The 105,058-nt window shown below is 39.2% G+C and overlaps 9 protein-coding genes across 12 annotated transcripts in view; 6 read left to right on the top strand and 3 right to left on the bottom strand.

The window, feature by feature from the left end:
- Positions 1-2,180: 2,180 nt before the first annotated feature.
- rsf1a (remodeling and spacing factor 1a) lies at positions 2,181-19,285 on the top strand. The gene is made up of 18 exons (XM_084717589.1): positions 2,181-2,405; positions 5,311-5,402; positions 7,325-7,417; positions 7,541-7,746; positions 7,986-8,110; positions 8,364-8,471; positions 9,963-11,343; positions 11,482-11,701; positions 11,803-12,012; positions 12,843-12,947; positions 13,904-13,983; positions 14,073-14,121; positions 14,720-14,826; positions 15,474-15,538; positions 16,438-16,612; positions 16,731-16,960; positions 17,119-17,316; positions 17,723-19,285. Exons 1-18 carry the CDS (start codon positions 2,252-2,254, stop codon positions 18,538-18,540), a joined length of 4,416 nt encoding a protein of 1,471 aa, XP_084573715.1. The 5' UTR covers positions 2,181-2,251; the 3' UTR covers positions 18,541-19,285.
- Positions 19,286-27,153: 7,868 nt separating this feature from the next.
- On the top strand, positions 27,154-31,368 carry LOC146328548 (uncharacterized). Its single transcript, XM_084717588.1, has 3 exons — positions 27,154-27,512; positions 28,275-28,535; positions 29,707-31,368. The coding sequence occupies exons 1-3, from the start codon at positions 27,341-27,343 to the stop codon at positions 30,975-30,977; spliced, it is 1,704 nt and encodes a 567-aa protein (XP_084573714.1). The 5' UTR covers positions 27,154-27,340; the 3' UTR covers positions 30,978-31,368.
- Positions 31,369-33,362: 1,994 nt separating this feature from the next.
- On the top strand, positions 33,363-37,123 carry LOC146328547 (uncharacterized). The gene is made up of 3 exons (XM_084717587.1): positions 33,363-33,649; positions 33,832-34,056; positions 35,039-37,123. Exons 1-3 carry the CDS (start codon positions 33,478-33,480, stop codon positions 36,646-36,648), a joined length of 2,007 nt encoding a protein of 668 aa, XP_084573713.1. The 5' UTR covers positions 33,363-33,477; the 3' UTR covers positions 36,649-37,123.
- An 846-nt stretch (positions 37,124-37,969) lies between these two features.
- Positions 37,970-43,289, top strand: LOC146328546 (uncharacterized). 2 transcript variants are annotated; one of them, XM_084717590.1, is made up of 3 exons: positions 37,970-38,227; positions 38,410-38,519; positions 41,107-43,289. In XM_084717590.1, the coding sequence occupies exons 1-3, from the start codon at positions 38,056-38,058 to the stop codon at positions 42,403-42,405; spliced, it is 1,581 nt and encodes a 526-aa protein (XP_084573716.1). In that variant the 5' UTR covers positions 37,970-38,055; the 3' UTR covers positions 42,406-43,289. The 2 variants fall into 2 exon arrangements, with proteins under 2 accessions (XP_084573716.1, XP_084573718.1); XM_084717592.1 differs by lacking the exon at positions 38,410-38,519 and having other exon boundaries at positions 41,000-43,289.
- A 662-nt stretch (positions 43,290-43,951) lies between these two features.
- On the top strand, positions 43,952-53,564 carry dcun1d5 (DCN1, defective in cullin neddylation 1, domain containing 5 (S. cerevisiae)). 2 transcript variants are annotated; one of them, XM_084717585.1, is made up of 10 exons: positions 43,952-44,052; positions 45,601-45,658; positions 45,853-45,895; positions 46,040-46,139; positions 47,979-48,141; positions 48,339-48,430; positions 48,800-48,908; positions 51,959-52,063; positions 52,245-52,347; positions 53,031-53,564. In XM_084717585.1, the coding sequence occupies exons 4-10, from the start codon at positions 46,048-46,050 to the stop codon at positions 53,084-53,086; spliced, it is 720 nt and encodes a 239-aa protein (XP_084573711.1). In that variant the 5' UTR covers positions 43,952-44,052; positions 45,601-45,658; positions 45,853-45,895; positions 46,040-46,047; the 3' UTR covers positions 53,087-53,564. The 2 variants fall into 2 exon arrangements, with proteins under 2 accessions (XP_084573711.1, XP_084573712.1); XM_084717586.1 differs by having other exon boundaries at positions 45,853-45,953.
- Positions 53,565-54,212: 648 nt separating this feature from the next.
- Positions 54,213-58,324, bottom strand: LOC146328544 (uncharacterized). The gene is made up of 5 exons (XM_084716411.1): positions 58,231-58,324; positions 57,044-57,198; positions 56,141-56,549; positions 54,903-55,581; positions 54,213-54,749 (listed from the first exon to the last, which is right to left on the bottom strand). Exons 2-5 carry the CDS (start codon positions 57,189-57,191, stop codon positions 54,342-54,344), a joined length of 1,644 nt encoding a protein of 547 aa, XP_084572537.1. The 5' UTR covers positions 57,192-57,198; positions 58,231-58,324; the 3' UTR covers positions 54,213-54,341.
- Positions 58,325-60,598: 2,274 nt separating this feature from the next.
- Positions 60,599-97,273, top strand: capn5a (calpain 5a). 2 transcript variants are annotated; one of them, XM_084717582.1, is made up of 13 exons: positions 60,599-60,856; positions 69,969-70,128; positions 76,757-76,888; positions 88,586-88,794; positions 90,291-90,483; positions 90,597-90,790; positions 92,780-92,857; positions 93,096-93,291; positions 93,386-93,508; positions 93,615-93,811; positions 94,534-94,655; positions 94,801-94,937; positions 95,065-97,273. In XM_084717582.1, the coding sequence occupies exons 2-13, from the start codon at positions 69,973-69,975 to the stop codon at positions 95,239-95,241; spliced, it is 1,914 nt and encodes a 637-aa protein (XP_084573708.1). In that variant the 5' UTR covers positions 60,599-60,856; positions 69,969-69,972; the 3' UTR covers positions 95,242-97,273. The 2 variants fall into 2 exon arrangements, with proteins under 2 accessions (XP_084573708.1, XP_084573709.1); XM_084717583.1 differs by lacking the exon at positions 60,599-60,856 and adding an exon at positions 64,449-64,598.
- On the bottom strand, positions 84,379-86,636 carry ompa (olfactory marker protein a). Its single transcript, XM_084716410.1, has 2 exons — positions 86,462-86,636; positions 84,379-84,956 (listed from the first exon to the last, which is right to left on the bottom strand). Exons 1-2 carry the CDS (start codon positions 86,528-86,530, stop codon positions 84,525-84,527), a joined length of 501 nt encoding a protein of 166 aa, XP_084572536.1. The 5' UTR covers positions 86,531-86,636; the 3' UTR covers positions 84,379-84,524.
- A 3,937-nt stretch (positions 97,274-101,210) lies between the features above and the next one.
- LOC146328541 (cullin-5-like) overlaps positions 101,211-105,058 on the bottom strand; it is a 17,320-nt gene continuing 13,472 nt past the window's right edge. Inside the window, exons 15-19 of the mRNA XM_084717581.1 lie at positions 104,710-104,885; positions 104,146-104,307; positions 102,791-102,909; positions 102,466-102,589; positions 101,211-102,343 (exon numbers count right to left, since the gene is read on the bottom strand). Coding sequence (XP_084573707.1) covers positions 102,149-102,343; positions 102,466-102,589; positions 102,791-102,909; positions 104,146-104,307; positions 104,710-104,885 — 776 coding nt within the window. The 3' untranslated portion in view covers positions 101,211-102,148. The remainder of the gene's footprint in view (positions 102,344-102,465; positions 102,590-102,790; positions 102,910-104,145; positions 104,308-104,709; positions 104,886-105,058) is intronic.

Below are 105,058 nucleotides of genomic sequence, written 5' to 3'. Positions count from 1 at the left end.
TTGTCTTTGGACAACATTGTCTCCAGATATGTGCTATCCCATCCTCTGCACCCTGTGGGACAGTTTTAAGGAAGACAAGGGTTTCAAATAATCATAACTGCCTCACCAGAGCTGAAGTAAAAAGCCACTGGTGTGTGGCAACTGGGATCAGCATTCAAAAGCAGTGGTTCCCAACATGCAGACTGGGACCCCTCCACGGAGTCAGATGATAACTTTTAGTGATTGCAAGATGATTTATGGGATGAGAAAGAAGAAAATCACAGTCCCGTTACACAAAATCTTTCAGCTTTTCTTAAATCTTTGCTTTTTTTCCTCTCTTTTCTATGTGTTTAAAATGATCTACAAAAAGATCTGAGACAGAAACACTCTTTATTGCTGACAGCAACGTGACACACTTCATTTTAAGGGATAATCAGGTTAAAAGGTTGCAAACCAGAGTTTGAAGAGAATACAGTCCTACAAAGAGCTGTACATCCTTGTGGTGTCCAGCTTTACTCCTTTACCTAACCCCACATACAGGTCTCAAAACCTGTAAAATTTTCCAGAAAATTATCACAAAAGGTGTTAACAGATCTGAACCTTTGTGGTGACTTTGAAAATTATTTGCATATAAATAGTACATATAGTACAAGAGCGTGCAGAGAAGGGCATCAGAAATATTGCTTGATTGACAGGTATATCAGCCTATGACAGGTGCATACTGCTTGTCTGACCCACTTCAGCTCCAAAAGCTGTGCCATGTTTTCCAAAATGTTCCAAAATGTTGTGGTTTTGCTCCTCTTCAATTATGGTGGTGAGTCACAAACTAAAACAATAATAATAGAAAATAATAATTTAAAAAAACAAAAAATACAAAACCTAAAATATGTCCAGATGTCTGTTTTCTGACAGTCTGGTTGGCACTTAGTCTCCCTGTGGCAAAAATGTTCAACTCTCAACCCTGGCTTGAATTGTCATTGGAAGAAGTCTTTCTACCAAATAGCCCTTCTTGTTAAGATACAGATAGATAGATAGATAGATAGATAGATAGATAGATAGATAGATAGATAGATTGATAGATAGATTTATTATTTCAAACACGTAAAAAAGAAAGTAAACAATAAAAACATCAAATTTATGTTAAGAATAACAAAATGAAAAAACAGAAAGAACAGAAAACCTGTACAAGTTCACTGAAGAAATTCTATAAAAAAAAAAACAAAAAAGCAAACAACAGTTTACATGCTCGAAAAGGAGTAGGAAGAAGCACACACACTTATTTATTCCTAGCCCTTCTCAGCTGTTTCATTATTCTCACAAAAATATATGTTTTGGGGGGAGGGGAATTCGTGGTTTTTGTTAAATTAGCAAGATTTCTGCTAAAAAGTGCTTTCTGCCAGAAAGCCCCAAAGGCAAACTTCTCGCGTGTGCGTTTGAATTGGTTTATCTTAGCGTAAACAGCTAGTCTGTAAAATTTACTCGACAAAATTAGAATTCCGTCCTCTGATTAACATGTTTCCCACAGTCCCTAAAGGCAGCATCATCCTGGGAAGCGTGACTATCTACGCAGCATGCAGCGGCACTGAGGTATAAAGGAGGCTGATACTTATTTAAAACCAAGCTGTATACAGTATACAGTAGGCTATAAATACACATCACGAGCAATATAATGGCAGTTTGGATCTTTCGTTCACGCCTACGTTGGTTTTAAAGATTTTTTTTGTGGAAGACTGATGAAGAGTAACTATACGATGCTTGGATGATTCTGGAGACATTTTGAGAAATAAAAACCAAAACCATTTTGAAATGTTTTTGATGTTGGTCTATCGCAGTGAATTCTGGGCATTTCTCGCTCTGCCCTCCCTGGTCCTCCCAACTTCTCGCAGCTGCGTTAATTTGCTGTAAAACACGCGCAATGAAACCGGAAAGGGTGGGTTTGTATGTCTAAAATAAAGGTATAAAATGTGTATTTTAGGGAAACAGAAAGGTAAAATATAAAACATTACACAGTTGAATCTAATTAAGGGGGGTTTGACATAGTTCACAGAACTACGATAGGTCATCTACATCCTTTAACTTTGGGAATTTTATGCGAAACTCACAACGCACGGACCGAGGCGATTTTATTTTGAAAGCCACGCCCGGAAGTTTCTGGCTCTCTTACCGTCTAACTTGACACCGGTAGCTGCTTCACTCCCTCCATTCATTTCACTCGCACACAGTCGCATCCTAGCAGCGAGCCCTCCCCTCCTGTTTCTCTCCGCCTGGAAAGATGGCTGCTCCGGTGGTGGTGAGGAGCTCCGGCCCGGCGCTCTGCCCGAGCTTCGCGGAGGTCTGTTCGTTTCTGGAGCGATACGGAGCGACGCTGGATCTGCCCGAGATGACTTTCCCGCAGATGGAGCGGTATCTGCGGGACACTACGACAGGTGAGAGATCGGTGGTGGTTGGTGGTGGAGGTGGTGGTGGCGAAGAAGAAGTGGTGGAAAGCTGCGACACTTGAAACCGAAGGAGAAGGGGGTCCTCCACTACCACCATCACCATCATCATCGTGATGATGAGGAGTATGACAAAAAAAATATGAGTGTGTGAGCAGCGTTAGATTGAGAGTTTAGTCAGCGGGCGTCTGCTGTTTTTCTCCGTGTGTTGACTCTGACAGAGTCCGTTTTCCTTTGAAAGATGACCAGTTTTTAAGTTTTTTAGGAACATTTGGACAGAGAGAAAACGCTAACATAAAGCTAGCTCCACTCTAGATTCCACACACTTTGGACCATGTTGTATGCTTGTGGTAAAGTTAGAGCAAACGGGCACAGAAGGGGGTACAAAATTTGGCATGCTACCCCGAGGGGTTTCAGTAAGAGTCAAGTGTCAGCTCGTCGATAACGTTGTCAAGGCTGATATTGATCTGTTAACGCTGAACTTGGTGTGGGAGCCATGATGCAGCACAGCCTAGTGACCACACACAGCCAACCAGCTAGCTCCGGAGTGTTGTCAGGTGTAATTTTTCACCGGCCTGGCCTCACAGGCACCGGACTGGAATGATACCAATGTCCCCTGTGATTTAATGTTGATCACGTGCTTAATGTGCAATAATATTTTCCTCTTCAGTCGACGGCTGTCACAACCGAGCCACTGATGTTAGCTAAAAACAGTGGATGTTATTTTTTTTGCCATTGGTAGAGTGGCTGTCAAATCTGCGCAGGCGCAGTTGGGACTCTAGCTGCTGGCTAACTAGTTAGCATCGAGGACTCCGTCAACTTTTAGTCAAAAAGTACAACACGAAGCCCTACAATTAATTTACCACGTTATTGTTGTTGAGAAAAACATAAGTGAAGCTCGAAGCTGTCATTTTAGCAGCTTTCGAAAACCGTGTCATCCGTTGTTGCTTGTTAGCTAGGTTAGTTGCTAGTTTTTAATTACCGTTAGTTCTGTTTCTCAGCTTCTATACTATACTATATACTATATACTATATACTGAGCAAAGTAAGACTTAACGCTAATCCCTAGTTTTTCTACTGTTGTTGGCTGTGATTTCCTTTAACATTTTGGAGTCTGGCATGCTCAGAAGCGTTTCCATTGTTTGTGTTGACAATGTGAACATTCCGAGAACTTTTAGTTTATTTTGCCAGCAGAGAAAACTGGAATTTCCTCTAAGTTTGTGGGTTCCGTGAAGTATCATATTAGACCACACAGGAGAGTTTCTTATTGTTCCGAGGTTGTGTTTGAGTACTCACAAATATCAGTGGGATTTTTTTATGTTTGTTTTGAAGGCACAACAGTCAGTCACAACAGTATCATGGCAACAATAATCAAATAACAGATGTATCATAAATCCTAACAACAATAATTCTCTACATCCTGAATAAATCCAAAAAGGCATATTTTAATAATAAATTATACAGACAGTTAAATGTGAAGGCAAGTAAATTAAAGGGAGTACAAGAAAAGAAATGACCAGAGGTGTGTTTAGATGCAGTCTAAAATTGGCTGTTGTTTAACTACATTACAATCTCAGTAGCTTATTCAGTAGTTACCTATGTTGGGCCATGTAGTTTAGGTAGTTAATAACATTCATAATTCATAACATTTTTTACCATACAGTGTGACACAATGCCACAACTCATCAGTCATGTTTGCCATTTAATGACAATCATCTCTTATTAGATTAAAATCACCTGTGGTTTGTGTCATGATGTTTACAATAGAATACTATAAATTTCCCCGCAAAATGACATTTTTCTGATTTTCCATCAACAGTTGCTCCTTATCCTCTCCTTAAAACACAGGCTGCCTAAAAAGCCACGACTGATGAAAAAAGATTCAAGTTTAAGTTTAGTGAAAGAATAGGTCAGCATGATAGCATCAGCAAACTCTTGTTTTTGTTTGACAAGCTACATTTTTTGAGCGTGGTTATGATGCAGTTAAACTACATTTCACAGAAAGTCAGTTAATAGATTGCTAAAGTACAGTTTTAAAGTAGTTTCCTTAACACTGTTAACATTGTTTTTCTTTGAGTTATTAAGAGAGGTGAGGTATATGTCAACATCTGATAGAAGTAGGCTTTTTAGTGACATCTCATCAGTAAACAGTTAGGATTACAGTGAAAATATTTACAGTGAAATTTATTTTGGAAATCTTGAGAGATAGTCAGAGATCTATAGAGCCCTGTTGTTATATGCAAAAATAATTGGCTTTGTTTACATTCACAGAACTATTTACTCAGGAAGTTGCTGGTGCTCACATATAGTAAACATCTATTTACCCAATCCCAAGTGAACAATATAATGTGTGTCTCCTTTTTATTGTTTTTCTCAAGACATTTAAGTTGCACTGATAAAGAGGCTCATAAGCTCCAAAAGATTGTTGTGTTACAGACTCATTTGAGTCTCTATGAACACATTTTACATTCATGGCTGGAGTCATAAATGTCAGGTTCCTTTTTATTAAAAGTGGTTGGTAATTTTCCAACAGCTGCTGGAAGAAATGTGAAATAAAAACACAAGCAAGTTCAGATTGTTTAGATTTCACTAAAAATCCCCCAAAAGACCAATTTCAAACTGTGCAATCTAGCTTTGTATCACACATAATAATTAAAATGTTGACCAAACATGAATGCAAATCCTGTTACTGTGTTTTGTGATATGATTGATCTTCACATGGGAGATGAGCTTCCATGGAGGTAAGATATCATGGTAAACCCTGCAGCTGGCTTTGTGTGCTTTGTGCTTAAGGGCACTTCAGCAGGTTGACTGTTTGTTGGCACTGGACTAATAGTGATTTATGAAATGTTAAGATGAACAGTGTTGTGTTTCTAATCGTCCTGTGTGTTTTACAGTTCCTAAACCCCTTGTGGAGCTCCACGTCAAGCTACTCAGAAAACTGGGGAGGTCTGTGTCTACTGACCGCTGGGAAAAATACCTGGCTAAGGTGAGGACTGTGTGTGTGTATGTATGTGTGTGTTTGTTTGCAATGTGTTTGGCTGCAGATTCCATTTAAACTGACTGCACTTGACGTGAGTAAACATGACTTACTGAAGAGATTCAGCCATCAGTAAGTTCAGCTTTCTCTGGATGGAGGGCTCTTTTGCTGCTTCTTAAAGTGTAATTCTGATCTAAATCTGGGCCCTATTTTTTTTTTTTTGACATAGCTGGGTGTCCAAATGACTTAATGGGTGCAAAAGTTTTGGAATTGGTCCTCAATTGGCAGCTGTGAAATGGGCTGCAATGGCTGCAACATAATCCTTGGGGGCAAATGTGCCCGTCAAAATGTGTTCACTAAAATTGTTTGTTTTTGCTGCTGACAGGCTCAGATTGTTATTCTAAGTGTATAACAACATTATGGAAAGGATCCCTACAGAGATAGACCTCTATAAATGTGTTAGTAACCCTTTAAAACACTAAGGTCACACAATAAGACAAACTAACTGATTTATACAGTGGTAGACCAGCAACACCTGAGTTCTGTGAGGTAAAATGACAGTTTTTGTCCAAAAAGTCATGTTGCTTTGAAGAGAGCAACATAACCACTTCAATTCCCTGTTGGAGAGGGCTGTCTGAAAACATCTATCTCTGCAGAGATCCCTTCCATAATGTTGTCAGAGACTTATTCCACCAGGAACAGCTGCGTCACATTACTGCTGTGCCGGACACAGAAAAAGTAGAGGGAATCTGCTCAATTTTCAAAATAAAAGACCTGGTTTAAACACTCAATCATAAAGACAAGCAGAAAAGAAAGTACTTATCCATGGTAGAACCACAAAGAGCAAGGAAAGAGGACCAAATCAACAAAATCTGAGCAACATAATCAGGCGGGCAAAACACTACACTGCTGAAGTGCTGCTGGTGGGAGCTGCAGATGTGTGGAGGACGGATTAAAACTGTGACGCAGACGTGCCATGCCAAGTGGAATCCACCAGTTAGAATAAAAATCTGAGCCTGTCAGTGGCGAAAACAAGCACTTGTAGTGGACATAGGCTACTTTGACGGGCGCATTTGCCCCGAAGGATTATGTTGCAGCTCGTTTTGCAGCTGCCTGCTGAGGTGATCTGCTGGACCAATTCCAAAACTTTTTGTACTTATTGGCAGAGATGAAACGGTATGAAAATTTAATATCACGATTATAGTGACTAAAATTATCACATTTATCACTGTTATTATGGTACTGTTAAATGTGTTTTATATTGTAACAAACTTTTATATTGAAAAACTGAAAACTTCGAAGTGATATCCTGTCTTTTGTGATGTCATTGACTCAAAACCAAACAAAGTTGCATGCTGCGCCTGTGCACCTGCATCTAGGAAACCATTGCTAACGTGGGGTGATGCTGGACAGTGTTCATTTCAGTGCGTTTTTCAAAGCACTGTAATGATTAGTACTGAATGATAATTAAAATTTAAAATGGTAATACTAATTGTGTGGAAATTTACTGTAGTTAATCATGAACATTAGTAGTAGTAGTTAGTAATCGTTTCATCCCTAAACATCACATATCATATCCCAAAATATGTAAAACAAAAAACAAACCAAAAAAAGGCCCCAGGTTTAAAAATACTAGAGTTTCTCACCTGTGACCAGCACCCAAAGCTGAAATTAATTGTGCAGAAATGGCCAAGTGTTTGCTAGTGGAAATTGGATGTAGATGCAGCTGCTGTTTGTCATTTACTGCAGGACAATAACAAAGTTGTATTTGCACGGAAAACTCAGACCTTGTGGGTCTTTAATTGGAGAGATGTCTGAGAACTTCCCACTAACTGTAGAGTGGATTAAACCACATACATATCAGCGCTGGGACAGAGAACTTGTGTTAAGAGGCTTGTATGCAGTGACTGTATCTCATCATTTCCCTGTAGGTTTGCCAGGAGTTGAACAGTACCTGGGCCTGGGAGCTGGAACAGAAGGGCTACCAGGAAATGTCCATGGAGTGCAAGTCAAGCATCCTCAAAGTAGGACATAATCTGTTTTTACTTCATGTAATTAATACATCCAAAAGACTCAAACTAACCTTGTTGTTTTTCCCCTTCAACTCCGTCCTCCTCTCTCCACACATATTTTGTTTTACCCTTCAGTATCTCTGTGAGTGTCAGTTCGATGACAACCTAAAGTTCAAGATGGCGATCAACGAGGAGGACCCAGAGAAGATGCGTCTGCAGCCTATAGGTCGTGACCGACAGGGCCTGATGTACTGGCTTCAGCTGGACCAGGAGCAGAACATCCGGCTTTACACGGAGGAGCAGGACGATCTGGACGGATCCACTTGGAAGTGCATTGTCAGGTAGCACTGTTGTCTTAATCTGGTGGATAAACAGATGGCACCAGTGTTTCAGTCTGCGGAAAAGTTTTTTTACGAAATTTTATTTGGTGAGGTTCACATCGCAAAGGGCAATGTGAAAGTTTCTTCTGACAGATCGTTTGTCATATCACTTCACTACTTTCTGCTTGAAGTCTGTTCAAATCCTGCTCTCTTGTTGTTATATACCTTTTTTGAGGCACTTACCCAGACTGTCTTCTTAGGACTCGTAATGACCTGGCTGAAGCTCTGGAGCTGCTAAAGGCTCAGGTTGATCCAAACCTGAATCAGGACCGGGACCAGAACCAGACAGGAGCTGACAGCACCAGCCCCACAGAGAAAGATGCAGGTGTGTTGGGCAAATGATGAAAATTAATTTGAATTAAAGGATTTACATAATGATTGTAAAAATCATCAGTGAGAGCTAATACATGTATGTTAGTATTCATTTCAAATTTTGAACAATATTTCAAGTTTTCTCACTCTTAAAAAAACCCAACTCTTTTGAGGCCAGAGAGAAAAAATACTGAAAATAATTGAATAATTTGTTGAACAATTGACTGGACTGAGTGTGTGTCTGTGTGTGTGTTTTGATAATATAGGGGGTGAGGCCATTGGAGGCCGCAACCCTGAACCCTCCAAGACCACAGAGGACCACACTGATAATAAGAAGGTCGACCCTGTAAACGAAGAGAAACCCCAAATACAAGGTACCTGCATTAAAGAAACCTCCAGTTATCTCACTTTTAGGTTTGTTTAAGGAGAAATGCAGCCCTGAATTCAGACAAAAAACTCTGTAAATCTGTAAATCAACTAAGTAAAGTCTAAATACAATCTGGTAGGTGATAGATACGTAATAGTAGATCTGAGCATCTTTAATTCATATTAAGTGCTGAGCTGAATGACACAATTTTGCTTTATTGGAAAGTGTTCAGAAGAGCACTGACAGGGAATGAAGGGGAGAATGAGAGTGAGGATGAGATGCAATTCTTTTCAAATGTAATAGTTTACAGATTAGTAGTTACACTGTTAAAAATATAATCAGTAATGTAACTTTTTTAATTACTTCTTCAAAGGAATATAATGTATTAATAGATTGTATTAGCTTCAACCAGCTGTGCAAAATGCATCTGTTAGAGTATGTATATAGCAATTAATTTGTCATGAATGGAGATTAAACATAAATATTTAGCCTACTGGGTGGGCACCAAGCAAAATGTAGAGCTAAATTATGTCTTGAACACACATAAATAACATGGTGGGACAGGAAGTACTTTATTTTTGTTGAGTGATTGTGGTTGCATTGTTGACAACATTTTCACAGCTGCTAAACAAGCTGTTTACCGTGCAGTAATGTTAGAGTTTTCCTAATTTTCCATCACTGGTGTTTTTGTCCAACGCCATGGCCACTTGTCTTGATGTGGTCGGCTGGTTGTAGGTATGGCAGACTTGAGCAAAGCACATTGATTTGATTGGCAGCCCAGAGACGGTGCAAATTCTAACAAAAGAACCAATCAAAAGTAATGCTCAAAGTTTGAGTGCATACTGCCCAAAGAATGGAGCCTGTCTAGATGTGGAGACAGCGCTGCACTCAAATTTGTCAAAACGGCTTAATAGCTGATCTGCGTTGTCAGGAAATACGCCAAAAGAAAACATTCCTGCATGATGAAAAGATGCAAAGCAACAGAATGAATGTTACAGTATAATCTGTTCGCCAAAAATTATTTCAATGTAACCCCTTAGCAACATTTTGATTTGTAACTGTAATGTAGTTACATTACATGTTACAGATTACAATTGAATTTATTAATTTTTAAATTTAATTATGTAACGCCATTACGGTTAAGTGGTTACTCCCCAACCTTGCATCCAACAGAGATTCTTAGACTCAGACCATTGATGTTGTGCTTACATGATTAGTTAATTAACTAGAACACGAGGACATCCTACAATTTTGGTTTTGACCCTGAAAAAGAAGGACAGGAAACTACCCGCTTTTTACTATTTTAGGTACAAGAATAGAAAACTGCCTTTATTATAGTTGTTTACTACATCAAGTGGCTGCCAAACAAACACTCCACCTTGATCATCGACACCTCATTTGATTTGATTCTCATTTTTATACAAATAACTTTTATACCTGTTTCTATACTACCTGCTGTTTCTAGGAGTATAATTTTCTTATCTTTTTTGTTCTGTAGTCATAAAACAGGAGCAGACGCAGCCTGTCAAGCAGGAAAACACTGAGGCCAAGGTGAAAGAAGAGAAGAAGGACCACAAACTGCCTGTCTTTGATAACCGCGTTAGCACCATCACCACCATCATCAAATCAGAATCCAGGGATGCTGACGTCCCCAAAAACGCAGTGTCAGTCGTCATGGCACCGGGTGCGACTGTGACAAAACCGGAAATGAACAAGGAAGAGGAAGCAGAGCGGGCGGTCGTCAGGAGCAGCCAACAGGCCAAGATACCACTGAAGAAGAGGGACCTCAAGCTTTCTGAGAGCTACCATAGCAACCACCTTAACAACAGTAATAGCAGTAGTATTATTGTCTGCAACCCTTCGGTGATCCAGACCAAGGACAGTCATGGAAGAGAGGGGAGGGTGCCTAACTCATTAGTGCCCCCTGGTGGTCAGTCTGCCTCACAACAGCAGCAGCAGCTAGTGATCACTGCGTCGAGGCAAGAACTTACCAACGGGAGAGCGTCTGTCCTCCTGCCGCACAAAGACGGACAAAATGGAGTCATTGTAGGCGTTGTAGGTCATGTGGGGGTCATCCGCAGTCCATCTGAGCGTCACAGAATCCCTGGTGCTGAGCAGCAGGAACAAAATGGGCCGAGTTTAGACCTCCAGGGCTCCAGGGCTGTGGAGGAGGAGAGGGAGGTGAGCCGGCAGTCAGTGCTGGTGAGGAAGGGACCTGCTGAAGGGGAGGCAACGACGCCTCTTCCTCCTCAAACAGCCAGAAAACTACCGCTGTCAGCCTTAAAATCTGATCAGCTCCCTGTAGTTGTAGAGAGGAAAGTGGATTCTGTTAGTGTTTCCCTGCTGTCTCAGACCACAGAGGAGCCCAAAAGACAGGCAGATGACCAAGGTGAAAAAACGACAGAGGAGCAGTCAGACAAGGGGACAAAAACTGGCCACGGCAGCCAACAAAAATATGACAACCTGGAGGAGAGGGAGGGGAGGAGGAGAGAGGCGTCTGTGGCAGATGAAGGGTGCAAAGATGATCATGAAAAGAATAAAAGCACTTTAGGAAAGCCGGAGGCAGAATCAGAGTGCACCATTCCACCTCTAAAAGTAGTACAGCAGGATAAAAAGGACCAACAGGGAGATGGGGTCAATGGTGGGTTGGCAGCCACGTCTAAGGTGAAAGACACTGGGCTTGGATCAGAGGAGAAGCAGGGTCCCCTTGAGGAGGCCTCCTCTGAGCTCCAGAAAGAGGGAATCAGGCTGAAGATCAAGATTCCTCCCCACCGTAGAAATAAGTTGAGGGGAAAAGCAGGAAAGGAGGAAGCGAAAGCGAAGGAGCAGGAGGTGCAAGAGGAGGGGAGGCCGCTGAGGAGATCTGCAAGGATTTGCAGGTATGTGTGTAATAAAATTCACAAAACTAGTGGATCAGAGAATAAACTTTGTATGTGTTTTTGTCCATTGTACTCTCAGTTGCAGCTGCTTTGATTTTGACAATAAATTCAGTCCCATCTGCACCTTTTTTCTTGAAGATCATCTGCTTTGCCAACCTGCAGGCCGAGCTCGAAGGTGGCTGAGAGCCAGAAAAAGAAGCCACAAAGAAAACAGGCACTGCCCACAAGAAAGAGGCAAGAAGAGGAGGAAGAGGAAGAGGAAGAGGAGGAAGAAGAGGAGGAGGAAGAAGAGGAGCAAGACCCGTCTCCAAAGAAACACAGAAAAACAGAACCCATTGGTCCGATAAGGAAACGAAGGGTAATCAGTTTATGTGTCCTGTGAGAATGAATACACAAAGTTGAGCTATTTTTCTGCCCCATATTTTGTCCATTTGACTTTGTCTTTTTTTCTGTTTCAAGGGGAAAAGGAGGCACCGACGCCCCCGATGGTCCAACATTCGGACAAAGAGGCGCAAACTGAATGAGGCAGAAGAGGTGGAGGAAAGAGGGAGGAAACGAGGAGAAGAGGAGAGTGAAGGAGGGAGTGACTCCGAAGAATCTTGTAAATCAGAGGAAATTCCCAGTGAGGACGCTTGCAGTCACTGTGGCCTTCCGAACCACCCTGAACTGGTGAGAGAGGAGCGTGTATGGTTGTGTCATCCACAGCAGTATTTTGACACCTCCATCCACGTACATTTGGTACTGTTTTTGGACTTTTTTATGATTTGGGAGAGGCCCCATGGTTTAAATGAAGGGAAACTTTAATGCTACAGCCTACAATGATTTAATTTCCAGCTCTGAGGCAATAGTTGGAAAGTCCTTCATTCATTCTTTCTTCAACACGACAATTCTCATGTGCACAAAGCCAGCTACATAAAAAAAATTTTTTTCCCGATTTTGTCGTCAACAAGGTTGATTTTCCTGCACAGGACTCCAACTTCAAACCCCACCCAACACCTTTAGGTTGAACTGGAACGATGACTGTGGGTCTGTTCACACACGTGTGGAGTAACCACTTGTAATCTGATCTCCCTTCCTTGTACTATTTGCAAATAAACACATAGCGCTGTCATTTCAACCTAATGCGTTATTGATTTTAAAAGTAGCAGCCAACACGCTGGGAAAAACAGACACATTTTAAACAAAGAAGACAATAATTTAATGTCACAAGAAGGCCTAAATAATGAAGAATTTATCGTAGGCAGCATTTCACAAATGTTAGAAAGTTCCTCCTGACTCAACATCTCATCATTGTGAGATTTTTTCTGTTGAGGAAGTCTGGAGACTTTCTCCATCAGTGACAAAGAAGCAGTCTATGTTGGTTACTGTTTCCTGTATTTGTAAAATCTAGATCGTCTGTATGTAGTTGCTGTATGTAGTAGTATGTAGTTGATGCTGTGAAAATGTGATTTTTCAAGTTATTTCACTGTATATATATGATTGTTTGTGTGTGTCTTCAGATCCTGCTTTGCGACTCTTGTGATAGTGGATACCACACCGCCTGTCTGCGGCCGCCGCTCATGTTGATTCCAGATGGAGAGTGGTTCTGTCCACCCTGCCAACATGTAAGCAGTATGTGTGTGCCAGAGAGAAGGACTGACACATAGAGCACAGCTTATCTCTTATTAAAGGGATAGTTTGGATTTTTTGGACATTTGAGGGTATATGAGATACTTTGGTCAGTGTATTACCTGCAGTACATGGTGGTCAACACGTCCTGACTTTGGGGAAACGAAAGGTCCACCCAAAAGAAAAAAACTTTAGGTGTATACTATATTTAGAATATTTTCCCTGCTTTACCTTGCCGTCAGACAGGAAACAGAAGTTGTATCGCTCTCCAAAGCCATCAGACTCCTTTGGCAAAAACAATAATTTTACCTCGCAGAACACAGTTGCTGGCTGACTGCTGTCTCTATTTGTTAGTTTGTTTGTGTTATTGTGTGACTTTGTTTTTTAAAAGGGCTTGTTTGGATTCATGATAGTCACCCAATACAACAAATTAACCAGCAGCTCCTGTGTTCTATGAGATAAAATTACTGTTTTTACCAAAGGAAACTTGTTGCCTTGGAGAAAATGATATTTGGCTTGTATAACTTCAGTTTCTCGTTGGAAAAAGCTGCCTGACAGCAAAGTAAAGTGGGGAAACTATTCTACGTATAGCCTACAACAGATTTTTTTAGATGCTTAAGACCTAATACATACTTAGCAAAGCCTTTGAGAAATGCTCATTTAAAACCAAATTTCTCAAATGTTTCGTGTTAGCCAAACATAACAACAGAAGATAACTCTTTCTCATTAGAATAGACTAAAACTGCCAAACTTTTATATTGATTAGGAAATGTTTGATCATTGATTATAATTCTGACCAGACATTCAATGGCAGCTTTGAACACTTTTTAGTGGTATTAATATTTTCGGGGACTTTCGGCAGCCAATACTAACAAAACAGACATTTTAAACATTTTAAAAGTTAAACATTTGACGCTGACAGATTTGTCGTGTTTGGTTTTCCTCCTTTCAGAAGCTGCTGTGTGAGAAACTGGAGGAGCAGCTGCAGAATCTGGACAGTGCTCTGAAGAAAAAAGAGAGAGCAGAGAGGAGGTAAACACACGCACAATGATCAACTTCCTGAAAAAGTTCTCATATTCAAAATGCTGTGGATTTTGACCCTTCTCTCACTGTCTCTGCAGGAGGGAGCGGCTGGTGTACGTGGGAATCAGTGTGGAGAACATCATTCCTGTGAGTTAATCACAAAAAGCATGAGAGTGTGATCTCTTCAACTCCTCTTTTTTTTCACCAGTGTTAACACACAGCTTCATAACACGTTGATTTAAACATGTTTGGTGTAAATAGATTTGCACCGTTATCACTTGATTGCATTAGTTTAATTTTTATACTGATTTTAACATGTTTTGACTCCTAAAATTTTAATTTTCAACATTGTAGAGCCATACAGAACACTGGTATAATAAGTTGTGATGAAGATAAAATTGAAATGTGAAGTTTCCCATTTTGAGTGCAGACACTCACTCACATTTACAGTTATCATAGTGCAACGCCTGCCGCAAGGGAGGCAGCAGTTTACATTCAGCAAATGAAATCTGTCAGCTGTTCATGATTCTCACTTGGTGTTTCTGAGTTGGAGCAATGAAGAACACAGATGTTGGACTTGCCATCAATCAGCAGGGAATTTCCAAAACTTAAACTTAAACAGTTAAGTTTTAACTTAAACAGTTTAGACAGTCTGAAGTTGTTAATGGTCGTCTGTTTGATGTAAAAGAATTATAGTTTATAGTTTACCATGCAACGTTAAAAGTAACTGTTTTGACTTTCTTAGGAGGGAGATGAGGAGGAAGAGGAGAAGTCGACAAAGAAGAAAGATGCCAAAAAAAGCAAAAATCTGGGAAGGAGATCAACCAGAACCAGGAAACACATTAGCTACAGGTGAGTGTGGCCTGGCAGGGGTTAAAGGTACAAAACAAGGTTCCTTGTAAATAAACCACTATGATACATGCAGTGTTTCTCACTAAAAAAAACTCTATATGTGTCGTTGGAACATAACAAAAGTAATGAATGCATTTTTCCCTCACATTTCCAAGATATATATTTTTGAAATCAATTTTGAAACCTGATTGTTTACATTGATGTTTACAGCAGGTCACAGGCTTCTTTGTTTTGTGTTTTGTTTGCATATTGCTTTGTTTCTTGGTGTATTGCTGTTACCAACTGATGATAAGCACAAAAGTGTGAATGGACTTTCCTTTTTATATTTCAGTCCCATCATTGACAGTTTGACCTGCTGTAGTACCAAACACTTTAAACGCTTCAGTACACCAGCATTACTTCTATAACTTGTGTCTAATGTCACAAGCAGTGTGCAGTGACCTGCTTTAATCATGAATGTGAGGTGAAACGGTTCAAATGACCAGGTGGTGTGTCATATGTGCAAGCAAACTAGAATTTTGTCCAAACAATTAAAACAAGAAATCCCACACAGTTTATCAACATCTGTTTGTTTGTGTGTGTGTGTGTGTGTGTGTGTGTGTGTGTGTGTGTGTGTGTGTGTGTGTGTGTGTGTGTGTGTGTTGCAGGTTTGATGACTTTGATGATGCCATTGATGAAGCCATAGAGGAGGACATCGGGGACCTCTGCAGTGGTGAGTTGACGATGTGAACTGCAGCATTAGTTATGATATACATGGTTTTTATGAGTGCCGGAAATCCTTGAAAACTTTAAAAAGTTGCTGGATTTTCAATAAAGTGTTGGAAACTTTTCTTGCAAGCTGCTGTCTGAATAGCTTCCTTTCTAACCTAATTGCTTTTGCCCTTCACACAAAGTTAAATTGACTGCGCTCGAGTGTTTCTTTCCACTCTGTGAGGCTACACACAGTGTGATCTGTCTTTTTTGACATGTGCCTTCTGATAGAAAAGTGAATGGGACAAACCAGGGTTTGGCGTTTCAGTGAACATTGGCTTTAAAATGAAAAAGGATAAAGATTTAATTAAAATGATTTGTCTTTGTCGACTCATTCTGCTCATATTGTGTGCCGATCTTCTTACAGACAGGTAACACATTTTGAAAACCCCACCCTTTTGTAGAATGCTATCAGGAAACGTTTGTAGCACAGTAACATCTCATTTAATGTAATGAAGAAGTGAAATAATCATTTTGTATATAAATATGTCATTTACCATAAGATGTGTAAGGTGCTGGAAAAGCTTGAAAATGTGAGAAACTAGAAGGGAACTCAGAGCGCAGACCTCCTCCTTAAAATCTGTGGTGTAGTTTGTTGCAGACAAGTTGCATTTGGATGTGAGTGAGAGTATAATTAGTTGCATCATATGTGTGCATTTCCGTTCCAACAGCTGTACGTTAATTTGAGAAAAAAAACGCTGTTACAATTGTGGTGATGTTACTGTTTTCTATATGAAGTTTTAGCAGCTACATGTTTTTACTGATACCCATGAATGAATGATGCACCGCTAAAATATGAAGATGACTGAGAAGTCAGACTTTAACTCTAACTCATCTCTGACTTGGACTGTTCTGATGTAGGAGCAGGACAAGGCAAAGACATCACAACTGTCCTATCAGAGGAAGGGAAGGAGAGCCAGCGGCCAATCAGAGGCCAGGCTCGTACTGCCAGAAACAGGAAGAAGAGGAGGCTGAACGACCTGGAGAGTGACAGCACGGCAGCAGAGAGTGAAGATGAGTTCATGCTCAGCAACAGGTAACACACACACACACACACACACACACACACACTGTATTTCTCTCTCTGCGTCCTTGTTCTCTCTTTAAAAATAAACCTTTTCATCCATTTGGTTCATTTTTATTTCGTCCTTCAGCTCTGAAGATGAGGATTTTGGTGCGTCAGGGGCAGATGATGACGAAGACGATGATGAAGATGCAGGTAGCGATATGGGCAGCTTGGACAGTGGGACCCGCCCCAGACGGGCATTGAGAGGGGTGCCTAAACGCCAACCCAGCAGGACCCAACGCAGGGGCAGGAGGCGGCTGAGACGGCGGCGGAGACGCTCCTCCGAGGAAGAGGAGGAAGACAGTGATGAAGAAATGGGTGAGTCTGACTGAAAAACTGAATTTCTTTGTGTTACAGTTGTATCACAATGTTAATGTAGATTAGTTCAATAAAAACTGCTACAATACTAAAACATTTTAATCTGTATTTTGCATTATTGCTTGATAAATGACAAAAACTTTTTTGATCCTCTCCAGACACGGATCAGTTCAGCGACATGACTGACAGTGACGTTGACAAAAAAAGGCGGGGTCTGCGACGAGGCCAGCGCCAGCAGGTCAACTACCGTGAGACGTCTGAGTCGTCGGACAACTCCCGGGCCTCCGCCAACAGGGACAAAGTGAAACCCCGCGGCAGAGCACGCAAGGAGCATCTCTCGAGCGACTACAGCGATGGTCAGTGTATCAAAAATAAACTTTTTAACTACTCAGCTCTTCCGTCCTCTGAGGTTTGGGGCTGATGCAGTAATTTGTGCTGGTACTCTGACATGGTGGCAATTATTTTAAAGTCAGTAAATGTTGAGGAAGTAGCCTCTCACTCAAATACATCAGGTCTGCATTTGTCCTGTCCCCGAACAATAATGGATTAGAAAGCTTATTTAAGTAACACCAGTGATTGTGAATTAGAGTGTATCGACCAACAAATTGACCCAAGCAACCAAAAGGTGTCAACCCTACGTTTTACTAAGCTGCACTTCACAAAGTTTAAGATGGAGACTGGTTCTCAATTCAAGTACTATCTGTGTGAAGGATACAGCAAGAAAAAAAATCTTACAATTTTCCCCTTTCTTCTTCATTTTAGCGTCACATTCATCCAGAGACTCGGATGAGGAGGATGATTATGAAGACGAAGAGGAAGATGAGGAGAGAAGGAGAATGAGCAGGAGGAGAAGAGAGGAGGAAGACCTCCCGAGAAATAGGACGAGAGGAAGGCGGAGGAGATACGAAGACGAGGAGGAAGAGGAGGAGGATGACGACGGAGATAGAGGCAGGCGGATGAAGAGGAAACTGTTGGAGAGGGAAAAGGACAGAGACAAGCAGGGGAGATTAAAGAGGACAGACAGAGAAGAGGAAGACCTGGAGAAGATGGGCAGGGGGAAGAGGAGAGAGATGCTGTCGCAGCAGCGGCGCAAAAGACTCGCTCAGATGCTGAAGAAACGGCGGCCTTCGACGGACGACGAGGACGAGGAAGAGTCAGAGGAATCCGAGTCGTCATCCGAAGAGGATCGTCCAATCCGCAAAAGACTCAACCGCATCGACTCTGACGATGATGAGGAGGAAGACGAGGAGGAAGAGGAGGGAAGACAGAAGACGACTACCAAAAAGTCGTCACTGGCGGAGAGGAGATCCAGCAACAAAAACGACAGCGACGCTCAGGAAAAGGGGAGGGGCCGTAGCCTGTCTCCATCAAATGGACATCGGACCTCCAGAGACCTGGCGAAGCCCGGGGCTGGAAGTCCCACTGAGCCCAGAGACAGTGTAGGATCAGGCAGGCAGGGCAGGCACAATGGCCCCTTACATCCAGAAGAGGAGGAAGATGAGGAGGAGGAGGAGGACGAGGAGGAGGAGGAGGGCCAGACAGACTCATTAAACTCAGTCCAGAACAGTCCGCAGTCATGATGGCTGTGTTTGTGTGAGTAACGCTCGCTTCTTCGTTTCAGTTTTTATTCTTTTAACTGTCAGGCCTTTTTACCCACAAACCACCTGTGAAACTGGATATCTCTCTCCCTCCACCTCTTTCTCTTCCCCTTCTTCCTCTCCTGTCTTGCTCTTCCTCCTCGCTGTTGTATTGTGGTAGAGTGCTATCCACCATCACGTGCTGTACGTCACGACACAAACTCACAAGTACCGTTCAAACTCATCGTCACCTCTGGCGCCTCCGGACCAAACACAGCCTCGCACCAGGACTCGCAGCACTTCATGTTTCAGTGGACGCACTCGCACACAGCCGGAGGTTATCGTGACCATTTCTCTGAACTCTTGAGTTACGGACGTCTTTCCAGTGGGTCCATCCTGGCGGCAGGATGATCGTAGATTCATCCCATCTGGGCCTGATCGACTCGGGACGCAGGAATCTGTTTGTAGTGTACCTCATCCTAAAGCACTTCGTCATTCTCATAGCACTTAATAAACCACCACCAAGGAGGGTGTCAGCCTCAAACCAAACACTTTGGATCATACTACCTGATGGTTAGAGACACCAGACCAGACACCTCTAGTGACAGATCGTTTTGATTTTAATTGTCCAAGTTTTGTGACATCTGTCTGAGATTTCTTCAATACATGGAAGTGAACAGAATTTTGGTGTTTTCATTGTTGCTGTACTGAAAAATTAACCAGTAAAGTAAAGACATATACAAGATTACCACACCATGGTTTGGCCTCCAGTGGAAAGGGGAACATTTGTTGCATGTGATACCACTCTCGCTCCCCATAACTGTCAAAAAAGGCAAAAAACAATTTTGAAACAGTAAGTCTGCTGACTTTATTAAACGCAGTGAGTAGAAATCTTAGACAGATAACACAAAACCTGCAAAAACAAAAAATATCTGCATGGTTAGATTCTATGAGAGATAAGTCAGATCATGTGTTTAGGAATTTTAAGTAATCATGACCTAAATAACCAAAGCGGTCAGTGACAGACTTATTTTAAATGCAAACTACAGTAACAATCATGAAACATTCAGCGCCACTCTAACGATGCATTCAAGTGCTCCTGTCCAAAACGTGGTTAGCACCAGTGGTAAAATCTTGATGCCAGGGTTTACACTTCAAATTGTTATCTGATGTGGTGTTCTGTGAGGTGTTACCTGCGGTAGACGGCAGTCAGCACGCCTCCAATCTGGAGAAGCAGCAGGAGCGCCAGTGTAGGAAGTTTATGCTATATTTAGAATATTTTCATCACTTTACCTTGCTGTCAAACAGCATTTTTAATTGAAAATCGTTGTTGTTTAAGCCAAATATCAACCAACTCAGACTTCTTTACCGAACAGCAATTTTACCTCTCAGATCACAGGACTGATGAATCCAAACTACACTGAAGTCACAGAATAAACACAACAAACTAACAGTTTGAGGCAGAGATATACCAGCAAGTCATGTGTAGGTAAAATTACTGTTTTTGGCAAAAAAAGGAGGAGAGTACACTTTTATTTAGGTGTCTAAGATATGTTTTGCTGCTGACCCTGTCCACAGCAACACATTACTTAGCTTCCCATTCCCATATTGCTGCTGTTTTTACAAACTGGGGGGCGTGTTGACCGCCATCTACTGTAGGTAATACACTGACTGTGGATAAGTTCCTCATACAACCAGACTTCAAAAAACTCAGCATCCCTTTAAAAGGTCAATGTTGTTTAGGTCACTTTTTTAAAATAAGATACTTAAAACATTCTCTTGTTACAAATTCTCATTTGCAGCTTTGTCTAATTTGGTAACAACAAGAAAGCCACACTTTCACCACATCTTAAAAAACTGACCAACATGCAGTCCATGTTGAGATACTGTTGGCTGCAAATGATTCAGCGCTTGTATCCTCCCAATTTAGAACGGTCAATTTTTAGAAGTATTTTGTCTTTAAATGCAGACAGACTCAGTTTTCCAGTTCCCCAAAATGGGGTAGATCATGTACTTCAGACGTTAAGAGCTGAATGAGACACACGCTGGACTTTTTTTTTTTTTTTTTGGTACGTTCTTTCCAAAGTGTTCGGTTTCAGACTGCTCACTTATTTGTTCTGTATGTTCACAAAACCTTGGTTTGGTGGGACCATGTTTGCTGTACATACTTTGCCTGTATACGCTGTTCCTTGTAAGATAATAGATGTTCTGTTCTCTTTAGTCCTCTTGTAAAATATAGTGTTATATTTTCTATATGAAGGCGAGGAGGAGAAATGCTGCTGTGAGTGATGTGTGGATCGATAAGGTTTCAACCGCGAGTTCATCAACGGTTTGCTTGTTTTGTTTGAGATTCTGCAGCCGTTGACCTGTGTGAAATAAGACCAGCGTGGAGCCTGTTCACCAGTAAAATGTCACCGAATTGTTACAAAGAGCTGAATGTGGCTCGCTCTCAGCCCCGTGTCGTACATCTTTAAAGGTTTTTAAACATTTCGTACCCCTGAAGAAGGGGACCCCAGGAGTTTTTAAGGAACAAACAAAGCTTTATTTTTTTGATTGAGGCTCAGGTGAGGAAAATCAAACAACTGGTAACTTTGTTTTCTCTACCAGCCATCCCAGCTTCTGAAGAACCACCACTGTAGGGATTTCCACTCGTCTAAAATGGTTTTATCTGGTAAAAGTGGCAGGAGACCTTTGGGGTTGACTGCGTGGACAAAAGCTGGTCTCTTTGTTGGGTGGAGTGGACGAGTTCCTTTAACTTCATACAGTCAAAACACTGTTAAAGCTTTAAAACAGTTTTATCCTGCTGTTGTTCACATAACCCCGGCTTATAGGCTGGTTTTACTCTGGATATACCATGTTACTCCCCCCTAGAGCATTGAATTTCTAATGATTCTCCCCTCAAGTGCAGAAAGTTAGACTCAAATCATACTGATGACCTTGCAGATCATTCTTTTATTTCTTTCTGTCCAAACTCTGAGCCTGTATTTGTCAAACTTCTAAGAATCCCACCCAGGAGTAGTAAAAACACAACAAGTGATCATATGCCATTTGGAGGGGTGGCTTTACCCTACAGTACGTCTACTATCCTGTTCATTCTTTAAAAAACTCTTAACATTTCACTCATTGATGCCTTTTTCTGCAAAATAAATGAATAAATAAAAAGATGTGAAATTCTTAACATCGCCACTAGCAATTAACTTATGCAATTAACATCAATCTCATATGTTTCGAATATATACATGTAGCTTGTAGATCAGGGTGAAACAATGAAAATTGACTGAAATGTAAAAAAAAAAATCCATGGAAAGTGATTGCAAACAAAATCAATTTGAGATTTATTCTTGTTTGAATCCCTGCTAAATGCAAAAAACAAATACAAATTAATTTTAGGGGAATTAACTTCCCCTAAATTGCTCAAATCAAATGCAGATAATTAGGCAAAAACCACCTTATTCTGAATTTTACATGTTGCTTCAGCTAACGTATTACTCATCCTGACCAGGGATATTTTGTACAGTTGCTAAAAACTGTCTCTCCTTTGTTTTTATGCTGGCATCATGAAGGATCTGCATGCAACTTCACTCTTAATCTTAACTTTAATTTAAATTCAAATCATGATCAAATATGTTGAATTGCTATTATCCTTCAGGATGCGAGCAGGAGAGAAATTTACTTTCATCTTTCACTTAATTCAACAAATCTGACGTTTAGCAGTTTGATAAATACGGGCTGAATCAGTCTGCAGCTCTGCTTGTGATGAGACGGGAGATCCTCCGGAGATTCATAGTGAAGCGAGATGACCTCTGTGAAATAGATCCTCGCTTAAAAGGATAGATCGGGTTTTTTGAGGTGGGGTTGTATGTGCAGTAGATGGCGGTCAGCACGTCCCCAGTTTGGAGAAGCTGCAGGAGTGCCGGAAGCTAAGCAACGTACTGCTGTGGACAGGGTCAGCAGCAAAATTTATTTTAGCCTCCTGGGAAAAAAAATCAGTTTAAATTTGTGCTTTATTTAGAATAATTTCACCTCTTCTTCGTTGCTGTCAGACCGACTTTTGTTTTGGGAAACCACTGCTGTATAAGCCATATATCGCTTTTTGCTTTTTTGTTATTTTACCTCGCAGAACACAGGAGTTGCTCGTCTACTGCTGCCTCGATTGGCTGGTTTGTTTGTGTTATTGTGTGACTTCTGGGTTTTAGAAGGATAGTCACCTAAGTCACACAATAACACAAACAAACTAACAGATCGAGGCAGCGGCAGACCAGTGACTCCTGTCTTCTGCGAGGTAAAATGACTGTTTTTGTCAAAAAAGTCTGGTTGCTTTTGGGGAGAGCGATATTTTTAATAATAGCAGTTTCCCATCAGAAAAGGCTGTCTCAAGTTAAAGCAGTAAAAACACTCTAAATATAGCGTACACTTAAACTGATAATGATTTTTTTTTCCCTAGGTGACTAAAATGCACTGACTATTGATACGTTCCTCACACAACCCCACTTCAAAAGATCTGTGCCTTTAATTCTAAAATTTCACTTTTAGAAGTTTGGTAAATACGGCCCTCAAAACTCTGAATTTCTTCTGGCTTAACTTAATTTAAAGCTCTGTTTTTAAAGGTATTTGTCCTATTTCTGATGAGTCTCACACAGCATGAGAGCATGTTCTAATGAAGCCTTGGTTCCAAGCACAGAACAAAAGAACTCAGCTGAGGTCACCGCCGGAAAACATTTCAGTTACGACTTTATGTTAATCCAAGTTACAAATACAGTTCACTCTTTAGTCTTATCAACTCTGAAGCTTAGCAGGTGCAAGAAATGCATTGTGTTTTAACAAAAACACAATGCATTATCATTGTTGCAGTGTTCTTTTTTTTAATCTCAAGATGTCAGACAACAATGACCAATGACCTCTTTTGAAAAAAAAAACAAACATTGATTTATTTACAGTAAAAAGTTAGAAAATAATTTTGGTATGATTCCCTTTTTCTGTGCAGAGGTTATGGTCACATGTCAAACAAAACTGTCTTTTAGGGCCAGACTGATCCAGTAAAAAGGTATTTTTTCACATTTCAAAAAAAAAAGAAGCCTCTGTCGTTTGTCAGAATAAAATAGAAAAATGATATTTAAAGAGCGACATGACACAGCGAGGTGAAGATGCACAAGAAGAAAATCAGATAAGGAGGAAAGTTTTTTTCTACTGTCATTCCATTTTAAAATTGACATGTGAACTTTTTAGTGAGTCAGGCACTTTATTACCGTTGCCTGTATGCACCGATCTTATCATAATGAGTGCTGTCTGTAAAAGGTCAATAACTCGTAGAAAAGTTTCGTAGACACGTGAGTTTACCAGTAATCTTATTCATTAGATCATGGTCTGAAACTTTGTTCATGACAAATGTTTTTTGTTTTTTTTTTATCCTTAATGACCATTTTGAAGAACATACTGTAATGATTAAAAAAAGAAAAATCAAGTCTTTACCAGTCAGCTCTAAGCTCATGTTAGTGGTATTCATTTGGCTTTGGAGAATAATCTGCAAATGATTACAGAACAGTTGAATTCTGCATAAATCTTAAAATAAATCTTTACTTTTGTTTGGTTTGTTTGTGCAGACGAACCCCTCAGTTTGCTAAAAGCATGAAGTAAGGTTTAATTGTTGACTTGATTGTCTGGATCAACATACTGGCCCTGCTCTCTCTCAGTCAGATAAATCTGACCAAAAAAAAATGTCTGCACTTTACTGCTGGCTGAATCACTAAATGTTCTTTCAGGTACTTTCCTGCCTTTGTTCAGGAGATCTGAAGATAAAAAATGTTCTTCGGACAGGTTCTCATTTGCTGGAAAACCCCTTAATGCAGAACTGCACGGGCAGCATCGCAATCATCACAGCTATGATTTTATATCAGCAGGACTCTCAGAAGATTTTCACTTGAGTCAGAACCAAAACTTAAAAGAGTAAGATTAGTTTTCTCACATCTTTGTGGAAAACCGTCTGACACAGCATGTGGTGTGGAAGCCCTGAGAGGACAATGAGAAAAAGAAAAGTTCTGGTCCATTTTTCCAAGTCTGATCTAAATTGTAAAAGATTTAAGAACAGGACAAAAGAGGATTATATTATCTGTGAAACAGATGGGGGAAAAAAACATTTTGTAACATTTTTTGTTTGTTTCGTTGTGATCTTTTTCATAGACCTATATATGTAGATGCTGCATTAGCCTTTGGATCATACATCAGCGTTGGCGCCATATTGGATCAGTTCATGAACATGTACAAGTAAACAGGAGCTGAGTTTTTCTGGATAACAAGCACTGTAATCTTTATAATGTTTATTTCTCAACAGAATTTCAGTGAGCCTTTTTTTTTTTTTTTTTATCTTCAGGGGTTCATGGTATACGTGGAATTAATTAGAGCAAAAAAAAAAATTCAGTGTAGATCATAAACCCTTGAATATAATATGATTCATTTAAATTCTATTGAGAAATCTTCTGTTTACATCTGTTTGTTCACAGGCCAGTTTTGACCGGTTCAGCATGGCAGCATTATGTAGAAAATGTTTAGGGGTGTTTTTTCTTGTACATACATAACAAAACTTTTCCCCCATTAAAAAAGAGTTAATAAGGAATTGAAAATATGAAATATAATCCAGGCAAAAGCTTTTTCACCTGTTCTTAAGTCATAAACACAGGAGTGAAAACAACTTAGATCAGACTTAGAAAATAGATCACCTGATTATTTTTCTCACTTGCCTCTCTGGGCTTCTGTACATTCGGGTAAAACCCTCCAATAACTTTCCATGGCAGGATGAACCACCCCCCATCTGTTTTAAGCAGTGAGGGGAGATTAAAGTGTGTTTATGCCACCGGCCCAAAAGCATTCCACTAAACCTGATGTTCATCTGTGTTTGCCTCTGTGGCAAAATCTGTTGGTTTTAAAATGTTCAGTCCAACTAATCTGGATTCAAATAGGTAACCACTGGATGTGGGTGCAGCTCCTTCCATTTCTCTGTTGTACTGTTACTGTAGTTATTGCTGTAACATAAATGTTTTCTAAGTTATTAAAACCAACATCCCAGGCATCTCCTCAAAAACACACTGTGTCTTTGCCTTTTTTTTTTTTTTAATTCTTGAAGTGATGAGTGAGAGAAGTGGAGTATCCTGCAGCAGAGGTTTGAGATGTTTTATCTGCTATGAAAATGTTTCATAATTAAAATTCAACATACACAAACATTCTCACATCCACCGTTAAGGTCTACAAGGTCGAAGTCTCAAGCTTTGATGACCAAAAAATAGATTTTTGATATCACTGAAATTAGTCATGTTGCAATTACCCAACTGATGTTAATATGCTAACATGTTTGCATTGATGCTGACAAATTTAAATGCGCTGCAGTTCAAAACTGACCACTGGAGGGCAGCAAACCTCACGATTGTCAACAACATTGCAGGCTGTTTATTTTCAATGGAGGATTTAATTCATTTGTCCGTAATTATATATTCTAGTCATTAGAAAATAGTTTTAATGATTGTTTCATGATAATTTGTTATGACTGAGGTTTGCCCTCTATTTTGCAAAGTATCACCGAACATCTTAATATGCTCTCATTGATGTTAGTTTGACTAATTAATGACTAATTAATGACTAATTGGTGTTGCAGTTTATCAATGTGACCACCAGAGGGCAAAGAACACTCCACCACTACCAACATCATTCCTATAGTATCATAAATATTAGCACTTTTGGCCGTAAGAATGATAATAATGATGAGAAAAGGAAAGGCAAAGAAAATTACAAGACAAATACAGGTATGTAGATATTCATTCAGTATACTGGAGTTTTTTCCTTTTTCTTTTTTACATGCAATATTTCACATATTTATGCATAGTATTATATAATTTCTATAGGTTACAAATATAAGAATAGTTTTTAAGAAACAACATTTTTATATTGAAAAATATATTTTAATTGCCATGTGTACACCGCCATCTAGTGGTTATAGTTGTAACTACACTCGTCTATTGCAAAAATAGTAATGTTTTACTGTTAATGTTGTCTTGCAAATATACAAAACATTTATATGTTATATAACAGCTGTGGTTACAATAGTTACTTTTAAGGTCAAGATTAAATAAGTATATTGAGCTTAGAAACTAAGATGCATTGTTAAACCATCCAACAGGTTGTGAATGAGATCAAATTGAGCTCCATCTCGACTAGCAACAACAAATGTTCCACTCTAATTAGCTTCAAACATATAACTGTATGGTGCCGACAGTGGTCATTCTGTGTAATGATTCATTTAAATTTCTTTCTTTTTTTTTCTTTCTTTTTTTTTTTTTTTTACTTTAAATGTTTCCTAATTATACTCGTGTACTGTTGTATTAGTAATACTTTGCAGGCACTGTGAATTGCATTGTGTTGTTTCTGTGTAAACAATTAAACAATCTATAGGCTTCTTCCACCGCTGCTCATTATTATTATTATTATTTTATTTTATCTGTGAAATAACAAAAAAGATATCAGTTTGTTAAAAGCCGTAGTTTAGAAACGGAAACCCAATTTGCTCGTGGAATGAAGCGAGGTAGATGAAAACCCTTGGTGTTGATATTTAACACAACTTTTGAATAAAATGCCATCAGTGGAAAGCGGATCGAAAAGCTCCCGCTCGTCCCCTGTCGGAACTAAAGAACGTGACACACACAGCGGAAGTCAACAATACAGGCGCCAGTCTCGTCTCGTGAATGTCTGTATTTAAATAGCTGGAAGATGATGTTTGAGTCGTAGCGCAGCTGATTAATGAATTTTAAATGAAGTAACGATGTCTTCAGTTGAGAGTTTGAGAGAGTTTGTCAACGAGCGACTAACTGCTGCTGCTGAAGAAATATTCACAGTTTTTAAACAAACTATCGTCCAGTTAGAGGAAGAGATCGATCGTCAGGGCAGACTGCTGGATATCGTTTGGAAACCTGAAGTAAAATTACACAGGATAGGTGAGGAAAACTTCAGCATTTTAATAAGACAAAACAGAGGAACTGACTTTATAAAGCTAATGAGTAAAATCCAGCAACAGTTCTGTATACTGGTACTAATTTTCTATAAAATATCTGCACGTTTCTTCTTTAAAATCCTGTAGGACTTTATCACGGTATAATTTAAAACATGGACTGTAACCGTACATATCACAGTATATTTTTATTCTCTTTACATTTCAGCTTAAATACTTTTGTAAATGTAAAGAACTGTACGACAAGTGTATGGCGGCTATTACTGTACCCTTCACTGTGTTACTAGGCCATACTTCACATAGTACACAGGAACATTTAAAGTGTAAAACTGAGTAACTAGGGGGAAAAAAATACCACCACATGTAACCTCTGTAATCTGATGTGATCTGCAGATTATTGTTTTCTGCTTGTTGCCTGAATTTTTAAATCTGAGCCATATCCATATAATGGCAGTTGCACTTGTCTTTTTTCTAACTCCTCCTCTTCATTTTTTGCACTGTAGTGAATTGTTTAAAACAAGCTCAAATCCAATCTGTCTGTATGTAGTCTGTTTAGCCTAGTTTGCCATATATCTTCAACTGTATGGTTCTTTTATCTGTGTTTTTAAAGCCTTGTTGTAACTTAAGATCATGTTGTTTTTTGGTCAAGCAAAGTGTGAGCTCTACCAGGATATCACAGTATTATTAAAAACTGTAAGGTAAATTTACACCAAAGTACTTTGCATAACATGTATACCTTGTACTCCAGAGCTCCTACAGCAACATGTCCGTCATGAGGAGGAGGAGGTTCTCACTGACCAGCAGCTCTGCAACCAGGAGAAGAACTCCAGTCTGGACCAAGAGGACACAGAGCCTCCAGAGGTTAAAGAGGAACAGGAGGAACTCTGCACCAATCAGGAGGAAGAGCAGCTTGAACTGAAACTGGAAACTGAGAACAAGGAAGAGATCGATCATCTGCGCAGGCCGCTGGATATCAAATGGAAACCTGAAATAAAGTCACACAAGATAGGTGAGCAAAAATCAATATATAACCCCAATGGTTTAATTGTAGTATACTGTTAAAAAGTTTGGAATCTTCTGCTAGAAAAACTTGAAAAACGTGAATGCAAGTTAGGTCAGATGATATGGAAGCCCATTTCCACCAGTAAAAGGGAAGAAAATTCCGTATGACAAGTCATTTTGAAGTCATTATTATGGTATAAAATGTCATAATTATAAGATTTAACGAGATAAAAAGACAAATGACAAATTATAAACTCTGACTTACTTTATGAATCAAAAAGCTAAAATTCTGAGTTAAGTCATAGTCATGTTTCAAATGAGTCAAAATTATGAATTAAAAAGTGAGAACAATGACCCAAAAAGATCTATCTTATGTATGAAACAAAAATTATGACTTTATATCTCATAATTAGTGTTTCCCAAACATTTATTTATTTGTGGCGGCATGCCACAAAAACACGGGCCACCTCAAATTGATGTTCTATTCTTGGCTTTTCTATTTCTGGAAACCAATTCCAAATCGAAAGGTATTTGTGTGAACAGCAGTTTCAGCATTACTCATGAAACACTGAGGACACTGAATGATTAGAAATATTAATACATCTAATATAAATAATGTTATGGAATTAACGTTCCTTGCACTGAGAGGGATTTACTATTCCCTGGGCCTTTTCCCACATCTGGAGACACAAAGTATATGTCGGGCCTGATCATAGGTCATAGTTCCTTGTTTTTACCTTATGTCCAGTAGAATTTGTGCACGCATATAGATAGACACGTTACATCCATACATGGTAATGAGTTGGATTCCAGGAAATGTCAGGAGGTAGTTAATATCTCTACCCGTAACCATAACCTTCAGAATTGGGTTGGCAGTCACAACACTTTATGTGTATTGCTAATCTTGAATTCTCCTTGATCGAGCTTCACTAAATACTTCTGTGTAAGTCAGCTGGGACTCCCAAACTCTTCTTCACTGTCTAAGTGAACCATTTTTCAGAATTTCCACTACAAATAATTGATTTGGTTTTTGAATTGTGCATTGTTATCTTTGTTAAATATTCAGTGTTGATGGAAAGGAAAGAAAAAATAAACATAAATATAACAGGTGATTGCAAACTTTTGAATGGCTGTTTGTACTGGTACCAATTTGTTTGCACGTCTCTGTGTTTGTCCAGATCTCCCACAGCAACATGTTTGTAACGAGGAAGAGGTTCTCACTGACCAGCAGCTCTGTAACCAGGAGAAGAACTCCAGTCTGGACCAAGAGGACACAGAGCCTCCACAGATTAAAGAGGAACAGGAGGAACTCTGCACCAGTCAGGAGGAAGAGCAGCTTGAACTGAAGCTGGTTGATCCCTTTACATTAACTCCTACTTATGAGGAAAGCGACCACCAGCTCCTCTCTAACAGCTCTCATGTATCTGAGAGCCAAAATCAGAAAGGATGCAAACATCAAGACTCTGAATCAAGTAGAAATGCAGAATCAAAACCAAAGAAAAGACATCAGAAACACAGAAGTCACAGTAACAAAGCAAAGAATTCTGATTTGTCAGAAACTGACTGTGATACTGACACAGGTAAAAAATCTTTAAAATGTGACACCTGTGGGAAAGATTTTAAATGGAAGTCAAGATTGATTGTACACCTGAGAGTCCACACAGGTGAGAGGCCTTATTCATGTGACACTTGTGGAAAAATGTTCAGTAGTATATCAGCATTGAATACACATATAAAAACACACACAGGTGTGAATCCATATTCATGCAAAACATGTGGGAAACAGTTCATGCATAGCAGTCACTTGGCAGTCCACATAAGAACTCACACAGGTGAGAAGCCGTACCTTTGCGTGATCTGTAGTAAAGGATTCATTAACAGTTCAGGGTTGAAAAAGCACATGCCAACACACACAGGTGAGAAGCCTTATTCATGTCAAACATGTGGAAAAAGATTCAGTCTGTTATATGTTTTGAAAAGACATCATAAAATCCACACTGGCGAGAAACCATATTCATGCGACACCTGTGGGAAAGATTTCAGTGATGGCGGTGCCTTGAAAAAGCACATAAGAATACACACAGGTGAAAAGCCATACCTTTGTAAGACTTGCGGGAAAAGATTCTCTGATACATCATCTTTGAGATATCACATAAGAGGCCACACAGGTGAAAAGCCGTATTCATGCAAAATATGTGGGAAAAATTTCATATTGCATGGCACCTTTAGAGGTCACATGAGAACACACACAGGTGAAAAGCCATACCTTTGCAACACATGCGGGAAAAGATTCTCGAATATGTCATCTTTGAGATATCACATTAGAGGCCACACAGGTGAGAAGCCGTATTCATGCAAAATATGTGGAAAAGATTTCAGCCGGAATCATGACTTGACAGTCCACATGAGGACTCACACAGGTCAGAAGCCATTCCTTTGCAGTACCTGAGAGAAAAGATTCTCAAGAAATTCTCATTTGGTAAATCATGTGATGACACAAAGTAAAGTAGTTTTGTATTTTGCTTGTAGCAGACGATTCACAGTTCTAGTGATTTGTGGTCCAAACACACAAGAACTCAGAGAAGTGAAAATATACAGAGGAGAAAGCATTGAGCTAAAACTCCTGTGGAAACATGTTAATATCATAGTGTGAATTTTCCCTTCATATGACTGTATTGCTTATATTTCTGTTAATAGCAGTATTTCTGTGAAACTGTTGTATTCTTCCAAATCTTTGTGTCACACTGAGTGCCCTGCGGTGGCTGTTCTACTGATGGTGTGATGTGGATGACTGATTGTCCATTTAAGAACATTTGCCAATAAATGTTCACATTTCAAAACACCAGCATCTTGTGTTTTTTGTCAGTGGTTCTCATGTGAAATCAGGTCAAAAGGCTGATCTAGATAGTTTGATGGACAGGGAAAAATAGAAAGTGAAAAATAACCACTTATAGAGTGAAAGTATTTAAGAATGCACCACCCTTTATGCTAAAATATTTGTATGATAGCTATAGTTACAATAATTACTTTTCAGCTCAAGATTAAAGAAGAATATTGAGCTTATAAACTAAGATGATTAAATTGGGCTGCATCTCAACTAGCTGCTACAGACAAATGTTCCATGTTAGGGTACCTAATTAACATCAAATACAGTGCCTATGAAAAGTATTCATCTCCTTGGATGTTTTCCCTTTTTATTGCTTTAATAAATGGAATCATGGTTGATATAATTTGGCTTCTCTGACAAAAAAAAAAAAAAATGGCCGACCGAATTCAACAGAAGTCCAACCAGTTGGTGCTTGTAGTCTCGCAATTAGTGAAATGGAGATCACCTGAGTGCAGTGAGTGTGTCTCGAGTGACTGTAGTATAAAGTGACCTGTGTCTGGAAAGTCCAGTCACTGGTTAATCTGTATTCGTGTCTACAGTTAAACCATGAAGACTAAAGAACACCCCAAGCAACTCCAAGAGAAGGTTATTGAAAACTAGAAGTTAAGTGATGGATGCAAAAAAAATCCAAATCACTGAACATCCCCTGGAGTTCAGTTAAATCCATCATTAAGATAAGGAAGCAATATGCCACATGTGTAAATGTGCCTAGAGCAGGACGTCCTCACAAACCGAGTGACAGTGCAAGAAGGAGACTAGTGAGGCGGCCCACCACCATACCTATGACTACTCTGAAAGACTTAAAAGCTTCAGCAACAGCGATGGGAAAGACTCTGCATACAACAACTGTTTCCTGGGTTCTTCACCAGTCAAAGGGTGAAATTAATGCAGCAAAATATAGGGAAATCCTGGAGGACAATCTGGTTCAGTCTGCAAGAGAACTACAACTTGAGAGAAGATTTATTTTTCAGCAAGAAAATTACCTGAAACACACAGCGAAAGCTGCACAGAAATGGTTTAAAGGCAACAAGGTGAATGTTCTTGAGTGGCCAAGTCAAAGCCCAGACCTCAATCCAATAGAGAATTTGTGGCTGGAGTTGAAAAGGGTTGTTCACACCTGATCCCCATGCAACCTGAAAGAGGTTGAGCAGTTTTGCAAAGAGGATTGGAGTAAAATTGCAGTGTCCAGATGTGCAAGCCTGATTGAGACCTATTCACACAGACTCAGTGCTGTGATCGCGGCCAAAGGTGCACTATGAAATACTGACTTGAAGGGGTTGAATATTTATGCAATCACTTATTTTACATTATATATTTTAATTTAAGTGACATCACTTTGTTGCAATCTGGTTTTACATTTACATTAGAGTTGTTTTGTTTTTTGTTTTTGTTTTTTTGTATTTTTTGCCATAAAAGACAAATTATATTGACCATGATTCCATTTATAAAAGCAATAAGAGGGGAAAACATCCAAGAGGATGAATACTTTCTATATGCGCTGCATGTAATTTTATGGTGCTAACAGTGAACTCTGTAATGATTAATATTTCTTACTTTAAGTCTGTTTTGCTAAAAACAAGTTGTGTACTATTACACAACTAACATTTTAAATGCACTGTGAATTCCACAGTGCTTTTTCCTAATTCAACAAACTACAGGTTTCTTATACCATTGTTTGTTTATTTATTTCTTTATTTCTTTATTTCTTTATTTCTTTATGTTTTTAATTCATAGTAATTATCTGTGAAATAACAAAAAAGGTGGCTGGTTGTTAAAAGTCGTAGTTTAGAAAAGAGAACCTAATTTCCTCGTGGAATGAAGCAAGATAGATGAACATCCTTTCTGTTTATATTTAACACAGGAATTGAATAAAATACCATCAGTTGAAAGCGGAACGAAAAGCTCCCGCTCGTTCCCTGTCGGAACTAAAGAATGTGACACACACAGCGGAAGTCAACGATACAGGCGCCAGTCTCGTGTCGTGAATGTCTGTATTTAAATAGCTGGAAGATGATTTTTGAGTCGTAGCGCAGCTGATTAATGAATTTTAAATGAAGTAACGATGTCTTCAGTTGAGAGTTTGAGAGAGTTTGTCAACGAGCGACTAACTGCTGCTGCTGAAGAAATATTCACAGTTTTTAAACAAACTATCGTCCAGTTAGAGGAAGAGATCGATCGTCAGGGCAGACTGCTGGATATCGTTTGGAAACCTGAAATAAAATTACACAGGATAGGTGAGGAAAACTTCAGCATTTTAATAAGAAAAAACAGAGGAACTGACTTTATTAAGCTACTGGGTAGAAGTCAGCTACAGTTCTGTATACTGGTACTAATTTTCTGGAATATCTGCATGCACGGTTGGCAAATTTCTACCGATGTACTTTGCATGACATTTATACTTTGTACCCAGATCCAGATCTCCCACAGCAACATGTCTGTCATGAGGAGGAGGTTCTCACTGACCAGCAGCTCTGCAACCAGGAGAAGAACTCCAGTCTGGACCAAGAGGACCCAGATCCTCCAGAGGTTAAAGAGGAACAGCTTGAACTGAAGCTGGAGACTGAGAACCAGGAAGGGATCCATCATCTGCGCAGACCACTGGATATCAAATGGAAACCTGAAATAAAGTTACACAGGATAGGTGAGTAAACTTAATTATTTTGATGACACAAAACAGAGGAATTAAATCTATATATAATCCCAATGGTTTAATTGCACTATATTGTTCAAAAGTTTGGAATCTCCTTCTAGAAAAACTTGAAAATCGTGATAGTAAGTTAGGTCAGACGGCTGAGATGTGGGAGCCCATTTCCACCAGTGAAAATAAAATAAAAAAGGTAAGTCAAGATTGTGAGAAAAGAAGCCATAATTATAGCATAAAATGTCATAATTATGAAACTTTAAGAAGTTGTAATTATGAGCTAAAAAGTCAATTTTGAGATTAAAAGACAAACTGATGAATTATTAAGTCTGAATTATGAGTCAGAGGGTCATTACCCATAAGATAAAAATTCTGATATTTTATCTCTTTTTATCTTACCATCAGTGGTTCCCATGCATTCATTTCTTTGTGGCGGCCCACCACAATAAGAGCATGGACCGCCACAAATCAAGATCTGCTATCCACGATCAATTAATGCAGATTAAAGTAGGAAGAAAATGGAAGAATAAGAACACACACACTCGGACGCACGAAACAGTTACACTGTCATTCTGTGGGAAACACTGATAATTATGAATTTTTAGCATATATTATTGACTTTTATTCTAATTATGCTTCATCATGGCAGTAGTAAGTATTCTATACTGAGAGGACTACTTCATACCTGCTACTTTTATTGGTTCTACATTTACTTTTTGAATCATCTATTTAGATTATAGCGTGCCTTTACAAATAAATGATATTTTGTATGAAGATTTTGTAAAAAAAAAAAAAAAAAAAGTAATGTTTTGTACATGGAGAACAAAATGTTACATGATGATTCAACCAGATCAACAGCTGAAAGGGCAGAAAGAGACAAAGATCCCTCTGATCAATAGTTTAAGAAATATAAGAACTAACCACGATGCTCTTATCAGCACCAGCTACACTAATTTGTTTGTACATCTCTGTGTTTGTCCAGATCTCCCACAGCAACATGTCTATAAGGAGAAGGAGGTTCTCGCTGACCAGCAGCTCTGTAACCAGGAGAGGAACTCCAGTCTGGACCAAGAGGACACAGAGCCTCCACAGATTAAAGAGGAACAGGAGGAACTCTGCACCAGTCAGGAGGAAGAGCAGCTTGAACTGAAGCTGACTGATGCCTTTACATTGACTCCTTATGAGGAAAGTGACCACAGTGAACCAGAACCAGAAAGTGACCACCAGCTCCTCTCTAACAGCTCTCATGTATCTGAGAGCCAAAATCAGAAAGGAGGCAAACATCAAGACTCTGGATCAAGTAGAAATGCAAAATCAAAACCAAAGAAAACACATCAGAAACGCAGAAGTCACAGTAACAAAGCAAAGAATTCTATCTTGTCGGAGATTCACTCTGATACTGACACGGGTAAAAAAAAATTTAAATGTGACACCTGTGGGAAAGATTTTAAGTTCAAGTCAAAATTGACTGCACACCTGAGTGTCCACACAGATGAGAGGCCATATTCATGTGACACCTGTGAAAAAATGTTCCGTACCAAATCAGCATTGAATACTCATAAAAGAATACATACAGGTGAGAAACAATATTCATGCAAAACATGTGGGAAAGATTTCATGCAGGTGGCTCATTTGGAAATCCACATGAGAACACACACAGGTGAGAAGCCATATCTTTGCAAGATCTGCAGTAAGAGATTCATTACCAGTTCAGGATTGAATAAGCACATGACAATACACACAGGTGAGAAGCCTTATTCATGTGACACATGTGGAAAAAGATTCCGTCTGTTAGATATGTTGAAAAGTCATAACAAAACCCACACCGGTGAGAAACCATATTCATGCAACACCTGTGGGAAAGATTTCGCTCATAGCAATGCCTTGAAAAGCCACATGAGAACACACACAGGTGAGATGCTGTACCATTGCAAGACGTGCGGGAAAAGAGTTGGTTACTTGCAAAGTCTCAAACAACATATGAGAATCCACACAGGTGAGAAGCTGTATACTTGCATTACATGTAAGAAAAGTTTCACAAATGGTAGTACCTTGAAAGTCCACATGAGAAGGCACACAGGTGAGAAGCCATACCTTTGTAAGACCTGTGGGAAAGGATTCAGCGATCTACAAAGTTTCAAATGGCATATGAGACTGCACACAGGTGAGAAACCATATTCATGCAAATTATGTGGGAAAGATTTCAGATTGCACCATACCTTTAGAAGCCACATGAGACTCCACACAGGTGAAAAGCCATATTCATGCGACACCTGTGGAAGAGCATTCACTCAGGCGTCAGGGTTGAAAGTTCATATGAGAACACACACAGGTGAGAAACCGTACCTTTGCAAGACCTGCGGGAAGAGTTTCTCAGATAGCTCATCTTTGAGATATCATATAAGAGGACACACAGGTGAGAAGCCGTATTCATGCAAAATATGTGGGAAAAATTTCAGTTGGAGTTATCTCTTGACACGCCACATGAGGATACACAAAGGTCAGAGGCCGTACCTTTGCAGTATCTGCGAGAGAAGATTCTCAAGAAATTCTCATTTGGTAAATCATATGAAGACACATAAAGGAAAGTAGCTTTGTATTTTGCTTGTGGCAGACGATTCATGATTCTAGTGATTCGTGGTGAAAACACAAGAAATCAAAGAACTGAAGAGCCACATTATTGCAAAACTTGTTGGAAAAGTTCTCAAATTACATATTTTAAACATAAATATCACCAGGGGATCAATATTCACAGGAGAAACTATTGAGCTGAAACTCCTGTCTAGACATGTTATTCAATTTTACAGCAGTTATGTTTGTTTAACTGATTGTAAATGTTCTCTGTTCAGATAAGATATTAACATATTAACAACTTGATGTAAAGTTTCCTTTCATATGACTGTATTACTTATATTTCTGTTAAAAGCAGTATTTCTGTGAAGCTGTTGTATTCTTCCAAATCTTTGTTTTACATTGAGTGCCCTGTAGTGGCTGTTCTACTGATGATGATGTGAGTGACCAATTGTGTATTTAATAACATTTGTCAATAAACTATCAGATTTCAAAATACCAGCATCTTGTGTTTTTTGTCATTGACAAAAATCAGGTCAAAAGACTGACTGGCTGATCTAGATACAGTTTGATGGATGGGCAACAATATTAAAAAGTGAAAATAACCACTTACAGATTGGAATTATTTACATCATGTAACCAGTATTGCAATTCTACACCAACTTTACAACAGCTGTACATACAATATTTGATTTTCAGGTCAAGCTTAAAGTAGTATATTGAGCTTGTAAACAAAGATGATCAAATTGAGCTCCACTTCAAGTAGTTGCTACGGACAAATGTTCCATGTTAAGGTATCTAATTAATATTTATTATGTAATATTTAATGTTTTTATAAATTAATGTTTCGCTCAAAATACTTGTGCACTTATACACAAACAACATTTTGAAGGCACTGTGGATTCCACTGTGCTTTTTTGTTTGCAACTCTAGTTTGGAGCAGTAACGATGACATCAGCGGTTAAAGTAAATAATATGTAAATATGTAAATATATATATATATACTGTATATATATATATACATATACATATATACATATATATATGTATATATATATATATATATAAAGATGTATATAAATAATGCAGAGTAGCTTTTGTGACAATTCCTTTTAACTCTGTATATTTCTAACACTAGTACTTTTACTTGTAATTGAGTATTATTTCGCAATGTAACAGTACTGAGTACAGATTTACAGTACTCTTCCCACCACTGTTGATATTTGACGCGAGTTTTGAATAAAATTCCGTCAAGCACAACCCGAACGAAAAGCTCCCGCTCGTCCCCTGTCGGAACTAAACGTGACACACACAGCGGAAGTCAACAATACAGGCGCCAGTCTCGTCTCGTGAATGTCTATTTAAATAGCTGGACGATGATGTTTGAGTCGTAGCGCAGCTGATTAATGAATTTTAAATGAAGTAACGATGTCTTCAGTTGATAGTTTGAGAGAGTTTGTCAACGAGCGACTAACTGCTGCTGCTGAAGAAATATTCACAGTTTTTAAACAAACTATCGTCCAGTTAGAGGAAGAGATCAATCGTCAGGGCAGACTGCTGGATGTCGTTTGGAAACCTGAAGTAAAATTACACAGGATAGGTGAGGAAAACTTCAGCATTTTAATAAGACAAAACAGAGGAACTGACTTTATAAAGCTACTGGATAGAAGTCAGCTACTGTTCTGTATACTGGTACTAATTTTCTTAAATATCTGCATGCACGGTTGGCAAGTTTCTACCGGTGGACTTTGCATGACATTTATACTTTGTACCCAGATTCAGATCTCCCACAGCAACATGTCTGTCATGAGGAGGAGGTTCTCACTGACCAGCAGCTCTGCAACCAGGAGAAGAACTCCAGTCTGGACCAAGAGGACCCAGATCCTCCAGAGGTTAAAGAGGAACAGCTTGAACTGAAGCTGGAGACTGAGAACCAGGAAGGGATCGATCATCAGCGCAGGCCGCTGGATATCGAAAAGAAACCTGAAATAAAGTCACAGAGGATAGGTGAGTAACACTTCATTATTCTACTAACACAAAACAGAGAAATCAATTGTATATACAGTCCCAAAAGTGTAACTGTAGAATAGTGTTCAAAAGTTTTGAATCTCTCTCTTAAAAACCGTGAAAACCGTGATAGTAAGTTAGGTCAGATGGCTGAGATATGGGAGCCAATTTCCATTTCACCAGTAAAAGGTAAAGAAATCCCCGTGGAAGTCAAGATTGTGAGAAAAGCAGTCATAATTATGACATTTAAAAAAATGTTTAATTGGGAAATAAAAAGCTAAAATTATAGGATTTAAAAGAATAATAATTCTCACTTAAAAAGTCCAAATTATTTTATATTTATCTCTTTTTATCTCACCATCAGTGTTTCCCATGCATTCATTTATTTGTGGAAGCCCACCACAATAAGAACATGAGCGGCCATCCACCATCGATTAATGCAGATTGGAAAACAGTTACACTGACATTCTGTGGGGAAAACTGACAATTATTACTTTTGTGTTATATTATTATTTTATATTATTGACTCTTATCATAATTATGACTTACCATGGTAATTATTTTTTGTAACTTTCTTTTTATGAGTATATTATATTATTTATTTATTTATAAAGATTATTTTTTGGACTTTTGCTTTTATTGTGATAGGACAGCTGAAGATATGAGAGGAAATGGGGTAGAGAGAGGGGAAGACATGCAGCAAATGGGCTGCAGGCGGGAGTTGAACCAGTAGCTGCTGCAGAGGACTGACAGCCTCAATACGTGGTGCCCACGCTCTACCAACTGAGCTATAGAGGCACCCTTTTATGGGTATTTTTAAGTTGAAAGGTATGAAATAAAATAAAACAGAAAGAAAAGAAAAAAAAAGAAGAGAGAGGGCAAAAGAAAAACTACAGGCAACGTGGGCCATATATTAGTGCAAGGAACAGGATTTTTCAGTCAGTGTGGGTCCATACAGTATGAAGTCCTTTTTTCCCGGACCTTTATTGGTTAATTTGTTTCTTTCGTTCACAACTGCAATTCAGTCGTCCTTTGATGGAGGGTTTGCCTGCAGCCACTTTCGTTTGATGGCTTTTTTGCTTTGCAACAAGAAGGACCATATAGTGATAGTAATCATGAGCAATTAGATTGTCTGGGAAGTTGCTCAGGTAAATTGTAAGAAAAGAGCAATCAACTTTTATCCCAAAAATGGTGCTCATTTCCTCTGCAGTCTCTTTCCAAAATGAAAGGATTAAAGAGCCGTCCCAAAAAAACATGAAAGTGGTCTGCCCTTGATTTACCACACTGCCTCCAACAATCACTCTGACCAAGAGAACCCCGCCGTAAAAAAATGACTTCAGGACTCACAAAAAAAAAAAAAAAAGTATTATATTCTTCAAGCAGAACTCTCACCAGAACCTTGAGTTGGTAGTTTTAACCTAATACTCCCAGATATCATTCCAGTCTTCTTCAGATATATCCAGGCCTGATTCCTTCTCCCGTTTCTGTCTGACCTGAGCAGTGGGGTGATTTCTGGAGTTTTGTATTCCCTTGTATATATTTGACACTAGACATTTAAAACCTTTAGCTTTGCATGCTTCAGCAAATATATTAATCAAATCAGTTTGAATATCCTCTGTTTAATTTCTTTATTAAAGTAGTCCTTGACCTGGAGGTACCTGGAAAAAGTCACATTTTCAAAGGTTATATACATTCAACAGGTGGGTAAAAAACTCCAGCTTGTAATCACTTGCCATACAGCAGTAAGCCATTATACCCATGTGGGCCCAGTGTCTTAACTGCATATCTAAACCAGATGGTAAAGAGTCTGGATCGTGAGCTGCCCATTTCAGTATTCTTACATGTTTCTCAAGGTGAAAATTTTTGCAGGTTTTAAACCATACGTTAAGGCCTACCTTGGTCCATTGATTTAGCTCATACAGGTACAAGTTCCAGTTTTGGTAGTCGCCCAGTACAGACTGTACCGGTAATCACAATGCATTAATTCAAAATCTTTCCGTGTAGTGTGTTGGCAAATGAGAGACGATGCAGAGATGAGATGGAGGCAGAGACTTAGTGCATAAGACAAGCAGTTTATTTGACAAATAGAAAGCCAGAGTAGTAACACGTGACCTCCTTTTATAGTCTCATCTGTGTATGTGTGTATATGAGCGTGTGCGTATGCAAGTATGTGTGTGTGTCCTTGATTGAACCCAGATGTTTCCTCAGTTGGTCATTTCTGAGAACCCTGTCTCCAGATACTTAATTGTTTTGGTGTTCCAAAACACCACCAATTTAAAAAAATCAATGTAACAGATGATTGCAAACTTTTGAATGGTTGTTTGTACTGGTACTAATTTGTTTACATGTCTGTGTGTTTGTCCAGAGCTCCCACAGCAATATGTCTATAAGGAGAAGGTTCTCACTGACCAGCAGCTCTGTAACCAGGAGAGGAACTCCAGTCTGGACCAAGAGGACACAGAGCCTCCACAGATTAGAGAGGAACAGGAGGAACTCTGCACCAGTCAGGAGGGAGAGCAGCTTGAACTGAAGCTGATTGATGCGTTTACATTGACTCCTACTTATGAGGAAAGTGACCACAGTGAACCAGAACCAGAAAGTGACCACCAGCTCCTCTCTAACAGCTCTCCTGTATCTGAGAGCCAAAATCAGAAAGGAGGCAAACATCAAGACTCTGGATCAAATAGAAATGCAGAATCAAAACCAAAGAAAAGACATCAGAAACGCAGAAGTCACTGTAACAAAGCAAAGAATTCTGACTTGTCAGAAATTGACTGTGATACTGACACAGGTAAAAAATCTTTAAAATGTGACACCTGTGGGAAAGATTTTAAGTTCAAGTCACAATTGATTAGACACCTGAGAGTCCACACAGGTGAGAAACCTTATTCATGCAAAGCATGTGGGAAATGTTTTGTGCAGAGTAGTAACTTGAAAGTCCACATGAGAACTCATGAAAGCTCAGAATTGAGAAAGCATATGACAACACGTCGTACCCGTGGTGAGAAGCCATATTCATGTAAAACGCGTGGGAAAAGATTCGGTCGAGTATATGGTTTGAAAGGTCATGAACCTGTCTACACTGGTAAAAAATCATATCCATGCGACACCCGTGGAAAAGATTTCCGTCATAGCAATGCCTTGAAAAACCACATGATAACACACACAGGTGAAAAACCGTACCTTTGCAAGACTTGTGGGCAAAGATTTTGTTACATGAAAACTCTCACTCTTCATATGAGACTCCACACAGGTGAGAAGCTTTACTCATGCAAAACATGTGGAAGAAGATTCAACCAGATTTCAATATTGAACGTTCACATAAGAACACACACAGGTGAGAAGCCATACCTTTGCCAGATCTGCAGTAAGAGATTCATTAACAGTTCAGGATTAGAAAGGCATGTGAGAACCCACACAGGTGAGAAACCATATACTTGCAAAACATGTAAGAAAAGTTTTGCATGTAGTAATACCTTGAACAAGCACATGAGAAGGCACACAGGTGAGAAGCCATATTCATGCAACACCTGTGGAAAAAGATTCACTCAGATTTCAATATTGAACATTCATATGAGAATACACACAGGCGAGAAGCCGTACCTTTGCAAGACTTGCGGGAAAAGATTCTCTGACGCATCAAATTTTAGATATCATATGACAGGTCACACAGGTGAGAAACCATATTCATGCAAAATATGTGGGAAAGATTTCAGACGGAATCCTGACTTGACAGTCCACATGAGGACTCACACAGGTCAGAAACCATAGCTCTGTCACATCTGCAAGAAAAGATTCTCAACAAATTCTCATTTGGTAAATCATATGAAGACACATAAAGGAAAATTGCTTTGTGTTTTGATTCAGTTCTAGTGGTTTGTGGTCAAAACACACAAAATCTCAAAGAAGTGAAGAGCCACATAATTGCAAGACTTGTGGACAAGGTTCTTCTCAAATCACATATTTGAAACATAAAAATCACCTGAGGATCAATATACACTTGTGAAAGCATTGAGCTGAAACTCCTGTGGAGACATGTTCGTTGTCTTAACATAATTAAATTTTGCAGCAGCTACATCTGTGTAACTGGATGTAAAATGTTCTCCATTCAGATAAGATGTTAATATTTTTGTGTAAAGTTTCCCTTCATATGACTGTATTACTTATATTTCTCTTAACAGCAGTATTTCTATGAAGCTGTTGTATTTGGATGAATAGCTTTGTTTCATGTTGAGTGCCCAGTTATACTGATGATGTGATGTGGATGACCGATTGTGCATTCAAGAACATTTGACAAGAGATGTTCATATTTCAGGATACCAGTGTCTTGTAGTTTTTATCAGTGGTTCTCATGTGAAATCAGGTCAAAAGACTGACTGGCTAATCTAGAAACAGTTTGATGGACAGGAAACAAGACTACAAAGTGAAAATAACCACTTTTATAGGGGAATTATTTACAACATGTAAGCAGTATTGCAGTTCTACAATAACTTTTACGCTAAAACATTTATATACCAGCTGTAGTTACAATAGGTACTTTACAGTTCAAGGTCGAAGAAGTATATTGAGCAGCTATATATATGTATATATATGTATACATACATATATGTACAGACATTATGAATAGTTAAATAAAGAGTGGACAAAACATCAAATGTGCTTCACCATGTCTCCTTCCAAGTGTAATAACCAATTCAAACCAAACAGCATCAAAAAAACAGCATCAAAAGATGCCCTGACTTATAGATGTAAGATGTAATTTAAAAATGAAACACAAAAATGATCATTCCCATCAGTCATGAATCAATATAATATTGAATCATATCATCAATATCTGACTAAATAATCACAATGGGTTTTTTTTGGTAACGAATAAAAATTGTCAGTTGTCTTGTTTTCTCGGCAGACAAAAAAACAAGCATGTAATCTGAAAATAAATAAATAAACGTATACATAAAACAGAGTTATAAATATAGGCATGACACTGACAAGAACTCATAGACTGTGGTAAAGGTTTCGTGGGTCAGTGAGTTTGAGTCCACCGGACAACATGTGACAGGTACATGTGAGTGCCAAAAATAAGGGATTGTTCCTTTAAAAAAGTCGCACGCTTCACCCTATCGGTTCGGTGGGGTAGATATTACGTTTGGCCGTTTTCCCCGCGTGGGTCACTGTTGGTTTAAGAGTATATATGTTACTGGAATACAATTATTAGTATTGGGTTTTTTTTTATCTCTTTTTGTAAAAAAGTGTTTATGAAATCACATTCTTTGACATAGGAACGTTAATTTCGCATTAGACCCCCATAAAGTGGTGGTATCGTCCGGACCCCGGAAACGCCGGCGACTGTAGAACCCCCGGTGAAGCAGCAGGAGGAGAAGAAGAAGTGATTTGTTAGGCAGCTAATAACTGTGAAAAGTAAGTGTGTTGAAGTATTAGTGGGGTTTTATGTGTGGTTTATCATGTAAAAAAACAATTAATTTTTACTTCGTTTTTAAATGAGTTGAGGTGGATTTTATGAGCCTTTGACGTGTGTGTTGACAAATTAGCTAACGTTAGCAGTGTAGCTCTGACACCCGCCGTGCTCCGCTAGCTAGCAAACAAAAGAAGTGTCCTAGCAGCGAAGACTGGGTCCTAGAAAAATATACAACAAGCAGTGTATATTTTCTGTGGTATATAAAGTTCCTGTGACGTTTAATTGACAACCAGATGCGATATGTAGTCACAATTTGTAGTATTAGTCATCTTTACCTCATTAGCTGTCTTCAGTTAGCATCAATGGAGGAATCCTACAGCCGCATTTTAACCATAATCAGTCGTCAGATCCCTCAGAGAAGGACTGGGCAATACAGTTAGAAGTAATATTGTTAGGCCATTTCGCAATATACATTTCGATATACATATTTTCTCTGAAATAACATATGATGATCTTCTAGAATGAATTGCTGTATATATATTAAACCGCCCAACAATATATAAAGTAGCTGAAATGAACTCAACCTCAAATTTCTATAGCAGTAAAATGCAAAAAACACACTAATGAAACAGTAGTATTAATCCAGAAACATAATAGCAAAACACTGACAGTGACAATTTTACCGCACAATAACTATTTTAAATAAAATTTGTTAAAATACTTATATATCTGTATTGAGGTAGAGAAAGAAGAAAAAGTTGGGAAAAAATCCAATATCACAATATTTTTTGAGCAAATAGCCTAATGACTATTAGTATTTTCACAAGTATTAATGAAATGGGAGTTTTGATAAATAACCATCAGTAATGTATAATGACTAAAGGCAAATAATAGAACAACTGGAATAGTCTGATAAGTTCAGAAAGTTAGTATGTTATGAAAATGTTCCAGAATTACTCATGCATACACTGAAAACATGATTACTGCCATAGATGAGTAAAGAATCTAGAAAATATTCACATTTAAGAAGCTGGAATCAGAGAATTTGGACATTTTCTCAATAAATTACTCAAACCGCTTAATTAATAATCAGCATAGTTGGCGATTAATAAAAGGTTAATCTTTGCAGTTTTGGTTTATTGTGAAACTGATTATAATTTCAGCCCTCAAACAATCATCACTTTGGGCCAAATAGTGTTGGGAATGGTGCAGGACAAAACATTAATTTTCCTTGTAATTTCCTGCATTTCACCCATAGTTTTTAAAGATTTAGTTCACGATTCATTCATAATGAAGCACTATGGTTTAATCATTTACATTTATGCTGACAATCTTCCCCCACCAAAATACTTTTCTCACACAGATGATAACATTTTGAGCCAACTTGCAATGTTTTATGTGATGGTGGTAGGGCAGTCACTTATGACCAGAATTCTTTTTTAGGTTTTAATAATTGTGAAAATTGAGTAATGTCTTGCACGTATGTCTGTACAGTCCCTCTCTTAATGCTAAAGGTTTCTTGCTTGTGTTTATTATGTGCCTCCATGTAGGAACAATCCAGGCCGTTTGGCAGATATCAGTACAGTATCAGAAACGCTGGACAAGCTTGTAAGTAGTTTTGTTCATTTTGAAAATGTAGCAATCGGGCAAAGCTAATGCAGTCCAAAATTTACACAGTGATAGTACTGCTAAACTTTGCAGTACTATATCTTATTCTGAACCTATTGCTTCTGACTGTATTATAGCTCATCAAAGTGTTGTACCTGGACCTTTTTACCTGAGGTTTTTATTTTTTATTCTAGAGTCTCTTAGATTTGAATGGACAAGGCAGCCAGAAGTACACCGGTATGACCTGCAGCCTGCACATTTTATCCTGACAGATTACTGACTGTTGGCTTGCAATGTCAGTCATATTGCTGTGTATAAGTGGATGTATTATCTTGGTGCCCACTGTCAATGTGTGATTAAAAAAACTGCTCCTGTGTGTAGCCCAGCTAATGAAGCCCATTAAAAATTCAGTGATGCCTGTGAAAAAGAAGAGGAAGCTTCCTGATGCAGATGATAATGATCGCAAATGTAAAATTACAAGGTAAGGTAGGACGCACACAGTCACTCACACTATAACTTTACTTTGCAGTGTTTGAAATTTCCCCCACTCTTTATTTATTGCTTTTGTACCTTGCGTCTCCATCAGATTTTTTTTGCAGTGCATTGCTGAGTTTGGGTCCTGAATGTGTTTTGTGGCATGTTGGTCCAGCCTCAAATGAGAAGCTTGTGAGTTGGAGGCTCTTTGTTGGACAGGACAGCCACTGGCTGAACCCTGCAGTAGCCAGAAAAAGGACTGGCAGGGTTGTCTTTCACCTGGCAGTGGCCATTTTGGCATACTCCGTTGAGAGTTATGTTTCTTTCTACTCGTCTGGGGAACATGGCATACACATACTTGTCCTCTTAGTCAGTGCTGCTTCAGTACGCAGTACACCAAGTACACCTAATCTATCTTCATGCAAAGGGGGTAGACTATTAGAAACACCTTGTAAAGTACACTTAGGGCTGTGATACTATGGATTTTTTGTTACCACTGGGACAAAGCAACACATTACAGCGGAATGGAGGTTCACTTCAGCTGCCTTAAAGATTATGTTTTCTTGGACTTTATTGAATCATACTGTCATAAGAGCAGTGTAGCTTCTTTAGGGAATAAGGCTGTGTGTAAGTGTTTGCCATGTACAAGTGAGCGAGAGTGAGCAGCAGGCAAGTGACGATGCAGCTCATAGTGGAGTAGAAACTGAACATGTATTTGTCAATGTTGCAGTAAATGTACCATTCAGGTTACAGTGTGTCAATTAATAAACGCTGCAGGTTCTCAGTACTAAGGAAAATTTCATCTGTTTTTTTTCCGCCAACTAATAGAAAACTGACAGGGTTAGTCCCACAATAAGCTGAGCAGGAAAGGGTAATGTTAAGTTGTACCTTTACAGCTTTGGCTTTTGTGCAATCATATCCCTTTCAGAAGCTTTGTAATCCAGCCTTGAAGTTCTTGGAGACGTGGTGAAGTCAATCTACCACCAAATGTCTTCTGTAGTTATTTATCTATTTTTCCATCTTGAAAACAGAAGTTGTTGTTAGCCACCCACAGGCAATCCTGAGATGCACTGGACTGAGTCTCTTGACCAATCAGAGTTGTGTTCCTGACATGTGTGTGATCCATAGATGTATTAATAGATCCATGCAGTGTTATGGTATTGTGTTAAAGCGGTTTTTGTCACAGCCCTGTGTACACTACATTCTTAAAAATAAAAGCGATCAACACGTCTTTTACAGTTTGAACTAAACCTGAACATTATAACCTTTGTAAAGGTGGGAATCATTGCAGGGCTGTTGTAGAAGACTGTAGAGCTGTAGTCAGCCAAAGAAAATCTTGGTCAAATGAAAATCTACCCATCAACCAAACACTTGGCCAGTGGGAGAAAAAAATCTAGTTAAATTAAATCGATTACAGTCTACCTGCCAGCTTTATGGTGCAACAAGTTGCACAACGTCACCAAACAAATTAATTCCTGCATTTTGACATTTCTTTTTCACATGTAGCTACATCATTACCACGAAGGCATGTCTGTCAAATAAATTTACGCACAGCAGCAACACACACACTGGTGAGGATCACAGAGTAGCCTCTGCATAACAACAAAGCTATTGCTAGCTGAGCTAGCGCTGTAGTACAGAATAAACTTCAACAAGAAGCAAAATGAAAAACATTTTTTTCCTAAAGTGCTGCAGGTTCTGTGGTGTTGGATTTTTAAATCTGAAGCTTGCAGTATAATAGAAGCTTCATCTGACTTTTCTGTTGAAGCTTTCAGTGTGTTTTGACCTTAATGTTAAATTTAGCAGGTTAATATGCTCATCTGTGCCTGACTGGTCTGCTTTGTAGCTTCACCCGACCTCAGATCCGTGGTGCCAGGCCGATCTCTGAGAAGCTGTTCTCCAATAAGAAGTGCCTGGCCTGGTTCCATGAGTACGCCGGCCCCGACACAGTTGTCGGTCCAGAGGCCATGGAGAAGTTCTGTGAAGACATTGGTGTGGAACCAGAGAATGTGAGTCATCCATCCTGCTTATCCATGACCTGGGCCTGTATTTATCAAGCTTCTGAGGGTACACTTAGCTGAGAGTAAACTCTTAACTTCTTAAATATAATGATAATTTTGGTCACAATAACCGTGAGGTTAAAATTTCATACCGTGACACCCCTAGCCAGAATTCAACTTGTTGCCTCTCTCTCTCTCTCTTATAGATTATCATGTTAGTTTTAGCCTGGCATCTAGAAGCTGCAAATATGGGATTCTTCACAAAAGACGAATGGCTCAGGGGGATGACATTACTACAGTAAGAAAACTTTTCATTTTAACCTTTGGTTTACATCTTGAAATTGTTTGTTTTGTCCAACCAGCAGTCCAAAACCAAAAGATTCTTTATTTACTATCATAAATGTCAAAGAAAAGCAGCAAATACTTACCTTTAAGAAGCTGCAGCTAACAAATCTTTGACATTTTTGCTTGAAAGATGATTGAAATGATTAACCAGTTATTGAAGTAGATGTCGTTTTTCTTTCGATTGACTGTTCATTGCAACTCTGTGTTTATCTGTACCTCTTCTCTGCTGACACCCATATCTCTTACCTCACTTTCTTTTGTTGTTAGTAGACCAGTAAGAAAAAACTGTGTGACAGTTGTGTGATCTTTCACCTACTTGCAGGTGTGACTGCACAGAGAGGTTACAGAGCAAACTGGATTACCTGCGCAGCGAGCTCAATGACTCTGCAGTCTTCAAAAACATCTACAGATATGCCTTCGACTTCGCCAGAGTGAGTTTGGTAGGGCGGGGTTTAGTGTGTCTTTTTTTTTGTTGTTGTTGTTGTTGTTGTTGTTGTTGTTGTTGTTTAGAGCAGTGTTTCCCAACCCTGGTCCTCAGGGACCCCTGCCCTGCATGTTTTAGATTTTCGTGTTTCGTTTTTCCCTGCTCCAACACACCAGAGGGCTGTACTATGAAGCAACCTCAACACAGCCAGGCTTTCTTTGCATGATCTGGATCGACAAAGCCTAAAATTGCAATCAGAGATAACGGGGAATCACAATGGTGGTTATCAACTCACTTTGTTAATCCAGGCTTTCATCTTCAGACTCGGTGCGCGCTCAAATAAAAGGGGCGTTTGTTGCGTCATTTGACTCTTCTTCCGCATTAAATGAAGTGATCATGAGCCACTTAAGTCAAAATCATCAAGTTGTTATAATTATGAGCTGTGGAAAACATACAAAATACATTACGGCAAAAAAGCAACATTGTTTCTGCAAATAAAGCAGGAGAAGAAGAATGCTGTCAGAAAATTACTGATCGACTAAATGCGGTCTTAATGCTGCCGTTTATTCTAACATGAAAACTGCACATTAAACAATAAAACTCCATACAGCAGATTTAAACATGATGAAGTCTGTCTGACACTGTCCTATGATGACAGAGACATGGACATCACTTAAGTTTTTGACCAAACCAACGTAAAATGTAACGTAAAGTGTAACTGATTTAACTGTCTGTGATAAATGATGATGAATTTTCTAATCAGTGATCTGAGCTGCAAAATCACAAAGACAAATCAGATAACAGTAAACAGTATTCAAAGTGTCTGTAGTTGCTTCATCATTATTTTACTGTGTGGATTATATACAATGTAAATTTAAAGTGTTAATATGATCTGGAGCAAACGGGAAAAATTACTCTGCATCACCAAACGGAGGTTACCATCATGACAGCGCGATGTATACAGTTTGTGCTGCTGTTACATGTTTTACATTATATGGATTCGTTCGGTGATATTACGAACATACAGCTCAGCAACTTTTCATTTTTAATGTCTTTCCTCAGTTTAAAAGCTATATCGCTCATAAACAATCATTAGCATCAAGCTGATCATTTGAATCAGGTGTGTTGGAGCAGGGAAACATCTAAAACATGCAGGGCAGGGGTCCCTGAGGACCAGGGTTGGGAAACACTGGTTTAGAGTAACTTAACACCTGCTTAAAATCTTTTTTTTGCTGACCTAGTGGCTAGTGGTTTTACTTCTCAATTTGCTGCAATGATATACAGATATACTCTAGAGAGTTAAATACAATATGCCTCATGCAAAAAAAAAAAGAAAAGAAAAACGCTCGTATGTAAGTGGTTTGTACAATTGATTTAGTTGCCGCATTCGACAGTTTTCTCACATTTTTAATTTTCTTTCAGGTACAAACAAAATTTACGAGTGGTCAAAAGAATGGTGCAGTTAATCTGCTGACTGTATATTTTAATAGTTAGGAAAGGTAGGAAAATAAATTACTCTTCATAATCAAGTTGATATTCTGTTTGACTGTATTTGAGTAATAACTCTTACCTTATTCATATAGCTTAATTATGTCATCATTGATATCAGCTGGCATTTACCTACTGTCAGTCTGTATCTTCAAATGCAGGTTTATGCAAGTCGCTGCTCCGACATCATCTTTAACTATTATGGCATGTATTTTTCGTCCATCTCTGTGACTGAGTCTCACCTTCCACCTCCTCCTCCCATTGCAGTTACCAGTCATTAACAGCACTTGTTCTTCCTGGTCCTATCAGGTCCCTCAATTCCACCGCTGACACTTAAAATGATGGACTTTTCTTTCTGTATCTCTGAAAGCAGTTCCTTTGTTTACTCTTTGATGCTGTTTCACGAATGAACATTCTCAACATATGGGGCATAGGCTTGTGTGGTATCCATTTTTTCATACCCTCCTGACATTTTACTTGGGTATACTGTATTATGATGATATTTCTGTAAAACAGCTCAACTACTCTGTGCTCCACTGTACTTAATACTCCCACAATGTAGGCAGAGCTGATTGTAATAGGGGCATGATTCCCATGTCTGGGAAACAACACGGACACACAGGTCTTAAGAAGCTGCAGCTTTTAGTCACTGACAAACTCAAAAAAACAAAGACTCAACTCAAACTCAAATTGCACATTTACAGCGCCGTCACTGGCATATTCTGACAAAAAGACAACTTCACTGCTCACCTTTCTCTCAGCTCAGCGATTATTCAGCGTAACTCTGTCACCACTAACCACACAGTAATTAGTCTGACCCACTCTTGCTCTGTAATGCTCACTAAAGTTACACACTCACGAAAGAAACACTTCTCTGACCAGTCGGTTGTCTGCAGTGTTTGTTAGCTTACCTTCAACATCAGGACTGGATCCTAAATAATCCAAGAGGGAGAGGCATTTTTCTTCCTTTTTACTAGTTAGTCCTGTAACTTTATCCTCATGACTCCATGATTATTCTTCTTATGACAAACGGTTTGTCTTCTCAGCTGTGCTGCTGCACAGTGACTGACCCCTGGTGGCAAAAGCTGCACATTACAACATAGTATCTCGCTGCCAGATTAATAGAAAAAGGAATATCTCTATTTATGATGGTATTGAAAATCATACTGTCTGGATTTCTTAATACCCTGGTATACTGTAATACCTTTATATTGCCCAAGCCTAATCGGGCAGGAAGAAGATAATAATATTTAACAAATCAATAATAAGGTATTACTGGGGTGTTAATCATGCTGCGCTTATATATGTACAGGTTGCCCCATTTTCAGTTATCTAACGTTTTGAGTGTTCGATGAATCTTTTGTGGCGTGTTGGTACGAGCCACTTCAGATAAGAATCTGAAAATAGGTTCTTGCATGAGGCCCAGCAGATGTGTGACCTTATTTTCCAGCAGTCAGATTAAATATTACCTGAGAGCTCTGTGGAAAAGAGACCATGAACAGGAGTCACTAGATCAACACAGAGGCTGAATTGTCGCTCATCATTGTTGTCTTTGTGTTTTGTCATCAGGATAAGGACCAGAGGAGTTTGGACATGGACACAGCTAAGTCCATGCTGGCCTTACTGCTGGGGAGAACTTGGCCTCTCTTCCCAGTCTTCCACCAATTCCTGGAGGTAAATCCCTTAGTCTCACTTAATTGTATGAATAGTCCAGTGAAATAATCATTTTTGGATGTTATGAAAGCATGTCCAAGAATTGCTGATGGTTGTGACACCAGTAGTTTATCTTAGCAGAATAACTCTGGAACAGTTTTGTCTCTAACAGCAGAACCTCTCCCATTTGTGTCTCCCTCAGCAATCCAAGTACAAGGGGATGAATAAGGACCAGTGGTATAATGTTCTGGAGTTCAGCAGGACCATCAACACAGACCTCAGTAACTACGATGAAGACGGAGCTTGTGAGTATACAACAACTCCCTCACAAGAGACCTACGCAGAAAATGTCACAACAAAATTATTTACACCTCCTGGTGCTACTAGAAGCTTGGTGATATAAGATTGATTTTTTAAAATTCCGCTTTAAGGGGTTAGATTGTACCTTTGGCAGCTGTGTGTGTAGCTGATACAGGGGCTGTGATTGGTCAGAATGGGCTGCTTGTGTTCTTCTTCATGTAAATAAATTATATTCATTTATTTTATTAGTTTTCTTTTATAAAAGGACTGCCTCTGACTGTTGCATTGTTTTTGTTTTGCAGTTGTACATAATAATTCAAGCATTCATTGTCAAAGACAGTACATGCTAACTTTTTGTGCATGCTTAGATCATGGCTGGAAGAAAGGAAGCAGAAGCATTTTAAATTGAACGTGGAAACAATGCTGTACACATCAGATTTATTATTAAAGGGCATGTTTTTCCAATCACTGTTTTTTAGATATGACAAATATTGTGGAATATTTGTTGTGGTATTGTTGTATTGTGAGTTTTTCTTAATGCAAACTCAACACTTCTGTGTCTGTTTCAAATCCCTTTCGATGGACAAAAAAACTTCATTTCTTAGCAAGGGTTTTATTGTGAAACATTTGCAGGAACTTGTTGTGAAGGAACTATATAAATATAATTTATGCCCTTGTTGTTTTGCAGGGCCAGTGCTGCTAGACGAGTTTGTGGAATGGCAGAAAACTTGGTCAACATCGTAACAGATGTCACAACCCCAAAAAGGAGAAAGAGGGAGAGAAAATAAAACCCACAAACACAGGAAGAATCTCGTCATTGTTTCAGGAAAAGGAAAAACTGCAGTTTCAGAGCCAAGCAACACTTTGATAGACTCCAAAAATTCTCACACACATACACACACACACACACACACACACAGACTACAGAACCATCCCTGTGGACTCTGGTACACCGACACTCCATCAGAGATCGTCTCTGTGCATCGTCAGCCAACTGTGGTCAAGAGGCCTTTCTCTCTCATTGATTTTTTTATAGTGTTAATTTGGAGAAAAGAAGACGTGTGGGAAAAATTTCTTAAAATAAGAATACAAGAAATGAACTGAGAGAAGAGCTGTGGAATTTATGTTTTCTTGATAATTATTTTTTTTCCCATTTTGTGTCTTGTTTGTAGATGTTTTCACAGGAATAAAAAAAGGAAATAAAGTGTTTTGGTGAATGAAACCTGGAGGCTGTACCAATCATTAAGAAGCAGCCTGTCATTTGTCCATAAGTACACACATGTATCACAGTAATTTGTAATGCATGCAGTAACTCGGCATCCAGAAAAAGATGTTTGAAGGCTGAATTTACTTTGTTTGTCAGAGATATCAATCTTGCAATACAGTGGCCTTTTCAGTGTTTAGTCAGGTGGTAGATAGAACAACCTTTTAAAGGGATAGTTGGATTTTTCTTAAGTGGGGTTGTGCATAAATTGTATATTTAAAATATTTTCACTGCTTTGCCTTTATCTTGCTGTCGGAGCAGTGGAACAACCAGGCTGTCTGAGGGGCACGGCCGAAAAGAAAGAGGGTCACTGGCTTTACGTCACAGTGCACCAGGACACCAACAGTCGTGATGCATTAATGGTAAAATTTGTTAAAGAATGCCTGCGGCTCATTTGCTGCATGTCATCCCCTGTCTCTTCACCCCCCTTTCCTGTCATACCTTCAGCTGTCACTGTCAATAAAGGCAAAAATGCCAAGAAAATAACCTTAAAAAAAAAAAAAAAAATGTTAAAGAAAAATTTGCTGTTTTCGCCTAACAAGTCTGGTTGCTCATGAGAGAGTTAAGTTGGCTTGTACAGAGCTGGTTCCCGTCTGGAAAAGCCAGGTAAATTTGTGAAAATATTTTAAATGTAGCAAATACTTTCAGATTATTTTTCTCTTTTTGTTATGAGGTGGCTAAAATTTCCCTCACCCACTTCAAAAACTCCAAAACTTGTCCACCATCTTTAATGTGTCATATATCCATGTGGAAGTGTGGCCTCTCCCCTGTCTCCTCCCTCCTTGCCTCCCTTGTGTCCAGTGGTCCTGCTGAGGCGGCGGCCATGATGGCGCTGAGGCGTGTCAGGGACAGTGAGCGCTGTTTGAGCTTCGGGGCGGGGCCTCGCTCGTCCGGGGCGAGGTCCGGAAGGTGGCAGTATCGCTGTCCGTCATCGTCATACTGGTACAGGCGGATGACGCGGCTGCGACGACCCCGGCAGGACGGGGAGGACGCCGCTTCTCCTTCTGTGACGCCACTATTCGCTGTGTCCTCTTGTTTTTGACTGCATGTCTCACCGTCTTCACTGTCTGTCTCTCCATCTTCCTTGCTCCCCTTCTCTCCATCATCTCCCTCCTCCTCTCTCCTCTCATCTCTCCCTTTCTCCTTGTTGTCCCCCACCTCCTCTTTACCTTGTCCCCTCCACTCTCCTCCTCCCTCGCTCCTGTTCTCCAGCTCACCTGCCTCCACCTCTTTCTCCTGTCTCCATTCCTTCTTTTCTTCCTTCTCCCTCTCCTCATCTCTTCCTTTCACTTTCACTTTCTCTTCACCTTCTCCCCTCCACTCTCCTCCTTTCTTGCTCCTGTTCTCCTCCACGTCTTCCTCCTGTCTCCATTCCTTCTTTTCTTCCTTCTCCCTCTCCTCATCTCTTCCTTTCACTTTCTCTTCACCTTCTCCCCTCCACTCTCCTCCTTTCTTGCTCCTGTTCTCCTCCACATCTTCCTCCTGTCTCAGGTCCGTCTTTACCTCCCTGCTCTCTCCTTCCTCGCTGCACTCATCCTCATCTGTTTCAGTTTGACTCCTGCCATCTTCTGATAAATAGAGCTCTCGTTCCTCCTGCTCTTCCTCTGTCCCCCCTTCACCACCTCCTTTCCTATCATCCACACTTCCTCCTACAGCCTCCTCCATCCTTCTCGCCTCTTCTTTTATGTAGTCACATCCCTCCAGATAAGCGGTGGTTTCCTGCTCCTCCTGTCGTTTGTTCCTGAAGCTTCTCTTAGGTTTTGCAGGAGGAGATGAGGCTGTTGATGAAATCGTTGTGTTCATGCTTACGCAATTTGCAGAGTTGTCGTCCCACACCTGTTCCGTCTCAAAGGACTGGTTGTCGTACATGGGCGGCAGGGTCGTCATGGTGACTTCTGTGCCACGATCTGGCGTGTTAGTTTGGCTTCTTCGTTTCCATGGTAATCGCAACCTCGAAGTGACTGCCCCTAAACACCTGAGAGGAAATGGTATAGTGGGAGTTATTTATACTTGCACTCAATTGTCTCATGTAAAATGTATCTGCTTCACAATTTTGATCATTTCTAACTTTTCTGTCTTCTCTGATAAACTCTTGTTTTTTTCTTCCTTCATCCAGTCACAGTTATGTTGCTGGTGCTGTATAGTTTCGCCCTCTAGCCAGCGGACATGATAGATGGGTATTATTGTTATCTAGCTAATGTTTCGTTTTGGCCAACAAAGCAATTGCAATAGGCTATGATGTTGATACACAGCAAATGGGTATTATGTGCAATGCATCCTGGTACATGTAGGCACAGCCAGCAAGTCTGACTTGCTCCTCAGATCATTCCTTGGTGTATTGCTGGTGATGATTTTATCCAAAATGCACAGCACTTCCTAATGCAACTTTAATCCCTAATAAAACATCATGTATAGAGCATTTACTGACCAAGCATCTGCAAAATATAACAGTAAATTTAACTCTAATGTTGTCAGAGTTTGGGAATCTGACCCCTGCATGAGTAAAAGCAAGGATGTGGGGTCCCTGAACGCACCTGAGAACATGAGTCCTGGACAGAGCTCCAGCGCTGAAGCCCAGCACAAACGTGACCAGCACTGATGCGGCCACAGCTCCTGCAAACTGCCCGTCTGAAACGCCTGTCTGCCTCTCAGCCTCAGACCCAGCATCCCTCCTGAACCTGAACGCACCGCTGCTGCTGTGTTGCTCTTGTTTGCGTTTGTGTTCTTGGTTCTTCTGAGTGTTCTGACTAACATGGAGCTTGTAGGGCCACAGTGTCGTTCCCTCTGTGTGCTGCAGGAGGCAGTAATACAGTCCGCTGTGGAGGCTGCTGGTGTTTGGGACCACCAGGCTCCCGTCATGGTGCATGATGACAGGGTCCAGGTCGCTGTGGGAACTGGGGATCTGAAGGTCTCCGAAGGGTGTGTGCCAGTACTGAACCACACCTACACATAAAAGGAGGAGCAGGTACAGGTCAGGATGTTAAGAACCTTAAATGTTGATGTGTGGTAAGCAAGCAGAAACTGAAATTAAAGGACAAGTTTGCTAAAATTATACATTTTTCCTGTCGTAACAAATCCAATGAAAAGATTAAAACCAACACTGAATCTATCTACTAACAAGTAATGTGTATCACAGCCTGATATATCTTCTTCCTCTGTGTCATAGAGCTCCCTTGTTGTCCAAAACCTATTAAAGGACCAGCATGTAGGCTCGCCTCACCCTCCCTTCCCAAGTGTGTAGAAGAAACTAATCAGTTTTTTGTTATTTTTCATTTCATTTGGTTCTGGTTCTTGGGGGGTTCAGTGAATTGTTTTCCCAGGACTCCTTGTGAAGGAGTATTGATACTGAGTGGATTATTCAGGTAAAATAAACTGCTAACAGGTGGAGGCATTGCTCTGTACAGTCCTCCCTGTTTGTGATGATCCTCTTTACTGACCTGCGCTCTTTCCATCTCCACAGTTTAGAGTCAGCTCTGCCTCTGGGTGACCTTTAACCCCACAGGCTGGTGCGACATTAAATGCTGCTCTCTCTGGATTCGCTGAGCAAACCAGTAAAGCTGTGAAAGTTAACCACCTGGTTAACATTTTGAACCTGCACAGGAAATGAGAGTCAGATGTGTTTTTATGATTCAAGTGCAGTAAATGACAAGAGTCTGTGACAGCTGATTCACAACAGAGAAAAGGAAACTGTTGTGTTTAAACCTGCATTAATCCATGTTTTTTTTATTTATATATATAAAGATATATTAAAAATTCAAAAATGAAGAATATGCATTCAAACTCTGCTCATATCAACCTCATTTCCAACAACAAGCTCTGTTAAAAACTCCCTTTACCTTTCTGGCTCAAAACAGCAGACAAAATTAGAAACTAGCTGGTGAAGAAAGTGGGACCAGCAGCTGAAGAGACAGATATTTGTCTCACTGGACAGCAAACAGAGACAAAGGGAGAGTGAATTATGGACCTACATTCATTAAACTGACACAACTCTGAAAAAAATTTATGTTGATATTGTTCATACAATAATAGCAATGTACAAAAATATAATCACATGTATTTGCTGTAAGAATTTAAAATTGCCTAAAAATTATTTGCAATTTCTGCTTTTTCAGAGACCAAAAAAGTGGACTAATAATAATGAACTAGTGGACAAGATGCTGTAAAAGGATCAGACAGATCCTGTCAGATCTGCAACTGTTAGAAGGGAGTAAATTTGTCATTTTATATAAAAACATCTGTTCAAAATGAACAAAAATCACGTCAACTTTATCTGTTTAAATGTCCTTAGATCACCTGTAACTTAGAGAAACATACCAGCAGAGTTGTATGAGTAATGCCCACACAGAACAACACCTCACGTATAAACAGTACACACACAGGCAGTATCAGGAGCAGATCATTGTGATTCAGAAAATATTGGGCCAAAATTTGCCTTTCAGTAAATATCTGTCAGCTTCACCATCAACCTTAACCTAAAATGTAACAGTAGAGCTTTACAGTGTAATATATGATCTCTGTTAGAGGTAAAGTAACAGACAAACTATGAAAGCTTCTCAGCTGCATCCTTATATTTATGCATATTATCAGTCATAATGCAGGTACAGTGTGAGTCTGTGATATTTACCTGTAACAGCTTGTATAATTTCTTCTGAACGCAGCAGTGTTTTCCTTTTCGTCTGTGATTGTCTGATGGATGTGTTGGTGTTACTGTCCCCTCTGGCAAAGAGTAAAGTGCACTTTCTCACATGACACTGTGGATGTCTTCTCCTGTGATGATGTTAAAGATTAATAGCATCACAGAGACTGTGGCATTGTTTAATAAAGCCACCTGCTTTCTGCACAGTGGCTCTTAACTATTTCAATTGCAAATTTAAGATGAAAGTTAAACAGTAAAGCGTGGGGAGGACAGACAGCGTGATCACATAAATATGCTTCTGTTGTCCTCTGTTAAAACATCACAAAGTAATCTAGTTGTAGGAACTTCAATAAACAGCCCCATTTCCATCCAAGTAAGAGCCTTGTGATGAAGCTGTTGCTGCTGCTGCTGTGCTGATATCAGGCTGCACCTCCTGTTAGTGTTGAACATGTGCAAAAATCCCCAAGAGGTGGAAGCTTTGTTAAGTCCTCATTTATTCCTCTTTGTGTAAATGTGTTGTTTTTATACGGATTATATGTTTAGGCTACGTGCTCTATATTAATTTAGTTTCCTACAAGCATATTTATTTTTAGCTTGCTTTGCATATTTCTGGGGTTGGTTTTGTAAATTCAGACATGAGCCTAAGTGTTTGTGCTGACTGTAAAATTTGAAGTTGAAAATTTAAGATTGATTCTACTCTCCTCTCTTGACTGGATCTGCCACATGCTGATGCTGACCACAGGCTCCTTTTCCACCACATGTTGGCGAAATAAAAATTAATAGAAGGAATCAGCTCACTGTCCTGAACTTTTTATGCCAATAAACACTAATTTATTTAGGGATAAGCTCCATGTAGATATATCCAGTAAAGTTGTTAAAACTAGGTTGTGATACTGCGGCCCTTTACAAGACAGGGCCTCAGATAAGGTAAAGCAGAACGTTAAAGGGATAGTTCACACAAATATTAAAATTCAGTCATCATCTACTTGTCCTGATGCCGACTGAGGGTGAGGTTTAGTTTTTTAGTTCACAAAACTCTGCTGGAGTTTCACTGGAAAACAGTGTAGCAGAATCTCCCAAACAATCGAAGCAAATGGTGACCAGTTCTCAAACGTGGAAAACAACAGAATAAAAACATAAGATGCCTCCATGCTGCTTGTCTGGTGTAATACAGGTCTCATAAAGCTCCAACATGCCAAGGTGACTAAAAAAATGTTACTTACACCAGTTTTTAGCCTAAATCTTCACTGTAGATCCTTAGTTCAGAGCCACACTAATGTGCACATACACACCGTACATTTGTCCAGGGTTTTGCATTAAAGTGAATTACTTTTTATAATGGCATGAACTATTTTGGCTTTTGGTCGATATGCAGATTTATTATGATACTTTAATGCTGCTGTTTTGCAGCAGGGTTGGAATATGATTACTAAGAGGTGCTTGACTGGTTTTGGTATTGAAGAACATTCAGACTTTGCAGCCCAGTTTATTCCTGTGATTACTACAGCGCCCACCAGAGGTCAGTGGTCTACTGTAAAAGCCTTGAGAGAAACTTTAAAACTTGTTACAGTAAATTTAGGGACATTAAACATTAACAGTGTTCCTCTATTCCTAGGTTTACAATTAAGTCCTTTTGTGCTGCATCTGTGTATTTTATTTAGAGTTTATTTAGACTACTTTTGGTGAGTCATTATCTGGTAGGTGGTATCCTTAAAAATGTTACTTACAGCAGGCTAGTTAAACCAGTGGTTTTCAAACTGGGATCTGGGGACCAACAGGAGTCCTTGGGTGGGTTGTAGGAGGTTTCCAGCAGGAGAAATAGAATAATTTAACTTTTAGGCAATTCATTTTTTGGAAGTTGGAACAACAAAGGAAGAAATAGGATTGGCTATGCCCCCCACCCCACCCCAGTCCCTCAGACACCCTGAGTCCATCACTGTTGCAGATATTAATTGGATCAATATATGCATATTCTCTCCCAGGCAAATGATGCAGATGTTCCCAAACGTTCCCATACCAAGGCCCAACCAATTAGCAATATTTAATGGCTAAGGCCGCTTTTTGTAAGGTGTCTCTAAAAGCCCATTTGACAATGCCATGGAAAATGCTAAAAAAAAACAAAAACAAAACAAAAACAACAAAAACTTTAATATTATTTCTTGAATTTTATTTAATGAAAATACACATAATAAGCTAATGATACAAATTAAATATTTATTGATTCATATATATGTATCTCTAGAAATACAGATATTAAAACATGGGGATACTGTACTAGGTCGTCCAGGGTTCGATTAAATTCGCTTAACTCGGTGATTCCAATTTGTCCGAGCCGCACTGAAGGCACCAAAGAGTCGAGCCTTCAGACGAGTGACGGCGGGTTTTGTCAGTTTGAGCTCCGGAGCTGCAGGAGCTCCTCCTGTCTGTTTCTGTGTGGTTTTACTTTGACTGTTGTGAGCTGACTGAACTGCAGCTGAAAGATAACCTCCGAACATCACCGAGCTGACAACAAACGGAGGGAATAAAGAAAGAAAACCCACCGAAATCCTCCTGAAGAGGGGAGAGAGCAGCCGCCAGCAGCCACTGAGGAGCTTTAAACCAAACATATTTCCAGGTAAATAAAGTCTAATTAGTTAAAGCTAACTTAGCACGGAATCATTTTCCTTCTCGAGTCACCAGCCTCACTATATTTAATAAAAGGTCTGGTTTCTAACTCAGAAGAGTTCGATAAAGTTACATTCATTTCACTGTTTAAGTTACATTTGTTGATAACTTTGTCAAAGTGCACACAGAAACGATTTATGGAAGTTTTGTTGTTAACGTTGAACAGGACAGAAGATAAGTATAACAGTAATGCAGGACATCATTTGTTCACGGTTTTGTTTTTAATCGTGATGAGAATCTATGGAAAAAACAAAAAATTCGCCATCTTTCAAGCAGGTATGAGTAAACAAGTACGCTTCCGGCAGCAACCTTCAGAATAAAATATGCACTTTAAAAAAATAACACTTTTTAAACACAGTAACCAATTACCCACTTCTCATCGCTGATAATAATAATAATAATAATAATAATAATAATAATAATAATAATAGATAATTTCATATTTTTGTGCTTAAAAATAAGTGTGTATAATCATCGGTCTGGGCACATCTGAGGGTAAGGAAGTCCAAAATGTAGTGAGCAAAGATGAGATGATGATTTAGTAGTCCATAGCTTTGAGCGAACTAAATCTGACATCACTATTACAATAAAAATAAAGAACAGTTCTGACTCTTCAAATGCTCATTCATAAATAAATCATCCAAACAGCTGAGCAACTAAAACTATTAAAATAAACTTGGACAACACAATAGTTTCTTGTAAACAAATAAGACTAGTTGTCAGGTGAAAAGGCCTCTATTTAACTAGTTAAGTCATTGACAACAAATTTTTAATTATTGTGGGGTCCTGGCAAAGCACACACAGTATCAGCAGATTGAAAACTAACTGGAAGTCAGTCCTAAAGCTGAGGTACCAGTACAGCAGAGGCACAATCAACCTTTGACCTTAATCTGGACTCTGGAACTGTTAACAGGCCAAACCCAGCACATCTGACAGGCCTTTTTGAACAGGTCACTGATGGACTTTGGCAGCTGGTCATGTAAAGTCTCATAAATCAAGTGCAAGATTTTGAAACTGGTGTGATGTGAGAAGAACTTTTGAGCTTTAGGAGTAATGTCTAAGGTGGAGGTTTGGTGAATCCTGCAATTTGTTTGGAGTGTGAAGTAAAAATATTTCCTCAGAGTCTCTGACTGTCACGGCTAATCCATGATGAAGAAACAGGACTTATTTGAAATCAGACTTTTGGTCCCACCCGCCACTGGACAAGCTTTCATATTGCATCTAATTGTAATCACACAAAATTTAACTTTATTGGTAGTTGATAGTTGTTTGGTGCAGCAACAAGACACCACATCAATAATGAAAATTAAATTATATCACAAAATATTGATTTGAGGCAGTTGTGTTGTTTATAAACATGCCGTTTCCATTATAATACTTCCGATTCCTGTTCTCTTGCACTTTTACTTTGAAGGCAATTTCCTGTGTGAGTTTTGGCTCACTCTGGGTGACTTCACACAGCTGAAAAGCACTTGAAGCTTTTCTACAAAATGTGTCTTAAAGTTCATTGTAGCAAAATTAGACAAAAAGATTGTTTGGCGAAGCTGCATTTGGGTAAATTGAATATGTTCATGCTGTCATGGAGCATCTGAAATCCCCACATGTGATGTTTTTCAACATCTGTTGTTCAGTTTATCTGCGGTGGCATGTCTTTTGGTGCCCACATGAAACCACACCCATGTTTGGCTGGTTTTCCGCTGTTCTTGCGCCATAATCCAACCTCTGTGTGTGTAGATATTACACTGGCAGTCTTTAAAGGTTCAGTTTTATTGGGGTGTCAGTTGTTTTCACATTAAGAAAGAATCACAAATAAACTGAGTCAAAAAAAGTGAGCAGGACATTTAAGACTGATCATAATACTTTGGGAAAAGTATTAAAAGAAGTTAATGTGATAGAGCTGCACAGTGACACAGAGGAGTAAAATGCAGTTAGACAGAAGTGAACAGGTGACAATTACTGCCTGTGTTGTAGGCAGGGTTTCTTAAAGGGATAGTTCGTTTTTTTAAAATGGGGTTGTATGAGGTACTTGTCAGTAATCAGTGTATTACCTACAGTAGGTGTAAGTCAAATTGTCTCCAGTTTGTAAAAGCAGGCGTAGTTCTGCTTTAGGAAGCTAAGGAATGCTTTTTGTTTGTTTTTTTTTTCCCTAATTTTAAATTATTTCTTTCTCAATTTAAGTCAAAGTTTAATTTTTCTTATTCAACTAATGGCTCCACCAGACAAAACAATATCCAATGAGCTGCTATTTCTGCCATGTCTGTTGATTAAATGTCCACAAATACGTTTAAATTCTTAACGGCAATTAATCGATTAATGATTAATCATTAACATCCTTACTCAAAATGTGTGCTTCTGCAGCGTTTTGTTTTTCATCTGTATCTCATTGTTTTCATTGGTCGAATGCAGATGAAAGGTTTGGATATTAATTCAAATTGTTCTCAGCACTCAACTATGATTTTAAAAGTAACTGAGTAGATTACATAATAATAATAATACATACTTGAGTGTCATTAAAAGTTCAAACTTGAAAATCTACTCATAAAAGTAAAGGAACCCCCAAAAACTACTTAATTACAGTGATGTGAGTGTTTGTAATTAGTTACTTCGACCCCTGGTTGGAGGTTTAAGCACAACGCAAAATGAACCGTCACACACGGTGACAACAAGCGTGACTGAAGGTGAAAGTAGCGTTTCTACTGGTTCCCCAGTGGTGGAGTTTGTGCTGAAAAGAGGAGCGACTTCAGTTGTGTGGAAGTGGTTTGGTTACAAAAGGTCAGATATAAACCACAGTGATATGTAGCTTTAGAGCTAAGAATTTACAGCACAAGATATATTTCCCAAGAAGCACCAGGGCTCCAGTTTATTGTTTGGAGTGAAAGCCGGATTAAATAAAATCATATTTAACTTGATCGTCCTCTGCAGGAAGTGAAAAAGAGTTCAGGCCCTGAGGAAGGGGATTAAAGTCACGTAGCAGCATCCTCAGATTCAGTGTGGTGTTTTTGAAAATATTGTCTTGATTTTAGAGGAACAATAGTGCGCCGCTAACAATGCGCCCCCCACCAGCACTAGCAGTACAGAAAATGGATCGGTGGGTGTTTTTTTTTTTATATATTTCACTTTCACTATACAGTCAAATAACTGCCATATAACAGGGCTCTTTTACTGAGACATTTTGACATATGACAGTTGGAAAAGCACAGGTGTAAATAATAAAGTTAATAATGGCTGAATTCAGTGCAGCTGCTTCAGTTTCAGCTCTGGATCACTGTCACACTATCCTGACTTACTGGGACGCTTGAATCAAACACAGCCATTGTTTATGTTGTAACTATGGGAGCGCCATATTATATGGCTCACCATAATATCAATATATTTTTTAAGTCATATCATGATAATGGAAGTATTCAGACATGATGACGTCATACCGTAGCACACAGCAAAAACAAGCATTGCTGAAAGTGAAAGTAGTGTTTCCACCAGCTCCACAGTGGCGGCATTAGTCCTAAAAAGAGGAGCGACTTCCGCTGTGTGGAAGTGGTTTGGTTACAAAAGGTCAGATATAAACTGCAGTAATATGTAGGAAGTGCAAAAAGACTGTAACAACAAACTGAATTTGTACCACCTCAAGCAGAAGCCCCCGGCTGAGTACGAGGAGAGTGAAAACATCCAGAGAGAAGAGCTCAGCAGCTATTGTGAGTCCTAAACCTGAGATATTTTTCAGTGTTTTTGTCATATTGTCACAGAATATCATTATCGCAGAATGACCTAAAATATCATGTTATTTTCAGGCCATATCACCCACCCCGAAAATCTTTACTTTTCCTCCTATGACAAGTCAAAATGTCTGTGAAAAAAGGCTTATAGTTAATATTAAATCAAATGTCAAACATTGAATAATATTAAAAGTAATTTGCATCACACATGTTGAAAATGGTTATTAATACGAGAATAGCCAACCTGAGTGTGAGCTAGTTTTGTTTAACGTGATTAAAGGCTTTTCCACACAACCACAAAAAAACACATTGTGTCCCCCAGCTGATGATGAGTCATGTCTCAGTCATGCTGGTTGTTTCTTCATTTCCTTCTAACCAGTCTGCTCGCTCACAGCCTCTCAGGGTCAATGTGTTGTTTTCTGTTAAAAAAAAAAGTTTTATTGCTGCGCAGCTTTACTCTGTCATCTGTTTGGTGTAAATTCAAATACTCCCTCCTTCTTTCCACCAATCATCAAATGTCTCTGTGATGTTTTCAAAACTCACTCTCTTCACCAACACTTAAGAAGTTTTATAGGAAGCCAGAAATTGTTTTCTGATACTTATAATCCTCATCAGTAGACCGGCTTTAACTTGTTTACTAAAAAGTTGTGTGTTAGGAACATTTCTCCTTCCGTACAAAGAGACATGCTGTGTCCACCTCCACTCATGTTTTAAACAATTTAAAATGCTCTGCGAGAAATTACAAACGAACTGGTTGCACAGCCGACATTTTGAGCTGTCAGTGCAGGAAAAACATAGGTGGACTTAATAACAGTAATTACAGCTCAGTTCCATTAAGTTTCCCAGTAACAGAAAGACAGAGACAGTGAACCACAGTGCACAATAGGAGGACGTCCCCTTAGTTGAATGCAATCAATCATCAATACACAAGTGAGTTTTCTGGTATTACAGGTCAAAATGTCTGCTGTGCAACTAGTCCGTTGTGTCTGATATGTTTAAATCATTTATGTTTTAAATGGATTGTTGCTCTACACCTTACTTTTATTTAGTATTCAAGTAGTTATGAACATGCAAATATCCCCCGCCCTCTCCACCCCTCCAACACCCCCCTCCTGTTGCTGCACCAGGCTTCTCCTCCGTTTTGCTCACTAATCACAGTAACTGGCTACATCTGGCTTCTCTTGTGGGCAGGGCATCACCGCTAATGATGTGTGTTGCGCCGCCCCCTTGATTGGTTCCTTAGGTTTATGACATCATATTCCCAGCCACTTCACTTCAGTTTTATGGCAGGAAATGCTCAGACATGGTGTTTCCTGCTTATTTCACTGCTGATACGTCTTGTAACACATGAACATGAACATGCTAGGGCGTCTTTAAGAACACTTTGACAGAATTTCTTCAAATTTACTACAGATGTCCGCTTGGACTCGAGGATGAACTGATCAGATAATGAGGGTCAAAGGTCAAAGGATGCTGCAACCTCACAAAACGTGTTTCTGGCCACAACTCAAGAATTCATGCACTAATTATCACAAAAATTTCACACAAATATCTTATAGGATAAAATGATGAGGTGATGATGTTTTATACCTGAAAGGTCGAAGGTCAGCTTCAGTTTGACATCATAATGTTCTGTCAGTCCTCTGTCGTCCTCTGTAAAAAAAATAGACTCTAAGTGAAGACAACGTGTTAATCCCAAGTAGATAGTTCATTTTATTTGTTCAGCTTTTGGGGTATTTTTCTGCCACACCGCTATGAGGGCGGTTGATGGATTTTCATTGGTGGATTATTCCCAGAGCTCTGTGTGAGCAGGTTCAATCTGTTTTGTTTTCTGTCTTGGCACTGTTATTCACATTGAGGTCTTGTCTGTCAAAGGAACACACACACACACACACACACACACACACACACACACACACACACACACACACACACACACACACACACACTTTTGCCTGCTCTGTTCAGTATCCTCTCTGTGTTCAGTGCCTTTAATTGACACTGATATAATTACTGACTGGCGTGATGTGCCCCACGAGCTGTCTCCATGGTAACCCACATCCTGGCACCCAGCTGTGGAAGAAGTAATTAGATCCTTTACTGAAGTTAAAGCGCTTACACCACACTGTGAAAATACTTCATGACAAGTAAAAGCCCTGCATTCAAAATTTGTAAAAGTATGTAAGTTATTATCAGCAAAATTCACTCAAAATATCAAAAGTAATAGTATTCATTCTGCAGACAAATGATCTCATGTCAGTTTTTCACTATGTCTACTACTATGTCTTGTAATTTTAAGATAATTTGTTTTTGCATGTGAAATATGGATGGCCAGGAAGAGTTTGACTAAAAATAGTGAAGTAATTTAGTATTAATTTTCAGACACTGCCATTGGTTAGATCTGCAATTAATGATTACTGTCATTATCAATTAACATGATGATTTTCATGATTATTGGTCTGTAAAACGTCAAAGAGGTGTGAAAAAATACTCATCATACTTTAGTCCAAAACCCAAAAAGTCTTTGTTTACTGTCTTAAATGACAAAGAGAAGCAACAAATAATCACATTTAAGAAGCTGAAACCAGAAAAGTGAAAAGTGTTTTTTGTTTGAAAAATGACTGACACCATAAATCAGTTATCAATTATGCAGAGATGTGCTGAACTACACATCAGATTCTACAGACTTCAGAAAACATCTGTGTAGGGCTGCGACCAATGGTTGATATTTTCATTATCGCTTAGTCTGTCAATAATTTTTATGATTAATCAGTTAGTTGTTTGGTCCATAAAATGTCAGACTTTGTTTCCCAATGTTCAAGGTGACGTCCTCAAATGTCTTGTTTTGTCCACATCTCAGAGATATTCAGTTTACCGTCAGAGAGGAGTAAAGAAACCAGAAAATATTCACATTTGATCATTCCCTCTAATATTACAGTCCACTTGAGGTTCAAATCACCCTGGGGACCCACCTTCTGATCAATCGCGATGCAGCAATCAGGCACCACCTGTTTTCAATTCACTCACTCATTCAGGAGAGACAGAGAACACACATCGAGGAGAGAGGAGATACTGCAGCAAAACCAAACATGCAAAAATAGAAATGACCCACAGCGTCATAACATATCGCAGATTGCAATTTTTCGGAATTGTTCAGCCCTAGCGTCAGATTTGGCAGCAACTGTGAAGTAAATCAGCACGAAAGGCTGAGGAGGGAGAGAAGAGCGAGGAAATCATGGATTCAGCAGAGATGATATTTATCGCAGATCACATCGTCACCACAGTATTGAACAATGTTATCATACATCACAGATTTTCCTCGTATCATGAAGACCTAACAGACACACACACGTACAACCACACTGCTTCCTCTTTCTGTGGTTAATTGGTAGACAGGAAGCTGCTGTCAGATCTTCACTCACTGGATCAGCCACTTAATGCTGACTCTCTCTCACACACATACACACACACACACACACACACACACACACACACACACACACACACACACACACACACACACACACACACACACAGAGCCTTGCAGCTTACATCATGTGTTTGTTTTGCTGGTTGTCAAACAAAACTGTCCGAGTTTCTATTTGTCATCCTGTCACGTGACTTGTGGGATAGATTATGTGATGTATGTGACCATCTTGTGTGTATGTGTGTATATTTCGTGAGTGTTAAAGAGAGGGATATTCTTGTTACTAATCCACACCACAGTGTGAACAGCGTCAGGAGAGGCGTGTCCACTACGTCCTCTTGGACTGGTTTGAATTATCTTCTAAAATCATTTTTTCCTCATTTTGGATTTTTGCTTCTTTTCCAAAATGACTAACAGTATTTTAGTCTCAGCCCTGCCTTCATATACATTTTGCTTCATTGCCTTGTATATCTGAACTTACAGTAGGGGCCTCTTGATGTTTTTATGAAAAATTAATGTCAGTTGGTCTTTACAGATACTGGAATTAGGTGGCGCTTCTGTTTCCTTCCATATCCAATCTGATAACACAGAGAGTTAAGACATTGGTTTGGCCTTATGTGACCTTTGGTCTTTTATTCCCTACACCATCCAGTTATTATTAGTTGGTTAGTGATGTTCTCCACAGTGCCTGTCTTTATGTTCGACTTGTTTTGATTAAAGGCCAGTCTGTTGTAATAAAGGAGTTAAAATATATATACTTTATTGCACTTTAGCTGACACAGAATACATTATTTAAAAAGCAATGCAGCACTTGTATCTAATCAGAAAATTGAATTTGTGTGTATACGAAATAAATTTTTAGTTTACAGGAGATATCACATAGAGATGTCCGCCTTCTCTGAACTGAGTGGCACAACACAAACTCAACAGCAGTGTCTCTTTCCAGAAATCATCTCCAGGTTAATCAAGATAATCCACAGACCTTGTTGTGAGCAGTTCCATGTGTATTGGCAAGAAGCTGGCGATACGATACGTATCACGATACAGGGGTTACAATTCAGTCTATTACAATATATCGTGATACTGTAATCAAGGTTATATATTGTTATTTTAATATCTAATTTTAGGAAGACTGTCATAGTATGAAGAGCGCATCCCCATATGCATGAATAATAAATTTTAAGAAATTTACTTTTTAATGCAGTGAGAACAGTGAAGATTGATAGCAACACTGCTACATTGCACTCAGATGTTTAATCACAACACAAAATGAACCACTACCACAAATCTTGTATGTATCATGTATCATGACATCATGATGTATTTTTTTTTTTTTAATTGATACAGTATCACAAAATATAATATCGCAATACACAAGTGCATCAGTATTTCCTTACATCCTTAGTTCCATGTAGAAAGTAGTTTCTACATGAAACTGCTCAGTTTAAAATGTATTTTTTGGTGCTTTGACCATCATAGACTGAGTGCTATTTAGTCCCATTATATTGGAGAGAAGGCAGACATCTTTATGGCTGATATCTCCAAACCTTGGCAGCTCACATCAAAACCATTTAGATGGATAAACAGCACTACAGGCTAGGGGGAAAATATTATGGTTTAAAAGACATTTTACCCATTTTATTTACCTGGAAACACAACCCACTTAACCCTGCTGGTTCTTTCAGCAGGGTTAGGAAAAAAAAATCTCTAAGAGGGTAATGTAAACAAGTTTTATTTAATTTGACAACTATTTAATAAGGTCAGCTCATGATCTGTTGTTGATGATACAGCGGTGATTTTTCTTTTTTTTAAAGTTACTGTTTGTCAGAAGTATGTTTAAGTCCTCCTTTACGAAATTGTGTTTATGCATTTTGCAGCTGATGTGATAAACATGATAAACCTGTTGGTGTCTGTCTTTGCAGGGGGATGGTGGTTCCGTACGAGGGTCAGTCTTTCGCTGCACTGAGGAGACAGTGCCAGCAGAATGGACGTCTGTTTGAAGACCCTCTGTTCCCAACGACTGACCAGTCTCTTTTCTACCAAAGCAACCGCATCGGCAGAGTCACCTGGAAAAGGCCGAAGGTGAGGAAAAAAAAGAAAAAAAGAAATGGTTTGTTAAATTAGGAACCTTTTTTAAACACTTCAGTGAAAACTCTTGTGGCACGCTCACTGTTTTCCCCATTAGATGAAGACGATCAGCTGATTCTTGGTCGACAGAGACAAGAAACAGAGGCAGGGGACAGTAGGTGGGAAAGGGGGGTGGTGGTCATGAGACATTGTACAAAGGAGAGCATGCATATAAAGAGAGGAGAGGTTCCACAGACTGAATAGGGAGAGGAATGAATGGAATTTGCCCCACTGAAATCCCACTCCATCACCCAGATGATGTTGAGTTAAGTGTGCGTCTGCTTTTGTGCACGTTGTGTTTGCTCTTTGAACAAATATTTGAGCAGATATTTGGACAGCAGATTAACATGTTGAGATATCTCTCTGGTAGAAGGCAAGTTGAATTCATTGCTTACTTCAGTGATTCTCATATTTGTGGTTGAATTGGAATGACAGTGATTGTGGGACTGAAATATAATATAAAATATGTCTGAGAGCAGACGTGGGGAACGTTCTTCTGATCCAGAGATCTTTGGAACAAAATCTGGATTTGGAAAATTTAATAAAAATCTTTGTGTGGCAGGAAAAACACACAAAATGCCCCAAATGAACCAGATTACAACATCTTTCATTGAAAATGTTGTCTGATAGATTTATATGATGTAATGATTGTGTCAGTATTAATGCACTTGACTGGTACATTGTTGGAATTATTTTTACCAGACCAAAAGTAAACTGAAATCAGTTTTATTGGCCAGGAATGTGTTCATGTAAGTAATTTGACTCCATTTTTTTTCTATTTTTATTATACGTTATATCTTGTATTTCTGTAGCTGAAACATTATACATTATATTCTATCTTAAAGTGGTTATGAAGGTGAAACAATCAATGTGACCTTATGAAATAATCCTTTTAAAATAAGATGTGTGTTACACATCCCTGTTACTGGTGGACTTGTTATCTGCAAGGATACATTCTCAGTCATCTTACATAAATTCAGTCAAGAAATTAAAATGTAAGATAAACTTTATTGATCCCATGCTGGGGAAATTCATGTTACAGCAGCTCAAAGTAAAGGTAGAAAAAGAAATGGATGACAATATAATACTTATAAAATAAAGATAAAATAGACAAAAATATATATATGTATAAAAAATTAAAGAAATATAAAGAAATACTAAATTTACACATACACTCAAGACTATATACACCTTTCACTTATACAGATATATGGAGATGTTTGGATATATGAACAGATACGTGGGTATATATGGATTAACTGTGCGGGATAATTGCACACATGTTCACACATTACGCACATAAATTACACACATGGTGTGTAGCATTAGCTTTGCCCTGTAAGGGCAGATTGGATCACACTGAAGACAAGCAGAAAAATTTTTCACAGTGATGATTCGCCGTTTGAATCGCTGTCAGATGCACAGTCTGATGTCTCCTTCATGGTTCTGGGATATTTTGTCTGAAGAAACCGTCTCGCTTTTTATGTCAGTGTTTGTGTTTCTGTGATGTTTTTTGTCTTGTTTTGTATGAGGCAATGAACTGTAGCACTGTGCGCAAGACTAATTTCCCTTTGGAGACTATAAAGTTTACTCGAACTCTCTAAGAGAGGGTGAGCACTAGATGAAACATGTAAGCTTCTGTAAGAGCTCCTGACCTAAAGTAACCTCTGCATCCAAAATAGTTTATTTCTGCAAATATTTATACTCCACTAAAAGATACTGGGCAGTCCGACACAAGCAGTCCCCCCTGAAGACTTGTTCCAAGACACTGAGGCCTCCACAAGGGAAATTTTCCCTTCATGGCGAAACTGCTTAGTCAAAAAAAAAAAATCACAAAAGCTTTAATGCTTCATCACAAAGGTATTTTTTCAGAGGTCTGTCGAGTGAAATTCAGCGTCATTCAGCAGTAAGTAATGATCAGAAATGTTGTCTATAAAAGAGGTTTAGCATCACACTCAAACTCGGCTGCTGACAGTCTGGAAGTTTGGAGGTGTTACGTTAGTCGTGATTAACGTAGCCTCAAGCCTCAAGCAGACTGTGATGTGTTCCCCTTACAAACACGTGTTAATACAGGACACTGACAGATATTAGTATTGATTTCTAGAAAATAAACAGAATAAGAAGCTGGCGGTTAGTGTGAGTAATAAACAGAAAAGTGTTCTACACGCTGAAACATAAACTTCATGAGAAGATAAACGAGAAACAAACGTCACAGTTCCTTCCTCACCACAGCACTGAGCGCTCAGTATCAAAGAAGCAGATAAAAACAAGAGGGATTTTTTTTTTTTTTACAATTGTTTCCAGTTTTGCAGCGGCTCTGTTACGTGAATTATAAACAGTCATGAACAGTCGCTGTTTATATCCATCCATCCATTACAGATAATGGATGTAAAAAGTCATCTTGTATCTGCATTAAGGACACACCGTCACCAAGCTGTTGTCAGTTTTCAATTGAACCTCAGGTTCTGTCATGCATTTCTCTTTCAGTACTGAGGATCTGTCCTGTGTCATATTGACAGCACTATCATGAATATTCCCCTCTGCCTGTTTTTATTTTATGTTATGAATCATTTTGAGCGAGTAGACATCACAGTTTCCATAGAAGCTTCCCAACAGACAGATGGCCTCCGTCTAGAATAAACATTGAACCTGTTTAATATCAAAGAGTTGTTTGACTAAACTGCCAGGCTTTACTTCCCTCAGTGACTTTTAGTCACCCACTGCATTTCACTGAACCATATTTGTTTTAGGAATGCTTTCATGCAGTGCAACAGTAACCACCTGGGCTGCTTATTCGTGAAGTTTAGACACTGAGGAAATATGATGCTCATAATGGAATTACTGCTTAATAGCTTTCCAGCTTCTATCTGCTGTTGTTTTCACTGTCCGCTCGTGTCTTTGCAACACACATACGCTCACAGAGCACAAAAAAATATAACTACTCCTCACAGGATTTTGTGAATAGTCTGCTTCATACTCAGTCTCACCTGTTGGTATCTGAGAGTGTGAATGTGTCCTTCTTGTTGAGGGACTTAAAAATTTCTTTCTGCTGCAGGTCATCTGCCTAAAATTCTGTTGATTTACTTTAAAAAGAATGAATTGTGGTGAGCTTCCCAGTTTGTCCAGTTCATTTCGGTAGGTGACATTGAATTAACCCCTTTTTCAGACCAAAAACTGTATTGAATCTGAAAACATGGGTCCCTGCCAGCTTCAAAGCAGATTGAGATTCAATTATTATGGGAAATGAAGGGTGGATTTCCTTTTTTAATTTATTAAAAGTAACTTGATTGCAAGTCTTCCTGCAGTATATACAATATAAAAGCCCACCCAGCTCGAGCCTGTGCTGTATGAATATAAATGCTTTTACTGTCAATCATTGATGATCTGAGCTGATAAATAATTAAACAGGAAAGTTAAAGCACTCCAATTGATCAATATTATTGATTTGTCCAGTGAGTGGAGAGAGAGCATTTGTATTGTTTCTCCTTGAATCCAACCGTCTCTCTGAGGTAAAAATCAGAGCTAAGGAAGTTAAACATACGGCCCATGGGCCAGAACCGGCCCCCCATAGTGTCTAATCTGGCCCTGTGGTTGACTTTGCAACGTGTGAAAATTGTTGAGATGCAATTAGTTCCAATTCTTCAGTAAAATGCATCGCTATTTCTGATTTGTCCACTTGGATTTGGACAAAGCACTCGATTATAGATGAGTGTTTTATGCAAGAGCTGCCAGTGGAAAATGTCGAAGAAGAAAAGTGGACATAGAGTGCTGGGTTTCCAAGAAAAATGGACCAGTTCCTATTTCTACTCGTGTAATGGCAGTAGACAGATTAAATGCTGAAGAAATGAGACATCATCATCTATTTTATAAATCGATGGTTCATTAACTGTGAACGTTTGCAGAATTCTTATACTTCTTTACACAAAAAAATAAATAAAATGTTATTCATAGATTATTATGCAGTGTTTTTACTGGTCCAGCCTGCTTGAGATCAAATTGTGATGTATGTGGCTCATGAACTAAAATGAGTTTGACACCCCTGTATCTGGATCAACAAGTCTTTGGATCAGTGTTGCTGACTGATTTTATATCCTGATGAGTCCAGACTCGCTCCTCTTCAGCCAACCTGTACACTACTGTTGTTGAACTGACTCGATAAAGTTATTAGTTTTCCCAGTCTTAATCAGTACCCAGCATTATAACTGTCATTTTGACATGTTTCAGATTGATTCAGTTTGTGCTGCAGTTTTTTTTAACGAGGTCTTAATGTATGAATGAGTCAAATTTTCTGCAACAGGGTTCAGCATTAATGTTTTTTTGGCCAAGTGGGTCATAATCTACATATCTGAAATCAAGATTTACCTGCCTCTGTACAAATTTACTATTTATCAGTGGTTATCAAATAACAACAAAAGTTATGTTAAGTCATCATGTTTTATCTAAGGCTGCAACATCTATAAGATATCTGAGAAACTGGGATGGACATTATTCTGATATTTTCAAAGTCCAAGCTGATGTCTGTAAATTTGTTTCATTCTGCCTGTCTAAAATCAAAACATGTTCAATTTAATATGATTATAGACAGAGTAAAGCAGAGAACAGCATTTTCTGCAGTTTTTGCTTGAAAACCATTAATAACCATTAATAAATCAGTCTTCAAAATAGTTACTTGCACAGTCGGGCAAGTGAATTGCTAGGTTTACTAGTCCAACATGGTATTTTACTTGTCCTGCGAAAAACGGGCAATCCTCCTTGTTGAGTCCTGTGAGAAGTTAAATTCCAGTCTGCTTCACTTTTTCATATATTCATCATGTTTTCAGTGTTGTGGATGTGCCAAAATTGTACGTGTATGTTTAAGGAAGTAAAGAGGAGGATGAAGGCAGTGTGGAAAGGAGACCCACCCAGGCTGTTTCTCTACCCTGTGTGTGTGTGTGTGTGTGTGTGTGTGTGTGTGTGTGTGTGTGTGTGTGTGTGTGTGTGTGTGTGTGTGTGTGTGTGTGTGTGTGTGTGTGCACATATATAGTATGTAGACTTAAAATAGTGGCTTCTAATTTTGAGTGAGTGCTAAGATTCTCTGGTTTCTTTATATATACCAGTCATGTGACTTTTCAAAAGGAAGTTCAACACATACAAGACAACACTGAAACTGTTTTTTAAATTTAAATGCAGTTTCTAAAAGAACAAAATAACTTGTGCTTCTTATCAATCTTTACTTTGATCAATAAATGAATAAGTTGAGCCTCAGTTATTCTTGCTTTAATAAAGAATTATATTAGGACATGTTTATACTTCTCTTTGTGAAGCAATGTTTTACTTTGTTTTAATAAGTTTCCACAAATAATAAAGATCATTATTATTATTAGAACACTGACTCCAGAGAAGGCCTTGGTACAGCTTATATACATGGACAAAAAGGTTTTCAATAAATGTTCTCAGTTTTGTACAGTATGTCTCACGTCATACAGAGTCATGCACAATCACAAGGAGGTAAACCAATGTAGGTAATCCTCCATTGGTGTCATGTCTCACATATTAATCAGGGGAAGCTCGAACATTAACAAAGTCTCCATCTTATCTTAAAATCTGGACAAAGCTGCCAACCATAAAATATGCCGAGTATGAAGGCCTCAGAGGTTATCTTCCATGTCAATACACAAATTACTTTATGTCCAATAAATTCCTACCACAGATAAAGCATCTACTTAAAGGACACTTTGGGAAATACGCCTACTTGCTGTCGATGAGAAGATTGATATCAGGTAGCAGATGGTTAGTTTAGCTTAGCACAAACACTGGAAACGGGGAAACAGCTAGGCTAACAATAAAACTGCCTACAGGCACCTCTAAAGCTCACTTATTAATGTGTTGGATCTGTTTTTTTTATTGTGACCTTTATGTGATCCATATGTTCTCTGTCTTTACATGGTTAGTGGTCGTGCTGTGTGTGTGTGTGTGTGTGTGTGTGTGTGTGTGTGTGTGTGTGTGTGTGTCCCAGCCCTATCATTTGGCTGCTGTCCTGATGTTCTGCCTCCTATATGCTCTGTGGTTTGTTTAGCTTTGAACATTCAGAAGCGATCTCTTCTTAATCACAGAGAGTTTTTACCCTGTATTTACCTTATTATGGTTGACTGAGTGCTCCGGCTCACGCCCTGCTTCAAATTCATCCACGTCTGGCAGCTGCCCAGGATGAACACCTCCTTCTACCGCTGGTCACTGAGCAGCTCCTGTGACTGCAGCTGTAGTTTGGCCAGAGACACCACAATAAAAGCAGAATATTTAGTAAAAAAGGACTCAGAAAGTGGACTGGGTAATGATATGATTAGACCCCACTGAAGCCTTAATCTGTTATGATTCTATCTTCCTTTAAGAGGGAAAATAATTGTAAAACTCAACTTATCAAATGAACTTTGACGTTAGGTCTTATGTCATTCTTTTATGGTTTAATGGTTTGTAATCTTTAGATCTGTTTGCAAAATCAATGAAAAGGAGTGTCACCCTTGTCCTTATGCTGAATTGATAATTCAGGTAAACAAATACAATTTATTTATAGAAGAAAAACTTCATAACTGATTTTATCTTTTAGGAGTTGAGCAGCAACCCCCACCTGTTTGTGGACGGCATTAGTGCCCATGACCTGCACCAAGGCCAGCTGGGAAACTGCTGGTTCGTAGCCGCCTGCTCCAGTCTGGCCTCCAGAGAAGCACTGTGGCAGAAGGTGAGACAAAGACACAGAGATGCTATCCACGTTTTGTTATCTTTTTTTTTTTTTTTTTTTTTGCTGTGCAGTTGGTTTTATAATCATGCAAACACTGTGTTTTTTTCCTGTGGTCCACATAACAAAGCTTCCTGACATACAGTGAGCAAGTGAACTTGACCAGGGGAAAAATTGAAATACTAGAAATGATGTCTAAGTGATGCCACTTGTGTTTTCTCCCTTTTCAGGTGTTTTTTTTGTAACTAACATAATTTCAGTCAGCTTTGTTTCTGTTTGATTTAGGGACAGTTTATTCACTTGTAACAGCTCCCTGTTTCTCTTCCAAACCTCATCCTTTTTGATGATATCTCTCTAAAAAGAGCGCTGTGAATCATATAAAACATTCCCAAAGACTGGGTCGGAATCCACAGGTGGGTCACATGAGATTTTATTTGGGTCTCGAAATAGATAAATAAAGCATTTAAAATGTGTATATTGTTTTACTGATAAGAGGAATAAAACAGGAGCCTGTTAATTCCATCGAAATGCACTTATTTTGTCTCATTTATGAATTGATAAGAGGAACTAAAAACAATGAGATGGCCTGTAAACTCAGCCTTAATGTATTTATTTCTCATTTTTATAGTTTTAACATGCATTTATGTTTACTGATAATGTTTATTGTGAATTGGGTTGCGATGGTTTGTCATTTTTAAAAAGTGGGTCCCCAGGAAAAAACACACAACACACCATTTTTAAGCCCCTTTGACTCATAGTTCCCAGTAAAACACTGGGATTGCCTTTCAGCCATCACTACTGATTTTCACCATTCACACACCCAACCTCATTCTGGAAAATTCCTGTCTTTTGCCTGTGATGTTTCTGGGTCTTGAGGTGGGAAATTGTTTGTGGAGATTTCCCAGAAAATCGATTCTCTGGCTCTTAATTCATACATGACCCCCTTCCAGGGAAAACGCTGGAACATTTTATTTTTACATAAGAATCCAGATCAGAAACACAAAACTGAAGAAGAACAGACACCACAGTACAACAAAGCAGCTCAACAAAACAATTAGCTCCACAAATGCAGCATCTTAATGGATCAAGTAATATTTCCCAAGTATCACATGTCAAGTAAAGACTTAAAACTGGCTTAGTCATAGCCGGTAGAGTGCAGTGTGTGTATGGGAGTGTGTGTGTGTGTGTGTATGGGAGTGTGTGTGTTTTGATGGGTGTGGACATTTGTTCATGCAAGTTTATGGTTGATAGATTTGTGCAATTGGGTGTGTGTTTACTTAAGATTTGTGTGTACAGTGGCACTTTGTGTTATCCATGGGATTGTCTTATAGATTACCACACACACACACACACACACACACACACACACACACCTTGTTTTTTTCATAGACAGTAATTCATTGGTCATTGGTTGTAGTGAATTGAATTCAAGGCCTTTGTAAAATACAAACAGTTTTTAATATCGAAATGCACCATTAACACTTAAACTACTGTACATTCTGTTGTGTGTGTTGTAACAGTGCTGTTGAGGATTTTTTATAAAGATAATCAAGTCATTTACTTGTTACTAATCGTTACAAAGTGAGATTAGAGAAGAGAAAAGAGTTGTCAGATAAGTAGGGCTGCAACTAATGATTATTTTCATTGTCGATTAATCTGTCATTTATTCTCTCAATTGATCTTATCTTTATTTTAGTTGTTTGGTCTAAAAATGCCAGAAAATGTTGAAAAATCAGGTTTTCCTAAAGCCTAATATGATGTCTTCAGATGTCTTGACAACCCAAAGATATTCAGATTACTGTCGTAAAGGAGCAAAAAAATAAACCAAAAAAAAAACAAACAGAAAATATTTACATTTGAGAAGCTAGATTTTTTTTTTTACAAATTACTCAGATTAAAAGATTATCAAAATAGTTGCCGATTAATTTAATAATCGATTAGTTGATTAATTGTTGCCGCTCTACAGTTAAGTTTGATATTTATCCAGAGATGATCACAGGTAGGAGCTTTGGTTTTATTTCTACCATCTATCTCATTGAGCATGTGCTGAAATTAAGCTGTTTTTGTCATTAAAGTTGCTCATTATTTACAACCAGAGGCATTGAGTTTTTCTGTAATGATTGTCCTGACAATGACATTACCATTATCACCTCAAAGGTGATAATGGTAATGTCATTCCTGCTCAGTTACCTAAATATTGTTGGACTTTTATCCACAAAGGTTGGAATATTTTGCATTCCTGTATGCAGTGTAGAAACATCCTGATCTCTTTTCAGATTACTCTTTATTAAACCCATATGTGGCCTTGATGATGTCCATTAGTATCTATGTAATATCTTAAATTGAAGGAATATAAATGTTTAATAAATCATAAGAATGATTCACTGCAAAATGGTCACTATCACAAAATGAGCCGTGACAGATTTACAGTGGAAAAACATCTGGTTCACAGCTGCTTAACAAAGAGACTTGAAACTAATCACTGCAAATTAAATGAATTTACACAGATCCATCTTGTAAAGGACTTCAGCAGGATGCAGCAGCAGCAGCAGCAGACAGGAAATAACATCTTTCATCCATAAGATGGCACCACTAACCTTTATTAACAGCCCCACTACTGAGAAATGACACAGTAACACAGCTACAGATGTAGGAATGAACTTTCTTAATATTCAGAAATTTTAGAAGGGGCTTTATTAACATGGGAAACAGTTTGATTCACTTGATTTGATTCACATCAATACATTTGAATATTCAGTTATGTATTTATTAATCATTTAATATTCATAAATGGTCTCCAGTTATGTTATAACTGCTTATCTTTCAGAATTTAATCTGAAATGATACATTTCAACACTTGTGTTACAGTATATGATCATAAGGAGCAAGGTCAGCATAAAAACTAGTGTGTTTGTGTGTAGTATAATGATAGGCTGGTAGAGGTTTACTGCTAATCTTAAAGTGTTTTCATTAGACTGTTCGTTAGATGCACACTACTAAACATGATAAGAATGTATTATTTGAGAGATGGTTGTGTGTGTTTGTGTGTGTGTGTGTGTGTGTGTGTACTTGTGTTTTTTCCACTGTCGGTTACCTCATTCCCCCTGTCCGGTCTCGGAGGTCCTCTGCAGCTCTCAGTTTTCCATCAGCTGAAGGGAAACTAAAGGCTGTTTAAGGTGTCGTCGCCTCAGCGGAGCAGCCAGTTGTCTTGACACCCGTCAGTGGTCCAAGAACAAACACCGGTTTCTAAAACACTTATTAAGCCTCCAGTGTGATTCAGACAAGCTACATGAGCAGTGTGACGATGATAATGACAGCATTTTGTTTTTCAAAGTAAAGAGACTCAGTTGTCACCATTGTTAAGGAAGTTAAAGGGACAGTAAGCGATTCTGGAGAAAGACAGCTGATTCTCGAGTCTTATTCTCAGCGTCAGTATTTGGCGACCTGCGAATAAGACCCAACAATCAACTATCCCTGTCGACTAAATGCAACTTTTAATTAAGACTAGTTGACTCGTCTAACAGTAAGAAAACACTCAGAAAGCAGTTAAAATTTAACACAATTTACTTGATCATGTTAAACTGTCTGAATAAATACAGTGTGTATTAAGAGCACTTTGACACTTTGCGCCGTGCAATATGAACATTGCACATTAATTTACAAAACATGACAACAACTCCCTAAACGCTTCACCTTTTCAGACCAGAAAGGATCAGTGTCTGCGGGTAAACGGCGTTGTTTACCCAGAGCTGATGATAGCTGCCAGCCTGCTACACAGTGTGGCTAACGTTAGCAGTGCTAGCAGCAGCAGCCTGCTCTCTTTGCAGGTTAATGTCCATGTCTGTGCTCAATGTGGTCACATGTTGCTCCAGTTGAGTGGTCATCAACCACTTTATTCTGACACACCCTACATTCAACCTTTTCATTCTCAAGATTTAAACACAGCCAGACCGCGCCGGTTTTTACAAGTTGTCATCTGTCAGACTTCGCTGATAACAGCATCTGAGGTTGAGTGGACCATCAGAGCATTCGCACTGAGCGAGAAGTGCTGCTGTCTGACCAGGCTGCAGGCCCGACTCATGACAGGCAGCTGCATAACACCTTTTAGTCAACAGTTTACTGGCATTGTACATTAAAGAAATATTGATAAGTATTTTAACCACTAGTATATCTGGTGCCGACTAGCGAGGGTGGCGACATGTAATCATATAGTCAACTAATTGCGCACATCTCTAATGGCCTAGTGCAATATCCAAATTGCAGAACCTGAACAAAATTGCAAGTTTTTGAAAAAAGAAAGATGTATGAGAAAATAGCATTATAATGAGGAACTGTGGTGCTGCAGAGATGATCTGACATAAAAAATCTTGCTCTCCAGATGAAAGAAAACATGTCTGTTTGGTTCAGACCTCAGTAAATATCGCATCATCACAATTGTAATCCTCTTTTTTTCCCTCTGAACATAAAAATTGCAGTGCATTGTAATGCATTTATTTTTTTCCACGTGACGTGCAAGGTTCTCTGCAAAAATACACAGTTGACAGTTACATCAACATTATATCAGCAACATGATACCTTTCACTACAGTTTCATTGTCCTTATCTGTAGAATATGTGACAGACATGAAAAAAACGGGTAGAGGGGCAGAACACTTTATGTTTCTTTCTCAGTTTTCTCTCTCCCGCCATCCCTCAAAGAGGACGATGGGGAAAATCAATGATTGCCTTGTGTTTAGAGATCTTTTCTTCAATTCAGAACTCTTCTGCAAACTCAATGTCGACGCACTAAACACACTACATACTGTGTGGTATAGTATATATAGTATATTATAGGTGTGTTGGGGAACTCTGAAGTTTCCAACTTGGAATTCTGCTTTGAATAACCGTTTTGAGTCTTGGAGGTTGTTTTTTTCTGAGCTCTGAGTATGATGGATTGCAGGATAAGTTTGAAAAATGCAGTGATGTCTAACGCAAGTTTGGCTAAAAGAAACATTACTGCAGGTAGTGAGCTAGTTAGCTGGACATGCTAACGTTTGCAGCTTATGCTAGAGCAGATAAATGACTAACTTTAATCCAGTCCTCACATGTTTGCTCCTGTGTTAGACTGAAAAAAAAGATACCACCCTCCAAACTCATGAGTTCACTGAGTATCGCCCTTCCTAAAGCCCCATACACTTCAACATATAGAAAAATACAAAGCTTGATAAGCCTGTGGTGCTATGATTGGTTAGTTGCTGTCTGGAGGAGGGGCTTAGTGAAAGGTCAATTATAGAACCCAAAATGTTGTAATGTTTCCATCTCTCTTGTGGAGCTGCAACAATTAATCCAGTAGTTGATTATTAATTTGATCTCTTTTTTTTTTTTTCACTGATTTGACTGTAAATAAGGAACAAAAGAAAGCAGAATGTAAATGCAAACGACCGCCTCAACATATCAGGACAAACTGTACTTGTTCTGATAAAACATTTCTCTTTTTCTCTCCTGTATCTTTCCTTTTTCTTTCCAGCTGTCTCTTCTTCTCTTCATTTTGTCTCTCTCTTCCCTCCTCACATTTTTTCATGTTCTCATGCAGTAGTGATAACTGAGTATCTGTGTTTATTAAAAACCCTGAGGTGAGAGGATGATAATGAAAATATGTGTCACTCGATTTCCCAGAGAATGCAAATACAACCTCTCCTGCTCAATCGAGGATCTATTCATAAAGACCTTTGATATAAATTTGTGATTTTGGACTTTATTTATAAACCTGACTTTGCTCCACTTATCTCCTCTCATCCCCTCCCTCTCCCTCCCTCTCCCTCCCTCCTCTCCTCCACTGTCCAGTAACACCAATAATAATCAACACCATTGAGAACACAGACAGTTTTCAGTCGATATTTAATAGATGTCACTCCATTGATCTCTGTTTTGTGTCAGGTCGACAGTCATGCTATGTGAATATTTGATATTCCACTCACTGCTACTTGTTTTGCATCTAGCTGTCGCTCCTGGGAGCGATGAAAGTTTTCAGAAACAAAATACAACGACAGCAAAAACAGTCACAACACAACACGTCACTCATTACACATATTAATATTCAGCTGATCAGTAAAGGCATGTTTTATTTACAAGAGGAACCTTTTGATTGTTGGTTTGCATCCTCATAGGTTTGTATTCAAAAGTAGATGATTTCATAAAACATTTTTATCACTTATAAATTATACAAATTTCAGTTACTGATTATGCATCATCAAATAATATCGTGTTCTTATTTTCTGTGATTTCTTTATGAATTTTAAACATTTTTTGAATTGGTGGTTTATGTTGATGATGCATTGATCTTCTAAGTAGCACCAGTTCTATATTAAGTTTAAATAAAGTGCATTCATACTTGTTCTGTTTCTTGTAGCTGTTTCAGTAAGTGCTTATAAAATTTTGACTTGGCTGCTCAGGTGACATAAAAAGTTGGTTCTTTGTGATAAAATGTTGAAGCAAATTAATGAAGATATATACACAAAGATCTGGAACTACAATCTGGTTACTGTACAATAACACATGAGATTCAGAGATGAGAAAGTGTTTGAGAGAGAATAATTAAAGGAGCAATATGCAAGAATTACAGGATTTTGGTGACCTGTCAAATTTATACTCCAAACTAATAGGGGACGCCATACAACTGGAGTAACCTTTAACTGCTGCCAACTGTAGCTGCCGCTTGCTAGTTATCTTAGTGCTGCGAGTAGCACTCATATTAGCTGACTCTGCTGTGACTGGGGATGAGTTAGTGCATTGGTTCCCAACCCAGGGCCCACTGCCCTGCATGTTTTAGATGTTCCCCTGCTCCAACACACCTGATTCAAATGATCAGCTCGTCATCAAGGCTCTGCAGAAGCCTGAAAACAACCTGATCATTTGAATCAGGTGTGTTGGAGCAGGGAAACATCTAAAACATGCAGGGCAGTGTGCCTTGAGGACCAGGGTTGGGAAACAATGAGTTAGTGTATGCACCTCTAGGACAGGGGGTTTGAACCGGCAGGAGGAGGAGTTCTTTGTAGGGTCGGGGGGAGTTTGCAAAGCATTTTAGCCTTTCATAGATTGGTAAAAGAGCAAAACCTGAATTCAGGTGGCGCACAGTTCTATTTTTTGTTGCATTTTTTTTGTTTTTTTTGTTTTAAGAAAACTAGGTGTATAAATATGTCCTTTCTTGACATTTTGAGAGTTTATTTGTTTTTTTAATTAAACTTTTAATTTAATTAGAGAGCTCGTGCAGCAAACTTGTAGCATATACATCTCCCAGCTGAAACTACAGGGTAGATGCCTGGCCTATACTATCGGACTATCACATTTTGAGGTGCAAAGTGGATATTACGAGACTGGACAGGCTGGGGCTAGCTGGTTAGCATGCTAGCTCAAGTAGATATCTCTATAGGACAATACATAGACATCTTTGACCTAATGGCTAAACTGTTATTTCTTCACATTCTGTTGATCATTTTTGAATGTTTTAAACTTACATATTGCTCATTTAAACGGATTGATTTCTTTGATTATTTGAAAACAAGTTGCTAAGTTTCAATTCAGCTTTATGATCAAAGACTGAACAGAATATCGCCATGCTTTTCCAGAACTCTAACAGGTCTCTACTTGCAAAAAGGGAAGAGTCATTTTTCTGGTGTGAACTCCACAGAGCAGCTAAGATTTGCTGCCTCTGCCCCATCCTTGAAAGCTAACAGGAAGTACATGACCTTCCTGACCTTGGCCAGCTCAGCAATCCTCTCGCCAAACTCCTGCATGTCTGCCTCCAGCCATTTGAGTGGCGTATCCTCCGGGTCCTCTGCATTTCGCCAAAACGTTCCGATCGGTTCCAGAAGCTGACGGGTCATCAGGTGGGTGAGGTCAGGGGTCCAGTGCTGGGAAATGCCGGTGATGGTGACACGGCCATGGCCACTGAGGGAGAAGTACCAGCGGGAGAAATTCAGCTCCTGGATGGAGAAGTCCAGCCGATACACGGCCTCGTGGGGGAGGAGCAGACGCTCACCATCCTGACGCTTCTGTCCCGACCGCTGCAGAGACGACACACGGAGACGCATCATCTGCAGAGGAAATAAACAAACACATAGGAAGAGATAGAAATGAAACTGAGAAAGGTGGCGAAGAAGGAGTAATATGGAAAGCTGTGTGTCCGTGCAGAACTCACTGGCAAAGTGAATGAATCTGAATACCTTCTAATGTCACTGCATTTAGTTGATGGAGCAGCACAAACCTCCTCCAATTTTCTCCTTCTATAATGTCAGCATGTTGAATAGCAAACATCCTGTAGTGAACGTTACTGTCTACTTCATCAGATTCACACAGTAACTATTACGACAGGCCTTGTAACGGTCAGTAGCTGCATGTTAATAAAAACTTTTGGCTTTAGTGAATCTCAGCTGAATGCAGCTGTCTAAATTAACCTGAGCAAACTGTCACATCAGGATATTCTCATCATGTGTTGTAGTGGAGCAGGCGACTTTGTGGAACCACAGAAAGACGAGTATGAACTGTGTGAGCATGAGCATGAAATTGTTTTGTCCAGTGAACAGTCCAAAGCCCAAAAACTGACCTGAATATTCAAATGATAGCCAATATGATGAAGTCAGATGTGTTGCTTTATCTGTCCAACAGTTTAAACCCCAAAGATATGTAAATTACAATAATTTAAAACTGAGAAAAGCAAAATATTTGCATTTTGCTGATTGCTTTTCTTTTGATTCCCTAATCAGTTATTCGCCTAATCATGTAACTCTAAGCCACACTTCTGTGGAAAAGGTGCACATTTACATCGAATCACAGTCACAAAAGCCATCCCCCCACTGTGGCTGCCAGACAATCCCAGACAGAAAGAAAATTGTTTTTGAGGCACAGTGCCAGGCTAGTAGTCAGTGTTTTAACAGTTCTGATGAATCGAACTATTGATCATTACACCAGGGACATTCGAGAGAGCTAGAGATGTTCAGATACCATTTTCTTCCTCCCAACACCAATACCTGAACTTTGTGCTTCAGCAGATACAGATTACATATTATTACTTTTAAAAGCTTTACACAGGGTGCAGCATTAACTTTTTTTGTTCACTGGCCGAATGGCTGGTGAATGTTCACATTTTTGTATGGATGTGATATGATTGCTATCATTGTTGTGCAGCCTGGTTCAGGTTAAAAACAAAAATAAGCATGCTTGACGCTGCAGGGAAGTAGCACAGTCTTGTGCATAGACTTGCATACTTTCAGTTACCTGATCCAGCATTTTCTCATACAGCTTTACAACTTTAAGAACATATGTTATGAATACTTTTTTCGTCCCTTGAACCAGAGAGAAAAGTTTAAATATACTCAGGCAAGTCACACACAGGTTTGAAAGCATGCACCTCCAAACAGTTTTGAAAGATATCTGATTAAACATTTAATCAGCAGTCGAAACTGCAGAACTGACTCTGGAAAAATTTCAGCTGCAGGAAAAGATTTAAGTAAAAAACAAAAACATATTGTGATAACTGAATTTGTAGTAACTGTCACATAGCTGGGGGTGAGAAGTTGCCATTTCAAAGTAAAAGCCTCACCTCTGTCAGCGCAGTGTCTTCCTTAAATTCCAGCACCAGAGCGTTTGGGGGAGCCTCGGCATTGTCCATGCCCGACTTTGAGGTTATAATCCTGGGTTAAGGAGTGAAAAAGCCTGCCTGCCTGTCTGGATGGATGGATGGATGCTGTGATAGATGAAGCTCTGCTAGAGTTTCTGATTTCACACCCCTCTCTCTCTCTCTCTCTCTCTCTCTCTCTCCCTCTCCCTCCCTCCCTCCCTCTCTCTCTCTCTCTCTCTCTCTCACTCGGTTTATCACACAGATATGCTTCTCTCTCTCTCTCTGTCTCCCCTCCCCTTTTCTACTATTTCCATCACAGTGTAGCAGATCCTCACTTTTGTCCTGAACCTCCCTCCTGCCCACAGGGTAGTTTGGTTAGAACTCATTGATTGACATGCCACATTTAATGAGAGAGGGTAGGGGAGAGCATGGGTAGATGTGATCAATATGAAAACAGCATCAGTTGGAATAATTAGTTGTCTTCTGGTTTATTCAGCTCTGCTGCACTTGTTTCAATCCCTTAACCTGATATTTTACTTTTATGCACCTTTATATTTTTAGAATATGCACTTCAGTAGGAGCATTTGCACTATCATGGAATAATTCTGAATGTTACATTGTACATTTTTAATTATTTTACATTTTCCAGAGGTTTAAAATCAGATTTAAATAAAAACAAACCTAAAAGCTGTCATATCTCTGCCCATCATTTCTCTTCAGACATTTCAAACCTGATTTGAGATGTCTGAATATCAAATGAAAATACTCCCTAAGCTTTCTTTTCTTTTTTTTTTTTTATTTAAAGGCGTTAAGGAGGTGGGTGATGTGTGAGGGTGCTAGGCAACAGGAGGCGGTGATGACGTACAAGAGGGAACTCTGGGAGTTTCCTGTGGGCTTCTGGGAGCTTGACTGGTCTTGGCTCAATGGATCGGTTATTTATTTATATCACTTACTCACTGAGGATCGTCATGGTGTGTGTGTGTGTGTGTGTGTGTGTGTGGATATCAGCGTTAATGTGTCGTCAGTAGGGATCTCAGCGCAGGACACGGGTGGATGGCATTCCCTTGTTAAAAATCCTCAGTCACTCATGTTAATTATGGTTGCTGAAGGTTAATTAAGGGGAAACAAGTGGAGAACCTGCCGTTTTCAACTTTTAAGGAATTAACAAATGTACAGCTGCATATTTCTGAGCTTATTTAGTAGAATATTAACAGCAAGACTCAATATTGTCAGAGTTGATTATCACTTTTGGTGAATTTATAGCTAGTACAAGGAACTTTCATATATTGTTGACTTTGGAGCCCCCAGTGTATAAAAGTGTTTTCACTGTAAAAACCACAAACTATAACGTCTCCTTCCTCTTTTTAACTGTCTAATGTACCACTCACTGTAACTTTGTCTGGGAAAATCTAAACACAGACTCGTGTCATCTGATTTTACAGAGAATCTCGTCCTTTGCAGGTACTAAGATTAACTACACAGAAGTAGTCAATCTTCTCATAGATGGCGTCATTCTTTCATGTAGATTATAAAGAGGCATCAGTAATAAACCGAGACTGTTTCATAACCAGTTAAAAACGTCTTTTAGTAGCTTTAAGACAGTTCGTGGAAAAAGCACTAGTTTTGGTGACTCATACCTCCAATTTAAGGATTTTGTCATCTTCAGTCCATAATACCATTAAAAGATTGGGTAGTGGGTAACTGCCACTTATGTGAGGGCCTCATTACTGCTGAAAAAAACAATAAAGTTAATCAGTTTGAACATTAAATATTCTGTCTCTGTGCTGTATGCAGTTGAATAAAGGTCAAGAACGATTAGAATGAGCACCATTTTATCATCAGCTATCAACAGTTTTGTGGTTTATTTTGTATATCTGGAGGAAGTCGAGTTTTCTTTTGAAAAGAGTGTTTTATTCCTAGGGAGTCAAAGAAACCAAATTCACACAGGGAAAATGTAATTTGGCCTTTTCTTCAGAGAGGTCAAAGGTCAGTTACAGAAGAGTACACTGCATCTGTTTTGATTTTTTCTATCCAACAGTGTAATACTTTATATTTTGAAATAAAACCTTTTATATTTATGTTTTCCTTCTGTTTTTTTCCCCCCAGGTGATTCCTGACTGGAAGGACCAGGAATGGGACGATGAAAAACCAGAGTCCTACGCGGGGATCTTCCACTTCCGGTTCTGGCGGTTCGGCGAGTGGGTGGACGTGGTGATCGACGACCGGCTGCCCACAGTAAACGGAGAGCTCGTGTACTGCCACTCCAACGACAGCAATGAGTTCTGGAGCGCGCTGGTGGAGAAGGCCTACGCCAAGTAAGGACTTAGTAGTTGCTGCATTCATCCTAAATGAACCCAGAGTCCAAAATTGTGTTGATTTAAAGGTCCAGTGTGTAGGATTTAGGCTGATCTGTTGGCAGAATATGGGAGAAATGGAATGTAATATTCATAAATAAGTAAAGTTCGTAAGCTTTATATCTCAAGAGAGCGCAGGTTTCTACAGTAGCCCAGGACGGATGAACCGAACACTGACTCTAAAGAGGAACGTTCCTGAATTTTTGCAGCCACCATAGGTTCTCCTGCTTGCTCGGAAGGGGAGGGTGAGGGAGGGGCAGTACTCAGTTGGTTGCACTTTAGAACCTCAACTATACATTCTACTACATTCAGACTGTAATATCAGGTTTCCTAGTGTAATTTTTAGTTTCCACATGTTGTTAGTGGTGCTCATAGAAGAAATATTTTTTGTCACAGTTCATTTTATTGAACAGTTTACACCTCAGTGAACATCCTGTACCCCCTGCTGTCCCTCAGTAAGTTAAAGTTTCGTCACTTTACAGAGGAATGTACAAGTGACACACACTAATCTGAATATGTTGTTTTGGGAAAGCACAAATAATGTGATGGAAAGAGATATTTCTTATATCTGAAGTTTGTCAATATTTTTTGGGAAAAAGTCAGCGCCGTGATTACTGTGAAAAAACAGTCCCATCTACTTTAATCAATCTCTACTTTAATATTCTCTACAATTAAATGATATTTTTATATACTTGTATATCTTTAGAGTTTCTTTTTCCAATTTAAGCCATCTTTTTTTGTTCGGTTTCTGATTTTTCAGTGTCCCTCAGATAAAGGTGTGGTGGTGGTTTCAGACAGCTCATCAAACTTTTAACTCAAAATAAAAAAGAGAGAGATGACAAATACAATGTGAGCAGTGTGAGGATGTGTGAAGTATGTTTATGCTTGTATGTTTTTGTGCTGAATGGACTGTGAAAACAAATCTCCCTCTGTGACCATAAAGGTCTAATCTAATCCAATAATTAACCATGTGTCAATATTAAATCATTTTAATGCTTTGTAGGCACAACAATTGCATTGCCAGTGAAAATTAGGTAAGAGAACACATTTACCCTCCAGTATAAACCACACCCACCTCTGATACAGATACAGAGACAGTTAATTGTGTTGGTTGAACAGATACAGATACAAATACAAAGTCTCTGATATACATGCATGCATACAAACTGCACAGTGAAAGACCACAGTTGATTTAAGGTACTTGATAAAATGAAGTGAAAGAGAGAAATAAAAAGCATTTGAGTTACAATTAGAGGTCAAGCAGAGGCAGCATGTCCAGGCCCGAAATGTCACAAACAAAAAATCCAGGTGTGTCAAGGGCCAACTTAACTAACTTCCTCCAAGGTTTTTATGTCCACAGACCTGCAGAGACACAGGAGAGAATCAGCATGAATAAAATTTATCAGTTAAATGTCTGTATGTAAGTGTTGATGATCGCTTGTTGTGTGTGTTTCTAGGATGTGCGGATGCTATGAGGCGCTGGATGGCGGCAACACGGCCGACGCGCTCGTGGATTTCACAGGAGGCGTTTCGGAGCCAATGGACTTGACGGAGAACGGCTTCAAAGAAGACGAAGAGAAACGCAACGAGCTGTTCGAGAGAGTCCTCAAAGTCCACAACAGAGGAGGCCTCATCAGCTGCTCGATCCGGGTGAGGAGAGGACCAACACACACCTTCGCAGTGGCTGAGTGATGAAATGAACTGATTTATGAACAAGTGAACGATTTACAGACTGACTGAAAACACTTTCTGTGTCGTTCCAGGCGACCACCGCAGCGGACATGGAGGCGAGGCTGGCCTGTGGCCTGGTGAAGGGTCACGCCTACGCCGTGACAGACGTCCGCAGGGTGAGGCTGGGCCACGGCCTGCTGGCCTTCTTCAAGTCAGACAAACTGCACATGATCCGCATGAGAAACCCCTGGGGAGAGAGAGAATGGAACGGGCCCTGGAGCGACAGGTGAGGAAGAGGAGGTGTGGAGTACGAGGAGGGGCTTTAACAGGAAACAGAGTGAGAATGAAAAGGAGAAAAGACAGATTAACTTAAGAAAGACATGAAGAAGGAGAATCGTTCTTGTTCTCTGTTCAAGTCAGGTTTGACATAATCTAAATCCTCAGGTTGTCCAGTGATGACGCCTTTAAAAAGACAATCTGGACGCAGGCAATAGAGGAAGGAAGTATTCAGATTCTTTACACAAGTAAAAGCACCAGTACAGTCATGTAAAAATACTTTGTTACATTTAAAAGTAAAAAAGTAAAAGCACAGACGAGTAGAGTTTTTATAATGATGGTTTGAATGTTTGTCATCATATTTTATCACTTCATCACCATAAACAAAAATCATCAAAGTCCAGTTTTAATGAACTGATAAATCGTATTAAATTATTCTTTTTTTAATTAGATCAACTTTCTTTGGTAAACATATGATGACAGGTTAGTCAACATAAATGTTAATTTATGTTTCTGTTAGTGCGTCTCTTCAATAAAGGTACATGCTTCCATTTATGTGCAGCAAGCAAGAGAGCAAACCGTTTTTGACTGCAGTGAAAATGTTTTCAGACGATAAATTCCAACAAATATAGTTTGAAGCAGAATAGTTTGATAGATAAAAAACGTGAATTTTTTTTACATCTCTCTCTCTTTTTTTTTTTTTTAATAAATTTTGACTTTTGGACTCAAAGGGACAGTTCACCCCAAAATCAAAACTACATTTTTTCCCTCTTGCCTGTAGTGCTGTTCATCCACCCATACAGTTTTGGCACGAGTTGCAGAGTTTTGGAGATATCAGTTGTAGAGATATCTGCCTTCTCTCCAGTGAAATGAATCTCGTCCTGTGGTGCTCAAAGTGCCGAAAAATACATGTGAACTTAACAGCAGTGTCTTTTCCCAGAAATCATGACCCGGTCGCTCAAAATAATCCACAGACTTTGTTATGAGCAGTTTCATGAAGGAACTATTTTCTTTCTGCAGTAGAATCTACCAGAAGTACTTAAGAATCTACTGGAACTACTTTCTTTCTAATAGAAAGAACATGGTTCCTACATAAAACTGCTCACAACAAGGATTACCTTGAATAACCAGCTGGCTTTGAATTTTTCAAATGTGTTTTTTTTTGTGCTTTGAGCATGTGAGTGCCATTTGGTCCCATTATATTGGAGAGAAGGCAGACACCTCCATCTTAAATAATCAAATATCACTACAGGCCAGGGGAAAATATGTATTTTTAATTTGGGGGTGAACTGACCTTTAAGAACACTCTGGAGCTGCTGGAAATGTTTGGATCAACCAGTTGGAAACGGTCATGTGCAGCTACCACTGGAATCTAATTCTACAAAGTAAAGCTCTCATAATATCAGTGTAGGCCAATCTGTAACTGTGCAGAAATACTGGGTTTGAACAAAATGAATAGACATGCAAAAGAAAAAGAAAGCTGCGCAGTGTTCAAATGCTGATTTAGAATTCAAATGTCAACCTTACGGCAAAATGTAATTGAAGAGTCAAAAGTCAAAGTATTTATTCTGCAGTAAAATACAGTATATTATATGTAATTATATGGGATACTTTTAGCTATTCATATCTTCAACAGTTCTTTGAAACCATCTAAAAAGTTTAAAGAAGGAAAATGTCTTTGGTGAAACATCAAGGGGTTCCAGCAAGACAGGCATGACATTTAAAGGGTCAAAAAGTCAAAAAAAAAGTTTAACAATAGCAGTTTCATAGAATGATCATGTATCATGTTGAAGGAAAACCCCAATCAGAAATGTAGTATAGTAAAATATAAAGAAGCAGAAAATGCAAATGCTCAAATTCTTTTTGGACCACAAACTGCGTTGGAAACGCACTGAAGTTAGCATGTCGGTTTGATGTCAGTTTTTCTTTGTTGGTGACATGTTTACTTTTTACTTCATACGTTTCACATCTGCCCTCCACATTTTCTGCCTGTTTGCAGCTCTGAAGAGTGGAAGAAGGTCAGTAAGAGTGAGAGGGAGAGGATCGGCGTCACCGTGCAGGATGATGGAGAGTTCTGGTGAGTGTTTTTTTCTAGTGCAGCGCTGCCCCCTGGTGGAGGTACTAGGTGCCTGCATGTGGCGCTTTGTGACTTTGGATAAATTGTTTGATTTAACAGATAATTTCACTGATTCTTAGGTCATTTCTGAAGACATCCTACTGAATTTACTCTTAAATATATTCCTCATTTGTCCTCTTTTATCATACAGTATCACACAGTAAATAAATCCACACCCTCTTTCTCTCCCTCCCTGCAGGATGACATTTGATGACTTTATCACCAACTTCACAGACCTCATCCTGTGCCGTCTCATCAACACATCCTACCTGAGTTTGCATAAGACCTGGGAGGAGGCTGTGATGCAGGGCTCCTGGGGTCGTCATGACGACCCGCTCCTCAACCGAGCCGGGGGCTGCGTCAACAACAAGCACACCTTCCTCCAGAACCCACAGGTGTCATTTTCTCACAATAATTTTGGTGTCAGGCAAAACTGTGAGGGTGAACTCTAACTGTTCTTTGTGTGTGTTTCTTTTCTCTGCGTTGTAGTACGTGTTTGACGTGAAGAAGCCGGAGGACGAGGCTCTGATCTGTCTGCAGCAGAAAGACCGCAGAGCCACACTGAGAGGAGGACGAGGAGAAAACCTCGCTATTGGCTTCGACATACACAAGGTCAGCTCACCGTGTGTGTGTGTGTGTGTGTGTGTGTGTGTGTGTGTTTTCAAGACATTATCCTGAAAATAAAGGGAGAGTAAACGGCTGCTGTCTCTGTGTTCAGGTGGAGTTAAACAGGACATACCGGATGCACGTCACCCAGCAGAAGGTTGGCGGGAGCATCTACATCAACTCCAGGTCCGTGTTCGTACGCATCGACCTGAAAGAGGGGCGCTACGTCATCATACCCACGACCTTTGACCCTGGCCTGGAGGGAGACTTCCTGCTCCGCATCTTCACAGACGTTCCCTCTGACTGCAAGTAGGGAGACGTGGACTTGTTTTAGTTTGAACTTGAGCTTTTGTTGTTTATGTGTGACCATTTCAGTGTTCAACAATTAATCGATAATTAAATAAGTCACTGAACTATTATACTATAGAACTATAGAACTATTTTGACAAAAGGTTAATCGATTTTTGTAATTTTTTAAGATAAAAAAAAATCAATTCCAGATTCTTAACTGTGAATATTTTTCTGGTTTCTTTACTCCTTAATGAAAGTTGACTGAATATCTTGGGGTTGTGTGTAAAACAAGGCATTTGAGGACGTCATCTTAGGCCTTAACAAAAAACTATTAATCAAACAATCGAAAAATAATCAGCTGATTGATTGACTATGCAAATAATTGTAATCACAACCCTAGTTGTTCAGCAGGATTACTGGATACTGAAACTGAAAAATGACATTTGACATTGTACATTGATATGAACCTCCCTTACATCTATATAGACCAGCTGGACGGTAACATCTGGAGTCATTTTTGTTTTTTGTTTTTTTTTTGAAAACCAAGTTTCTGCATTGTTCGCTGGGGATGCCAACCTGCAAGATGCTCTTTAAACCACAGCTAAGCTAATGACAGAGCAGCAGCCCTTTTTTTCTGACAACAACAGAAACATAAGATATTAGATAAAAACATTAGATCATGAACACAAGAACAATTACGAGTATGTCTTTCTCTGTCTCTCTCTCTGTCTTCTCTGTAGGGAGTTGACTCAAGATGAGCCTCCACAGACCTGCTGGTCCGGGTTGTGTGGTTATCCGTCACTCGTCACTCAGGTCCACATACTCAGTGCTAATGGACTCGCAGGACAAGACTCTGATGGAGGTAGATTTAAGTTACTGCTTTGTTTTTTTTTCATTAAAAATGAGTCAGTGATTCATAACAATCAATAGCCACAGCCCTTTTTTTAAGTTTATTGGTGTGTGTTTGTGTGTGTGTGTGTGTGTGTGTGTGTGTGTGTGTGTTCCAGTGTCCGACCCGTACTTGATCATCCGTTGTGAAGGAGAGAAAGTTCGCTCGCCGGTCTTTAAAAACACACGCAGCCCCACCTTCGACACAAAGGGCGTCTTCTACAGGAAGAAAGCCAACCGGCCAATCAGCATCGAGGTTTGTGTGTGTGTTTGTCTGTAGCCAAGTACAACTGACAGAAAACTGAGTACACGTGTGACTGTTGTTGTCACAATAAATTCCCTCTCTCTCTCTCTCTCTCTCTCTCTCTCTCTCTCTCTCTCAGATCTACAACCACAACGTGTTGATGGATTCCTTCATGGGTCAGGTGACGCTGCCGGCCGAGCAAGGCGAATTCCGGCAGACGGTCCACCTGAGAGACAAGGGCGATCACCGTAACAACGACCTCCCCGGCACCCTCAATGTTGTTATGGTAACCAGTACAGTGCTCACCAACATCTGAGACAGACCACGACACCGTCCAATCAGCTGTCAGATGTGTTGCTCTTCATTAAAGGAGCTATATGTAAGAATTTAGACTCCAAACCAACAGGGGGCAGCGTATGGACAGGAAGTTAAGACGTCCACCAGAGGTTTCACAGGCTAGTCCACTCACCTGTTGACACTGTGCACCTGTCGTCAACTAATCATTCATCTGTGGTTTTAGCAGAATTTAAGGTATTTAGAGAAGAAAAGACTCCCGCTATGACATGACATAAAAATCCGACCCTCCCGTATTCAAACAAACAGCTGACGCAGCAGAAATATTAACACTGTCAGTAACATTATACAATTAGCTAACTTCATACGCTATCTCTAAAAAGGTAATGTTAGCATTAAGAGCTGTTTACTTTCCAGTCTAGAAGAAATGTTTACCTTGCTGTGCTGTTAGCCTTTTTCCGACAGGAAACAGCTGTTATATAAGCCAAATATTGCTCTCTTCAAAGTAACCAGACTCTGTTTACTCACCGATCTAGAAGAAATGTTTACTCAGACCTTTACTCACTAAGAGCTGCCTCCAGCGGTGGAAAGCGATGCTAATGTTAACTCTCGTTTTTCTGCTGTTTCCATCTCTTCCTTTCTTTGCCGCTGAACATGGTCTCTTTCCCTCGAGGCAGCTTTACTTCTTCATCCTCTCTTGTTGGCCTGAGGGCAAACGGCCAGTCAGCGACTCACTGTCGCCTCTTTAGGTACAAAGTGGTATTACGAGACCGGACAGGCTGGGGCTAGCTCATTAGCATGCTAACCTCAGTAGGTGTCTCTGTAAAACAATACATACACGTCTTTGACATAATGTCAAAACTCATGTTTCTTCACATTTTGTTGCTCATTCTAGTTATTTATGATTTCAACAAAAATTCTTACATATAGCTTCATTAGTTTATTTTGCAAACTTTTTTGTGTAAATATCCATCAGGTTTACTTTTTGGAAGTTTACCTTATAGAAGATGATACATCCAGCAGGAGGAAGATGATTCTCTTGTGTTTTATCTTGTTGCCTGTAAACGTCTGTTTACATGATAATTTACAATACCTGCCTGTATTGTTTGTATCTTAATATCCTGAAAACATTTCTGGGAGAGAAATCACAAATAATTTTTAGCTATCTTATAAACAGTGTTTACAGTTCTGTAAGTTACTTTTTCTTCTGATCAGATCTCGTTAAGTCTATCAACCACTACTTTGTGTAATTTTTATTCTACTTTTTAAACCGTCTTCTTCTATTTTAGCTTATTTTTATCGTTTATTTTAATTTGCTCTTTTAAAATCCTATTTATGTCTTTTTATATTGCCTTCTTTTATATCTTGTCTTGTCTTCTGTAAACCACTCTGTATTACCTTGTTAAAAGGTGCCATACAAATAAACTCGCCTTACGTAACAGTGTAACGCCATGTTTAAACACAGCCAGCTATTGGCTCTTAAATCATTTCAACACTTAGACATTCTTAGGTTTGTGAATAGACCTCCTTCACAAATCCATTTCAGTAACTTGTACCACAAAGTCTCTTTGAAACAAAGTACAAAATCTGAAGCTACCAACTGTCTGGAATTAAAAGAAAGAGACAAAACAGAAAATCTGTCTTTACAGTTGTCTTTATTTTGCCAGGAAATAAATTATTCAACTTTAAAAAACATTTTGAAACAAGCAAAACAACGCAGCACATGAAAGTAGTTGAACCACTCTCCTCCCACTCCAAGTTTAATGTCTTTACTCGATGTGTAGTGGCAAACATTCAGCTGGTTTCGGCCGTGTCTGATTGTGTTTAGTTTCAAGTTTGTCATTATGCAAGGCTACAGGTAAGTCTGCCCCCCCCCCTTCCCGGTGCAGGCCGGACTGGGCTGATGGGCGGGTTTCAAATGATAAAAACACAACAACCACCACCCGCTCCACAGGCTAAAATACGCTTTCAGCTCCTTTAAACTCAACTGAAGTTAAACCAGATGTGTCTGACCAGAATTAAATGACTGAAAAAAGCTCACCAGCTAATACTGATTACCGATTGGACAAAATATAACATGTTCTACTACTGATAACCATGGTTTGAAATACATTATGTCCAATAAAAAGGGCAGTAAAATAAGACCAGTACCTGTATTTAAAAAAAAAGGTTAGCATGGAGGGAAATGACACCTTTGTATTATGTAAATAATAAGTAATAAAAAGTTAAAATATATTTTCTGTTCAGTTTGTTTAAATCTCTGGGCTGAAAACTCTACAGTCGGCTCAGACTCACACAAACTGTAGATCTTACTGTTTAATATTTGTCAAAGAAAGCAGACAGATGTGGTAGCAGAGCTGCTGCACTGGATTACATTAGACTGTACAGATGTACCAAATAAAGCTGGTGAATGCAGAAGTTCAAGGTATCTGGGGAGTAACCACTATTATATTTTAGTTATTTGAACCAGATCTGAGGAACTGTTGTCATAGATTAGCTCAGAAAGCAATTATGGACTCTAAGGCTGAATAAGAGTCAGAGATTTTGAAATGATGTTCAGAAACAACAAAGTTTTGATCACTCACAAAATCTCTGCAAGAGAAAAGGAAACAAGTCTGCAGCCCAGCTAACGCTTCAGTGAGGCCGTACTGCGCTGTGCACCGAATTAAAGGGAAAATTCTGCACTTTTCTTGTCGAGAGTACAGTCATTGTTGATGTCAAATGTAATCAACTGAAGCAATGAATTTCTCACTGCTGCTATATTTACTTCTCCTGCTCTCAGAGCTGCGCAGCAGCGCCTACATGTACCAGGATGCATTGTGCACGAGCTTCTGATGCCTTCGCCCATGTTGCTATCTATCACCACACACTAGCTATTATTTTACTGGCTTTAGGTGACAATAATACTCATCTAGCACACCCCCTGGCTACCAGGAGGTGGAGACTAGAAATGTAAGCATGTAGTTCTTCCTTAACACCAACTACATCACTGTGACATCACTGGATGCAGGAAGAACAACAGACTTTGCAGTCAATACTTTGCTGTCAATATCGTAACACTGAGGAAGTTACTGCTTCAGTTGATTACATTTTGGCACTTTTATTCACTGTATATATATATAATTTTTTTTTGGGGGGGGGGGGGGGGGGGGTAAGAACACACACATGTATTAGGGCTCAGCCCTTTACTGCATGTCACTCCCTTCTCCTTCTGCCTTTCCTGTCTCTGTACTGAGCTATCGAATAAAGATAAATAAATAGATTTAAAAAAAATGTTTAAAATGAGTGCTGGGCCAAAATTTGCAAAGTTTTCAGTATTTTGGAGCTATTATTATTTTTAGCTTTTGGTGGGGGAATGCTCTGTTTTAAGCTGTTGAGTAATTTTTTGATCACAGACAGAAAGAAAGAAAGAATGAACGATTCATATTTAAAAAGTCCTGATTTACTTTAACTCGTTTCACTTGTTTTACTCCAGATGCTTTGGAGCTTTAAAAACAGGAGATCATCTCCTCCAACTATGAACTGATCCATGTCTGTGCAAAGAGAATAAAACAGAATAAAAATGCACAATATGATTGGCATGGGGAGTTTGTTTCATTTCAGATAAAACAAGGCAGATACATGAAAAAAAAAAATCAAGTTTTACCGCGTTCGGAAAAGAGTTGATAATAACAAGGCAACTCTTTTGGCCTTTTTTTTTTTTTTTAATCACAGAAAGTGTAAAGCTATTTCAGCATTATGACTGGGAGTATGAGTTGAATCGTTAGAAATGGAGAGTGAATTAAATCAGGCTAAAATTTATTTTCTTTTTTCAAAATAAAGTTGCAGAGATGCAGTGAATAAACACTGTCAGCTCTGTGAACGTAGTAAACTAAGGAAACATCTGTCCACATATGGAACATGAAGAAGAAACAAAAGCAATTCAACTGACAAAGTAACATTCTTCATAAATATAGAACAGATACAAAAAATTCAATCCCACACATTCACCATTGTCTTTTCTCTTCCTCACCTCTAACATCCGGGCAGAACAACAAACTCTCACAAAACAATGTCACTGAATTAAACCATGACAGTGCTTTTAGAACTGAGGGTAACAAAATCAATTTTAAATGGACGTATCCTTATTTTTTTAAATGCAGTGTTTTTGACATGTACTCTTTAAGAGTGCCTGTGGAGTATGGCACTGAGAGGCAATTGAGAAAAAGTGAGGTTTTTTGACAGATGAATTATTTTTTGTCAGGATAATTGTTCTTTGTGCTTGTTGTTGTAATACTCATTTTGTCCACAAGAGGCTGAAGTGCTAAATCAGACTACAAGTATTTTTTTTTTCCTTCTGGGTGAGTTTTAATTTCTCCATTACTATTTTCTTTTATTTCTTAATTACTTTTTATTTATTTTTTTATTTTTATTACTGCTTTTATTAAGTACATTGCAGTTTAAGGGGATTTTGTGCAAATTAAATAAATAAACAGAAATTAAATGATGCAAACTCAACTCTACAGAAGAAGAAAAGAGGGGAAAAGAAACTTTGCCTAACAGCTGCAAATCTTGGGTTATGTCGGCCTCTTGTGGCCAAAATTGGCATTACATTAACAAACACCCGGGAAAATGCTCCTGACCAAAACTTTTTTTTTCTCACCTGTTTTCACAAATAAAACAAAAAAACAAAAAAAAAGGAAATTAGAACGATAATCCTGGAGAAATACATTTTCATCTTAAGTGAAAAAGAAAACAAGTTAGATCAGACCACCGTTTCTTTCCTGATTTACCTCTCAGGGCTTCTGTACTCTTCTGATCTCAGTGTAACTGATAACATTTGGACTAAGCAGCTTTTTCTGTTCTTATTCATTGAACTAACGTTTGTTAGGACTCTGTGGTCACTGACAGCGCTGCAGGAGCCACTGTAAGGATTATCATTTAAAACCTAAAAGTATTTTAAATGTCCAAGCAGCAGCAAGAATGTAGTCACTTAAAAATCAACATTACCAAGGCTAATGTGACTACAGTATTTCGGCTGCTTTAACACTTTCAGCCCTCGAAGGACAAACACAAACACACTCATCAACTTCCTGTAAGTGCCTCTTGGGGGGGTGGGGGTTGGGGGGGTGATCAACATATTTTAACACTGGAGAATTTTTCTGTGGAGAATTACAGCTGATAAAAATGTGAGGAACTCAAGAATAAAAGCTGTGACAAACTGACGTCTCAGTCTGAAATACCCTATCAATAATTTAATTTAAAAAAAAAAAAGAAATAGATTGTACGATTTGTGGTGATTTGTCACATGACAGTTAAGAATCCAGCTTCGCATGCCATTCCAAACTTGAACAGACAGTTTCACTCCAATTTGCTAAATTAATTTTTAAATGTAATGCATAGAAAATTCAACAATTAAATCACTAATAAAATTAGAACTACAGCTGATATGTTGCCAAATAGCTTCTTTGCTTCAACACATTTCACTTTGATAATGAAAGACGTTTCTCTTAAAGATTGTGTTGTCTTTTGGATCCGAGTGTGGGCACAAACTGGGAAGAGACGGCAACACAGACACAGACACAGACAGACACACACACACACACACACACACACACACACACACACACACACACACACATCATGATGGCTATATGAACTCTACTATAGCTCAGACGGCGTTCTCCTTGGGGAAAAAGACCCCAAAAAACAGCAGCTCTTTCATTATTGAACCTTAATGAGATACATTTCTGTTGTTTTAGGTAAACAGCATTATCCTGGTATTGACATTGTGCAAAGAATGATGCTCTTAAGTGGATTAATGAGGTGAAAATTCATTAATGGAGCTCCAATCTAGTCTAGTCTTTTTGTCACCTGGCCACAATTCTAGACGTGTCCCTCTTTGATGCATTCAGCTGGTATGTAATCTCAGAGCACAGGCCTTGACACGCCAAATAAATAGTTTGCAGTCCCAAAACAGACAAGGGTCTCCACATGAGACCTGATAACTTTACCTGCCACAGGGGGTTAAAAAAACAAACAAACAAACAAAAAAAACCTATAAATCAGCATTTAAATAGTCCCAACCTTTCCAGACACAACCACAAAGTGTGACAGATCCTCCACTGAACAAAAATTAAACAAACAAAAATCATAAAGCAGCATGCTGTTGAAAGTGCGCACACACACACACTCACTCACACACACACACACACACACACACACACACACACACACACACACACACACACACACACACACACAAACATCTAAAAGACCAGATACACACCATGCACTCAAACACACACACACACAATTTGGCAAAATACTCCTCGGTAGTTTAATCTCTCCACCTGTGTCCGCTCCTCCTCGATGGCAGCTTTCACTCGCGGCTTTTTGCATTCCCGGTTCAAAAATAAGACAAACGTAGAAGAGGAGGGATGCAAAATGGCCGCCGCTAAGATGGCTGCTGTGGCGTTAAGTGAAAGCAAAGGATTGATATCAGCTTTGTCCTCCTGTCCCTCCTCACTGCTCCTCCTCCTCCTCCTCCTCCTCCTCCTCCTCTGCAGTCTGTTGCTGATGAAAGTAAGGCAGGAAGTATTTAATTTAATAATGTCACTATTTTTTCTTCTTCTGAGCTGCTGGCACACGGCGCACGCTGCAGTGCCTCTCCTCTGATCGACACTAGAGGGCAGCAGAGACAAACAGACGGTCCGATTCTACGCTCTGATAACACACTGTTGTCTCACAAACACAAAACACATCCACACTTTTGTTGAAAAGGCTCCTCTTCATCCTCCAACACACTCCCTACTTATCGTCACCGCTCTCCTCCTCTTCCTCAGACACATCCTTTTGTTCCTCGTCCCTCTCCTCTCGCAGGATTGTTAAGCGCCGGTCGCAGGACAGGAGTAAAAAACAGAGCAAGAAGGCGCTCCCTCCCTCGCTGCCTATGCCATGTAGATGAAGGTGTTGATGTCCGCCTCGTCCCTCTTTATGTACTTGTGCTCGATGAGCCACTCGATCTGCTCCTTGATCATCTTCTTCTGAGGCAGAAACATGTTCTTCAGGATCTCCACCAGCTCCGTCTGCAGCTGGGCGTTGCTGATTCTCTTCCTCATCTTCATGATTTGGATGATGGCCTCCTGGATGAGAAAACAAGGGGATAAAAAGATCATTTTGAAACTTGAGACCGTCCTATTCCATCTCCTCGACTGACCAATATCAAGTTAAAATCCTTGAAGATGTGTGTGTTATATTTTCATACCTGAGTTCTGAGTATTCTGAGCTGAACGATTCCTTCATTCTCTTCTTCTCTCATTCGCTCTGTGGTCAGCTGCAGCCGACCAATCAGATTAATCTTTCCCCGCTTCTGGACTTTGGAGTTTTTGCTGAGAAAATAACAGACACAAAGACAAAGGCTACCAGTTAACAACATGCGTAGTCGTGGTGTGAAGCAGACCAGAAACTGCTGGTTAATTTGTTTGGGAATGAGAGTACATATATATCCTCACTTTGTCAGGGAAAAAGTATCACTTGCTCTGAGACAGGGAGTATATAACATCTAATTTCTAGAAAACAGCGTAACGTACATGAGTGAGAACTCCTGGTTGACGAAGAAGAGTGTGCTGTCTGTGAAGTCTTTGGGTGAGCTCACTGGAGGGTCATAAGACAACACCTGCCTCTTCAGCTTGGGGAAGGCAACCAGAGACTGCAGAGGAAAAACAAAAGTACAATGTTTTTAAGGTATATTAGTACTTAGGTCATAAATACTGTCAACGTGTTTGTGTTTACTTTCTACAAATGCTACCAGCAAAGTATACTGTCAGTCTGATGCTCTCTGACCCCTCAACTCTCTGACTCTGCATCTGTAATGCTTATAAAAAACTGTGCAACATGTCTGTATTATTGTTTAACTCGTCAGCTTTTGGTTGCCAAAACTGAAAATACAGTGGCCACCTTATATTTTGAGTATTTAAGATACTGTGGAGTTATAAGTCAGGTTAATGATGAAAATGTGACAAAGAAAGTTTAAAAGCTTTATCAAAGTAATCTGTGGTTCTGTGGGATGTGAACTTTGCAGAACAATTATCTGTCTATCACAAAGATGGCGGGACACCTAGCCTCTGAAAACTCCCTCAATCCTGAACCCTTTTGGTTTTCATTCAGGTTCATCTGATTCTTTGTCAGTTGAATTAATTTATACATTTGTTTGTGATGTGTTTTGTGTGTTTTCACCCCACAGTCATCATTGCCTCTCCAGATGTCTGTGCACATGCAACTAACCGCATCAACACACCAGCAGTGTCATCTGGTTCCAGTTTGAACTATAACAGCAAAATTTAAATATCACTAATGCAACAAATATTTTAAAAATATTTATTTGCTGTTTGCTGTCCTTATTTTTCATGTGTTAGAAAGTAGTTGCACTGATGGCAACCAAGGGCCAGAATTAGTTGCTAATGGCACCCTGGAAACCATTACTGTCAAACCCTGTAATTATACACAAAAATTACTGCGTGCTGCCAGAATGGTTCAGCGTATTTCCATGTTTTGTTCTGTAACATCTTCTACTGTCATTTTTGTGGTTCAAAAGAAGTTTTGACCATAGAGATGGTACGTTTATATGAAGGGAGATTTTTCTGATAAACTAAACCAGTCTCTGCATGAAAGCATCAGTGAGGCAGGACACAAATGTATATTAGTGGTACTGATATTTGGCTGCTTTAGGAATGTTCATAAACGGACTGTTGGTGGGTTACGACTAACAAACTTAAAAAAAGAAAACGCCAGAACTAACAGCTAGATGGAGGACAAACTTTCTCAGCTGTGTGGTGCAGGAGGTGCAAAGAATGTATTTAACCCCAGATTAAGATATTTAATCTTAATCCTGTAAATTTATACCAGAATTGTTGGCTGGAAATAAAGCATTTCAAATGTTTCTGACCCAGAGTGTGCGGCGTAGCTCTGCATCAGGCAGCTCTGTGGCCAGTTTTAGGTTCTCAAAGCTGATTCGCTCTCTGGGTCGCTGGTTCCAGGCGAACAGCACGGCCAGCTGGAACGTCGTCACCTCCAGGTCGTACTGACCCACCTCATTTTTAAAGGTGATCTGAGCAGACGGGAGGAGAAACAAAGGAGAAGGCAGAGAGGGTGAGAGATGGCAACACAGTGTTCCTCTGGCAGTTTGGTTTGGCAGCCTGAAAACTGCGGAAAAGAACACATCAAAGAAAATACTCATGTACTCATGTTATTGGATGGTCAAACAGTTTTGGAGAACCAAAGAGATGATGAGAAAAAGACAAAAAGAGACATAAAGAACCAAAATCCAGTGAAGAGGAGAGAAGAAAAGTGTGTTAGGAGAAGGTTGCAAGATAAAGATAAGGGGGAAGAGAAGCAGGAACAAAAGGAAGATTTATCCTAATCACTGCCAAAAGCACTTTCCATGTTCCAAGAGTTAAAAAACTGTTTTTATCTTCATGAGATCTTTCTTTAACTCTTATAGCTCACTCACAATGCCGTTGGACATGAGGTGATGCCAGTGGAGTTTGCGGCCGCTGTGATTCCTCTTGTAGAAGTCTTCCACCTCAGGGATCAGGTCCTCCAGCTCCGTCGGCAGAGAAACAAAAACCTTTTCACTGCTTCGTGACCAAGCTCCGGCGTTAAGGATCTTAATGTTCACACTGTCCGCTGCAGGGAAAGAGGGGAGGAGAGCTCTAATAAGAAAAACATATTCTTACATCAAGAAGCATAAAAATACAGTAAACAACATGTACACACACATACTACATGTTTGGTCTCTTTTGTGTTTCAGAGAATCAAATCCCTCAAAAAAAACTTTTTGGGAGATTTTATTCCCTGAA

This window comes from Lutjanus erythropterus, chromosome 4 (assembly GCF_056507025.1).
Source record: "Lutjanus erythropterus isolate fLutEry1 chromosome 4, fLutEry1.hap2, whole genome shotgun sequence".
Taxonomy (NCBI): domain Eukaryota; kingdom Metazoa; phylum Chordata; class Actinopteri; order Lutjaniformes; family Lutjanidae; genus Lutjanus; species Lutjanus erythropterus.
The sequence above is the reverse complement of the archived record's forward strand: the minus strand, read 5'-3'. Positions and strand labels throughout refer to the sequence as shown.

Excerpts from the sequence above, each read along its gene's own strand:
- rsf1a (XM_084717589.1), top strand. The coding sequence starts at position 2,252 with ATGGCTGCTCCGGTGGTGGTGAGGAGCTCCGGCCCGGCGCTCTGCCCG. Across the intron at positions 8,472-9,962 it reads AGAGAAACCCCAAATACAAG|TCATAAAACAGGAGCAGACG; the intron begins GTACCTGCATTA and ends TTTGTTCTGTAG. Across the intron at positions 17,317-17,722 it reads CTCGAGCGACTACAGCGATG|CGTCACATTCATCCAGAGAC; the intron begins GTCAGTGTATCA and ends TCTTCATTTTAG.
- LOC146328548 (XM_084717588.1), top strand. The coding sequence starts at position 27,341 with ATGTCTTCAGTTGAGAGTTTGAGAGAGTTTGTCAACGAGCGACTAACT. Across the intron at positions 27,513-28,274 it reads AGTAAAATTACACAGGATAG|AGCTCCTACAGCAACATGTC; the intron begins GTGAGGAAAACT and ends CTTGTACTCCAG. Across the intron at positions 28,536-29,706 it reads AATAAAGTCACACAAGATAG|ATCTCCCACAGCAACATGTT; the intron begins GTGAGCAAAAAT and ends GTGTTTGTCCAG.
- LOC146328547 (XM_084717587.1), top strand. The coding sequence starts at position 33,478 with ATGTCTTCAGTTGAGAGTTTGAGAGAGTTTGTCAACGAGCGACTAACT. Across the intron at positions 33,650-33,831 it reads AATAAAATTACACAGGATAG|ATCTCCCACAGCAACATGTC; the intron begins GTGAGGAAAACT and ends ACCCAGATCCAG. Across the intron at positions 34,057-35,038 it reads AATAAAGTTACACAGGATAG|ATCTCCCACAGCAACATGTC; the intron begins GTGAGTAAACTT and ends GTGTTTGTCCAG.
- LOC146328546 (XM_084717590.1), top strand. The coding sequence starts at position 38,056 with ATGTCTTCAGTTGATAGTTTGAGAGAGTTTGTCAACGAGCGACTAACT. Across the intron at positions 38,228-38,409 it reads AGTAAAATTACACAGGATAG|ATCTCCCACAGCAACATGTC; the intron begins GTGAGGAAAACT and ends ACCCAGATTCAG. Across the intron at positions 38,520-41,106 it reads AGGACCCAGATCCTCCAGAG|ATTAGAGAGGAACAGGAGGA; the intron begins GTTAAAGAGGAA and ends GAGCCTCCACAG.
- dcun1d5 (XM_084717585.1), top strand. The coding sequence starts at position 46,048 with ATGAAGCCCATTAAAAATTCAGTGATGCCTGTGAAAAAGAAGAGGAAG. Across the intron at positions 48,431-48,799 it reads AGGGGGATGACATTACTACA|GTGTGACTGCACAGAGAGGT; the intron begins GTAAGAAAACTT and ends ACCTACTTGCAG. Across the intron at positions 48,909-51,958 it reads ATGCCTTCGACTTCGCCAGA|GATAAGGACCAGAGGAGTTT; the intron begins GTGAGTTTGGTA and ends TTTTGTCATCAG.
- LOC146328544 (XM_084716411.1), bottom strand. The coding sequence starts at position 57,191 with ATGTTAACCAGGTGGTTAACTTTCACAGCTTTACTGGTTTGCTCAGCG. Across the intron at positions 56,550-57,043 it reads TGGAGATGGAAAGAGCGCAG|GTGTGGTTCAGTACTGGCAC; the intron begins GTCAGTAAAGAG and ends TTTTATGTGTAG. Across the intron at positions 54,750-54,902 it reads GGGGAGAAGGTGAAGAGAAA|GAGAAAGGGAGAGATGAGAG; the intron begins GTGAAAGTGAAA and ends GGGGACAACAAG.
- capn5a (XM_084717582.1), top strand. The coding sequence starts at position 69,973 with ATGGTGGTTCCGTACGAGGGTCAGTCTTTCGCTGCACTGAGGAGACAG. Across the intron at positions 90,484-90,596 it reads TCATCAGCTGCTCGATCCGG|GCGACCACCGCAGCGGACAT; the intron begins GTGAGGAGAGGA and ends GTGTCGTTCCAG. Across the intron at positions 92,858-93,095 it reads CAGGATGATGGAGAGTTCTG|GATGACATTTGATGACTTTA; the intron begins GTGAGTGTTTTT and ends CCCTCCCTGCAG.
- ompa (XM_084716410.1), bottom strand. The coding sequence starts at position 86,530 with ATGGACAATGCCGAGGCTCCCCCAAACGCTCTGGTGCTGGAATTTAAG. Across the intron at positions 84,957-86,461 it reads AAGACACTGCGCTGACAGAG|ATGATGCGTCTCCGTGTGTC; the intron begins GTGAGGCTTTTA and ends TTTCCTCTGCAG.